The sequence below is a fragment of the Hyla sarda genome, chromosome 7, assembly GCF_029499605.1.
Source record: "Hyla sarda isolate aHylSar1 chromosome 7, aHylSar1.hap1, whole genome shotgun sequence".
Taxonomy (NCBI): Eukaryota; Metazoa; Chordata; class Amphibia; order Anura; family Hylidae; genus Hyla; species Hyla sarda.
Window position 1 is genome coordinate 123,253,871 of NC_079195.1, and position 144,179 is coordinate 123,398,049.

At 44.0% G+C, this 144,179-nt stretch overlaps 1 protein-coding gene across 5 annotated transcripts; it reads right to left on the bottom strand.

Annotated features, from left to right (window-relative positions):
* Window positions 1–2,817: 2,817 nt before the first annotated feature.
* SEC24C (SEC24 homolog C, COPII coat complex component) lies at window positions 2,818–118,774 on the bottom strand. Of its 5 annotated transcripts, none has more exons than XM_056530663.1 (25): window positions 118,676–118,774; window positions 85,602–85,789; window positions 72,370–72,459; window positions 71,994–72,135; window positions 71,232–71,401; window positions 70,617–71,018; window positions 53,747–53,889; window positions 52,498–52,566; window positions 36,798–36,909; window positions 33,382–33,509; window positions 26,420–26,558; window positions 15,753–15,868; window positions 15,352–15,476; window positions 15,073–15,264; window positions 14,246–14,339; window positions 14,045–14,161; window positions 13,026–13,196; window positions 12,808–12,904; window positions 12,172–12,317; window positions 11,520–11,658; window positions 9,131–9,249; window positions 8,826–9,005; window positions 6,419–6,610; window positions 4,839–4,928; window positions 2,818–3,588 (listed from the first exon to the last, which is right to left on the bottom strand). In XM_056530663.1, the coding sequence occupies exons 2-25, from the start codon at window positions 85,759–85,761 to the stop codon at window positions 3,448–3,450; spliced, it is 3,474 nt and encodes a 1,157-aa protein (XP_056386638.1). In that variant the 5' UTR covers window positions 85,762–85,789; window positions 118,676–118,774; the 3' UTR covers window positions 2,818–3,447. The 5 variants fall into 5 exon arrangements, with proteins under 5 accessions (XP_056386638.1, XP_056386637.1, XP_056386639.1 ...); XM_056530662.1 differs by lacking the exon at window positions 118,676–118,774 and adding an exon at window positions 91,611–91,749; XM_056530664.1 differs by lacking the exon at window positions 118,676–118,774 and adding an exon at window positions 86,204–86,224.
* Between the last annotated feature and the right edge of the window lie 25,405 nt (window positions 118,775–144,179).

Below are 144,179 nucleotides of genomic sequence, written 5' to 3' on the forward strand. Positions count from 1 at the left end.
TCAGAGGAAATGCATTTCTTTTTTGGATTTCTCTTTAGTATACAGCCCCTAAAAAGTACTGGAAGGTTTAAGATTTTTTTAATTGAAGTGATTTACAAATCTGTTTAACTTTCTGGTACCAGTCAATTAAAAAAAAAAAAGTTATCCATGGAAGTATCCCTTTAAGTAGTCTCCTGGACGGGGAGCTATATTTACTTGGTCCCGTCACTCTGGCCGTAGTGACGCCCCCTCGACGTGATTGACGGCCCACATCATCACTTTGCTGCCTAGGCAGACGTAGCAGAGCAGTGACGCAGGCTGTCAATCACGACAAAGGGGCGCCACATTTGATTTTTTGGTAAAATTACTGTCACTGGAAAGTAGAATTGTTGGCGCAAAAAAAAAAATGAAAAATGCAAAAACGGAAAATCGCTGAGTCCTTAAGGGGTTAAATGACTTATTCTTTAAATGTTCCCTAACTTGCCCTAAATGACATTTGCATTTCCTGAAGCCTAGTGTACTCATATAAGAGGAACGTTGGCAAAATGTATAGGTCCCCAATAACCTATACAGTCATTGTCTCACTATGGGCACATACACATCAGCATTGTATATACTGTATAAAAGCATAAATGTATAATCACTAACAAAAAATAACAGTAAAAGGAGTTATTGGAATCAAATATTAGGGCAAAAGTATACATTTATCAGGGAAAACTGTACAGTTGAAAGGAGGCTTTAGTACTCTGATGGGCCACCTCTAGCCTGGATACAAGATGAGATACAGTTGGGCATGGAGGTATACAGATTTTATATTGCATCCTAGAGCACATTTACCTACTGATTTAGCAGCTGGGCCTGCAGATCTTGCACATTTGTTGGTTTCTAAAGTTGCCCCATTCCTGAGAAGCACTTGGGATGTGGGAGAGCATTATCCTGCCTAAAAATGCTAACTAGAAGTGCTGCCATGAGAGGTAACACATATGGTTGAGAGATGTTCGTGTCCTTTGTATCACTATTAGTACTATTATGTAATGGCTCCCAGATCTTCATATGGCAGTATGCTACTTTACAGCAAAAGTTCTCACATCAAGGCCTCCATACTCTACTCTACTGTTGTCAGAACCTGGATACATCTCTTCAGATGATATGGTTTCAATCCATTGCAGCGCAGGTCTCTCATTCACAATAAAAAATAAACAAAAAGGCGACAGTGACAGAAGGTCAAATAATAAGCGCTGTGACACAGACAGGGATGCATAATGAATGTACCATGTGTCTGGATGATCACTAAGGAAACTGTGGGAGCTGCTTGTGCCTGTAGAAAGATCAAACACTCCTGTCTACTGGTGCTCTGTCTGGGCCATTCAGAGCCTGTCATCACATAACCACTGCTCCCAACGCCTCCTAACAATTTGGTCAGAATAGCAAGCAATTGGCGGAAACAATTATCCTACTTTTTTTAAGTTTAATGATGTGTGCCAGCTATAAGTTTATCAATTGTGCAAAATGTCTTCCACTGCATCAGATCACGTCCAAGAGTCAACAATCTATCTAAAAGTAGCCTCTCACATTTATAGAGCAATGGGGGAAGCCCTTTTATACCTGTGTGTGACAAGGCCCAGTGTTAGACCACACCTGTAATCATTTAGAAATAACTGTCTTCCCAGTTTTGCAGAAATCTGACATCTCTATATGGATGCTATGGGAGTCTACATTCCAGTAAAGGTCCCCAAGTCTCAAGCACTGGTTAGAGACCACAAAGCTTGGGGATGTAAACTACATTTCATTTTCCTTTAGAACCTAAGCATTATTGTAAGTAATATTTCACAAGCAATTCAAACTAAAAAAAAAAAATCTGTTTATTTCTTTACAAATTTAAAGATACATTGTCAAAACAAACAAGAAAAAAAAGGTTTTTTTTAAGATATAATTTATATTGTTTCCATCTTGAAATCAACACAGCAATTAATAGTAATAACTGGAGGCAAGGCACCTAAGACCTTGTTTTTTTACTGAATGATCTAGATGGTTTTTGATGCTTGTTATAAGTGGAAAAATACTGATCATCTACTATAAATAAACTTCTGGAGGAACAGATGAATCTTTTGAAGAAGACTCTTCATTCGAGCATGGCTCTTCTCAGGGTCCTTTCTCTTAACAAAAGCAACACATGCAGGACAGCTGTCAGGAAAGGTGGAACCGGGCATGGAATGCTGAATACTAAAGGCTTGTGGACAACTCAGGGCCTTTTGTCTTCAGGACATGCAAGATGATGATGATGATGATGAAACCTTAAATTAACTCTCATCAGGTCTCCCCAGCAAGTTACCTCCATGTGTGCAGACAATTTTAGATAAAGTGAAATACAAAATCTAACCAATCTTTATTTAGCCCCCAACTTTAAAGCCTTAAAACAGAAACAACAGAAACGGACATATATTCTTGATTTTTCAGTAGCATAACACGCAGGTTCAGGAAATTCCTCAGTGCTGATATCCATAATATATGGCCATCTTTTCCTGAGAACCTGTGTGTTCTTAACAGAAGCTTTTTATATGAACGTTTACTCCATCCATCTGGCCATCATTATACTATACTTTTTGTATACAAAATTGTACATGTAGGATTCCATTGTTCTAGTATTCTACAGCAATTTATTTGATTCATATCTTCCATCCAAATGTAAATATATTTATATTGGGCAGCTCCCTCTACACAATAACTACTAATGTAAAGCTTACTACTTTATGGATCAATTCAATGTGGACATCAGAAAGCCCAATTTAGAAGGAGTAGATTAGTCCGGGGGGGAGGAGCATTTATCTGAAATCATGCTGATGAGAGATAGATTTATTCTTTAAACCATGTGGTCATGTGTTACAATCCTTAAAAACTAATTAAAAAAAAAATACCCCAATTTTAATAAATCGGGTTTGTCATGAACGCACATTAAAGTGATGATGTTTCAGACTTGTTATTGAGACTTTCTAAGCATAAATACAGCAATCAGAACATCTCTTCTCATTCCTTTTTAATCCAATCTAATAAATGACAATATTTTTTTGTTCTGCAGTGATTCCACAAGCTCCTCCCAAAGTTAAAATTCCTTTTTATATTAGCAGTAGAAGTTGCAATAGATGTCCACTTAGGGACCTGTACAGTCCTCAGTATAAATGGTTTTATAGACAGAACTAGGTATCATTGTTTGAAAATATTTTTCAGGTCTCTGTTAAGACCCATTTTGGGAAGTAAACAATTCTAATTTAAGTTTTTCATTTAATTTAGGGAAAGATAGGAAAATCTGTGAAGGAAGGGAATCATTTAAAATAAAGACAAGGGAGGACCAATCTGAGAGCACATCTGTTATTTGGTGTCCTGGTTGTAGTAGCATAGTAAAAAGACCAAGGTGGATAGCATAATATCTCCAATGTCACTGTAGGTGAAAATCATCATTTCTTCTTAGCTCTAACTTAGAAGCTGTCGGATCTCCTTGTGCATGTGACAAAGGAAATCGACGTAGGAAGCGCCTCCATTTAGATTCTTGTCTTCTACTAACAGATGTTTGAAAAACATCTCGAGCTTGTCATCCTGCTTGACGACCAGCAACTAGAAGAGGAGATTAAGAAAACAGATATTATTACTTTAAGGGTGGGGTAAGTGCTCGAGGTTTACTGTATATTGTTTTGGTTTATATGTATTTATCATAAACCCAGAGCAATAATCAGTAAGCAGATTGCAGAGGAGGAGGGGTGGGGGATGTATAACCAATTCCCACATATGGATGTATTATCACAACTAGAGATGAGCGAACTTACAGTAAATTTGATTTGTCACAAACTTCTCAGCTCGGCGGTTGATGACTTTTCCTGCATAAATTAGTTCAGCTTTCCGGTGCTCCCGTGGGCTGGAAAAGGTGGATACAGTCCTAGGAGACTCTTTCCTAGGACTGTATCCACCTTTTCCAGCCCACCGGAGCACCGGAAAGCTGAACTAATTTATGCAGGAAAAGTCATCAACTGCCGAGCTGACACGTTCGTGACGAATCGAATTTACTGTAAGTTCGCTCATCTCTAATCACAACCTATCATCAACAGGACTTAAAAGTGGGTTTCCCCCCAAAGTTGGTAAAAATCAGATGCGTCCCACAACAAGTGAAGGAGTACTAATGTGCCTTTTTGTTGTGAATGCATAAAAAATGACCTATTTTGCTGTACTGTTCTCCTTCACAGATCTCATCACTTCCTGGTTTCCTCTCTTGAACTGTGACCCTGTTGTTGCAAGGAAAAAGGGCATACTTTCCCACAATCCTCCTTGCTTGCATACACAGTATAGACCAGTGCTTTCCAACCAGGGTGCCTCCAGCTGTTGCAAAACTTCAACTCCCAGCATGCCCGGACAGCCAAAGGCTGTCCGGGATTGCTGGGAGTTGTAGTTTTGCAACAGCTGGAGGCATCCTGGTTGGGAAGCACTGGTATAGACTAACAGGCACTATGCAGTTGAATTAAGCATGTGTGCCCATCTCAGTGTATGCCCTATGATGGCACATGGGGGGATTAGTATATATATACACACCTCAAACCGTACAGAAATGCTTGTATATTGGAAATATATTTAGTGTCACTTAATGCATCAGTTTAGACTCCTTTACCTTTGTAGTAAAAGCCCTTTAATGGTATGTCCTGTGATACATAGTAAGGGTAATAAAGTTCATAATAAATAAAAAAAAATTAATATAATAATAATTCCCCAACACTATCAACAATGTTTCCTGGATTGGTGGCAATAAAAAGTAAAAGTCCTAGCACAGTAAATAAGGCCTCATGCACATTAAGAAGTTGCGGTATCCATTTTCTTACCTTCATGTATCGCGGTCTCTGTGCTCTGAACATGGTGATAATGGCATGCATTTTATTGGAAACTGGATTGTCCAAGACTGGTAAAGCACTCTGTGGAAAGAAAGTGAGGTCAAGGATACAAAAATTCTAGAATTTATACAACAAATAAACACAAGTTGATTATTAGTTAACTGTTCTTCAGGCCAACTGAACACAAGCATATTGGGGGAGATATGTTAAAATCTGTAAAGAAGAGTGGTGCAGTTGCCCACAACAACTGCATTGGTGTGCTTTTTTTTTTTTAAGATAAAAAAAAACCAAAAAAAAACAAAGAAGCAATATGATTGGTTGCAATGGGCTGCTGCTTCACCTTTCCTCTACACAGATTTTGCTAAGTCTCCACCATTATATCTAAGGGTCATATTCCAACTGTGGGTATTACTGACCCCAACTCAGGGGGATCTATTGTGCAGTGAATTTGGGACAGAAAACTCAGTTATATAATCACGTTCATGTTTCCAAAGCATGACATGTTCACCATGGGGAACCTGGAAGAAGAGCGCAACAGGGACCGCAGCGGGACAACCAAGGCACTAAGGGAGCCGCGGAAGGTAAGTAAATTAAGGTGGTAAATTTGCCTAAAAACTTTCCTATTCTGGAGAGCTCCTATAAGAGGTGTGTTAATACAATCAGCACAACTTACATCAGTGGACTTTCTCTTACGATGGCATATGAGACACCAGTCTTAATAACTACCCCCCAAAGTCTCCGCTATACCAATACATACACACATTTATTGTGCAGTAGCATTTGCAACCATTTTGAACTATAATTATGTCAAGATATCATTTAAAATATGACTAGAGTTATTGCATAAAGTGGTTGCATCACCTCTATATGATCTCACTAGGAGCCAGAACAGTAAGATTTACAATGAGAGGCTCCTGATCTACAGGCTCAACATAATCATGTATTACATGGTTGTACATTAGATTGAATGGCCATCAAGAACTACTATATTTTTCATGCCAAGAAGCAAAGGATCATTGTATAAGATGTGGAAGTGCGGCCTTGTTTGTTTGTTTTTCTACATTTATGTCATATTGTGTTTTCTGCCCCCCCCCCCTCTTTTATTATTTTGTTTTACCTGCCCAGCACTTTGCCCCAACCATGCCATCCAGGCCTATTTAATCAGCAGGAGACTGCACACAGATATGTTTCTAAGGATAAGTTCACACTGGGGACATTCCGTCAGCGGAATTCTGCTTGAAGCAGAATCCTATTGTTTTCAAACACATTTTCCTACTCTGTACACACTGGATTTTCCACATCAGTATGTACATCTACCCCAAAAAAAGAAGCAGCTCATTCTTTGGATGAAATTCCTCCAGACTGCATAGTACATCTATGAGATGCTGCATGCCTGTGTGGTCCTACCGCCGATGATGTCTGTTACTAGCGGACATTCAGCCACAGTGACTCCAGAGAGGGAACACATGTTGAGGGAGCTTTACCATCTGTTCCCATTGATGTGGAGCTATGTCTTTATGTTTCATATTGCTGCTTACAACTAAACACAATATAGATCATCTACTACTTACCAGGTTGCAGTCTATGAGACTAAAAGAAGAAACGCCAAAAAGGTTCTGGATTAGGGCCTGCTGCACATTAGCACCAACCCAGATAAATAAATTCAGGCCATTCTCAAGTATATATATGTCGCCCTTGGAGAGTCGTTCTTCTGAGGTCCGGATAGCCACAGGCAGAGAATCACTGGTAGGATCTACTTTGGACTAAAAGAAGAGGACATGATATTTAGGGCTTGTTCTCAGAGGAAAAAGCCACACTGCAAACCACATAATAAAAATAATAAAAAAACATTTTACTTAGATATCAGCTCCTATTCATTACAGTGGGGAATGATCAAAAAACTCACCTGGTTTAAAGGGACCCTGTCACCCATTTTATGCTGCCAAACCACGGGCAGCTTGAAACAGATACAGGCAGGGAGATGGCAAGATACTATGATTTACTCTAAAAGTTCTCTGGTGTTTCAGACAATATATTTCACGGTTTCTCAACTGGATATCTAATATGTAATTTTTTTTCCTATAAACGTTATTTGTTATTTTACACTTATTTTTACAATTCTAACACTGCCTAATTATCACAGACTGTGGCCCAAATTTACTAATCACTGTTCTGCTTTCATTTTTCCAGCGCTTGTCAAGATATGAAAGCTGAGCTGTGATTGGTTGTTATTGGCAAAGATGAGACAGTTTTGATTTTAGGCAGATTGGCACATATTTTTAAACGGGGAAAAAGCAGTCGGCACAAGCACTGCATAAAACTTCCGATGAAAAATGAAAATGCAGCCAGTAAGTCGACAATTGGTTGTGCTCAGCTAATATATTGTAAAGTCTTATACTGTGTAGATGAGAAAGTGGCAACTCGCCATGTGTAGTTCTGGGTATTTATCATGAAAGTGTATACAGTGATAAAACATAGACTTTCCTCTGCTCACCATGGGCTGAGACACTTCAGTGCTGTGTGTACAGGTGACAGCTGTTTTATGCCTTGATTTCACTTCTACAGACAGGTCTGCAGAAGCACAATCTAGGCGCAAAACAACCGTCACCTATACACACAGCTCCAAAGCTTCCCAGCCCATGGTGAGCAGAGGATAGTCTGTTTTAGCACCGTATGCACTTTCATGAATAAACACTCAGAACGACATATGGTAAAAAAAGCCTTTTTACCCAATTCATGGGATAAACGGATAGAATTAACATTACAGTGGGCATTAACCTGTCACTTGACAGCTGCACGCTTTTTCCAAGATAGAATAGGACATTCATAATATATATAAAGAAAGTGGAGCTCACAAAACACACAACATGGGGTTAACTATGACCCTCTCACCCAGAAGGGGAAAACATTGAATAAATTCAATAAAATATTCACAGTCCTCAATGTTCTACCCACCAGGGGTATATGATGGAAATCAATGCAAGTATGGTGAATATAAAAGGGTAAATATTTATTATTTCATATGTATCTATGTGACTTAATTGTGATTTTAGGAGAGAAATAAATATTTCCCCTTTTATATTAACCATACTTGCATTGATTTCCATCATATACCCCTGGTGGGTAGAACATTGAGGACTTCATTCAGCACTTATTCTACTGTACAGTGCCATTCAAAGGCGTATCAGCATTAAAGGAGATCTGCAGTGGTATAATAACTTATCCCCTATCCGTGGTAGTGCTGGATCCTTGTATGGGAGATTGCAGGGGGTCCCAGCTGCAGATTCCCTTTAAGTCTAGGGCTACAAAGTCACTCTGGCAGCAATATAGGTTATACAGTTAATGTTTGTAGTGTTGGGGTGTATGCACACCACATTTTCACTATACGGGTGTCTGATCCGGCTGGGGGAGGGAAAAACTGTGCCCTCCCGTACCCCAGCCGGACCGGCGCTGAAATCCATTGACTTTAATGAGCTGACCGGAGTCACGGTTTTACTCCAGTAGGCTCATTTTTGACCAGTATCCGGTTTTCTTACCGGACCTCAAAACGTACTATACTACATTTTGAGGTCCGGTCAGAAAACCGGATACGGGTCAAAAATGAGCCTACTGGAGTAAAACCGTGACTCCGGTCAGCTCATTAAAGTCAATGGATTTCAGTGCAGGTCCGGTTGGGGTACGGGAGCGCACGGTTTTCCCCTCCCCCAGCCGGATCTGGCACCCGTATAGTGAAAACATGGTGAGCATGCACCCTTACAGTGCCTGAATCATACTGCAAGGCAGCTATTGCAGTATGGACTCCTGTTTGTGGCCACCGTGTCTATAGAATGTAATTTTACTTCCCAGTATCAAGGGATATACATGCTAATGGGATGCAAACAAACAGACTTTGGTGATAAATTCACTACTTCACATTTGTCAAATTGACCCAATTAGGGAAAAGGTTATCTCTCATTTCCATGCAAGAAAAGTACTTACAAAGGGCAAAAGTCTTGGGTAGAAAAAGACATTGGTATCTGCAACATCCATGGAAGAAATCAACTGGCGGATATAGGCCCGGTCATCAATGGTCACTTCAGGACCAGGCTGCAACACATCACTTTTGAGTATACAGTTCAGGTAGACAGGAAGCAGCTTCATGCATTCTGGGAGGATCAGCTAAAAGAAAAGGTTTATGAGCGCAAGTTCTTTCTGAGGACCTTACAACACTGGAATTTATAGAGAACAAAAAGAACACACACAACATACACTACAGTTCTTTGCCTTTATTAGCATCTCGTTACCTGTCCAGCAGATGAAGGACTAGCACAATTCTTGCGATAACAGGCCAGGATCTGCGAACACTGATTGATAAGGGTATCTCTAACAGTCTTTGTTGGGTTATTTAGGACTCCCCTGTATGCTGTAAAAATACATGCAGATAGATTATAATTAATATATTCTATATATAGGTGATAAGAGAAAAAACAGCATTGTTGCAGAAAATACAACAGAGCAGATTAGATTACACAGACATACAATATGCTAAAAAGCATATGAACCAATATGTATTTAAATCGTTTTGCTCTTTACAATTAGATTACTTTTCTGACTTTATTGCCACAAATATTTCACTTTAATGTAATACCCCCACAGAGTGCCCACATTATCCGGTACAAACCTCTAGTAGTGGGTGATTTTAGATCAGTTAAAATACAATGTGCCAAAAAGAGTCTAGTCCACGTTGTCACAAGTTCTACAGACTTGTCTGTACTTTCATGCTGCAACATCTCAATGGTGATCTAATGGATTGGGATCTGGGGACTGCAGCTCATTGGTGTACACTAAGCTCACTGTCGTGTTTGTGAAATCAGTCTGAAATGATGTGCGCTCTGGGAGATGGTGCATATTTCCGCTGAAAGCAGTGAACAAGACATTACTCTAAGGGAATTACTCACCAATCACTCACCTCCACTTTAACGTAGTGGTCTGATTCATTTGGCAGAATGTAGGTCAGGGGATACCAATGCCAATAATAGGTGGGAAACCCTTTTATTACATTTCCCATAGCTACACCATAAAGGTCTGAGGTGAAGACCCCTTCCAACTTTAAACACATGTTCACATATTAAATTAATCCACATACAATTTTAGCTGAGATCATTTAACTTTGTATATGCCTGATGACAATGCTTCTAACTGTAAATGTTCCTCTGGGCTATAATAGGCAAAATGATTTACAGATATTTATAAAGACATTTAAATCCCAACTTCACAATACTGCATTTTTAGGCTGGGTTCACAAGGAGTATTCTGATCAGCATTTGGTCAGTATATTAGCTAAAACCCAGAGTGAGCCCAAACACAGACAGATATGCAAATCTTTCCATGTAGTGTACAACAAGTATACAGCAAGAAGTTTCCCCTTTTCTATCCAGCAGAAAAACCCAAACCCCAACCAAAAGCACCCAAACTGAAACTGCTGTCCTCCATCAAGTGATTGGGGTTCATGGATACATTTGCCCTATACACCAAGAGATTTTCACTGCCAACAAATTATGCAAGTAAATTATGATTTGCAGTGGGGGAAAAAGGCCACATTTTAAAACGTCCTGCAAATGATTTAAGTGAGAATTGTCTTAAAGTGCCAATTCAGATTATAATTTCTTGATATGTAGAGAAACAGATGCACCAAGTATGTGAACATTTGTGAGATTACACATAATCAGGTGGGAGTCACATCTGTGCTGGAGGCTATTGTTTGGTGCCTCAGTCACAGATTCTTTTAGGTCTGCTGCATGACAGACCCCAATGGACTGACATTATTTGGGTATGTCGAGCTTTCCACTGACGTCCATCATTTTACTGAAAAAAAACAAAACTGGACATAAAAGAAATACTGCATACAACTTTTTGTGTCTGGTTATTTAAAGGAGACATGCAAATAAACGTATCCCCTTATCCACGGGATAGGGGATAAGTAGCTGACCGCGGGAAGTCTGAGAGCTGGGACCCGGCTCTCAGTGAGAAGTACGTGTTGCAGGCGGCATGCGCACCAGTCATTTTTATGGGAGCGCCAAAAGTACAGCATTCGGGCATCATCGGCACTCCCATGGAAATGAATGGAGGGTGTGCAGTCTACTGGTAGACGACATGCACTCCTCAGTGAGAGAGCCGGGAGGGTCCCAGTGGTTGGTCCTTCCGCGATCAGCTACTTAGCCCCTATCCTGTGGATAGGGGATAAGTTCACTTTCGCTGGAGTTCTCCTTTAAACTGATTCTGCGATTCCCTGATACAGGATATGAAAGGTTAGTAGGCGCCTCGTCCTGACTGCATAATTACCTCCCTTGCTTTCCTGGCGCCTCTGTGGTGTTCTTCCACCTTCTGATGACATCCTGCTTAGCCAGGTACAGAGCTGAGTAAGGGAACAGGATGTCACCGGAAACTAGCAGAACAGGAGTGCAACATGGATGGAAAGATCTGACAGCTTCAGTGTTGGGAGAGCGAAGGGGGTAAGTATGTGTTATTATTTTAATGCAAGGGAAGGCATATACTTCCCTTTCACATTTTTTGGAAAATTCCTTTACTATAAATGCACATATGATGTGTACCACAATTACGCACTTATGCTTAAACAGTAAACTGAATAAAACAGAAATTAGGACACTAGTAAACTTGCTAGTAGGGACTTACCAAACTTGGCAAAGTAGTTAATAAGCGTGTCAGTCTCGCAGTTTCGATATAAATCTGCCAACTGTGTGCAGCAATTCAATGCCATATTATGTACACGAAGTCTGCGCTGACCTCCAACACTGGTGTACAAGACAGCACACTAAGAAACAAAACCCATGTAACATTAAGTGGTTCCATATGTAATGTTTTGTAAGCCAAGGGCGAAAACAGATATTGTAAATTTGGACACCAGAACACTATTTTTAAAGGGGTACTCCGCCCACAGACATCTTCTCCCCTATCCAAGATGTCTGATCGTGGGGGTCCTGCTGCTGGGACCCACTGTGATCTCTGTGCAGCACCCCTATTAAATAGGTGACTACAATTGATTATATTATAATCTAATGTTCGCTACAAAATAATAAAAGCAATACAAAGCTTAGAGGACTTTGTTTCTTACTCTCCATTCTTTGGCAATGGGGCTGATGCAAACAGCTCAGCGTACTTGGCCATCCTAATTCAGCTGCATAAACTTAGAATAGAAAGGCAGCATGTAAGCATGACTGCTCCAATCAAACTCCTACTCACTGGGGACATGCAAATAGGGTGCTCCAGCTCTGTCCACCTCCCCTTTCACTGTTGTAGAGATTAATGGTGGTCGCTCATGTCCTACCTGGAGAAGGGCGCCAATCTCTTCGTTTAGTTTATCATCATGCTTAAATTCAACGGTAATGGTTTTATCACAATCCAGTCCTGCCAATTCAACATCTGTGGTGTTACTCATGTAAAAGGCCCCGAAAAAGTCAGTTGCCCGGATACCTGGAACAGAAGGGAACAATATTTTATTGTACACAAAATATCTAGCCTATTATGGCTTATAACCCTCAGCTTCAGCATGACCTTTTTCAACTCTTTAAAGGAGTTATCAAACTTTAAAAAAAAAAACAATGCCCTATTCTCCTGGTAAATCTTAAATTCTAGATTAGAAGTGGATCGATTTCTGGTACCTGAACTGATCAGCTGTTTGGACAGGCTATGGGGCTTGTGCGACAGCTGCAGCCTCTTTAATGCTTTTACTGGCTGTAGGCCAATTGCCACTTGCAAGCACAGAACTATCTTTAGCTGCAGCACAGGATATTACTGCCACTCTCATACGGCTCTACAGTAGGGTAACTGAATGCTTGGTGTCAGGATCTCCCACAGATTACAGCTGATTACTCAGGGGCCCAGCAGAAGGGTAACTAATCAGTTTATACTAATGGTTGGCCAAAAGAGAAGAATCCCATTATTAAAGCCCAAAAATACTCACCAGTGCTAGTTCTGACCCTCATAACTGCATCAAAGCCTATATCTTTCTGGACATCTCTGCGCAGGTCATTCAAAAACCTCTCCTTATCAGTTTCCATCTATCAAGAAAATAGCAAGGATTAAAGAAACAAGCACAAACTTGGTTTGCCTAATTGCTCCGCAACATGCGCATATATTCTTGTGGTAGAAACATCTATCCATACAAAAAAAAATGCTTACCTGAAAGAAAGTGTATTTGTAAACGGAACCGCCAGTCTGGTAAGGAACAACACCAAGTGTGGCCACATCAAGGTACTGATTTGGAAAGAGAAAAAGGTCCACACAGCAGCCCTGAGCTATGCAATCCTTGGCCAAGTTATTATAGAATGTTGTTTGAGGTTGAAATAGGGTCTGTGATAAAATAAAAAAAGAATAGATCAGACATTTTGTTTTCAAACCAAGCCCTGAAACTCTTAAAACTTAATTTGGGGTTTATTCATACATACTAGGGTCAAATTAGTAGGTTTTCACTAGAAATGTCTTACTGTAAATATATATTAACCCCTTTAGGACAAAATGTATGTCCTGATGCCCTGCTACTTTGCACACAGGATGCAATGCAATGCGCACCAGGATGCAGTACAATGATGTCCTATCCATGAAGGAAGAGCAGGATCTGCACTCTTCATGTATGGCGGGTCGTGGCTGCTAGCAGCAGCTGGAGACCCACCGATAATGGTGGTCAACAGAAATCCCGCTGATGCCCAACCACTGACCCTTCAGATGCAGTGACATGATCAATACTGATCACAGCATTTGAAGCATTGCAGGGGCTTTGTACGGCGCATTGGATCACTCGCAGCATGACCGTGGGGATCCGATGAGCCAAGATGGTGGCCAGAGGTCTTCTCCTGACAGGCTCCGGATCTTTTTCTCTGGTCTGCCTTTTGGCCCTCCCCTAATAAAAATTGTCCTTTTTTTATTTATTTATTTAAATATTACTAAAATATATTTGGTATTGGTACATGCGTAAATGTTTGAACTACCAAATATAACATTAATGATCCCATATGGTAAATGGCGTAAAGGTAAAAAAAAAAAAAAGTTTGCTAGTACATTACGGGTCAAGAGAGGGTTAAAACTAGTGGTGGGAAAAAAAGCCTAGTACATGATTTGTGGGTGGAATTCACATGTATTTTGAATAAAAGGGATTCTGCTGTACATTATACTGGAGCACTGTTAAGAGATTTTATAGATACCTTTTCTTTATCTGTATTGAGAAGCTTTTTATCATCTCTGTTCTTCAGCTTCCCTGGTGCTTCAGCAATAGGAAGAGTTGTGTGAAAAACAAAAAGCTTTCCTGCACAGTCTGCTGCCTAGAAAAAAAATACTAGAAATGACTGCAAAGCTGCAGGACACAATAGCATCATAGAAAAGTTTAAACTTTCACAGATTTTTACCTTCAGGGCTTCTAAACCAGCTTGAACAACAGGTGCAAAAACAGTCTCTGTTTCTCTTGTGTCAGCAAACAACTCTGGAATCTGGTCTAGTAAACTATGGTAGACAAAGTAAACAAAGGGTGTTTTTGGTTCAAAATTACTTTTGATTCAGGAATTCACATATTGCTAAAGTGAAGGTTCAGGAGTCAGGAATGGAAAGGAATGGTGACATTACTATAGTCAAGAAGTAATACTATTGGCCCCACCTTTGTTATATCTCAAAAGGATGCAGCAGTGCTCAATAGAGGTCAATGGGACTGCAAAGTGTGAGTGCCAAGGCCCTTCATTCTATTAATCATTTGGGGCTTAAATTAAAGACTCATACAATTCTTATGCAATAAAACGATCAAAGCAATATCAAAGTTTAGATAACGTTGAACCCTTTTTGAACTGCCACTCAAAATGAATGAGCCATATGACCCATCGAAATCTGGAAGCAACGGGAGAAGAAAAAAGGCAGCCCAGTTGCCAAGGCAACCGTAAGCCCCTTAAAGTGGATCCAACAGAGCTCTGTCCACCAAGTCAAGCAGATTCGGTCACACATCGAATATTTTTTCCACAGGGAATCCTCATTTGCGCACCCACAAGAAAATCTGCATGATATGGTAAGGATTTTTTTCCAAGGACTGACTTCATGCGTGGCCATACCAGTAATAAACTACACTACAAACACAATATGATAGTTGCAGCCAAGAAGACATGCAATGTTCTTTGTCCCCAAGTATCTTATTGAAGGAAAAGACATACATTTATGACATTCCTGTACAACTACAACAGGTGGCAATTACCTGGTAATGACTGTTCTTGATTCATTCACATTGACAAGAAATCCATCAAGCAAGGGGACAAACATATCAGCCACATCAGAAACAACCATCATCTGTGGCTGTGCCAGAGAGCTTTTCACATTATAGAAGTGAAGAACTTTGTTGTAGGTTACAAACCCAACCCTTACCACTGATTCCTCCATGTTACCTTCCCTAGAAAAGAGAAAATACTGAATTTATTAATGGACTGTGGCTAAATATAAAGATGATAAATCTTATACTAACTACAGTAATACTAGCCTGGGCAGATAATCGATGAGTTGCTTCAGCTCTTCACAGATCAGTGAAACCAAACCACTCTTTACAGCATTGTACGACACGTCAATCATAAATATGAAGGCTGGAGGGTTTGGAAATTTATTATTCTGTTTGCACAGGGGAAAAAGAACAAAACACAAATAGATTGTTCAAATACTGTAATGTAAACATAAATAAAAATAATGTTACATTATAATTGTAGATATGGGTTGGAGTGGATGAACATCAATAAGGCTAAAGGGCCATGCACATCAACTTTTGGTTTTGATCTTTTTTTCCCATTATCAACTTATTCAGAATATCATAGATCTCACACTTATCAGGCCTTATTAATGTAGGATTAAAGGTTTGTATACTCTTAAATAAAGAAAGGAGTGTTCTACCTTGCAGTAATCCATAGTTGCTGTGAATTCATAAGATCCCATTGACAGTTCAGGTCTATCATAACAATCTACTCTCTTTCCAGTGTGATCCAAGTGCTGAAAGTAGTGAGGCGGCACTGAAAAGCAAACAAAACAGATTTAATAAAAAAAAAAAAGTAGAGTTAAGAAACAAACTGTAATGGAAAACAACCATGTATACATAGACCATCAATGGACTAGCAGCTGCATGAGCTCTCTCACACACACACTTTTTTTAAGTATTGTTAGGCAAGGTTCACACTACGGAATTTCTGCCTGGACAAAATTCGGCTGGAGATTCCGAGTGCAGGCAGCTGGGACAATTTGAGATGAGCTTCGGCGGCGGCAGGGGGAGATGAGCTTCGGCGGCGGCAGGGGGAGATGAGCTTCGGCGGCGGCAGGGGGAGATGAGCTTCGGCGGCGGCGGCAGGGGGAGATGAGCTTCGGCGGCGGCGGCAGGGGGAGATGAGCTTCGGCGGCGGCGGCAGGGGGAGATGAGCTTCGGCGGCGGCGGCAGGGGGAGATGAGCTTCGGCGGCGGCGGCAGGGGGAGATGAGCTTCGGCGGCGGCGGCAGGGGGAGATGAGCTTCGGCGGCGGCGGCAGGGGGAGATGAGCTTCGGCGGCGGCGGCAGGGGGAGATGAGCTTCGGCGGCGGCGGCGGCAGGGGGAGATGAGCTTCGGCGGCGGCGGCGGCAGGGGGAGATGAGCTTCGGCGGCGGCAGGGGGAGATGAGCTTCGGCGGCGGCAGGGGGAGATGAGCTTCGGCGGCGGCAGGGGGAGATGAGCTTCGGCGGCGGCAGGGGGAGATGAGCTTCGGCGGCGGCAGGGGGAGATGAGCTTCGGCGGCGGCAGGGGGAGATGAGCTTCGGCGGCGGCAGGGGGAGATGAGCTTCGGCGGCGGCAGGGGGAGATGAGCTTCGGCGGCGGCAGGGGGAGATGAGCTTCGGCGGCGGCGGCGGCAGGGGGAGATGAGCTTCGGCGGCGGCAGGGGGAGATGAGCTTCGGCGGCGGCAGGGGGAGATGAGCTTCGGCGGCGGCAGGGGGAGATGAGCTTCGGCGGCGGCAGGGGGAGATGAGCTTCGGCGGCGGCAGGGGGAGATGAGCTTCGGCGGCGGCAGGGGGAGATGAGCTTCGGCGGCGGCAGGGGGAGATGAGCTTCGGCGGCGGCAGGGGGAGATGAGCTTCGGCGGCGGCAGGGGGAGATGAGCTTCGGCGGCGGCGGCGGCAGGGGGAGATGAGCTTCGGCGGCGGCGGCGGCAGGGGGAGATGAGCTTCGGCGGCGGCGGCGGCAGGGGGAGATGAGCTTCGGCGGCGGCGGCGGCAGGGGGAGATGAGCTTCGGCGGCGGCGGCGGCAGGGGGAGATGAGCTTCGGCGGCGGCGGCGGCAGGGGGAGATGAGCTTCGGCGGCAGCGGCAGGGGGAGATGAGCAGCGGCAGCGGGAGATGAGCAGCGGCAGCGGGAGATGAGCAGCGGCAGCGGGAGATGAGCAGCGGCAGGGGGAGATGAGCAGCGGCAGGGGGAGATGAGCAGCGGCAGGGGGAGATGAGCAGCGGCAGGGGGAGATGAGCAGCGGCAGCGGCAGGGGGAGATGAGCAGCGGCAGCGGCAGGGGGAGATGAGCAGCGGCAGCGGCAGGGGGAGATGAGCAGCGGCAGCGGCAGGGGGAGATGAGCAGCGGCAGCGGCAGGGGGAGATGAGCAGCGGCAGGGGGAGATGAGCAGCGGCAGGGGGAGATGAGCAGCGGCAGCGGCAGGGGGAGATGAGCAGCGGCAGCGGCAGGGGGAGATGAGCAGCGGCAGCGGCAGGGGGAGATGAGCAGCGGCAGCGGCAGGGGGAGATGAGCAGCGGCAGCGGCAGGGGGAGATGAGCAGCGGCAGCGGCAGGGGGAGATGAGCAGCGGCAGCGGCAGGGGGAGATGAGCAGCGGCAGCGGCAGGGGGAGATGAGCAGCGGCAGCGGCAGGGGGAGATGAGCAGCGGCAGCGGCAGGGGGAGATGAGCAGCGGCAGCGGCAGGGGGAGATGAGCAGCGGCAGCGGCAGGGGGAGATGAGCAGCAGCAGCGGCAGGGGGAGATGAGCAGCGGCAGCGGCAGGGGGAGATGAGCAGCGGCAGCGGCAGGGGGAGATGAGCAGCGGCAGCGGCAGGGGGAGATGAGCAGCGGCAGGGGGAGATGAGCAGCGGCAGCGGCAGGGGGAGATGAGCAGCGGCAGCGGCAGGGGGAGATGAGCAGCGGCAGCGGGAGATGAGCAGCGGCAGCGGAGGATGAGCAGCGGCAGCGGAGGATGAGCAGCGGCAGCGGAGGATGAGCAGCGGCAGCGGCAGGGGGAGATGAGCAGCGGCAGCGGCAGGGGGAGATGAGCAGCGGCAGGGGGAGATGAGCAGCGGCAGGGGGAGATGAGCAGCGGCAGGGGGAGATGAGCAGCGGCAGGGGGAGATGAGCAGCGGCAGGGGGAGATGAGCAGCGGCAGGGGGAGATGAGCAGCGGCAGGGGGAGATGAGCAGCGGCAGGGGGAGATGAGCAGCGGCAGGGGGAGATGAGCAGCGGCAGGGGGAGATGAGCAGCGGCAGGGGGAGATGAGCAGCGGCAGGGGGAGATGAGCAGCGGCAGGGGGAGATGAGCAGCGGCAGGGGGAGATGAGCAGCGGCAGGGGGAGATGAGCAGCGGCAGGGGGAGATGAGCAGCGGCAGGGGGAGATGAGCAGCGGCAGGGGGAGATGAGCAGCGGCAGGGGGAGATGAGCAGCGGCAGGGGGAGATGAGCAGCGGCAGGGGGAGATGAGCAGCGGCAGCGGAAGCAGGGGGAGATGAGCAGCGGCGGCTGGTTAAGATTACAGGGGAGGATGAGATGAGGACAGCAGAGGACTTCTAGAAATATGAAACTCCACTGTAGTTTCATATTTGCCGGGTGGTGCCGTGATTAGCCGAGACCAACCGGCCAATCACGGCACCGCCTGGGAAATATGAAATTACAGTGTAGTTTCATATTTTTGGAACTGGCTGGCTCCGCTGCCTTGGCCACTGGCCTGTAGCAAAGACCCGCCCAAGAGTTGCAACTACACTGCTGAAAAAAATAAAGGGAACACTTAAACAACACAATGTAACTCCAACTCAATCACACTTCTGTGAAATCCCACTGTCCACTCAGGAAGCAACACTGATTGACAATCAATTTCACATGCTGTTGTGCAAATGGAACAGACAACAGGTGAAAATTATAGGCAATTAGCAAGGCACCCCCAATAAAGGAGTGGTTCAGCAGGTGGTGAGCACAGACCACTTCTCAGTTCCTATAATTCCTGGCTGATGTTTTGGTCACTTTTGAATGCTGACTATGCTTTCACTCTAGTGGTAGCATGAGACGGCATCTACAACCCACACAAGTGGCTCGGGTAGTGCCGCTCATCAAGGATGGCACATCAATGCGAGCTGTGGCAAGAAGGTTTGCTGTGTCTGTCAGCGTAGTGTCCAGAGCATGGATTCGCTACCAGGAGAAAGGCCAGTACATCAGGAGAAATGGAGGAGACCGTAGGAGGGCAACAACCCAGCAGCAGGACTGCTACCTCTGCCTTTGTGCAAGCAGGAGCAGGAGAAGCACTGCCAGAACCCTGCAGTGCTTCTCCCAGGCCACAAATGTACATATGTTCACTCAAATGGACAGAAAAAGATGCATGAGAGTGGTATGAGGGCCCGACACCGTGCAGGAAGTTTGGCATTTGCCAGAGAACACCAAGATTGGCAAATTTGCCACTGGCGCACTGTGCTCTTCACAAATGAAAGCAGGTTCACACTGAGCACATGTGACAGAGTCTGGAGACGCCGTGGACAACATTCTGCTGCCTGCGACATCCTCCAGCATGACCAGTTTGGTGGTGGGTCAGTAATGGTGTGGGGTGGCATTTCTTTGGGGGGGGCCGCACAGCCCTCCATGTGCTTGCCAGAGGTAGCCTGACTGCCATTAGGTACCGAGATGAGCTCTTCAGACCCCTTGTGAGACCATATGCTGGTGCGGTCGGCCCCGAGTTCCTCCTATTGCAAGATAATGCTAGACGTCATGTGGCTGGAGTGTGTCAGCAGTTCCTGCAAGAGGAAGGCATTGATGCCATGTACTGGACCGCCCCTTCCACAAACCTGAGCACATCTGGGACACCATGTCTCGCTCCATCTACCAACCTCATGCTGCACCACAAACTGTCCACCTCATCAGGAGCATGCCCAAGCATTGTAGGGAGGACACACACACACACTACTGAGCCTCATTTTGACTTGTTTTAACCCCTTAACGACCAAGGAACTAAATTTCCGTCCTGGTGCTGTGGTACTTAGCGCACCAGGACGTAACTTTAAGTCCTGTACATGACCACGAGCATCGGAGCGATGCTTCGATCATGCGCGGCTGGTCCTGGCTGCTGATCGCAGCCAGGGACCCGCCGGTAATGGCTGACATCCGCGATCGCGTGGATGCCCGACATTAACCTCTCAGATGCCGTGATCAATACAGATCACGGCATCTGCGGGAGTGTGGTCAGAAATATGGATGATCAGATCGCCCGCAGCGCTGCCGCGGTGAACTGATCATCTAGAATGGCGTACGGAGGTCCCCTCACCTGCCTCCACCGCATTCCATGGGTCTTCTGCTCTGGTCTGCTCGATCTCAGATGACCGATTACACTGACCAGTGCTATGCCCTATACATAGAACTGAACAGTATTAGCAATCAAAGGATTGCTATAAAAATGTCCCATATGGGGACTATTAAAGTGTAAAAATAAAATTAAAAAAAAAAAATATATATATATATAAAGAATAAAAATTAGAAAAATCCCTGCCCCCAATAAAAATGTTAAATGTCCTTTTCCCCCATTTTACCACGATAAAGTGTAAAAAAATAAAATACACATATTTGATATTGCTGCGTGCGTAAATTTCCGAACTATTGAAATATAATGTTATTGATCCCATACGGTGAAAGGCGTAAAAGTAAAAAAAAAGTGCAAAATTGCTGCTTTTTTTGTCATATTTTATTCAAAAAAATAAAAAAAATGTATAAAAGTTTTATATACACAAATGTGGTATCAATAAAAAGAACAGATCATGGCACACAAAATGAGCCCTCATGTCGCCGCTTATATGGAAAAATTTAAAAGTTATAGGTCGTCAAATTAGGAGGATTGTAAATTTACTAATTCGGTTAAAAAGTTTGCGATTTTTTCTAAGCGCAACAATAATAGAAAAGTATGTAATCATGGGTATCATTTTAATCTTATTGACTCAAAATCAAATGTAATTTTTACCATAAATTGTACGGCGTGAAAATGAAACCTTCCAAAATTAGCATAATTGTGGTTTTCTTTTTAATTTCCCCACACACGTAGTATTTTTTGTTTGCGCCATACATTTTATGGTAAAATTTGTGACGTCATTACGCAGGAAAACTGGTTACAGGAAAACTAAAGTTATGATTTTTAGAAGACTAGTAGGAAAAAACGAAAATGCTAAAATAAAATTGGCCTGGTCCTTAAGGTCAAAATGGGCTTGGTCCTTAGGGGGTTAAGGAAATTACATCAAAGTTAAATCAGCGTTATAGTGTGGTTTTCCACTATGATTATGAGTGTGACTCCATATCCAGACCTCCATGGGTTGATAAATATGATTTACATTGATTAGTTCATTCATTCAGATCTAGGATGTGTTATCTTAGTGTTCCCTTTATTTTTTTGAGCAGTGTACAACTCCCAGCATGTCCTTACTGTAAGGCCATGCTGGGAGTTGTAGTCTTGCAACAGCTAGCGGGCTGGTGGTAGATGCGGCTGGCATTTTAACACCAGGGTGCCTCCAACTTTCTCTAAACTACAACTCACATCATGGACGCTGTAGTTTAGAAACGGGGTGCCTCCAGCTGTTTCTAAACTACAACTCCCGTCATTGAGGTTGTAGTATAGAAATGGGGTGTCTCCAGCTGTTGCTAAACTACAACTCCCATCATGGTAGTTGTAGTTTAGCAACAGCTGGAGTCTCACTGTTCCTAAACTACAACTCCTATCATGGGATTTTTAGTTTAGGAACAGCGAGACTCCAGATGTTGCTAAACTGGAGGCTCACTGTTACTAAATTAAAACACCCATCATTCCTAGACAGCTAAAGGCTGTCTGGAAATAACGGGGGGTTGTAATTTAGCAACAGCTGGAGGCTCCCTGTTTGGAAACACTGCTCTATGGGTGTTCTCCCCAGGGGAGAGCCCTATAAATGTACTAACATATTTGTGTTTTTTTTTCTTATTTCAGATCCGTTTATGCAGAGGACTACTTTGGTTTCGGAGAACTAAAATGATGACCCACTTTTTTTAAAATTTTTTATAATAAAATGGTTAACGAGAGCTTGTGGGCGGAGTGTTTATTGGAATAAAAGTTTTTAAAAGTGTTTTTTTTATTTTTATTTACTTTACAGGCTTAGTAGTGGAAGCTGTTACAAAAACAGCTAGCGCTAACCCCAAATTATTACCCCGGTACCCACCGTCAAAGGGGTGCCGGGAAGAGCCAACAGGCCCGGAGTGTCAAAAATGGCGCTCCTGGGCCTAGGCGGTCACAGGCTGGCGTTATTTAGGCTGGGGAGGGCCAGTAACAATGGTCCTCGCCCACCCTGGTAACATCAGGCTGTTGCTGCTTGGTTGGTATCTGGCTGAAAATGAAAATAGCGGGAACCCCACATATTTTTTTAATTAACTTATACATTATTTTCAAAAAAGTGTGTGGTTCCCCCATATTTTCATTCTCAGCCAGATACCAACAAAGCAGCAACAGTCTGACGTTACGAGGGAGGGCGAGGACCATTGTTACTGGCTCAACCTGAATAACGCCAGCCTGTTGCCATCTAGGCCCAGGAGCGCCATTTGACGCTCCGGGCCTACCGGTAGCGGCTCTTTCCGGCACCCCTGTGGCAGTGCATATGGGGTAATAATTGGGGGGGGTTAGCGCTAGCTGGTTTTGAGGCCAACACTAGGCCCTGGCTTACTAATGAATTCTGTCTATAAGACAGCTTCCACTTCAAAGAAAGTAAATGTAAATTTAACTTAAAAAAACACGTTTAAAAAAAATTTTTTCCAAAAAACTCCCCCCTACATGCCCTCATTAAGCTTTTTATTAATAAAATAAACACTGGTTGTCATAGTCCACTGAAGACAAAAGTCCTCTGCATACACGGATCTAAAATGAGAAGGAAAAAAAAAAAAATTGCTTAGTACGTTTAGGGAAAAAAAAAAAAAAAAAAAGAGTAGGAAAAAAAAAACTTTTAATAAACACAGAGGAGAGGAGGTGGTGTTTCCCAGTGGTGTTCTGGATTTATCAACCCCCTGTGATAGTATAATAAATAAGTCATAGATAAACAAAACCAAAGCAAGAAAAAAATGCCTACAGAACTCGCTTACCAAAGCAAACAAAGATAAATGTCCCGAGAGTTTTTAACAAACTCCATCCAATTTTTGTATTGTTTTAAATGGAAATTGCCATCCAAAATCCCCACTGAACTCCTCAGGCACCAGTAGTGCATTGCATCTTCAGTGATCCCACAGGATCCCTGGTCTCCAAGTGTTTATGTTAATCTTCATTCAAAGACACCCACCTAAATGCACTTCACAGTGTAGTGCCTGATAGCGAAGGTTAGTGTACCTTCACTTACTTCACAAATCCTATGTTCCTCTAACGCCACTTAGATAGCAACTAATTTTGCAGTCGGATAAGCTAGTGCCCTAGATCTCTTTATGAGCGATTGGATTATAGGCACTGATGGGTGAATACCTTTGTTATGCTGTGATAGGACAAGTTTATGTACGTACATGGGAGATTTATCAATCTACCTGAAACCCCAATTGTCTGTTTTTTCACAGCAACCAATGAAATTGAAAAGAAACCCGCATTATTGCCACGTTTTATGGAGTGCACTTTATGGTAAAAATAAAGTCTCTATTCTGTCAGTCAATAAGATTATAAGGATGTGTATGTTTACATGCTTTTCTATTGTACAGCTTTTATAAAAAGTCAAACTTTTCAAACAAAATCGGTATGTCTAAAATGTATTCTAACCCTTATGGTTTATTTTTCCATATACGGGGCAATATGTGGGGTCATCTTTTTGCACTGGGATCTGCGCATATATATGACTTTTTGATTGTTTTTTATTACAATTTTGTGGGATGTGACCAAAAATCATAAATTTTGGACTTTTGGTATTTTTTATGTTTACGCTGTTTACTGTACAGGATCATAAACATTATGTTTTAATAGTTAGAACATTTCCACTTTGATTTTATAAATAGGAAAAGGGTTTAATATTTTATTAGGGGAGGGGCTTGTGTTTTAGAAAACTTTTTTTATGTATACTATTTAAGTCTTCATAGTGTATTTTTACATTCACCATTCAGATTCCTAACACAGAATTAAGTGATGCTATTGCATAGCATTACTCCGTGTTATCGGCGATCTGCTGACAGAGCCTAGCTCAGCAGGTTCTATCCGCAAAACGGAGCCAGGACCCGCACAGAGCAGCTGAGAAGACCTCTAGCAGGTGAACAAACCCATCTGACCCCTGCATACATGTTGTGGGGGTGCAGTTCAGTTAGTGGGACAAACCATGCGGTGCTTAAGTGCTGTCATCATAGCACTTAAAGGGTTAATGACAGACTTTTTTTATACCACATTTGCATATATAAAAACTTTCAATAAATTTTTTGATTAAAAAGGTTATAAAAAAGCAGCAATTTGAGGCTTTTTTTTTTTTTTTTAACGTTCACGCCGTTCACTGTACGGGATAATTAACCCCTTGCCGCAAAACGCTATGGCGGCGCTGCGGCATGGGAGGGTTATGAAGAGAGTTCAGAAGCTGCATGGTCCCGGCTGCTATCAGCAGCCAGGACCCGTGGCTAATGCCGGACATCGCCGTTCCGGCAGATGTCCGGAATTAAATCTTTAGACTCGGCGATCAAAGTTGATCGCCACGTCTAAAGTGAAAGCTTCCCGGCTGCTCAGTCAGGCTGATCGGGACCATCATGGTAAAATTGCGATGGCCCGATCAGCTAGAACATAACAGGAGGGTGCCTTACCTACCTCCTGCGCATTTGATCAGCGATTGATTGCTCCAAGCCTGAAATCCAGGCTTCGGCAATGAACCGCCGATAACACTGATCAATGCATTGCAATGTAAAGGCATATTGAATCAATGTACTGCATGTTATAGTCCCCTATGGGGCTACAACATTGCAAAAAATAAAAAGTGAAAACAAAAATGTAATAAAGATGATTTAACCCCTTCCCTAATAAAAGTTTGAATCACCCCCTTTTCCCATGAAAAAAAATAAAAAACTGTAAATAAACATGTGGTAACACCACGTGTGTAAATGTCCGAACTATAAGACCGCAAGGTCAATGGCGTACGCGCAAAAAAATTCAAAAGTCCCAAAATAGTGTATTTTTGATCACTTTTTACACCATAAACAAAAATGGTACCGATAAAAACTTCAGATCATGGCGCAAAAAATGAGCCCCCATACCGCCCCGTACGTGGAAAAATAAAAAAGTTATAGGGGGCAGAAGAGGACAATTTTAAACGTATACATTTTCCTGCATGTATTTATGATTTTTTCAGAAGTAATACAAAATCAAACCTATACAAGTAGGGTATCATTTTCATCGTATGGACCTATAGAATAAAGATAAGGTGTCATTTTTACCAAAAAATTTACTGCGTAGAAACAGAAGTCCCAAAAGTTACAAAAAGGCGTTCTTTCTTCCATTTTGTCACATAATGATTTTTTTTCCGTTTCGTCGTAGATATGTGGGTAAAATGACTGATGTTGTTAGAAATTAGAATTGGTGGCGCAAAAAAAAAAAAAAAAGCCATCATATGGATTTTTAGGTGCAGAATTGAAAGGGTTATGATTTTTTACATTTAATGAGGAAAAAAAACTAAAGTGCAATGTCCTTAAGGGGTTAAAATTATATTTTCATAGTTCGGATATTTACGCACGCGGCGATGTTTATGTTTATTAAAAACATTTATTTTTTTTATTTTTTTTTTTACACTTTTTGGGGGGTAAAATGGGGAAAAAGGGACAATTTACATTTTTATTGGTGGTGGGGATTTTTCAAATTTTTTTTACTTTTATTTTCACACTTTAATAGTCCTCATAGTGGACTATTTATAACAATCATTTTATTGCTAATACTGTTCCGTGCTATGTATAGGGCATAGCACTGATCAGTGTTATCGGCAAGAACCAGAGCATCTCAGACCAGAGCAGAAGACGCCAGGAGATGGACGGAGGCAGGGGAGGGGACCTCCGTCCGCCATTACAGATGATCAGATCACCGCTGTAGCGCTACGGGCGATCCGATCATGCATCCTGACCTCACTCCTGCAGATGTCGTGATCTGTATTGATCACTGCATCTGACGGGTTAATGGCAGACATCCGCGCGATCGCGAATGTCGGCCATTACCGGCGGGCCGCACATGATCCGAGCATAGCTCTGATGCTCACGGTCCTGTACAGGAAGCAAATTTACATCCTGGTGAATTACGTACCACCGCACCAGGACATTTACATCCTGTGTCGTTAAGGGTTTAAGCAAGTATGTGTACAAAAACAGTGTGGTTTACTCACCTTCAGTGACACAACTGCAATAGCAACATTGGAATCTCCTCCCACCCTCAATGAACTGCATATAAGGGCACATATAGGCTTTACATCTGTTGCATCGAACTGGTCCACTCTCACCATGATCAATCACACAAGGAGGGGCCTAAAAAAAAGCAGGGGAAAAAAAAAAACATACTGAAACAATTTAGAATAAAGGCCTATAAACTGATCCTTACTAAGTCTAAAAATATATTAAAAGCTATAGGCAAGTTTGCAATTATTTTTTTTATTGCTGATATGTTTGCAAAATCTGTATATAAAAAACTCAATGTGTGTGTATGTTCCAGCATCACGTCCAAACGGCTAAAGATATTAGCATGAAACTTGGCACATACGTTACTTATATGTCAACAACAAACATAGGATAGGTGATTTAACCCTTACTTACCCCCATTTGCCAGGTTCGGGTTTTTGTTTAAAGTTCCATACAAGTCTATGGGAAATATATGCATAACTTCCAAACGGCTGGAGATATTTAGATAATACTTGGTCACATGTTACTTATATGTCCACTTAAAATATAGGATAGGTAATTTAACCCTTAACTCCCCCCATTTGTGAGGGTCAGGGTTTTTGTTTAAAGTCCCATGCAAATCAATGGGATATGTATGATCCCACATAACTTCCGTAGGGCTGGAGATATTTCAATAATACCTGGTACACATATTACGGGTTAGGATAGGAGGACGGGATGGGAGGTCGGAATAGGAGGACGGGATATGACAACAAAATATGAGGACGGGATATGAAGTCAAATTTTTCCTCCTTTGTTTATTTACCTCCGCAACAAGGATTAGGAAGGAAAAACCGGGCAACACTGGGTACTCAGCTAGTACTCAAAGTAACTTTCTAAATAGTCTTAATTAAAAACTGAGCGGCCCTAGCACTGACTGATGTGAACAAAGGCAAATCTAGATCTCTGGAGATGGACTTGTAACCTTGAGATTGTTGATATTTTTCCACAATTTTGGTTCTCAAGTCCTCAGACAGTTCTCTTCTCCTCTTTCTGTTGTCCATGCTTAGTGTGGTACACACAGACACACAATGCAAAGACTAAGTGAACTTCTCTCCTTTTTATCTGCTTTCAGGTGTGATTTTTATATTGCCCCAGGTGAGTTTAAAGGAACATGACATGCTTGAAACAATCTTATTTTTCCACAATTTTGATAGGGTGTCAATTTTGTCCAGCCCATTTTTGGAGTTTGGTGTGACATTATGTCCAATTTGCCTTTTCCTCCTTTTTTGGTTTAGTTCCAATACACACAAAGGGAATAAACGTGTATAGCAAAACATGTGTTACTGCAATCCTTTTCTGTGAGAAATACTTCATTTTCTTGAAACATTTCAAGGGTGCCAACATTTATGCTCCATGAATGTAGCCAAATGCTGACCCTTCCTACTTCTGAATTAGACTTGTTGGCCCGTATACACAAAATTCGCTCTTTGGAATCCCTTACGGTATGTGTGTCAAACTGTTAGGGCCGGATCATCATTGGTGCTCCTGGAACGCCTGCTCCGGGCCCCGTGCCTACAGGGGGCCCATGTCACATTCAGGACACAAGGATGCCCCGGTTACCTCTCTGTGGCCCCGCGTTAACTTTAAAAATGCAGGGGCCGGCGGGAGGTAGCGCACGCAGGGACGTCACTGACGTCCCATGCGTGAGCCCATAGGAAAAGAGCGGAGCAGTGAGGAGGACGCGCGGGTATGGTAAGTCACCACTCACCAGTACGTCATCTTCGGTGTTCCGACCACCGCTCCTCTGGTCCCGGGATCTACTGCTATGGCCCATAGGCCATAGCAGTAGATTGCGACCCCGGACCGGAGGAGCGGTGATCAGAACACTGAAGTGGGACAGTAAAAAGGCATACAGCCTCCAGCCATACACTGTATATGGCTGAAGGCTGTATGTCTATGGAGGAACTGTACAGCACCCCTAATGTGGGGGACTATACTGCACCTAATGTGGGGGAACTATACTGCACAGTCTTGTGCAGGGTCTTGTGCACAAGGGGCATGGGGTCTTGTGCAGGGATGGGCATGGGGTCTTGTGCAAAGGGGTGTTGTGCAGGGAGGGCATGGGTTGTTGTGCAAAGGGGACATTGAGTGTTGTGCAGGGAGGGCATTTTTTTTTTTTATGCGGCCCACAAACTTAAACCTTGTTTTTTTGGCCCATGTTAGCCTTTGAGTTTGACATGCTTGCCTTACGGCTTCCTTGAACAACTCTACGCCTTTGTTTCTCTCAGTGTGGGAGCCTTGTGACTGTTTTCTGATCGCCAACCCCTGTGACCTTCTTTGTTCTTTCTAGTGTCTCCTTTCCCCTCCTTCTCTTCAGGGTCGTGTGAATTGTTATTTGTATTGGTCTCGTGGTTTTTTGTGGTCCTTACCTACACCCCCCACCCCCCCGTGTATCTGGCCTGTTGGGCTGCTATGTGTTTGTTTGTGCTAAGATTGTCTTAGTCTATACCACCCTAAGGTGTGGCTTGATTATCTGCCTGCATTTCATGCTCTTGATGGGCAGCTCTTGCTGGTTGCAGTAAAATGTAAACAGCAGACAGTAGAGAGAGAGAAACTTTGAACGACAGTCACACTTGTGTATTCTGTCAGTGGTTTAAGGTCAAACCATAAGAGGATTCTCAGTACAATGTGTTAGAATGAAAAACATTTATACTTTTTGCATTCACTTCTGATTTAAATAAGTGGAAGCAAAACACTGATTAAACATGTAAATAAGGCACAAGTGGTCAATGCGCCATGTGTTTAATGAATGCAGTAATAAACACTAAAATAAGAAATTGATCAGAAACAAAATTATGAAACATCTCAAAACTTTATTAATATAATAAGACAGACATGTTAAAATGTATTATGTTAGCAAGCACAGTGCACAAGGCTGGATAAAATGGCAGGAAAATACAGGCAGAGACAAAAAGTACAAGATATAGATCACTGACAGGAGTTGCTTATACCACATGCATTACAAGGATAAAGGAATACAGATATGACATCCTGGAAACATGATTAGATTAAGGTGGACACTGAGGAGATAAGCAACAAAGATCAGAAAGACAAGTATTACCTGCACCTGCCCCAAGGCACGTTTCACGCCAATGCGCTTCGTCAGGGGGCTTCGTCAAGCACATTGGGGTGAAACATGCGTTGGGGTAGGTGCAGGTAATACATGGCTCTGCTCTGGTTATAACTTTGTCTTTCTGATCTTTGTTGCTTATCTCCTTATCTTGTACTTTTTGTCTCTGCCTGTATTTTTCTGCCATTTTATCCAGCCTTGTGCACTGTGCTTGCTAATATAATACATTTTAACATGTATGTCTTATGATATTATTAATAAAGTTTAGCGATGTTTTATAATTTTTTGTTGCTGATCAATTTCTTATTTTGGTGTTGATTTTCCCATTTGGGGGGGTTTCAGTAACTGTTTTCCCACTGATTTGTTTTTGTTGGTGACAGAATGCAGTAATAAGGCAGACAATCAATGGCACTGAATTCATAGACTACAAGTACAATACTGTCTTAGATGCTTAGTATGCATCTAATTTGTGTGATTAGCCAATGTTTTATAAAAATATATAGGCAGATGTCACATCAGGACCTCCCAAAAAATTATGCTATCACTCTTCTGTAGTATATATCTTAAATGTGACAAAAATTTTGCATAAAATAATGGAGGATCTTTCATCTCCTCAGTATACCTTTAACCCGTTTGGTAGATCTGCTGGCCCCAACATTTGTCAACCATCATTGGAGAAAGACATGAGCTGTTCTCCTTGTACAAAATCATTTGTGTAATCCGTAGAGAAAAGAAAAGAAAGGACCGACGGACGGCGCCTCGTGTATTTACCCTCAATAGATCGGGTGGTGGGTGGGGGGGGAACCCCACGGGGCTTATAGATGGCCGCTCACCTTGAGATCTATGCAAAAAAGCATATCACCCACGATATAATCTGGGTACTGTAGTACGAGTCGCTGCTATGCCGATGGGTTGCAGGAGGAAACAAGTCGTCCTGGGAGTCAATATTAGAAGTAGAGCAGGAAAAAACCCTCAGGTATGGCGCTGCAGACTCTTGTAGACAGATGAGGCGGATGCCAAAGGTAATAGGAAAGTCCTCAGCAGGACATTTTATTAAAAAAACAATAAAATGGACAAGATTACGCGTTTCGGGAGGATCCCTCCCTTCCTCAGATCAGGATAAGGACAGTACAAAAATAGCAGGTTTATATAGCCCAAAAATGGGCGCCAAAAACACATGGGAGGAGTAACAATCCAAACTTGAAAATCAAAGTACAGGAACAGAAACAGCACTTACATATAATATACAGTATGAATATACATTAGGAAGCAATACAATTACAACTTGTGGTAATATAAGGTCAGGTTATGTGTTGGACCAAGACTAGCAACTGCTGGAGAATCGCAGTGGGCCGGAAGCTGTCAGCCGCATCATGTGAACAGTGTAAACAAGGCACTTCCTGTGTGAGAAGCACGTCAATAGCAGTGAGCTCTGAAGCCGGGCTGGTTGCCCTGGACGCGTTGCTATGCTAGGAGGTCACATGGTCAGCTCTCTACCAATCAGCTCTGAATGTGGTTTCTCCTTACTTGTGAAGGCTGTGAGGATCGTACTGGCAGAGGACACTGACAGGCTCCTATTCAGTGTAAGCTGTGCCATTATTATCTATATGCAAATAGTGCTGTCAGGGGATACTAGCTGCCTGGTCAGTGTGGGCTGTGAGCACTGTGTATAATAGGATTGCACTGTCAGGGGATACTGACAGTCTCTTAGACACTTCAGGCTATGTGAATCCTGTGAGGATCGCACTGTTAGGGGATAAGCAGGCATGAGAGGGAGACAAGATGTTTATAGAGAACTATACAGGGATATTAGTCTCTTAATCAGTGCAGAGAAGAAGTAAGCACTGCCTGTATAGTGATCACATTGTAAGGGGGAGACTCACATTGTCATAGGTAAAGATGAAGGTGATATGTAAAAGAGGACATGCTGGTGCGGTATTATGATGTGTAACAGCATGGTATAGTATAACCAGGTATTAACTGATAACAAGATTACTATTTTAGTCATGATCGGACCATGTTAGGTATGTGGTATTGATAGGAACTTGTGTAGTGATAACATATGGAGTGATATGCTGTGTCTTAAGGGCCATAATAGGTATATAACCCTATATCAACCATTGGTGTATAATGGATCAGAACACCCTATGTAAACAGTACACTCTTTGTAACCTAGTAAAAATATAAATATGTGCATAGCATTAAGAAATATAAATATGTGCATGGCGTTAAGAAATATGAATATGTGCATGGCGTAAAAAATATATGTATATAAATGGGTCTAGGTACTATAAAACATGTAGTAATGAAAACACATGTATAAATACATATGCACACATGCACATATGCATGTGTGCATATGTATTTATACATGTGTTTTCATTACTACATGTTTTATAGTACCTAGACCCATTTATATACATATATTTTTTACGCCATGCACATATTCATATTTCTTAACGCCATGCACATATTTATATTTCTTAATGCTATGCACATATTTATATTTTTACTAGGTTACAAAGAGTGTACTGTTTACATAGGGTGTTCTGATCCATTATACACCAATGGTTGATATAGGGTTATATACCTATTATGGCCCTTAAGACACAGCATATCACTCCATATGTTATCACTACACAAGTTCCTATCAATACCACATACCTAACATGGTCCGATCATGACTAAAATAGTAATCTTGTTATCAGTTAATACCTGGTTATACTATACCATGCTGTTACACATCATAATACCGCACCAGCATGTCCTCTTTTACATATCACCTTCATCTTTACCTATGACAATGTGAGTCTCCCCCTTACAATGTGATCACTATACAGGCAGTGCTTACTTCTTCTCTGCACTGATTAAGAGACTAATATCCCTGTATAGTTCTCTATAAACATCTTGTCTCCCTCTCATGCCTGCTTATCCCCTAACAGTGCGATCCTCACAGGATTCACATAGCCTGAAGTGTCTAAGAGACTGTCAGTATCCCCTGACAGTGCAATCCTATTATACACAGTGCTCACAGCCCACACTGACCAGGCAGCTAGTATCCCCTGACAGCACTATTTGCATATAGATAATAATGGCACAGCTTACACTGAATAGGAGCCTGTCAGTGTCCTCTGCCAGTACGATCCTCACAGCCTTCACAAGTAAGGAGAAACCACATTCAGAGCTGATTGGTAGAGAGCTGACCATGTGACCTCCTAGCATAGCAACGCGTCCAGGGCAACCAGCCCGGCTTCAGAGCTCACTGCTATTGACGTGCTTCTCACACAGGAAGTGCCTTGTTTACACTGTTCACATGATGCGGCTGACAGCTTCCGGCCCACTGCGATTCTCCAGCAGTTGCTAGTCTTGGTCCAACACATAACCTGACCTTATATTACCACAAGTTGTAATTGTATTGCTTCCTAATGTATATTCATACTGTATATTATATGTAAGTGCTGTTTCTGTTCCTGTACTTTGATTTTCAAGTTTGGATTGTTACTCCTCCCATGTGTTTTTGGCGCCCATTTTTGGGCTATATAAACCTGCTATTTTTGTACTGTCCTTATCCTGATCTGAGGAAGGGAGGGATCCTCCCGAAACGCGTAATCTTGTCCATTTTATTGTTTTTTTAATAAAATGTCCTGCTGAGGACTTTCCTATTACCTTTGGCATCCGCCTCATCTGTCTACAAGAGTCTGCAGCGCCATACCTGAGGGTTTTTTCCTGCTCTACTTCTAAATTTGTGTAATCCAGCTTCTATGTGCTATATGTATATTGCAAGCTACAGTTTAAATAGTTTAAATAAATAGTCTACAAAAAGACAAAACACATTTTTACCTCATCCAATGGTAACGTTGCCAGAGGTTTAATAACAGCAGCAAGTGGAACTTGGGACTGTTTTGCCATATCTGAACTGGCCGGAAAGTTGTATGAAGTACATCTTATATAACGTGGACTTGCAATTCCTAATTTGTGAGGAGATAAAAGGGAAGCATAAATCATTTTGGTAATATGAAAAAAAAAATATATATAAATACTTAACTGACTAACCCCTTAAGGACATAGGGCGTATCCATACGCCCCCGTTTCCAAGTCCTTAAGGACCGAGGGCGTATGGATACGCCCTGAGCATTTCCGGCCCCCGCCGCTACCTGGAGCGGAGCCGGATGCCTGCTGAAATCATTCAGCAGGCATCCCGGCATATCGCCCAGGGGGGTCATTATGCCCCCCCATGTCGGCGATTGCTGCAGATCGCTGGACAATTCAGTCCAGCGATCTGCGACGGATTCCGGGTCAATCGGGTCTCCAGTGACCCGATGACCCAGAATTACTGGCTGATCGGGGCCGTCAGATGGCCCCGAACAGCCATTGCCAGCAGGGGTGAGGTGGCACTGGTGCCACCTCACGATCGCCCTGATTCGTCGGCCGGATTACCGGCCGACCAATCAGGGCGCCTGCTGCGGGTGTCACTCCCGCAACCCGCTCCGCCCCTCTTCCGGAGGACGTGAGCGGGTGCGGGAAGACGACCCCGGGTGCTGGGGACCCCGATCCCCGGCGTCAAGGTTGGGATCGGGGCCCCAGGAGCGACGGCGGCGGCGAGGGACTGACCTGTGCGGCGGCATCGTGGAGCAGCAGCAGGTGGTGAGTGACAGCCTCCTGCTGTTGCTTAGCAACAGCTCCCAGCATGCAAAAAGGGCATGCTGGGAGCTGTAGTTATGCAACAGCAGGAGGCAGACCACCAAAACTCCCAGCATGCCCTTATGGGCATGCTGGGACTTGTAGTTTTGCAACAGCTGGAGGCACATTTTTCTATGGAAAAGTGTACCTTCAGCTGTTGTATAACTACAACTCCCAGCTTGCACAATCAGCTAAAGTGCATGCTGGGAGTTGTAGTGGTGCATCTGGTGGTTGCATAACTACAACTCCCAGCATGCCCGTTGGCTGTCGGTGACTGCTGAGAGTTGTAGTTTTGCAACACCTGAACGCACACTGAGTTAAGTAGCAAACCAGGGTGTCTCCAGCTATTGCATAACTACAATCCCCAGCATCCCCAGCCAAAGTAGTATGCCTCCGGCTGTTGCATAACTACAAGACCCAGCATGCCCTTCCGCTGTCCGTACATGCTGGGGGTTGTAGCTTTTGCAACAGCTGAAGGCACACTGGTTGCAAAACACTGGGTTTGTTACCAAACTCTGTGTTTCACAACCTGTGTGTCTCCAGCTGTTGCAAAACTGCAACTCCCAGCATGCACTGATAGACCGTACATGCTGGGAGTTGTAGTTTTGCAACAGCTGGATGTCCCCCCCCCCCCCCCCCCCCAATGTGAACGTACAGGGTACACTACACTACACTACCACAAAATAAAAAGTAAGAAACACTACATATACACATACCCCTATACAACCCCCCTCCCCTCCCCAATAAAAATGAAAAATGTCTGGTACGCCACTGTTTCCAGAACGGAGCCTCCAGCTGTTGCAAAACAACTACTCCCAGTATTGCCAGATAGCCACTGACTGTCTAGGCATGCTGGGAGTTTTACAACAGCTGGAGGCACCCTGTTTGGGAATCACTGGCGTAGAATACCCCTATGTCCACCCCTATGCAAGTCCCTAATTTAGGCCTCAAATGCGCATGGCGCTCTCACTTTGGAGCCCTGTCGTATTTCAAGGCAACAGTTTAGGGCCACATATGGGGTATCGCCGTACTCGGGAGAAATTGTGTTACAAATTTTGGGGGGTATTTTCTGCTATTAACCTTTTTAAAAATGTAACATTTTTGGGAAAACAAGCATTTTAGGTAAAAAAAATATATTTTTTTTTTACATATACAAAAGTCATGAAACACCTGTGGGGTATAAAGGTTCACTTAACCCCTTGTTACGTTCCCCGAGGGGTCTAGTTTCCAAAATGGTATGCCATGTGGTTTTGTTTTTTTTGCTGTCCTGGCGCCATAGGGGCTTCCTAAATGCGGCATGCCCCCAGAGCAAAATTTGCTTTCAAAAAGCCAAATGTGACTCCTTCTCTTCTGAGACCTGTAGTGCGCCAGCAGAGCACTTTTCACCCCCATATGGGGTGTTTTCTGAATCAAGAGAAACTGGGCTTCAAATTTTGGGGGGTATTTTCTGCTATTACCCTTTTTAAAAATGTAAACATTTTGGGAAACCAAGCATATTAGGTAAAAAATAAATTTTTTTTTTACATATGCAAAAGTCGTGAAACACCTGTAGGGTATTAAGGTTCACATTACCCCTTTTTACGTTCCCCAAGGGGTCTAGTTTCCAAAATTGTATGCCATGTGTTTTTTTTGCTGTCCTGGCACCATAGGGGCTTCCTAAAGGTGACATGCCCCCCAAAAACCATTTGTCGCTCCTTCCCTTCTGAGCCCTCTACTGCGCCCGCCGAACACTTTACATAGACATATGAGGTATGTGCTTACTCGAGAGAAATTTGGTTTCAAATACAAGTAAAAATATTCTCCTTTTTACCCCTTGCAAAAATTCAAAAATTGGGTCTACAAGAACATGCGAGTGTAAAAAATGAAGATTGTGAATTTTCTCCTTCACTTTGCTGCTATTCCTGTGAAACACCTAAAGGGTTAAAACGCTGACTGAATGTCATTTTGAATACTTTGGGGGGTGCAGTTTTTATAATGGGGTCATTTATGGGGTATTTCTAATATGAAGACCCTTCAAATCCACTTCAAACCTGAACTGGTCCCTAAAAAATAGTGAGTTTGAAAATTGTGTGAAAAATTTAGAAAATTGCTGCTGAACTTTGAAGCCCTCTGATGTCTTCCAAAAGTAAAAACTCATAAATTTTATGATGCAAACATAAAGTAGACATATTGTATATGTGAACCCAAATTTTTTTTATTTTGAATATCCATTTTCCTTACAAGCAGAGAGCTTCAAAGTTAGAAAATGCAAAATTTTCATTTTTTTCATCAAATTTTGGGATTTTTCACCAAGAAAGGATGCAAGTTACCATAAAATTTTACCACTAAGTTAAAGTAGAATATGTCACGAAAAAACAATCTCGGAATCAGAATGATAACTAAAAGCATCCCAGAGTTATTAATGTTTAAAGTGACAGTGGCCAGATGTTCAAAAAATGCTCTGGTCCTTAAGGTGAAAAAGGGCTCGGTCCTTAAGGGGTTAAATAGAGACAAATACCAAACATTACTCGTAGTTAAACCTCTATATTTTAATATCATGGAAGGTATCAGACATCTACATTACAAGCTTAGTGTACCTTGATCTTTAACCAAGAAGTTAGTAGTAACAAGTGGTGGAACTTGCCCCCTCATTCCGGTGATAAAAGGCTCAGAACTTCTGTTAGCTCTATCGTCTTCTATTACCTGGATCTAAGCAGAGACAAGCAGAATAAGAAATAATCCAATGTACAGGAGTTCTTTGGAGCAAAATAGTAGATACATAAAAAAAAAAGTGCTTACTATGCTACATATGCCAGTGACCTAATAGAAAACTAAGCCACATGCAAAACAAGATTTTTTTTGAACATAAGGGGAAAATTTCATTGTGAGTCAATACATAGAGTGATAAGCAATTGAGAAGCATGAAAATATAATTCACTGCAGCACTTCACTATATATATATTTTTTTATTGGCAAGAAAAATCTCTGCTAAACCTACCACAGTGGAGTGGCTGGTGTAACTACATGTTACCAAACATTCTATATGAGTACATAGGTTTCAGTTCATTATAGCACGATTTGTGCCATTATACAACTTTTACATGGCGCTTAACAGTTTTTCTTCTCTACGAGCTCTTGTTCAATGACCAGGTTTGCACAGACTTTTTGAAGTGTATGTTGCACTGTCTTTAGTAAGAATCCATACTGCAGCTCATCCTAGTCTGTTTCCCTAAGCTCATCTCACTGCACTTGCTCCCCTTTACAGAAAGAAGAAAATACATTTTTCTCTGATAATTTCTTATATTCACTTATAGTATTGTTTTATGCAAATTCTGCTGAAATAACAATGACCTTTTAAGTGTCACCACCTTTCCAATAACCTCTAAGATCCAAGCAAGTCAAGACATCAGCAAGACATGATAAAATACATAGGATAAAACCAGCTTTACATTTCTTACTCTATATGAATTTAGGACAAAACCAAATTGCTTACTGTAAGACCTGTGGCGACATTATCCTTTGTTACATGTCTATTCAAAAAATACCAATAAATTCTATCTTTCTGCATTGTAAATATACTAACTGCCTAAAAAGAATGACAATACCATCAGAGCTGATGCTGACCAGGGATAACAACACTTAACTTACCAACTTTACGGACACAAAAAATCTACACTAGGCGACGTATGAACTTTGAGTACCGATATAACAATAAACCTAGGACTGAACATATAATGGTACCGATCACAAAATTACCCATAGAGACCAAGAATATTATGCCAGTCACATTATCATGTTCTTTGGATGACGTGATACATTAAAAGAATATGGATTAGATAAGAAAATGCAAAAAGTAAGATGTTCTGTCAATTCTTACTCTTACATCATAATCTCTCTCCTGACTTACACATGAAGGCTCAGAATGGCTGAACTTTAATACGTTGTCTATGAGGAGGGGTAACCGCAGACTAGTCTGCTCTGGTTCATCTCTCCCTGAACAAAAGGGTCGAGGGGCAAAAATCTAGACCTTTCCATCTGTTGGTGGAGTGTCAGTCAAACCCTCAGCCAGTGGTAGGTTCAGTCAACTTTAGTGTAATGTGTAGGGGCACCATGTGACAGAACATTTATCCAGATAGTTTGAGTATAGTGGAAAAAAGATTAAACCAGGCAAACATGTGCCTGGTGATCTGGAGCTGTTCTGGATGGGAATGGTGGATTCAAAAACCTTAAAGGGGTATTCCAGGATTTATATATATATATATATATATATATATATATATATATATATATATATATATATATAGAAGAACAGATTTGCTGCAGCACACAGTAGTGACAAGTGGTTTATTTCATTCCAATTGCTACGTTTCAACCGCACATGCGGCCTTTTTCAAGCACAAGTGAACAGTGACCATAGGACAAGTTATATGTGGTGTTCAATAAAACATCAATTACATAATTAAGTGTAACAAATATAAAAAAACTTACAATAAAAGTGTACAGGAGATACAATACATATGGTATCATAATTAAGTGGGTATATATGTACCCATAAATTGCATAACAATATATATTAAAATATACATATAAAGTGCATAATAAGTTAAATAGTGCACCAGGTGAAAAATAATTAATCAAACAAATGCAGGAAGGAGAGTAGGCGGAATCTCGAGGCAGTCACCCAATCAGAAAGAAGGACGTATAGTTATCCTATAGACATCATCACACCCGCATCAGAAGCGGCGTGGTATAATGTATGTACAGCGGCATTGCGGCGCAGCAACAGCGCGCGCTTGTCACTGTACTTCCGGGAATAGGGCGGCAGCCAATGGAGTAGCGCCACGTAAGGCCACATGATCAAAAAAGGATGACGCCCCATGAAGTCACGTGACTAGAGGGATATTCACGTGATATACACGGATGCGCCTGCGCACAACAAAGAAAATAGAGCATAAGTCTCGTAAGTAAAGAGGCGCCATCTTATAGATGGGCAAAAATAAGTGCAAAATAGGATTACTTAAAGATCAAAAAATAAATAAATAAAATGTGGAGAGATGATATAAGTTATATGTAAAGTAAAAGGGTCAGCGCTTTAAATGCAGACATAGTAAAGCAACAGTCACTCCTGCACATAAGCCCAAAATATCCAGTGGGACTAACACTCCCAGCACACCTCGTCAGTAGACACCTGTAAGTAGATGACGAGGTGTGCTGGGAGTGTTAGTCCCACGGGATATTTTGGGCTTAAGTGCAGGAATGACTGTTGCTTTACTATGTCTGCATTTAAAGCGCTGACCCTTTTACTTTACATATAACTTATATCATCTCTCCACATTTTATTTATTTTATTTATTTTTTGATCTTTAAGTAATCCTATTTTGCCCTTATTTTTGCCCATCTATAAGATGGCACCTCTTTACTTACGAGACTTATGCTCTATTTTCTTTGTTGTGCGCAGGCGCATCCGTGTATAGCACGTGAATATCCCTCTAGTCACGTGACTTCATGGGGCGTCATCCTTTTTTGATCATGTGGCCTTACGTGGCGCTACTCCATTGGCTGCCGCCCTATTCCAGGAAGTACAGTGACAAGCGCGCGCTGTTGCTGCGCCGCAATGCCGCTGTACATACATTATACCACGCCGCTTCTGATGCGGGTGTGATGATGTCTATAGGATAACTATACGTCCTTCTTTCTGATTGGGTGACTGCCTCGAGATTCCGCCTACTCTCCTTCCTGCATTTGTTTGATTAATTATTTTTCACCTGGTGCACTATTTAACTTATTATGCACTTTATATGTATATTTTAATATATATTGTTATGCACTTTATGGGTACATACCGTATTTATCGGGGTATACCACGCACCGGCTTATAACACGCACCCTCATTTTACCAAGGATATTTGGGTAAAAAAAGTTTTTTACCCAAATATCCATGAAAAAATGAGGGTGCGTGTGTGTGCGTGTATACCCCGATATACCCCCAGGAAAGGCAGGGGGAGAGAGGCCGTCGCTGCCCGCTTCTCTCCCCCTGCCTTTCCTGGGGTCTAGAGCGCTGCTGTAAGCCCTTTTCACCCCCTGGTTATCGGCGCCGCTGCCCGTTCTGTCCCCCTGACTATCGGTGCCGGCGCCGATAGCCAGGGGGAGAGAAGCGGCGTCGACAGCCAGGGGGAGAGAAGGGGCAGCGGCACCCATTGCCGGGGCCGCTGCCCCGTTGCCTCCCCCCATCCCCGGTGGCATAATTACCTGAGTCCGGTCCGCGCTGCTCCAGGCCTCCGTCGTGCGTCCCCGGCGTCATTGCTATGCGCTGAACGGCGCGGCGCATGTCGTCAGAGCGCCGCGCCGTGCATAGCAACGATGCTGGGGACGCACGACGGAGGCCTGGAGCAGCGCGGACCGGACTCAGGTAATTATGCCACCGGGGATGGGGGGAGGCAACGGGGCAGCGGCGCCGGCAATGGGTGCCGCTGCCCCTTCTCTCCCCCTGGCTGTCGGCGCCGCTTCTCTCCCCCTGGCTATCGGCGCCGGCACCGATAGTCAGGGGGACAGAACGGGCAGCGGCGCCGATAACCAGGGGGTGAAAAGGGCCGACAGCAGCGCTCTAGACCCCAGGAAAGGCAGGGGGAGAGAAGCGGGCAGCGACGGCCTCTCTCCCCCTGCCTTTCCTGGGGGTGTATCGGCGTATAACACGCACACAGACTTTAGGCTAAAAATTTTAGCCTAAAAAGTGCGTGTTATACGCCGATAAATACGGTATATTATATACCCACTTAATTATGATACCATATGTATTGTATCTCCTGTACACTTTTATTGTAAGTTTTTTTATATTTGTTACACTTAATTATGTAATTGATGTTTTATTGAACACCACATATAACTTGTCCTATGGTCACTGTTCACTTGTGCTTGAAAAAGGCCGCATGTGCGGTTGAAACGTAGCAATTGGAATGAAATAAACCACTTGTCACTACTCTGTGTGCTGCAGCAAATCTGTTCTTCTAGCGATACGGACCCGGGACCTGGGACCAGCTGCTGCGTGCACCTACCTTTACTCACCTTTGAGGTGCAGCCCACCCGGCTTTTTCTATATTATATATATATATATATATATATATATATATATATATATATATATATATATATAAACTTTGTTTTCTGCTGACATCTCTGCTGACATCTCTGCTTGTCTCGGGAACTGCACAGAGTAGAAGAGGTTTTCTATGGGGATTTGCTTCTACTCTGGACAGTTCCCGAGACAGGTGTCAGAGAGCACTTCGACAGAAAAGAACAACTCAACTTCAGCAGCTCATAAGTACTGAAAGGATTAAGATTTTTTAATAAAAGTAATTTACAAATCTGTAACTTTCTAAAGCCAGTTGATATATATATAGATGCAAATCAAAAAATGTTGCAGTCTCTTGTATTTTATTGGACTAACAGAATTTTGTAGAGACAAGCTTTCGGGATTCCTCCCTTTATCAAATCTAAGCTCACAAGCAGAAGACACAGGTTACATCTCACAAATATGCAGTAGTTAAGACAATAGATGTGGAGAATTCACACTAAGATGGGCCATAAATTGTCCTGCTATAGGAACTTAGACTACATAGATAAAGATGAGAAAAAGGGGGAGCAGGGGAGAGACTGGTAATTGAGCAGGACATAGTGAGATGCAAAAGAGAATCCAGTACAGGTTATAAGAAATTTTGATAATGCGATGAGAAGCTCAAATCCACATTGAGTCCCCTGTTTTTCGAGTCAAAAAATAATATCATTTTGGCTTCAAATGTCTTTCTCTCGTGTGTTTTTGAAGTTCCCTCTCAGTATCCTGATTGTAAGGTCATGTATGGAGTGGCCTGATTGGGTAAAATGATGTCCAACTGGGGTGCAGTAGTCCTTTTCTTTATGGTGGTTGATGGAATGTCTGTGTAGGTTCATCCTTTCGTTGAATTTCCGGACGGTTTCCCCAATGTAGCATCCCATGGTGCATTGTATCATGTAGACCACATTTGGGGATGTGCAGGAGTGTAGTCCCTTAATGTTCTATATCTTGTTGTTGTGGGTCGCTTCCTTCTTGGTGCAGATATGTTGACAGAGTTTACAGCGAGGTTTGGTGCAGGGTTTGGTCCCATTGTCTGTGTCTGTTCTTTCTGTAGATAATTTTCGGCTGACCAGCTTTTGTTCTAAATGTGGTTGTCTGAAGGCCAAGATGGTAACTCTGAGAGATCTGTTCTCTATAAAGGACTATCATTCTGTCCAAGCACTAAACTGGATGACAAAACTATACTCAGACTTGGAAGTATTCTTTAGGAGACTAAGACTAAAAGAGTCCTTTCATAAGAAAGAGGATAATACTACAACAACCCTGGATTACAATATCAAGAAAAAGAATTCTGATTTTACTCCATCACCAGGACGCAACAGCAAACTGGACAGCTACATTGCAAGTTTCAGATTAAGAACAGCATCCTTGGTCAAAACACACCATTATAAAACCAACTACAATCTAGGGCTGGGCGGTATACCGGTTCATACCGGATACCGTTTTTTTTTCGTCGCACGATATCAATTTTTGCCCATACCGGCATACCATCGGCCCCTACCCCCCACCCGCGAATGAATTACTTGTGACTGAGCCGCGGGATGTGCAGGAGCGGGAGCCGCAGAGCTCATGTGTGGTGCACATCCCCGCTCCCCCTGCAGCTGCCGCTTGTTCTCAGTGATCAGAGCCAGGGGAAAGTGCAGAAATTTCATCCCCTGGCTCTGATGTTTATCTCAGCCCCGAGCCTGCTCCCTGCTCAGCCCCCCTCTCCCCTTTCCACAGGCTATTTGTTTATCATACCAGTCTCCAGGCGCGGGCTCTGCAGGACCTCCGCGCCCGTACATTCAGCTCTTGCAGGAGGAGAAGGCTCTGCTGATTCTTACATTCCCATCCCTGCTCGGGGATCAGAGAAGAGAGCGGGGATGAAGATAAGATGTTCTGTGTCTGCCTGTCACAGGGGGAGAAGGCTCTGCAGCGGCTGGGGACGGGGATTATAAACTGCAGCAGCGGACAATGTATGCAAATAGCTGACAGTGCGCCAGTGGGGGGGCATCACGATACCGCTGCGGCTGACAGTTAACCCCTTTCCCGCTATAGGGGCCGTGCGCACGGTCCCCATGGCGGGGAAGGGGTTAACTGTCAGGGGTTAACTGTTTCCCACAGTGATACCACGGTAATACCGTGATACCGCCATAACCTGAAAAAATACTGCGATATAAGTTTTAGGTCATACTGCCCAGCACTACTACAATCTCTCAAAACTAGAAACAGACGCCATCAAAAACTTAAAGGAGTAGTCCAGTGGTGACCCAGTGGTGAGCAACTTATCCCCTATCCTAAGGATAGGGGATAAGTTGCAGATCGCGGGGGGGTCCGACCGCTGGGGCCCCCTGCGATCTCCTGTACGGAGCCCCGACAGCCCGCTGGAAGGGGGCGTGTCGACCTCCGCACGAGGCGGCGGCCGACACGCCCCCTCAATACAACTCTATGGCAGAGCCGAAGCGCTGCCTATCTCCGGCTCTGCCATTGAGATGTATTGAGCTGGCGTGTCGGCCGATGCCTCGTGCGGGGTTCAACACCCGCTATCTCGGCGGAGAGCCGGGGCCCAGTACAGAGAGATCGCAGGGGGCCCCAGCGGTCGGACCCCCCGCGATCTCAAACTTATCCCCTATCCTTAGGATAGGGGATAAGTTTTTCACCACTGGACTACACCTTTAAGGAATAATCAAACCATGACAATCAAACCAGACAAGGGAGTAGCAGTGGTGATAATGAACACTGAGGATTACATCAAAGAGGGAAACAGACAATTGTCAAACACTGCATACTACAAGAAACTGACAGAAGACCCCACCAAAGAATACACTCTGGAATTGAAGAAATTGATCGAGTCCTTCCCAAAAGAGTCACAGAAAGGATTAGAGACACTCATACCCACAAAGCCCATAACAGGGACATTCTACATGCTTCCAAAAATCCACAAAACTGGGAACCCAGGCAGACCGATAATAACAGGTTAACAGAGTAGACACATTAACAGAGCAGAACTAGGTTTTTAGTAGAAAATCTATTAAAGCCCTTTGTCAAAAACACCAGCAGCTTCATACAGGACACCACTGACTTTCTTAAGCTCAATCAGATTACAAACTTGCCTGCCAACTCCATATTAGTAACAATGGATGTAGAATCCCTATACAGCAACATCCCACACAGAGATGGAATTGATGCCTGCTCCCTGTTCCTCTCATCCCAAACCCACAACCGGAAATACAGCCCTGGAGTCATCACAAAACTAATAGAATTCGTCCTAACACACAACTACTTCAGCTTCAACATATCTACAAATGATGGACACTGCAATGGGGACCAGGATGGCACCACAATATGCCAACCTATTCATGGCTGACCTTGAACAACGATTTCTAGAAACACAACTTCACAAACCCTACAGATACTACCGTTACATTGATGATATTTTCATCATTTGGACAGAAGGAAAAGAAAAACTCAGAAAGTTTCACGATGCCTTTAACACTTTCAATCCATCTATCAAACTCAAAATGGACTTCTCTACAGAAAGTGTGAACTTCCTGGACACTACTGTCACAATAAACGGGAACACACTACAAACGTCTGTGTACAAAAAACCCACAGACAGATCCAGCTATCTACATAAATCCAGTTTCCATCGTTCACACACAAAGAAAGGCATCATCTACAGCCAAGCTACCAGGTACCTTTGCATCTGCTCCAACCCTGATAACAGAGACCTGCACCTACAAACACTGTGTGAGAAATTCAAACAAAAAGGATATAAACCAAGGACAATCAATAGAAAAATACACTCCGCCCTTCAAACACCACAGGAACACCTGCTACAATACAGAGAGATAAAGCCATCACCACGCGTACCACTGGTAGCCACATACAATCCTGCCCTTGAGGAAATACGCAAAATTATCAAGGACCTGCTGCCGATATTGGCGGAAGATGAGATGCTAAAATAAATCTTCCCTGAACCTCCCATCTTGGCCTTCAGACAACCATACAATTTAGAACAAAAGTTAATAAAATTATCTACAGAAAGAACAGACACAGACAATGGGACCAAACCCTGCACCAAACCTTGCTGTAAACTCGGTCAACATTTCTGCACCAAGAAGGAAGCGACCCACAACAACAAGACATATAACATTAAGGGACTACACTCCTGCACATCCCCAAATGTGGTCTACATGATACAATGCACCAAGTGTGACATGGGATGCTACATTGGGGAAACCGGACGGAAACTCAACGAAAGGAGGAACCTACACAGACATTCCATAAACCGCCATAAAGAAAATGACTACTGCACCCCAGTTGGACACCATTTTACCCAATCAGGCCACTCCATACATGACCTTACAATCAGGATACTGGGGGAGATTCATCAAAACACGTGTAGAGGAATAATTGCCCAGTTGCCCATAGCAACCAGATTGCTTCTTTCATTTTTAACAAGGCCTCTGCAAATTGAAAGAAGCGATGTGATTGGTTGCTATGGGCAACTTTTCCTCTGGACAGATTTTGATAAATCTCTCCCACTGAGAGGGAACTTCAAAAACACACAAGAGAGAAAGACATTTGAAGCCAAAATGATACTGTTTTTTGACTCAAAAAACAGGGGACTCAATGTGGATTTGAGCTTCTTATCTCATTGTCAAAATTTCTTATAACCTGTACTGGATTCTCTTTTGCATCTCACTATGTCCTGCTCAATTACCAGTCTTTCCCCTGCTCCCCCCTCCCTCCCCCTTTCTCTTATCCTTATCTATGTAGTCTATGTTCCTATAGCAGGACAATTTATGGCCAATCTTAGTGTGAATTCTCCACATCTATTGTCTTAACCCCTGCATATTTGTGAGATGTAACCTGTGTCTTCTGCTTGTGAGCTTAGATTTGCTTTGGACTTTATAAATAATCCCGAAAGCTTGTCTCTACAAAATTCTGTTAGTCCAATAAAAGAGGTATTACAAGATACTGCAACATTTTTTGATTTGCATCACTGGACTAATACGGCTACTCAAATTTTTATATAATATATAGTTTTTTCCTGGAGAACCCCTTTAATTCATTGAATCGTGCTTCCCATCCAGTATCCTGCCATTCCTGTCCGGACAATTATACAGTTTGCAGGACACACAAATTCATGGAACACAGTGAAAGCTGTCTAAATGGCCACCACTTGCCTATGCAAGACTCTACTGTGATCACTTTCCAGCTTGCTAAGTCTTTCTTTAAAAAGGACTATCCCTCCACTTGATCTTATTGCTATTAGCAGGTGTCTATAATGGGACAGTACAGATCAACTGAGAAAATTCTGCAAGGAAAATCTTTTCTGAATTTCCTCCTTGTGATTAGACCCTTAGTGCTTCACATATTACACATGCTCACTTCACGCCCTTTTACTACAACTCCTGGTCAAGCTCTGTGCCGCTGAGACAAACTACTTTTAGGCTAGGTTTCCACTTGGAAACTCAAGAAATCCAGCACAGATATAGTGCAAGCAATACAGGAATATTTTATTATATTAAAGACTGTATGGTACAGGAACAGGGTGACGCGTTTCAAATGCCGATACGCACTCTTAGTCGTATGACTAAGAGTGAGTATAAGCACTTGAAACGCATCCTACTGTTCCTGTACCATACCGGCTTTTAAAGAATAAAGAATTCCTGTATTGCTTGTACCATATCTGCGCTAGATTTCTTCAGTTTCTATGTTGATGTTCTGCCGTGCTCCAATGCACTGATCCGGGCTGCAATCAGGTCCACATGATGAGCTGGAATGAATTGAACTGCTCTTTTGTTTCTATTAGGTTTCCACTTGGGTTTTTTGGGCACTTTGCCGAAAGAAACACCAAAACGGCTGTATGACGTTTTTCCGTGGAAAAAACGCTGCGGACAGATGTTAGCAGGGAGTCAATAGGGAAATGCAAAATGCCAAACCCACTTTGGGTTTTGCGTTTTTTTTCCTCTGAACATTTTGCTGCGTTCTAGCAGCATGCTGAGACTATGACTTTTTTTAAAGCAAAAATGCCATTGTTACAGCATTTCTGGAGGGATGTAGTGATGCATAGCATCCCTACTTCCTTCCGCAGCCATACAGTATTTTTTCAGCCCATGCTGCGCTGGAAAACATCCCTGCATAGATCGGGACTCAGCTGTGCTCCTGGCTACAGAGCCAGGAGAACAGCTGATGCTGAGCAGTAGATATAAGTCTTATATCTACTGTCCTGCAAGAACTTACAGTAAACCTGCAATGTGTATACGGTATACACATTACTGGGTTACTTAACCCCCTGCTGAGTTAAGCGCTATGCACAAGCACAGCAAGGAAAGTTCTGGACTGCTGGGGAGAACGCCGATAATGCAATGTTTTCCTAAACAGGGAGCCTCAAATTGTTGCAGAACTACAACTCCCAGCATGCCTAGACAGCCTTTGCCTGTTCGGGCATCCTGGGGAGTTGTAGTTTTGCAACAGCTGGAGTCTCCCTGTCTGAGAGGACACTGCCAGAAGGGTCTGTTCATATTCTACAAAATATACAATGTGAACAGAGCCTCAGACTTATCACCCTTGCTTCTGACTGTAGCGCCGCTCCTAATGATGTTATCACTTGAAGTGGGGCTACACAGACCCAGCCAAGATGGGAACGAGGAATGTTAATGGACTTCGTCTTCTGTATACACTATATACAGCTATCTATAGATAGCTGTATATCCTGTATATCGCCCAAAGAGGATATAGAAGCAGGGAGTCCCGTCAGTCTAGTGACATGACTTCTGTCTGCATAGTATACACAGCTACACTATGCCCCCCTGTATACTATACAGCCAGGGGAGGGGAGTAGTGATGCTAAACATCACTCCTCACCTCCTTACACTCCATTGGCCAGGCACTCTGCATCCGATCTGTTTCCACACACCACCAAAAATGCCAGAAAAACTGACAAAAACGCAGGAAAAATCTGTGGCAGTTTTTCTGGCATTTTTTAAAGTAAAAAAAAAACAAGTGAAAACCTAGCCTAAACCGTCATTTATAAAAACTTTTAACATGTCAAACAGACACAGATTGCTTGGGAGTCTTTGTGCCGAGACCCCCTCCCACCTCTAAATATAGCCAGTTAAAGCACACAGCAACGTGCTTAACTCCCTGGCTCACAACTAAGTCTGTCTGACTGCAGGGGACAGGCTCCATAGATCGAGCCAAGGCGTGAAGTGCATTGCCTCGCACTTCACCCTGCTATATCTAAAAAATGGAGGGGGGCCCAGCACTATGGGGGAGATTTATCAAAACCTGCCCACAGGAAAAGTTGCCCAATTGCCAATATCAACCAATCAGATCACTTCATTATTTCCAGAGGCCTTGATAAAAATGAAAGAAGCGATCTGATTGGTTGCTATGGGCAACTGGGCAACTTTTCCTCTGGGCAGGTTTTGATAAATCTCCCCCTATGACCCCACCAATCTAAAGTTTTTACAAATGACAGCAATGCTTTAACGGCATTTATGACATACTATTTACAGCCATTTAACACCTCTTCTCATATATGACTTTTTTTTATACTATTAACCCCTTAATGACCACGGACGTAAATGTACGTCCAGGTTTGGTGGGACTTCGCACACCAGGACGTACTTTTATGTCCTGTGTTTGACCATGAGCATCGGAACGGTGCTCGCGTCATACACGGCAGGTTCCGACTGCTAGCAGCAGCCGGGGACCCACCGGTAATGGCCGACATCCGCAATCGCGTGGATTTCGGCCATTAACCCCTCAGATGCCGTGATCAATACAGATCCCGGCATCTGCGGCAGTGCGGTACTTTGAATGGATGATCAGGTCGCCCGAATCGCTGCCGTGGCAATCCGATCATCCAGCATGGCGGCCGGAGGTCCCCTCACCTGGCTCCGGCCGTCTCCCAGGGTCTTCTGCTCTGGTCTGAGACCAAGCAGACCAGAGCAGAAGATCACCGATAATTCTGATCGGTGCTATGTCCTATGCATAGCACTGAACAGTATTAGCAATGAAATGATTGCTATAGATAGTCCCCTATGGGGACATAAAAAGTGTAAAAAAAAAATTTTTTTTAAATAAAGTAAAAAAGTGAAAAATCCCCATCTCCAATAAAAATTTTAATTGTCGGTTTTTCCCATTTTACCCCCAAAAAGCGTAAACATTTTTTGTATTGCCACATGCGTAAATGTCCGAACTTCCCGTACGGTGAATGGGGTAAACGTAAAAAAAAATTTTAAAAGTCCAAAAATGCTGCTTTTGACACATTTTATAAAAATAAAAAAAATCATAAAAAATTATCTAAAAGTTTTATATATGCAAATGTGGTATGGATAAAAGTTCAGATGACGGCACAAAAAATTAGCCCTCATACCGCCCTATATACGAAAAAATGAAAAAGTTATAGTTGGTCAAAATAGGGCGATTTTAGATTACTGATTTTGTACAAAAAGTTTTAGATTTTTTTTTTTAAGAGGTAAAAAGATATAAAAGTATCTAGCCATGGGTATCATTTTAATCGTATTGACCCACAGAATAAAGAACACGTCATTTCTACCGTAAAGTGTACAGTGTGAAAACAAAACCCTCCAAAATGTGCTTAATTGTGGTTTTCATTAAAATTTCCTCCCTAAACAAAAAAAATGTTTGGGTTCGCTGTACATTTTATGGTAAAATGAGAGGTTTTATTACAAAGTACAATTGGTCATGCAAAAAAACAAGCCCTTATATGGGTCTGTAGATGGAAATATTACGGATTTTAGAAGGCGAGGAGAAAAAAACAAAAACCGCTAAAATAAAATTGGCCTGGTCCTTAAGGTTAAAATGGGCTTGGTCCTTAAGGGGTTAAGGATCTAATAGGCACTAAACACTGATTCTCTTTAATGCTCTATTCACACGTACAGTATTCTTCGCAGATTTGATGCGCAGGATTTTCTGCAGCAGATTTCAATGTAAACAGAATGACTGAGCATAACTTTAAATCCGGCGCATCAAATCTGCTCAGAATACTGTACGTGTGAATAGACCCTAAACGTGAACAATGCTTTTCAGAAGTAAACTGCCCCAAGTATGTCTACTTGATAACAGTAGACTATGAAGGAGATCATTGTGTGGCTGTGTGCAGTCATTCCTTCTGCCTATTTGTTTTGCTGTGTTGAAAAAGATCATCTCACAACTTGCTGTAGAAGGTCACTTAAAGTAAAAGGCTGGCATTTATCATTGTAGGTGTAAGTGAACTATTTTTCTACACTTTTTTTTGTGTGCTTGTAATGTGTAGGAGCCCCAAATTTATTAAATTGTCACAGAGCATTTGATAAATTTTGCGCAGGTCACATTTTCTGAAATTTCTCTAGTCACCAAAAAGCTAAGTCTGGGCTGGTGTAGTTTTAAATCCCTTCTATATCATGTGCATTGCCAAAATCCGTGGATTGGAACTCAAAATCAGCAGAAATGTGTAAATCAAAAGGTGCAAAAAAAGCGCCTTTTTTGCGCCTTTTCTAGACACAAAAAAACAGTCTAGAGACAATGATAAATGTCGGCCAAAGTGTGTTTGTGTGTTTTTTGAGAACATTTCCAATTTTTTTAAAAAAATCTGTAATTTACTGCATTTCACAGTAAGCTTTGCAGAAAGTGTCCATTTCAAAATTGTGCAAAATGTTTGTGCAAAAACAGCACAAAATATTTGTGCCAAATTAAAGAGTACCCGTCACCAAATAAAACTTTTAATATAGTGTTCCTTGTGTAATTAGCAGATACTTTCCCATTCACTTGCTTTTAAAATTCTCAACATGATTATGTTTAAAATGTCATAGAAAAATAGGCCACTATGTGGTGCTGTTCTTGTCCCTGCTGCAATGAGTGAACAATGACTTTGGTCTCCTCCTAGCCTGACAGGAGACCAAACTCAGGAAGTGATTCTGGCTGCACTGAGCTTGATTGACAGCTACAGTGAGCCATACTGAAAGCTGCACAGACAAATCGGCAGAGTCTCACTGAAAGCTGCACAGACTGAAAGCTACACAAAGCCTCACTGAAAGCTGCACAGAGCCTGAGGTCTTCTATTCGTCACAGCAATGCAAAGATGTGAGGGCGGAAGTGGTCCCCCAGTAGGCTTCAGTGACGTTGCGCATGCTGGGAAACCCCCATTTTCTCCTGCTGGGAGACTGCACTATGAACAAGAAGAACAGTAAGCTCCATAGCTTTTTAAAGCTCTGAATTTTTTTTATTTATTTTACGGCGGGAGGGGTGTTAAGAGTAGTTAGGGAACATAGCCTGAGTTAGTTTAGAAATGTTAATTTGGTGACAGGTACTCTTTAAAAGGGGTACTCAGCGTTTGAAACAATCTGGAGCCAGCAGCTCGTGACATCATAGGCCCGCCCCCTCAATGCAAGTCTGTGGCAGGGGGCGTGACAGCCATCACGCCCCCTCCCATAGACTTGCATTAAGGGGGCGGGGCTATGACATCACCAGTTCCCAGCACCAGCTCCAGCGTTCAGAACAGTTTGTTCCTAAAGCAGAGCAGCGGAGTAATCCTTTAAAGCCAAAGAAAATGTCAGGAAGGCAATGATAAATCTCCCCATAAATATTTTCCATATCAACATAATGTTATTTTATTAAGAGTTTTTCCCACAATAAGCGATTACATGTTACATGTTACATTAATGGGGGCAACATCATATTCACAGAAGTGTACAAAAGTTTTGTCACGCTATCATGATGGTGATAACGCATTGTAACCTGATGGGTACAGAGATGGACAGGCCCCAAGGGTCAGATTGCCAAGGCTTCTAGATACATGATGCATTTAAGTTATTAATTTCTGGCTAATTAACATTAACCAGCTTTGACATACTGGCTCTGGTAGTCTATTTATGTAACCCTGGATGAGAACAGAACAGAACTAGATGAATTATGGCTATTTGTTTTATGTGGAATCATAGCCTGACACAGAGAAAACACATGCGTGTCTATATCGTATACAAAACTCATAGTCACAAAAAAGGTGTGCTGTTAGCTAAGTGAAGACAGTGGTACACAATCCACTACTGACACGATACAAATGAAGGGATTACAGGTGTTAGGGTTGGAAGGAGACATGCGTTAGTGAGGTGAACAGCATGCACAAGGTAGAGTGAGCTAAGGTCACAATGAGTACACATTGAACAAGGCAATGAAGCGCACACTTCACTTACTGGACTGGGAATTGCATCTGGGTCTATCCTGTGCCTTGTTTTCTGCTGGGGTGGCAGCTCATTAAGTTGCTTTATTGTTTAAAAGACGAATGTAAGCGATGCCACAAAACAGCAAAGAGAAAGAGAATTAAAGGATAATGAAACAAAATAGGGGAGAAAAGAAAAAACGGGGTGAAACACTTATGCTCACCCACCCTAAACCAATCCATGGAGGTAGACGGCAGAAGCATATGCTGCTTACTTGCCTCACAGACGGACTGTATTTGTCAAGTATAATAAAACCCAAGAAAACCATAGTACAAGCTAAACAAGTAAGTAAAAAAGCATTCCATTGTCACATTTAAGATTATTCACACAGCAGACAAAACAGCAGCTTTAGAGGCACGGGGAGGTTAACATTAATATTCAAATATGTGTATATGTAAGAGGGTAAAGTCTTTAAGGCATATAGGTACCAGATTAAAAAACAGAGTGATCCCTTAGGGCACATTTACATTGGTTGGTACTGTTGTAGCAGAGAACTGGTACAACTATCGCATACAGTGACAGCTATTTGCCACTGTCCTGTTCTACATTAGGTTTTGCCATGGACTGTGCAGCGAAAGCTGCAGAAAATGCAAGTATCTCCATTTGGCATTGGCAGAGTGAAAACTAACAAATAATAGTTCCTCAATTAACCTGTAAAGTTGTTTATCATTTTATTTAGCTGTTTCTTAAAAGAATTACTGTAAAAAAAAAATGTTTCAACAAGATGTTAAAAGTTTGGATCGTACAAATAGCAAAATATAGTCGGGAGAAAGGTGCGACTGCCGGCTTCTCTCTCCGGGTCACCTCTCAATTCAACTCATTGCAGAAGACTGACTCCACTATAGAGCCTGTCTCCTACAATGAGTTGGATTGACACCCCACCTAGTATACAGCTATTAAGTTGTGAGTGGTTCCACACCTATGTAGAGAATAGTCAAATACATTGTGCCTATTCAAAAAATAAATAAATAAATAAATTAAAAAAAAGCAGCCCTGAGATACATGGTCATGACAATTTTTTGCTAAATTGGAGTTGCTTTTTCTGAGTCTCTCTGGCTCTCTATAATATGTTCTCAAAGGAAACATTGGAAAGGAGTCTAGAACAGAAACCAAACATTAAGTTCACATGGAAGCCTTTTTGGATCATTTCCTTCCTAGAAAAAAGCTACTTAAATTAAAAGAAGAATGTAGGTTACTATGCATATCAACCAAACCCACTTACAGGGCTAGGGATTGAATCTGGATCCAGCCTCTTCTGTGCAGGAGGGGGTGGAGCAGGAGGGCCTGATGGACCAGGCTGATTACCATAATTGGGGGCACGGGGATATGCTCCAGGCTGTGGACCCCTTACTTGCCCGGACGAACCTAGAAATAAACAGAACAGAAGACTTATTAGCTTCTCACATTGCTGGGGACTTTCAAATGAGAGTACAATACCTTATTGTACGCTAAGTAAATGCCACGTTCTTATCTATTTATAAGATGTGTAAACAGTTTGCTTATTTTTTAATAACATAGTAATAGAATAATCAGACAGAAACCTATCTTCAGAACATGTACATCTGCAGTCAATTTACTAAGGTAAGCTTTATATACAGAGTTTGGGTTAGGCTGTGGTGATATTTTTTTTAGTTAAAGATCAAAATATTTCCATAAGAAAAAACAGAAAACCCTACAATGCCTGAACTGCATGTCAAAATGGCAGTGTGAACCGAGTCTATATAATTGTTTACTACTTAAACACACACGTTTTTAAAGCTAATTCCTTCCCATCTAATGATGGGGTTGTCTGGAGTTATCAGAAGGGATTTGTTTTTCACCTCACAGAAATAGCCCCACTCTAGGCTATAGGCAGTGTTTGGTACGGACTGGCGGTGTTAGGGTGGGTTCACACTACGTTTTGTCCCATACGGGAGCGCATACGGCAGGGGGGAGCTAAAACCTCGCGCTCCCGTATGTGACCGTATGCGCTCCCGTATGCCATTCACTTCAATGAGCCGACCGGAGTGAAACGTTCGGTCCGGTCGGCTCATTTTTGCGCCGTATGCGCTTTTACAACCGGACCTAAAACCGTGGTTGACCACGGTTTTAGGTCCGGTTGTAAAAGCGCATACGGCGCAAAAATGAGCCGACCGGACCGAACGTTTCACTCCGGTCGGCTCATTGAAGTGAATGGCATACGGGAGCGCATACGGTCACATACGGGAGCGCGAGGTTTTAGCTCCCTCCTGCCGTATGCGCTCCCGTATGGGACAAAACGTAGTGTGAACCCAGCCTTACCTGATGATACCTATAATGGCATGGCCTCAATGACCAAATAAAGCAAAAAGGACATTGATCACAATGGAAATTGTAAGCTTAGCACTACTGTCATTATCTCGGTATACACTACTGTCAGGGTAACACTGGATGGGCCGGACATCTATGCTCCACTATTCGGTAGTGCTCCCAAACAGTTACACACATTATCTCAATCAGCAAGAGAAAAGTGAATGTGGCACTCACTATACAGGGCTAAACTTAATTTCTTTATTCTGGTGGTGCTGACACAAACATTGCAGCAAGGAGCATCAGTCAAACGAGTAGGGACGTAATCAGGTAACAGCTGTTTTATGTATCGGCACAATTGTCATAGAAAGTGTGTGCTGCGAAACAGCTGTCACCTGATTATGCCCCTACTCCTTTGTCCACAGCTCCTCGCTGCAGTGTTTGTACAAATGGAATAAAGCCATGTATAGTGAGTGCCCCATTAAGTTGTTGCTATGGGCAACTGCATCACTTTTCAAGTACACAGATTTTAATAAATCTCCCCCATTGTGTTCAGCGTCCTATAGATGTAGATTGCTGATAATATTTTGCTCTAAGGACACTGTGGTGTATATCACTAATGGATGGTGTGAACAGAGATAATTTTTGATATGTATACAAAACAACAAAGTAAGAATCGTACAGAACATGGCTTCCCTGCCGATTTAGGCCCCATTAAGAACAAGAATGTAGGAGATGAAATTAAGGACTTTTTAGGCTCTATGGGGGAGATTTATCAAAACCTGTGGCGAGGCAAAGTTTCCCAGCTGCCCATGGCAACCAATCAGATCGCTTCTTTCATTTTTCAGAAGCCTTGTTAAGAATGTAAGAAGTAAGTTGATTGGTTGCTAGATGGTTGCACAGATCTTGATAAATCTCCCCCTATGTGCATAGTGGAACTCAAGATCCAAGTCACAAGTAGGGTACACATTGACTATTGTAAGCCCATACTTTACCTCTATTTGACTCCGATTATACAGAGACACAGCGGTTTGTGTTTTTTATTTTTTATTTATTTTTTTATATCAAAATAAGGCATGTTCTGAGTAGCACATTTTCTTATTGTGTTCTTCATTCAGACAAAACACGAGAAAAAAAATGCACGTACAAAGTGTCAAGTAAAAAAAAAAAAAAGGGAAAAATAAAACCAACCAAAATATTGGAGAAAAAACAGGAAAATGTGTGTGGACAATGTAAGGTCCCCGATTCCATGCATTGCAAATCTGTAGTGCAGTCTCTGAAAAAGGAATAACCACATACATGAGTCCTAAAGCTGGCTGCAACAACTTTTGGCTTCTGGCTTTTTATCCCATATTATAGTTTATGGTCACTAGGTAGACCGAACAGTAGTTCATCTAGAAAATAACACAGGCAAAGAAAATATTTCCATTTGTCCTGTTCCAGACGCTTAAACCAGAGGGAGAACATTTTTTTGGGCTCACAAATTCAGAGAGATAAATACTTTTAAAAGCCAATGTGGACATTTAAGAAGCAGTAAAGCAGTCGCTCATAGAAACCCAACAGATTCCAGCTTTAATTTTTCAGAGGCCATTTTAATAGCTGGAATCCAAATGGTTGCTATAGGCTCCAATGTTAAATAAATCACAGATTTGATTCAGTCAGTGTCTAAAAAAAAAAAAAAAAAAAAAAAAAAAAAAGGACAGCGTTTTTCCATTTTCGTTTTTTCATCCTTACCTTTTAAAAATCATAACCATTTAAATTTTGCACCTAAAAATGCATATGATGGCTTATTTTTTGCGCCACCAATTCTACTTTGTAATGACATCAGTCATTTTAATCAAAAAAATCTACGGCGAAACGGAAAAAAAATAAAATTCTGCAACAAAATGGAAGGAAACACCATTTTGTACATTTTGGGGGCTTTGTTTCTACACAATACATTTTTCATTAAAAATGACACCTTATTACAATAACCCCCCGACATGCGATGGCCCCGACATATGATCAAATCGACATACGATGCTTTTATATGTCGGGCCATCGCATTAACTGCTATCCGACAGCGCAAAATGCTTAAGCTGCTGTCGGATAGCAGTTTAAGCATCCCGGACAGGTTCACTTACCTATCCGCACTGCTCCAGGTCCACTTCACGATCCTCCGGCGTCTTCCGCATCTTCTCCAGGGTCCGGGCCTCGCTTTCCGGTGTCATTATTACATCGTTACGCACGCCATGGCGGCGCAGCAGCGTAATAACGTCACCAGAAAGCAAGGCCCGGACCCTACAGAAGATGCAGAAGATGCCGGAGGATCCCGAAGTGGACCCGGAGCAGCGGGACAGCATCGGGAGCCCCTGGGACCGCATCGGGAGCGGTGAGGACCTGGTCCGGAGCGGCGGGGACAGGCGAGTATAACTTCCTATACTTTACATTGCACGAATCCCTCAACATACGATGGATTCGACAAATGATGGGTCGTTTGGAACGAATTACCATCGTATGTTGAGAGACCACTGTATTCTGTAGGTCCATACGATTAAAATGATACCCTACTTATATAGGTTTGATTTTTTATTACTTCGGAAAAAATCATAACTACATGCAGGAAAATATATACGTTTAAAATTGTCCTCTTCTGGTATGAGGGCTCATTTTTTGCGCCGTGTTCTTAAGTTTTTATCGGTACCATTTTTGTTTTGATCTGACTTTTTGATCGCTTTTCATTAATTTTTTTATGTTAGAAAAAGTGACCAAAAATTTGCTATTTTGGACTTTGGAATTTTTTTGCACGTACGCCATTGACCGGGCAGTTTAATTAATGATATATGTTTAGAGTTTGGACATTTCCGCACGCGGCGATACCACATATGTTTATTTTTATTTACACAGTTTGGTTTTTTTTATGGGAAAAGGGGGGTGATTCAAACTTTTATTAGGGAAGGGGTTTTATTAACTTTTTTTGTTCACTTTTTTTTCCTAGTTATAGCTCCCATAGGGTGGCTATAGCACTGCACACACTGATCTTTTACACAGTTCACTGCAAAGCCATAGCTTTGCATTGATCAGTGTTATCGGCGGTTGATTGCTGAAGCCTGGATTTCAGCATTGCAGCAATCAATCGCCGTTCGGACGCTCAGGAGGGAGGTAAGCCAGCCTCCTGCTGCGTCCTAGCTGAACGGGACATCGCGATAAAATTGTCCCGATCAGCCCGACTGAGCTGCCGGGATTCTTTTACTTTCACTTTTAGACACAGCGATCAACTTTGATCACCGCGTCTAAAGAGTTAATGCCTGACATCTGCCGAAACGGCGTTGTCCGGCATTAGCCACGGGTCCTGGCTGCTGATAGCAGCTGGGACTCAGCTCCTGAGCTCGCTTCATAACCCTCCCGTGCAGCAGCGCTGTATAAACCCGGTGTTCTGCGGCAAGGGGTTAACATACACTACTCAAAAAAACTAAGGGTACACTTAACCTCTTGGGGACCGAGCCCATTTTGACCCTAAGGACCAGAGCATTTTTGCAATTCTGACCACTGTCACTTTAAACATTAATAACTCTGGGACGCTTGTACTTATGAATTTGATTCAGAGATTGTTTTTTCGTGACATATTCTAATTTATGTAAGTGGTATATTTTCGATGATACTTGCATCATTTCTTGCTGAACAATTCCAAAATTTCATGAAAAATTTCAAAATTTAGCATTTTTCTAACTTTGAAGCTCTTTGCTTGTAAGGAAAATAGACATACCAAATAAATTATATATTGATTCCCATATACAATATGTCTACTTTATGTTTGCATCATAAAGTTTACATGTTTTTACTTTTTGAAGACATCAGAGGGCTTCAAAGCTAAGCAGCAATTTTCCAAGTAAATTTCAAAATCAGAATTTTTCAGGGACCAGTTAAGTCTTGAAGTGAATTTGAGGGTCTTTATGTTAGAAATACCCCATAATGGACCCCATTATGTAAACTGCACCCCTCAACGTATTCAAAATGACATTCAGAAAGTTTGTTAACCCTTTAGGTGTTTCACAGGAATAGCAGCAAAGTGGAGGCGAAAATTCTAAATCTTCATTTTTTACCCTACGGTAACATGTTCTTGTAGACCCATATTTTAAATTTTTACAAGGGGTAAAGGAAATACCTCATATGTGGATGTGAAGTCCTCTGTGGGTGCACTAGAGAGCTCAGAAGGGAAGGAGCGACAATGGGATTTTGGAGAGCAAATTTTGCTGAAATGGTTTTTGGGGGGCATGTCGCATATGGTGCCAGAACAGCAAAAAACACCCCACATGGTACCGTATATACTCGAGTATAAGCCGACCCGAGTATAAGCCGAGACCCCTAATTTCAACCCAAAATCCCAGGAAAAGTTATTGACTCGAGTATAAGCCTAGGGTGGGAAATACCTCATCCCCCCCTGTCATCATCCAGACCCGTCATTAACATCCTCATCATCATCCCCTTGTCATCATCCCACACATCCCCCCTTCATCATCCCCTTATCATCCCACACATCCCCCCTTCATCATCCCCTTGTCATCCCACACATCCCCCCTTCATCATCCCCTTCATCATCCCCTTGTAATCATCCCACACATCCCCCCTTCATCATCCCCTTATCATCCCACACATCCCCCCTTCATCATCCCCTTGTAATCATCCCACACCCCCCCTTCATCATCCCCACACCCCCCCCCCCCTTCATCATCCTCTTCTCATCATTCGCCCTCAGTGGTCTTCAACCTGCGGACCTCCAAAGGTTTCAAAACTACAACTCCCAGCAAGCCCGGGCAGCCATCGGCTGTCCGGGCTTGCTGGGAGTTGTAGTTTTGAAACCTCCGGAGGTCCGCAGGTTGAAGACCACTGCGGCCTTCAACATCATCCAGCCCCCTCTCACCCCCTTTAGTTCTGTACAGTACTCACCTCCGCTCGGCGCTGGTCCGGTCCTGCAGGGCTGTCCGGAGAGGAGGTGGTCCGGTGAGGAGGTGGTCCGGGCTGCTATCTTCACCGGGGGCGCCTCTTCTCCGCGCTTCCGGCCCGGAATAGAGGCGTTGCCTTGACAATGACGCAGAAGTACGTTGGCAATGAACGCACCTCTGCGTCGTTGTCACGGCAACGTGACTATTCTGAGGCCGGGCCCGAAGCGCTTAGAAGAGGCCTCCCCGGTGAAGATAGCAGCCCGGAACCACTATCCCACCGGACCACCTCCTCTCCGGACAGTCCTGCAGGACCGGACCAGCGCCGAGCGGAGGTGAGTATTCAGAACTAAAGGGGGTGAGAGGGGGCTGGATGATGTTGAAGGCCGCAGTGGTCTTCAACCTGCGGACCTCCGGAGGTTTCAAAACTACAACTCCCAGCAAGCCCGGGCTTGCTGGGAGATGTAGTTTTGAAACCTCTGGAAGTCCGCAGGTTGAAGACCACTGCGGGTGGGGGAGTTCACTCGAGTATAAGCCGAGGGGGGTGTTTTCAGCACGAAAAATCGTGCTGAAAAACTCGGCTTATACTCGAGTATATACGGTATATTATTTGGGAAACTACACCCCTCAAGGAACATACCAAGTGAGTGGTACAGTGAACCTTAACACCCCACAGGTATTTGCCGACTTTGCAATGAAGTTGGACATTAAAATGAAAAATTTAATTTTTTTTAATTAAAATGCTGATGTTACTCCAAATTTCTCATTTTCACAAGGAGTAATAGGTGAAAATATCCCCCAAAATTTGAAACCCCATTTCTCTCGAGTAAGGAAATACCTCATATGTGGATGTAAAGTGATCTGTGGGTGCAGTTGAGGGCTCAGAAGGGAAGAAGTGACATTGCGCTTTTGGAAAGCGAATTTTGGTGAAATGGGTTTTGGGGGGACAAGCCACTATGGTGCCAGAACAGCGCAAAAAAAAAAAAAATAAAAAAAAAAAATAAAAGGCACACTATTTGGGAAACTACACCCCTCAAGGAACGCAACAAGCATTTACACCCCACTGGTGTTTGACAGATCTAGCGACAGTGTAAGGGTGTAGTGTATATGTAGTGTTTTACTCTTTATTTTGGGTTAGTGTAGTGTAGTGTTTTTAGGGTACATTCACAGGGGCGAAGATTTACAGCGAGTTTCCCGCTGCAGCGCTCGCGGGTCACATATGATTAGTTCCCCGATGTGGGGACAGTGCAGCGCTGGGCTGATAATTAATTCCCGAGGGGGAGGGGCCAAACCGGTATTGCGGTATGGGGAAAAATTCATATCGTGCAGGACAAAAATTTCGGTATTCGGTATGAACCGGTATACCGCCCAGCCCTAGGTGTTACCCCGAATTTTTCTTTTTCACAAGAGACAATAGGAGAAAATGGACCCCAGAATTTAAAGCCCAATTTCTCCTGATTAAGAAAACACCCAATATGTGGAGGTTAAGTGCTCTGCTAGCACACTAGACAAGGAGCAACATTTGGCTTTTTGAAAGACAAATTTTGCTGAAATGGTTTTTGGTGGGGCATGTTTCATTTGGGAAGCCCCCATGGTGCCAGAACACAAAAAAAAACACATGGCATACTATTTTGGAAACTACACACCTCAAGGAATGTAACAAGGGGTATAGTGAGCCTTAACACCTCACAGGTGTTTGACGACTTTGCGTTGAATTTGGACGAGAAAATAAAAAATTTGATTTTTAACACTATAATAATGAGTTACCCCAATTTTTTCTTTTTCACAAGGGATAATAGGAGAAAATTTCACCCGAGTAAGAAAATGCCCCATATGTGGACGTTAAGTGCTCTTCTGGCGCACTACAGGTCTCAGAACAGAAGGAGTGCCATTGGACTTTTAGAGAGAGCATTTTGCTGGAATTGAAGTCATGGGCCATGTGCATTTACAAACCTCCCATGGTGCCAGAAAAGCAGAAACCCCCACATGTGACCCCATTTTGGAAACTACACCCCTTTAGGAACCTAACAAGAGTTACAGTGAGTACTTACACGTCACAGGTTTTTTGAACAGTTGCCCGTTAAAGTGAAAAATTAGATTGTTCGCACTATATTGATAGTGTTACCCCAAATGTTTCCTTTTCACATGGGGTAATAGGGCAAAAGGCCCCCCAAAACTTGTAGTGCAATTTCGCCTGAGAAAGAAAATACCCATTATGTGGATGTAAAGTGCTCTGCGGACGCACTGCAATGCTCAGAATAGAAGGAGCGCCATTGGGCTTTTGGAGTGAAAAGTTTGTTGGAATTGAAGTCAGGGGTCATGTGCGTTTACAAAGCCCCCATTGTGCATGAACAGCAGAAACCCCACACATGACACCATTTTAGAAACTACACCCCTCAAGGAAGGTAACAAGGGGTATAATGAGTACTTACACCTCACAGGTTTTTTGAACAGTGGGCCCCAAATTGAAAAATCAGATTTTTTTTTTTTTTACACTAAAATGCTGTGGTTACCCAATTTTTTACATTTTCACAAGGGGTAATGGGAGAAATTGGGTTTCAAATTTTGGACGGCTTTTTCTCCTGACTATGGAAATGCATCCACATATGGGCTAATGTGCTGGGTGGGCGCACAACAGGGCTCAGAAGTCATAGAGGTCGGTTTGCATTTGAGGCCTACGGCATATCAGTAGCTGACGGTTACATACATTTAGAGGAAGATACAAAAATGAATGAGGACATTTTGAACACAGGGGTGCTTCCTACATTTATTTTCTAGGAATGGATGAAGGGTAGCTTTTGAAAATTGCAATTTTCAACCTACGCTCTGATTCATCTTTCTGGGAACAACTAACACGTGACTCCGAATTGACGCCTGGAAATACGACAGAGCTCAGCGAGAACTCTTGGCATTTGAGGCGGATGTTTGTTACGGACCTAACAGTTACATACATTCAGAGGAAAATACAAGAAAAGAACACCCACATGTGAGCCTTTTACAAATAGTACACTCCATACGAAAGGTGTATAGGGGGAAATGGAGATTTGGAACAGTTGGGTGTTTCCTAAATTTCACTTTCCAGGAATGGATGAAGTGTACTATGGGGAGGGAATGAAAATTGCAATTTTAGTACTGGTATGCCAATTATATTCCCAAAATGATGACCCAGAGTATAGCCAAAAGTAAAAATGAAGCCCGCCCCAAACCCTATGCTCTGAATCATCATTCTGGGAATGTGATGTGCGTGGCCGTCCCTATTCTGTTACCTCAAATGCGCAGCCCGCTCAGGTGGGGGAGAGTGCTGCGCATTTGAGGCCACTGGAAACTCCCAATGCTGTGGACTTTGTGTCCCGTGACCCATTTTTTGGGGGGAGAAAAAAAAAAAAAAAGATATTATCAGGGGTATTGGGAAATCAATTATTTTTTTTTTTGGGGGGGGGGAGTTGGTTTTAAAATTTGGAAGACAATGTACTCTGGACTGGTACATTGGAGTGGAATTCTGGGGAATTAAAATCAGGGAAAAGGATTAAAATAGACAGGTTTTCATGTGAAAAAGCACGGGACTCACCCAGGGGATAGGAAGGAAGGCCCCTATGATTCTTCCAGACACAAATTCCGTGGATCTGGCAGCAAGGGATGTGAAGAGAGGGATAGTAGTATAAAAGTTATCCAGGTAACGGTGGTAACCTTTATCTAGCAATGAGTGCAAAAGGCCCCAAACTAAATTCCCACTAACACCCAGAGTGGGGGGACATTCTTGGGGTTCAATACGGGAATCTCGTCCCTCATAGACCATAAACTTGCAAGTGTACTCGGAGGTACTGTCGCAAAGTTTATACATCTTCACGCCATACCGTGCTCGCTTGGTTGGGATGTATTGCCGGAAGCTGAGTCTCCCCTTAAAGCTGATGAGAGACTCATCAATTGTGACCTCCCTTCCAGGGACATAGGCCTCCCAAAATTTGGCCCCAAAGTGATTGATGACCGGCCTGATTATATACAGGCGGTCATAAGCAGGAGCATTTGGGGGGGGGAATGCCGCATTATCAGCATAATGCAAACATTTTCAAATGGCCTCGAACTGTGGACGTGTCATGGCCATACTGTAGAGCGGGGTCTGGTACAGGACATCCCCACTCCAGTACTGTCTGACGTTTGGCTTTTTAACTAGGCCCATATACAGTACGAGGCCCCAAAAGGTCCTCATTTCGGATGCACTGACTGGTAACCAGCCACCAAGCCTAGCTAAAATAGGAGCCCGAGTTTGCAGTGATGAACTGTTGGGCATACATGTTCATCTGGTCAACCATCAGATTGACAAAGTCGTCACTGGAAAAAAAAAAAAAAAAATGAAATAGTCCATTTCAGTGAACCCAACTATGTCAATCTTAATTCCTGAGTCGCCAACAAACTCAGGAATCACGGGCTCGTGGAAGTTTGCTGGTACCAGGCACCAGTAAACTTGGCTCGGGGGCTTGACTAGTATGAGTGCCAGGGGGACTCATACTAGCAAGGGACACTGGGTCAGGAGCAGAGAAGGTTTGAGGCCTCGCATGGCGGCGACTCCGCCGCCTTGGTGGCTCATTAGCAGAACTTGATGAGGACGACGACGAGGAAATAAGGAAGCTGGGGGTCATCATCGTCCTCTGTGGCGCTTTCAGTGTCGGAGGCAAGTATGGCATATGTGCTGTGTGTGGTGCAACTAAACCTACCCTAACAGAAAAAATATATAAACTGAAAAGGAAAAAAAAAAAAAAAAAGTGTTTACCTAATCAGTGGTGTGCACATTGATATTAGTAATTGGTGGCGGCAGGGAGCGCAGAAGTCAGCGGGGGTTCCGGCCACTCAGCCCAGAACAGTGGCTGGTGGCACGTACAGACCCCACACAAAATACCAGAAAAATGTAGTTAAAAAAACGCTTAACCCTGAAAAATTGCACCCGCCTGAACCCAAAAATATAAAACGTTGATCAGTGATAAGTCACTGACAGCGGTGGGGCAGGCCGCACACAGAGGTACGGTCCGTCCACACAGCACAGGCCTGCTACTGGTGGCACGGACCGCCTATAGGTGCAAAAAAAATAAACAACAAAAAACAGGACTGATCAGCGGCGGGTGGGCTTCAGCTAACTGTGACGGACCGCTCTTTTATGGCTAAAAAGGGCCCAGCCACGCGTTTAGCAAATAAAAAAATAAAAATTAAAGTCTGCACCCAAAGAAAAAAAAAAAAAAAAAAGCACTGGTGCAGACCACAGTGACCCTGTAGGGCTTGGGTCACGCAGCTAAAGGTGAAACACTGAAAATTATATATATATATATATATATATATATATATATATATATATATATATATAATATATATAATATATATATATATATATATATATATATATAATATATATATATATATAATATATATAATATATATATATATATATAATTTTTTTATTTTTTTTAACCTCCTAACTCTGTCCCTAAACGCTGCTGTGCCAGATGACACTTTCATGACTGAGGGGGATGATCCAGCACGGGGCTTCGCTCTCATCAGCACCAGACACAAAATGGTGATGATCAGAGTGGAGCAACATGCTCCTGCTCTCATCCCCCCATCCTCATACACTGTGATTGGTGCGTTCACTACGACCGCCCAATCACATCTGTACTGGGGGGGGGTGGGGGGGGTCAACACTGCCACCTTCCAGTACAATACGGATGGTGATTGGTTGTGTATATTACACCACCGATCACCATCCTTATCCGGGTCATCGGGTATCCCAGAATCGCCGGTTTGTATTTACCAGCGATCTGCGGTGATCGCCGATATGGAGGGTCCTCTGCTGATTTCAGCCGTTATCCGGCTCCGATCCCCGCCCAGTGAGCGGCGGGGACCGGAAATGTTCAGGGCAAACAGGTACGCCCTAAGTCCTTAAGGATCAGGGATGCAGGGCGTATGCATACGCCCTGCATCCCCAAGAGGTTAAATGGGAAAAGGGTGGTGATTCAAACTTATTAGGGAAGGGGTTAAATCACAATTTTTAGTACCAATAGGGGGCTATTACATGCAATCTTCTGATTGCATACACTGTTCAATGTTATGCCATAGCATTGATCAGTGTTATCGGCTCTCTGCTGCTCCAGCCTGTTGAGCAGGCATGGAGCAGCAGATCACTGATTGGACGGCGAGGAGGCAGTCCTCTCAGCTGTTCGGGATGCCGCGATTTCACCGCGGTGGTCCCGTACAGCCTGACTGAGCTGCTGGGAACGGTTTTACTTTTACTTTGGACACATGGCAATCAACTTTGATTGCCGTGTCTAAGGGGTTAATGCTGGGCACGGGTCCTAGTGGCTGATAGCCGCCGGGACCACCCGACTGACACAGGGTCAGCTTGTGAGCCCGCGTCATAGCAGGGGAGCGGGCGCAGGGCATACAGCTAAAAGAGCTTTGTAATGAAATAACTTATCCCCTATCCAAAGGGGATTGACAGGCATGGAGCGAGCGCTGGGCAGTAGGTAACTGACTGAATTCAGACTGATGCCCGGCCTGGATCAGTCCGAATTCAGAGGTGACGTCAGCTGCACTGCAGCCGGCAGTAAGAGGGAGACCCCTAGTTGCCGGCTTTTCAAAGGCAAATTGACTGATGAAATATATTAGGAATAGGTTTCAAATAATGTAAGGAATAATGTATCAAAAATAAAATTTGATAAGTGCCCATTTACTTTACTAAAAAAATTCTGATAATACAATTTTACAAAAAAAACTATATAAAAAAGTGGGCAGGGCAGTGCATTTTCGTTTTTTGGCCAAGCACAACCTAGGTTTTTGGTTTCAGACCATAATTTCCCTTTCGGTAAATGCCTTGTGGTGTAGCAGTTCCACCACTCTCAATGCATTGCCATCAGCGTGGTGGTAGGGTTTGTGTGATGTATGGGCAGGAAAATAAATACAATGCCATGGAGCTACAACACTGTTTCTGTTCCTCCAAATTTTAGGACTTTTTTTTTTTTTTTGCACCGGGCATTTTGAGGAGATGTTACCATATCAAAAGTGTACAGATCATCTATTTCAGCTATGCTCTCCCTTTTCCAGAAGCTCGTAACTTTCTTGTAAGCTGTGACATCATCACAGCAGATGGCAGGGAGCTTCATCTATAGCAGTCATCAGGCTTGTCCTGATCCTGATGACAGATATAAACTGACACTACTGTGATCCTTACAACCAGTCCTCCTCTCCTTACTGGTCCTATATTGACAATCCTGGATGGGGACAGTTTTTGATGCTGATGCTGTGATGACAAGGGAGAGCACAGCTGAAATGCATTATCTGTGCACTTGTAAAACTATATTAGTAAGTTGCTTTATTACATATTGGCCCTCATTTACTTAGAATATCGGGTTGTAAGTCTATCTTGCTTTCTTACCCGACTGCTTTTTTCCCCTGGTATTTATTATTATGTCGCATCCTGTTTGTCGCACGTGGGTTTTGTTGGTTTTGGTTTCCAACTCCTCTGAGTTGTCGGGAAAAAATCCACAACAATTCAACCAATTCGGGTTGAAAACCTTTATAAATACGTGGGAAAGCTCAGAAATGTCGGGTTACGACCCTTTTTCGGGTTTGGGAGAATCCACATCGAGTCCGTCAGGAAAAAATGTTGCATCGTGTCGCAGACTGGCGCACGATGTCTGCGAAATGTCGCAGACAAAGATGCGACAAAAAAACCCGACAAAACGAGTCGGGTTTAGAATAGTAAATGAGGGCCATTGACTCCATACATAGGTTTGTTTGTTTTCTGTCACTAGAAAATACTTTTTACCATTGTGGTCAATGTGTGTTCTGATCTCTGAAAAGTAATGTGTACATGTAAATTTACTGAAGAGTTATCAGTACAAACTCCATAGAGAGCACACTTCACCTCAGCACCTGTTTTACAGGCAGGATTGTAGCTGCTGCTGACAGTGTGCTTGCTCAAAAGGCACTTATCTATATAAGTAAATACATATATAACATTTGATACCTCTGAATTGTAACACTTCAGCAGCATATTTGAACTGGGAAGAACTTGGGAATCCTATCAACCACACTTCCCATTTGTGTTTGTCATGAGCAGGGATCTTCTCACATTGCCTATGCAAACACTTACAAGTTATGTATTATCCAAATGTAGAAATAGGTAAAGTCCAGCTCACCACCACGTCTGCCGTGTCACGGACACGTGTGGACCACACGTCTTAGAAACTTAAGAAAGGTTAAGTCCAGCACAGCGCCATGCAGAAAAAAAGGTGTTCTTTATTCAAGCTTATAGGACAACAGCATCAGAAGGTACATATCCACCTTAGTCATACTACCTTCACAAATGGTTGGTCAAGACTATATAGGGGAGGGGGATCACCCACAACAGGTGATAACACATGTCCTAGTTGGACCAAATCTCCACCCACACAGTCCGGAACTAAACACACAGATCAGCTGATATATCACATGATACATAAAAATGTGTGTGTGCTTATAACAGTGAAAACATCTATCTAAAAACATGGTCTACCCATCCAAGAAATATAACTTTCATTACAGTACAATATATTCATAACACAAATACATGATACAATATACATGTATATATATGTATGTATACCATAGGACAGAAACTGAAGGAAATCTGTTGGAAACCGTTATATTGCATTATATAATAATTCATATATGCTTGCATAAATATTTTTACAGACATTAAGATGCAATACATGAAACTACACAACAGAAAAAGGTGCAGAAAGGGGAAAATACCAAGGAACCACAACCAAAAGGAGGCATAGGCCACGTACTAAACTACCTTATATTGTTCTTCACTTAGAGTATACAAGGGATGTTCCAATGCGGGGTAGAATGCCATATTTATGTTCTAAATGTGGGACACCATGGGAAGAACAGAAGACAGACAAGATAATGTTAGTGTAAAAACTAATAATGCAAAATGATGTCTTGCCTTCTGTTCATACCCATGGGGTACCGAATGCCAAGCCGCATAATCCAAAAGACCTCGCGGTCTAATAATTTTTGTCTATGGTCTCCCCCCTAATAGGGACACTCACTCTCTCTATCCCCTGCAAGGATAAGCTCCGAAAACTGCCATGGTGGTGGTCTGCAGTGTTTTTACTAACCATAGATATGTGCCGGGAGTTAAAATATGGGATTTCAGACAGATGTTTACGTATCCTCACTTTTAGGGCATTTGTGGTACATCCCACATATTGAACATTACACTCCCGCCACATAATCAGGTATACCACATAAGTGGTGTTGCAATTAATATATTGTTTTATTTTGAACTGCTCATCACTGGCTGCCGAAAAAAATTCAGTACCATTAATTAATGTGCAATGAGTGAGTGTCCCTATTAGGGAATGGGGTGGGGAGACCATAGACAGAAATTATTAGACCGCGAGGTCTTTTGGATTATGCGGCTTGGTATTCGGTACCCCATGGGTATGAACAGAAGGCAAGATGTAATTTTGCATTATTCGTTTTTACACTAACATTATCTTGTCTGTCTTCTGTTCTTCCCATGGTGTCCAACATTTAGAAAATAAATATGGCATTCTACCCTGCATTGGAACATCCCTTACTTTGTATACTCTGTAAGTGAAGAACAACAATATAAGGCTGTGGTTCCTTGGTATTTTCCCCTTTCTGTACCTTTTTCTGTTGTGTGGTGTCATGTATTGCATCTTTATTTCCTCCAGTTTATCTGTCCTATGGCATATATATATATATATATATATATATATATATATATATATACATATATACATATATATATATACACACACACGTATCATGTATTTGTGTTATGAATATATTGTACTGTAATGAAAGTTATATTTCTTGGACGGGTAGACCATGTTTTTAGATAGATGTTTTCAATGTCATAAACAAACACATGTTTTTATGTATCATGTGATATATCAGCTGATCTGTCTGTGTGTTAGTTCCGGACTGTGTGGGTGGAGATTTGGTCAAACTAGGACAGGTGTTATCACTTGTTGTGGGTGGATCCCCTCCCCTATTTTGTCTTGACCAACCATTTGTGAAGGTAGTATGACTAAGGCGTATATGTCCGCTGAAACGAGTCACTCAGTTGATGCTGTTGTCCCATGAAGCTTGAATAAAGAACACGTTTTTACTGCATGCCACTTCACCTTTCTGTCTTCAAGTTATGTATTAGCGTCGGAAGCATGCACGTTCAAGCAGTACTGCGCTGTCAGTCAATGGAAAACAATCCGTCTACAATTTCAACTGTGTAGCAAAACTGACAACATGGGATGCAAAAAATGGTGAGATGAGAATACCCCTTTAAATTAGGAGTCCATTCACAGTGACCATCTGATCTGTGGCCACCACTGATTTCCAGAGGACACTATAGAGCAGTTAAAAGGGATATGTCCTTACTGTACACAACATGAACACATCCACATAAGCTACATTGTAAGGCCTCCTTCACACACACACTTTTTTGGTTTTCAAATACTTGTATAAAACGCTATAAAATTCAAATTTTTTTTTTTTTTTACATTTTGTTACATTCGTACCCAAACCAAACTGCAAACTTATTTTTTTGGGGAAACCACCACTGACTTCAGTAACTCTATATGTAGTGCAGCTTACATTTTGACTTCCGGACACAGCATTTAAAAAAAGCTGTGAAAAATGCTGCAAAACAAGGGACATTGTGATAATGTTCTCATTGCTCCATATACTATCTAGTGCTAGAAGTGTGTTCAGCTGTGTATGATGGAACCCACTGTGGTTTCACATTCTATAAACTGTCAACATCACAAACATTATCTTTAAGGAATTCACAATTCACATGCCATTAAACAACATGAATATTTATATATAAAGCAATATGCTCACCGTTCTGATTAAGATTATATGCTCCAGGTGGTGGCATTGAAGGAGGAGGTCCTTGACCTGGCATCATTCCAGGAACAGCTTGTATGGTTTGAGCTGGTGGCATATTGTTCGGAAGAGGTAAAGGTGGTCCAGATGGTGGTAAAGGACCTCCTGAAATAGGTGGGGTGTAGTGAGAGGCTGGTGCAGCTGGCTGATATGGAAATGCCTGTGGGGAAGGAAGCCGTTGTGGAGCAGGGGGTCCAGAAAATTGGTGGGATGGAGGAGGCTGGACTTGCGGTAAACTAGTAGGAGGCATTCCTTGGGACAAATTCATGGCAGCAGAACCTTGACTACTGGAGTATGGGTTGTAAGCACCAGAGTCAGGAAAACTTCCAGTGGACGTTGGAAGAGTATTCTGTGAACCTATGACAAAAGAAGCACTTAATAAGGAACATGCATAAAATCTAAAGAGCCATAAAGGCTCTAACCTTATTAAAGAAGGGGAGGTTAGAAAAACTTAAAAAAAAATAAAAATTAAAAATACTTGCTGGTAGAAAACAAACATGTAATGGAATCTAAAAAAAAAAAAACTGTAGGAGAATGCCACATACAAATCATCATTCTAACGCTTCTTACCAAAACTAGTTGCTGTTGGTGGTGGAGCAGGTGCAGGCACACCACCAATATGCATGGCCATCATTTGGTTAGTTAACTGCTGTCTACTGGTTGAGGATGGAGGGTATTGTTGGAAATTTGTTGCTTGTGGTAGAGTTCCTGTTTGCGTATATGGTTGAGATACAGGTGGTCTGGAGCAGGAAAAACAAAGATTATTAGAATATTTATTTAAAAAAAAAAAAAAAAAAATTCTCATTCAATTCACCAGGGTAAGGATAGGGGCTAGACATGTGATCTCCCAGAAACTATCGAAGGTAGATTTTCAGGAGCAGTCACCTCCTCTCTGCTACTTACTAGGGATAGGGGCAAAAATGTAATATAAAGGCTTTTGGATTTTATCTTTAGCTCTGTTCACATCACATTATAGCCCTCTGTTTGACATATGCTGGAACAAGCTACAAACATATGGCATAGATAGGGTTATGATGCCCACTGTATTAAAAAAAAAGATAAATAAAACAGACTACTTCATTATTCCATTCTCTTCACTTTTCTGGCCTCAGCTCGGTGAACGAAGGACTATGGATAGGCTCATGTGTGCTGGAAGATTTTTCTGGTGTATAAGCTAAGCCTACATCACTAATGTCATGTGAACATGACCAAATGCAAATGTGATGCCCTCAGTGTGCCAGGTTGATCGCTACTACTATGAATAGTAATAAATAATGAAGAGCTATTTTCCAATGTATTAAATTGTACAGGTAGTAAATGTTGACCACACACCTCTGCATCTGACTGCTTATAGATGCTGGTCCATTCTGCATGTCACCCTGGCCACCATATTGGTTGTACTGGATCTGCTCTGAAGGAAGGGACATTCCTGCTGCATTTGGGGCACCTGATGTTGGTGGAGAACTCACGGGACCTGAATAAGAAAAAAGTAACAGGAGTAAATTACAAATGCTTGAAGCAACACGCTTAACAGCTCCCTTTGGAGTTCAAGCTGTACGTTTACATAGCACAAGAAAATAGTAGACATCAACTATACAAACTTTTTACAGGATTCAGAAAACTACCTATGTCACCAAACCATCACATATGACCTTAATTGAGCTGGAAATGCTTTTGCTAGATAACTAAGAAACAGAAGAAAATTTACCTATATAGTGAGAGGTAATAGGAGAAGAAGTGCCAGATGTGAAAGTATCAGGAGACCCTTTCTGAGGGAATCCTGAACTAGAAGAGAAACCTAGAAACATAAATAGGAATATGGGAGTGTAGAATTAGTAAAAAAAAAATAAAATAAAAACACAGAAACAAAGCCCGCAGAGTGTAGAGGGAGTATTTTATACATTAATTTTACCAAATTAAAAACCTCAAGAAAACTGCTATGCTATGGGCATTAGGTACACACACAAATTCTGTTAAAAATTCAGTATTAATGTTATGCATATACAGTGATCGCTCAATTTACAATGTTGGTCTTTCCTGGACCATTATAACTCTAAACCACTCAACATAGAATTCTACAGACAAGCCAGATCAGTGGACCGTATGGATGGATGGACGATATAACAATTAGAATGGATATTTTACTGCTAAAATACCCAGATTACTGAAGTGCACGCACTGATTGTCTGACTAGTAGCATCTCTCTAGGATGCATTGCAGCTAGAGATGAGCGATCTTACAGTAAATTCGATTTGTCACGAACTTATCGGCTCGGGAGTTGATGACTTATCCTGCGTAAATTAGTTCAGCCTTCAGGTGCTCCGGTGGGCTGGAAAAGGTGGATACAGTCCTAGGAAAGAGTCTCCTAGGACTGTATCCACCTTTTCCAGCCCACCGGAGCACCTGAAAGCTGAACTAATTTATGCAGGAAAAGTCATCAACTCCCGAGCCGATAAGTTCGTGACGAATCGAATTTACTGTAAGTTCGCTCATCTCTAATTGCAGCGCTTCATGTCCTATTTTGCTCTTTGCCTAGGCCAAGAGGAGCAGATCCCTTGAACACTAGGTGAGGGCAGCTCCATTCTGTTCTTTGTCCCACTTTGTGTACTTTACAGGTTGTAAAATGGAAAGGATGTCCAGTCCGGGATGAATCTTAGAAGATAGCTTTTTTTTTTTTTTTCCTGTTCCATTAAAATTACAGTAAACACTTGACAATGGGTTCAGCCCACACGCATTTCTGATGTAGACATCCTGGGGGAGATTTATCAAAACCTGTCAGGGGAAGTTGCCGAGTTGCCCATAGCAACCAATCAGATTGCTTTAATTTGTTAAAAGGCTTCTGAAAAATGAAAGAAGTTCTCTGATTGGTTGCTATGGGCAACTGGACAACTTTTCCTCTGGAAATAAATAAATATTTCCTCTGGAAATAAATTTCCCTACATGTGTACATCACATTTTTTTCATGTGTAAAGACATCAGAAATGCATTGAGGCTGAACCCATTTTCACTTGCTGTACTGCAATATTAATTAAACTGAAAAGTAAGCTATTACTCATACCGGTTTGGACATTGCTTCAACATTTCTAAAGTTGTATTCAGGCTGGAGCAGAGCCCTGTATGTGCAGAGGAAAGAGTCAGACACCTAAAGGGGTCCTCCGGTGGAAAACTTTTTTTTAAATCAACTGGTGCCACAAAGTTAAACAGATTTGTAAATGACTTCTATTAAAAAATCTTAATCCTTGCAGTACTTTAGCTGTATACTACAGAGGAAATGCTTTTCTTTTTGGATTTCTCTGATGTCACGACCACAGTGCTCTCTGCTGACCTCTGCTGTCCATTTTAGGAACTGTCAAGAGCAGGAGAAAATCCCAATAGCAAACATATGCTTCTTTAGACAGTTCCTAAAATGGACAGCAGAGGTCAGCAGAAAGCACTGTGGTCGTGAAAGAAGAGAAATCCAAAAAGAAAAGCATTTCCTCTGTAGTATACAGCCCCTAAAAAGTACTGGAAAGATTAAGATTTTTTAATACAAGTAATTTACAAATCTGTTTAACTGTCTGGCACCAGTTGATTTTAAAAAAAAATATATATGTATATTTTCCACCGGAGTACCCCTTTAACCCCTTAAGGACGCTGCCCATTTGGGCCTTAAGAACTCAGACAATTTTATTTTAACGTTTTCGTTTTTTCCTCCTCGCCTTCAAAAAATCATAACTCTTTTATATTAGTATGAGGACTTGTTTTTTGTGCGACCAGTTGTCCATTGTAATGCCATCACTCACTTTACCATAAAATGTATGGCGCAACCAAAAAAATACTATTTGTGTGGGGAAATTAAAAAGAAAGCCGCAATTTTGCTAATTTTGGAAGGTTTCGTTTTCACGCCGTACAATTTATGGTAAAAATGACGTGTGTTCTTTCTTTGGGTCAATACGATTAAAAGGATACCCATGATAACATACTTTTCTATTACTGTTGCGCTTAAAAAAAAAAAAATCACAAACTTTTTAACCAAATTAGTACGTTTAAAGGACAACTGTAGTGGTCAAAAATCCCTGCCCAAATGTTCCCCAAACAAAAGTTATACAATTCAGTCAATTAGTTCTATTTACCTATATGCAGCTGTTTCTGAGATATTAGAGTTGCCAGCATAGCCCAGTAGTCCTGCGTCCGTCCCCTATTCATTACATTGCAGCCGCCATCTTGGGGACGGAGATCTCTTCCTCCCAGCAGTGTTTGTGCTCCCCCCCCTAGCCTCTGTCAGGTCCTCCCTCTTATGCATATGCATGAGCGGGTGCTTTCTGAGGCAGCCATAGGCTCATCCTCAGAAACGCCCCTATCTGTAAGATTCAAGCAGGGGGAGAATGAGGACGTCCACAGCTCCTCCCTGCTCTGTCTACATAGGACCTCACTTATCACCGGGAGGTTTCAAGTTTTCATGGGGGAAACAGAGCAAACCACAGAGCAGGGAGGGGAGGACGTGTGTGTGAAGGAGACATATTACACTGCACGGGCTGGTGGTGTATAGACTACAGGGAATAAATATCATACTGATTCTGTGTGTGAGAGGGGGGAGGGGGACTACTGAATGACACATGCTGGGAGTTGTAGTCCCTGTTATGTGTGTGTGTATGCCAGTGTTTTCCAACCAGGGAATGCTGGGAGTAGTAGTTTTGCAACATCTGGAGGAACCCTGGTTGGGAAACACTGGTGTATGAACTACAACTCCCAGGAGATTACAGAGATACAATAGAGGTGTTGGTGAACTACAACACCCAGGAGACTACAGAGATACAATAGAGGTGTTGGTGAACTACAACCCCCAGGAGACTACAGAGATACAATATAGGTGTTGGTGAACTACAACACCCAGGAGACTACAGAGATACAATAGAGGTGTTGGTGAACTACAACACCCAGGAGACTACAGAGATACAATAGAGGTGTTGGTGACATACAACTCCCAGGAAGCTACAGAGATACAATAGAGGTGTTGGTGAACTACAACACCCAGGAGACTACAGAGATACAATAGAGGTGTTGGTGAACTACAACATCCAGGAGACTACAGAGATACAATACAGGTGTTGGTGAACTACAACTCGCAGCCAGGAGACTACAGAGATACAATAGAGGTGTTGGTGAACTACAACTCGCAGCCAGGAGACTACAGAGATACAATAGAGGTGTTGGTGAACTACAACTCGCAGCCAGGAGACTACAGAGATACAATAGAGGTGTTGGTGAACTACAACTCCCAGGAGACTACAGAGATACAATAGAGGTGTTGGTGAACTACAACTCCCAGGAGACTACAGAGATACAATACAGGTGTTGGTGAACTACAACTCCCAGCCAGGAGACTACAGAGATACAATAGAGGTGTTGGTGAACTACAACTCCCAGGAGACTACAGAGATACAATAGAGGTGTTGGTGAACTACAACTCCCAGGAGACTACAGAGATACAATAGAGGTGTTGGTGAACTACAACTCCCAGGAGACTACAGAGATACAATATAGGTGTTGGTGAACTACAACTCCCAGGAGTCTCCTGATACAGTAGAGGTGTTGGTGAACTACAACTCCCAGGAGTCTCCTGATACAGTAGAGGTGTTGGTGAACTACAACTCCCAGGAGTCTCCTGATACAGTAGAGGTGTTGGTGAACTACAACTCCCAGGAGTCTCCTGATACAGTAGAGGTGTTGGTGAACTACAACTCCCAGGAGTCTCCTGATACAGTAGAGGTGTTGGTGAACTACAACTCCTTTATACACTCAAACAGCAGAAAGCTGACACGGCATGCTTGGAAGTATAGTCTTACAACAGCTGGAGTCACCTCTGCAACTCCAAGCATGCACATACAGCAGAAAGCTGTCAGGGCATGCTGGGATTTGTAGTCTTGCAACAGCTGGAGGCACCACTGGAATTCCCAGCATGCCCGAACAGCATATAAAATAACTGGGCATGCTTGGAGTTGTAGTTGTGAAAAAGATGGAGGGACCCCTATCAGGACAGTTTTATAGACAAACAATTATGTTGTTTTTTTTACCATTTTTACTTTCACTATCCACTCTCCAGTGCCCACACTACAGTGAGCACGGAGGCAGCCTGTTTCATCACTGGACAGGAGCCAGCATGGGGAGGGGGAGATGAGCAGAAGGGGAGGGTGTATGCATAGGGAAGGGAGATGTGGGCGTTACAATATAATAATTTGCTCGGGGGATAGAACAGGGGGAGGGCAGCAGCTTACAGGAAGTAAGCACAAGGCATGATGGGAGATGTAGTTTTATTTTCACTTCTCCTCCGTAATTCGTGTGCTGATAACGGGAGAACGACTGGGCCAATTTTGATGGGGGAGACATCGTTGGAAAGGTCTTTCAAAGACCTATTAAATGAGGTAAAAAAAAGTTTTTTTGCCCAGCACTGCAGATGTCCTTTAAGATCCCCCGTTGAAGACCTATAACTTTTTCATTTTTCCGTATAAGCAGCGGTATGAGGGCTCATTTTTTGCACTGTGATCTGTACTGTTTATTGATACCATATTTGCTTATATAAAACTTAATACATTTTTTATAAAAAAAATTTGGGAAAAAGCAGCTATTTTGGATTTTTGTTTTTACATTCACGCCGTTCACCGTACAGTATCATTAATATTTTAATATTAAGATATTTATGCATGCGGCGATGCCAAATATGTATATAAAATATTTTTTTAACACTTTTTGGGGGTGAAATAGGGAAAATGGAACAATTTACGTTTTTATTGGGGGAGGGAGTTTTTCACATTTTTTTTCCCTATTTTTTTTTTTACTTTTATTTTTACACTTTAATAGTCCCCATAGGGGACTATTTATAGCAATCATTCGATTACTAATAGGCTAGGTTCAGACTACGGAATCTCTGGGCATAAAATTTCCGCTCGTAGATTCCGAGTGCGGCCAGCGCCGGCTGAATCAGTCGGCGCTAGGGCCGCGGGGACACTGCAGTGACCGTCGTCTGCCGTGCTGGATGATCGGATCGCCGCAGCAGCGCTCCGGGTGATCCGATCATCCATTTATGTTACCGCGATGCTGCAGATGCCGTGATCTGTATTGATCACGGCATCTGAGGGGTTAATGGCGGGCACGCGGATGTCCGCTATTACCGGCAGGTCCCTGGCTGCTATCAGCAGCCGGGACCTGCCGCACATGATCCGGGCATCGCTCCGATGCCCTCGGTTATGCTTAGGACGTAAATGTACATCCTGGTGCGGGAAGTACCACCTCACCAGGACATATATTTACACCCTTCATTGTTAAGAGGTTAAGGTGGTCGAGGGTAATGGTCAACTAATTGTTGTTGTATTCATGACTGGGGTGGTACACACTCGATAAGCAGGACTCCATGATGCACCACTATCGTTGATTTTTATGGAAAGAAAGGACTCATGCATTGCATCCATCCTGCAATGGATTTCTCTTTTTCTTCAAGTTTTTATACAAACTGTGTAACACAGCTGACCATCGAAGATGCCTGCAAGCACGCTGGAGATGCCAGAGAAGCCATTTTTTTTTTTTTTTTTTTTTTTTAAAGATGGGAAAACGTCTTTAACCCCTTAATGACCACTTATGTACATTTACGTTCATGGCCGGCTTCCGTAAAGTGAAGTGTGCTCAGAAGCTGAGCGTGCTTCGTATCTGCTGGGTACCGGTTGCTATCGGTAACCAGGACCCACAGTTAATACCGGACATCGCTGATTGGGCTGATGTCCGGTATTAACCCTTTAGACACCATCTGAGAGGACAGCGGGAGATGCATTACCTCGCTCCATGGCATAGCATTGAACAGTGTACGCAATCAAAGTATTGCAAGTAATAGTCTCCTATGGGGGCTAAAAAAAAAACTAAAAAAAAAGTGTAAAAATTGTTTACAAGAAAAAGAAAAGTGAATGTCATTTAACCCCTTCCTATATAAAAGTTAGAATCACCCTCCCTTTTCCCATTTAAATAAAAATAAACATATGTTGTTTGTATGCGTGGTAAAAGTAGTAAAATTAAGAAAAACCTATATAAATTGGGTATCATTGTAACCGTATGAACCTACAGAATAAAGATAAGGTGCCATTTTTAGGGAAAAGTGCACTGCGTAGAATCGGAAGCCCCCAAAGCTTACAAAATGAAGTTTTTTTCCCCCAATTTTTGCCCCACAAATATTTTTTTTCTGGGTTCACTGTAAATTTTGTGGTGACATGATTGATGTCATTACAAAGTACAATTGGTGGCGCAAAAAATAACCCTCATATGAGTCTGTAGGTGCAAAATTGAAAGAGTTATGATTTTTAGAAGATGATGAAGAAAAAACGAAAGTGCAAAAACTGAAAAACCTGTGGTCCTTAAGGGATTAAAAGCACATGCCTGTTTAAAAAGACATGTCAGTGGGTTTTTAAGGTATAAAGAAAAGGCATGGATGTTAAACCAGAATCCATATATATGTCTCCTTAATTAACTGCCCCCTCCAGTACAGAGATTTGAGAGTATAAAAAGACATGCAAATTCGGGCTTGGAGCTTACTAGGTTCGCCTGCTAGAGTCCAGCAGCCTCTTGACAAGTTAGGCACTCCCCTCTGTGCACAGGTCACTTTAACCCCCACCTCCCCCTGTAATATATCTGCCAAGAGAAATGCCCAGTGGGCTCCAATACCTCATTTCTATATCTTTTTTAAGTCTGATATCTCAACGCTAATTAATGGGAGGGATGTATGAATTCAAGATCAAAAGCCCTATAAAGCCCTGCCCTTACTTTAGTCTCACAACTAAGAACATGAAATTACGCTATTAATATGGACAGCAACTGTAAGAAAGCAGGCATTTGTTACCCTGTACTAGGAACATCATCTATAAAAAGCTTCTCTTATGCAATTTAAGTACAGAAACTGAATGACAAAGTTCATAAATAAAGGGGTACTCCAGTGTATTTTTTATCGACTGGTGCAAAAAAATGTAAATTTAAATCCTTAACCCCTTAAGGACGCAGGACGTAAATGTACGTCCTGGTGCGGTGGTACTTAACGCACCAGGACGTAGATTTACGTCCTAAGCATAACCGCGGGCATCGGAGCGATGCCCGTGTCATGCGCGGCTGATCCCGGCTGCTGATCGCAGCCAGGGACCCGCCGGCAATGGCCGACGCCCGCGATCTCGCGGTCGTCCGCCATTAACCCCTCAGGTGCCGGGATCAATACAGATCCCGGCATCTGCGGCAGTGTGCGATTTGAATGAATGATCGGTTCGCCCGCAGCGCTGCTGCGGGGATCCGATCATTCATAACGCAGCACGGAGGTCCCCTCTCCTTCCTCCGTGCGGCTCCCGGCGTCTCCTGCTCTGGTCTGTGATCGAGCAGACCAGAGCAGAAGATGACCGAAAACACTGATCTGTTCTATGTCCTATACATAGAACAGATCAGTATTAGCAATCATGGTATTGCTATGAATAGTCCCCTATGGGGACTATTCAAGTGTAAAAAAAAAATGTAAAAAATGTAAAAGTAAAAAAAAAGTGAAAAATCCCCTCCCCCAATAAAAAAAGTAAAACGTCCGTTTTTCCTATTTAACCCCCAAAAAGCGTAAAAAAAATTTTTTATAGACATATTTGGTATCGCCGCGTGCGTAAATGTCCGAACTATTAAAATAAAATGTTAATGATCCCGTACGGTGAACGGCGTGAACGAAAAAAAAAAAAGTCAAAAATTCATTCTTTTTTAATGCATTTTATTAAAAAAAAATTATAAAAAATGTATTAAAAGTTTTTTATATGCAAATGTGGTATAAAAAAAAAGTACAGATCATGGCGCAAAAAATGAGACCCCATACCGCCGCTTATACAGAAAAATAAAAAAGTTATAGGTCATCAAAATAAAGGGATTATAAACGTACTAATTTGGTTAAAAAGTTTGTGATTTTTTTTAAGCGCAACAATAATAGAAAAGTATGTAATAATGGGTATCATTTTAATCATATTGACCCTCAGAATAAAGAACACACGTCATTTTTATCATAAATTGTACGGCGTGAAAACGAAACCTTCCAAAATTAGCAAAATTGCGTTTTTCGTTTTAATTTCCCCACAAAAATAGTGTTTTTTGGTTGCGCCATACATTTTATGATATAATGAGTTATGTCATTACAAAGGACAACTGGTCGCGCAAAAAACAAGCCCTCATACTAGTCTGTGGATGAAAATATAAAAGAGTTATGATTTTTAGAAGGCGAGGAGGAAAAAATGAAAACGTAAAAATTAAATTGTCTGAGTCCTTAAGGCCAAAATGGGCTGAGTCCTTAAGGGGTTAAAGTGTACCTGTCGTCAACAAAAACATTTTATATAATACCATTATATGTAGATAATACCATTGGTTAAAAAATGTGTATATTTTTGTCCCTGCTGCAGGTATTGTATGTTAGAATCTATGAAGAGTCCAAATACAGGAAGTGAGGATGGACAAGCAGGGCTCTGTGCAGTAAGGAAAAGCAGGACAGTGTGCACTGAGGCTCTTTAACATGTTCCTGGCTCAAGCATCAGAATGATTGACAAGCCAGGAGCCTGCACAGAGCCCTGCTTGTCCTACCCTCACTTCCTGTTTTTGGACTCCTCATAGAGACACACAGGCAATAGCTGCAGGGACAGCATTTTTTCACCTAAAAATATACACAATTTTTTATCAATGTATATTACAAGTATACATATAATGGTATTATCTACATTATATAAAAAGTGTTTGTTGACAACAGGTACACTTTTAATCCTTCCAGTACAGCTGCTTTGTACTACAGAGGTAGTTGTATGGTTCATTTCTGTCCGACATGGACAGTGCTCTCTGCCGACACCTCTGTCCATGTCAGGAATTGTCCAGTGTAGGAACAAATCCCTACAGAAAATCTCTCCTGCCCTGGAAAGTTCCTGACATGGGTGTCAGCAGAGAGCACTGTGGACAGACTGAAAAGTACTAGTGGTACCCCGACACACGATCCTTACAACATACGATGGTCTCTCAGAGTCCAACGTATGTTGAAGGCAGCAATCGTGTCAGAGCAATCGCAAAAGCTGCATCAGCAGCCGCTGGATAGCGGTTTAACCTGTTGCCGTTTAAGGAGACAGCAACCAGTGTATGGTGCAGGCTCTTGACTCAAGTCCGCGCCATACTGGCCAGCCGCCAGCTGATTCCTGTAGCTGGGGGCTGCCGTTAATAGCCAACATGCAGTGATCGCCGCGGCCGGCTATTAACCCTTTGGATCGCTTTTTAACAAAAGCTTAAAAAAAAAAAAAAAAATCATTAAAGGGTACCTCTCATCAAATAAACTTTTGATATATTTTAGATTAATGAATGTTGAATAACTTTCCAATAGTATGTTAATGAAAAATATGCTTCTTTCTATTGTATTTTTCCCGATCAGTCCTGTCAGCAAGCATTTCTGACTCATGCTGGAGTCCTAAACACTCAGAGCTGCCAGTCTGCTTTGTTCACAGCCAAACAGGCTGTGAACAAAGCAGGCTGGCAGCTCTGAGTGTTCTCCTTTGTGAACAAAGCAGACTGGCAGCTCGTAGTGTTTAGGACTCCAGCATGAGTCTGAAATGCTTGCTGCCAGGACTGGCAGGGAGACCCCTAGTGGTCATTTCTTCAAAGTGGAAAATTAAATAGAAAGAAGCATATTTTTTAATAACATGCAATTGTAAAGTTATTCTGCATACATTAATCTATAATATATCAAAAGTTTTTTTTGATGAGAGGTACCCTTTAAAGGACATCTGCAGCAAGAGACAACTTATCCCCTATCCACAGGATAGGGGATAAGTGTTTGATCGTTGGGGGGGACCAATTGCTGGGACACCCTGCACGGGGCCACGGGTCTCCTGTGCAGGAGGCATGCCGGCCGCAGCATGATGTCACGGCCAGCATGCTTCCTCCATGTATCTCTATGGGAGATAAAAATAAACATATGTAACATATGTTTATAAAATAAACATATGTGGTATCGCTGCGTGTGCAAATGTCCGAACTATAACAATATAATGTTAATTAAACCGCATGGTCAATGACTGTGTATACATAAAAATACCAAAGTCCAAAATTGCGTATTTTTGGTCACTTCATATACCCTAAATTTTTTTTTTTAATAACAAGCGATCAAAAAGTCCCATTAAAACAAAAATGGTACCGATAAAACTAAAGACCACAGCGCAAAAAATGAGCCCTCACAAATCCCCATAAACGGAAAAATCTAAAAAGTTATAGGGGTCAGAAGAGGAAATTTTTAAACATACTAAATTATGTGCACACAGAATTTGTCTACAGAAGTAAAACAAAATCAAACCTATATAAGTTGGGTATCATTTTAATCTTATGGACCTACACACACTCAACATACAATGGTCGTCCTGGAACCAATTACCAGTTTTCCATAGAGATACAGTCATGGCCGTAAATGTTGGCACCCCTGACATTTTTCAAGAAAATGAAGTATTTCTCACAGAAAAGGATTACAGTTACACATGGGCTGGCCAAAATTATTGGCACCATTTTAAAATTGTGGAAAAATAATATTGCTTCAAGCATGTGATGCTCCTATAAACTCACCTGAGACAACAGGTGTGGACAATATAAAAATCACACCTGAAAGCAGATAAAAAGGAGAGAAGTTCACTTAGTCTTTGCATTGTGCGTCTGTGTGCCACACTAAGCATGAACAAAAAGAGGAGAAGAGAACTGTCTGATGACTTGAGAACTAAAATTGTGGGAAAAAATGTCAACAATCTCAAGGTTACAAGTCCATCTCCAGAGATCTAGATTTGCCTTTGTCCACAGTGCTCAAAATTATTAAGAAGTTTGCAACCCATGGCACTGTAGCTAATCACCCTGGGCGTGGACAGAAGAGAAAAATTGATGAAAGGTGTCAACAAAGGATAGTCCAGATGGTGGATAAGCAGCCCCAAACAAGTTCCAAAGATATTCAGGCTGTACTGCAGGTTCACGGAGCATCAGTGTCGACGCAAACTATCCGTCGACATTTAAAGCGTACCCGTCAGAGCCAACCAAAAAAATTTTTTTTTTCAATTTATCACTTAGTATCTAATCCTGACCATGTACATCTAATTTTTATGTGTCTAGCACCTTGATTTATTTTTTTATTACACTTAAATTAGCTCACTAGTCTGAATTCCTCTCAAAGGGAGGGGGCGTGTCCTCACTGTGCAGGTCTCCGCCCCCTCCCTCAGTATGTGGTCTGCTCACATCTCCCCTAGCATTAGCAAAACTACAACTCCCAGCTTGTCCTCATTGACAGTAGCGGGACACAAGCTGACAGTGGGAGGATTTTTCCTCCAGCTGTCTGTGAGCCCTGCGCTCACAGCTGTCAATCAAGGAAGTGTGTCCATGATGCAAGGACACAGCAGGACTAGTATGTGTCCAAGCAGGGGGGGCAGTTGTTTGACTGGCTTTTTCAGTATGAAATACTGAAAATTTTCTAATGAAAGCAATTACAAAACCTATTGTTTTTGCATATTTTACAACATACCAAAAGTTTTTGTATCTGACAGTGCCCATTTAAATGAAACGCTATGGCAGGAGACCCAGGAGGACCCACTGCTGACACAGAGACATAAAAAAGCAAGACTACATTTTGCCAAAATATACTTGAGTAAGCCAAAATCCTTACGGGAAAACGTCTTGTGGGCAGATGAGACCAAGATAGAACTTTTTGGTAAAGCACATCATTCTACTGTTTACCGAAAACTGAATGAGGCCTACAAAGAAAAGAACACAGTACCTACAGTGAAATATGGTGGTGGTTCAATGATGGTTTGGGGTTGTTTTGCTGCCTCTGAGTGCAAGGCATCATGAAATCTAAGGATTACCAACGGATTTTGGGTCGCACTGTACAGCAGTGTCAGAAAGCTGGGTTTGCATTAAAGATCTTGGGTCTTCCAGCAGGACAATGACCCCGAATATACTTCAAAAAAGCAACAAATGGATGGCAACAAAGCGCTGGAGAGTTCTGAAGTGGCCAGCAATGAGTCTAGATCCAAATCCCATTGAACACCTGTGGAGAGATCTTAAAATTGCTGTTGGGAAAAGGCGCCCTTCCAATAAGAGAGACCTGGAGCAGTTTGCAAAGGAAGAGTGGTCCAACATTCTGACAGAGGTGTAAGAAGCTTATTGATTGTTATGGGAAGCAACTGATTTCAGTTATTTTTTTCCAAAGGGTGTGCAACCAAATATTAAGTTAAAGGTGCCAATAATTTTGTCCAGCCCATTTTTGGAGTTTGGTGTGACATTACGTCCAATTAGCTTTTTTTCTCCCTTTTTTGGTTAAGTTCCAATACACACAAATGGAATAAACATGTGTATAGCAAAACATGTGTTACTGCAATCCTTTTCTGTGAGAAATACCTCATTTATTTGAAAAATGTCAGGGGTGCCAACATTTACGGCCATGACTGTATGTACTCAACATATAATGGTTTCAACATACAATGGTCCTCCTGTAACCAAGTAATATCGTATGTTGAGGGACCACTGTATACAACTTCTGTTGTATACAGCAGCTGATAAGCACTAGAAGGAGATTTTTAAATAGAAGCAATTTACAAATGTGTTTAACTTTCTGCCACCAGTTGATTAAAACATTTTTCCACCAGAGTACCCCTTTAAATATATTAGACTTAAAACCAACATGTCTTCTACAATGGAGGCATATATTAGCCATAATAATGACCAAGTCACAAGGCTGTACTTTGAGCCCAAGTAAGGTCTGTGGATTCCTTGCTAGACATTAGAACAGATCTACTTCAGACCTCCGCAATAAATGCACAGAACCAACAAAGATTGAAAATAAAGCCATGTGTTTAGGGCCTGAACTAAATTTCTCTGCAACAGAGTAAAAGAACAACTTTTAAAGGTCAGGAATACCTTGGGAGGGAACTTGTTGTGGGTATCCATGCCCAGGCCCATTATACCCCGGATACTGAGGCCCCCCTGGCATTGGTTGTCCCCCATAGCCTGACTGCTGGTATCCTTGGGGCAGAGGCTGCATGTAAGGTGTTGCTATATGAGGCTGGTTTACGTTCATCTTGTGTACATCCCCAGACTGGTTCTCTCTGCAGAGACATAAACAGAATGTTGTTAAGTAACAAAAAATATGTACATTTTCTGACACAAGACCCTTGGCATACAACTATCTTTTCCGGTGGAAGATTACATGGCAGGCATTTAAATGGTTCCCATTGATGTAATCATCTCCAGCTCAGGAAGAGGATTTGGAGCAGATGACGCCCTTCATTGAGATTCAGATACTACAATAAGGTATATAAATAAATATTTACTTCATGAGACAAGCCTGTTTAAAGCAAGCAATATGGGAAAATAAAAACATATACAACCCATTTTCTACCTCACACTTTCCCATTGATAATTGATTACTGTTTTTCCATTAACAATTTTTATCAAGTCACATGTACAAAAGGTTATAACATCCAGACTTCTGCCTTATCAAAATTTACAACACAACCTACCTGTATCTTTATGAATGCCTAGAGATAGACAGTCTTGCAGCCAGGTAGTCAATGCAACCAGAAAAATGTAACTTTCACAAAATATTTTGGGCTTTCTAGAGATGGTTGTGAAATGTTATGCTTCTTCATTAAGAAAATAATAAAATATTGTGTTATGATACCATCTTACCAGTTAAAGACAGGACTCATTGTGAGCTCAGTGGGCACCACCTACATAACCCTTTTTACCAGCTTTTCATTCATACAAGTAAAATGTAAAAGACAACTACCATGACTATAATACTTTATCCCCATTTCAGTATCATACAGTGGATACACTGCAAAAAAGTTCAGTACATGAATGGTGTCTGAACAATACTGTACACAAACATGGCTTGAGGATCTATGAATAAGCTATTATCCTGTGCCACACTGTTCTATATAGAGACAACAAAACCAAAAGTCTCTATACAGAGCAGTGTGGCACAGGCTTGACAGGATAATAGCTTATTCATAGATCCTCAAGCCATGTTTGTGTACAGTATTGTTGAGACACCATTCTGAGATTTACTCCTCAGATTACAGCTATATGAGGGTTTTTCTAATTAGAGTCGAAAAACTGAAGGGGGGGGGATTTATCAATACTCTGAGCAAAAATGTGCAACTTTTTTTTCAAGAGCAAAAAAATGGTCAAACATTTGCAACTTTTGTACCCCGCAACTGGAAAATGTTACAGCAGGAGCAGGTGATAATACAGGCGAGTATGCCAACTTTTATTTTTTCATGCACAAGAAGGCGCACACACAATAAGGAAAAACCCACTTTAACCAACCATTTTCCAAAATTTCCTAGATTAGCACACCTATTAAAAAGTTTGGGGTTTTCAATGAAAAAGGTAAAAGCTTTATATTAGTGATGTATGTTTCTGAATTGCGATATCTTAGGTGAAAACCAGTAGAGATGAACTTTCTGTTTTAACTTCTCCAAATGTGACTGCTACAACAAACGAAAAGATGCCCATATGTCTGAGTTACACAAGATGCTGCTCTAAGTAGGCTCCAAACTGTGTCCTTCTAGTTGTTAGAAAAGGACACCTCTCAGCATGCAGCTGCAGTTTTGCAACATCTGGAGAGGCACAGTTTGAAGACCACTGCTGGGTTGGCTAAAATCTTGATCTGGATGGAAACGCTCTTGAAGCGATGTACACATATACATTTATAGACATGACAGCTCCCTGCTATGTGAGGGTTACAGGAACCATCAGGCACTCTATCTGTTCTTCTCAATTCCAAATGAATACTTTTTGTGAGTTAGGCACTCAGTTAGTGTGCACGGTTTCCTAGCAACAAGCAGCGCAGCCTGTCAGTATATTCCTGTAGTCACCTCTATACACCATGTATGTCAGGGCATACAGCCACTGGAGCACATAGTAAATATAGCCCTGTGAGTAAGTACCAGTAGTCACCTCTATACTCCATGTGTATGGGGACAGGCAGTCACTGGGGCACATAGTAAATATTACCCCCTCAGTATGTTCCTGTAGTCCCCCCCTATACTCCAGGTGTGTGAGGACAGGCAGTCACTGGGGCACATAGTAAATATTACCCCCTCAGTATGTTCCTGTAGTCCCCCCCTATACTCCAGGTGTGTGAGGACAGGCAGTCACTGGGGCACATAGTAAATATTACCCCTCAGTATGTTCCTGTAGTCCCCCCTATAGTCCAGGTGTGTGAGGACAGGCAGTCACTGGGGCACATAGTAAATATTACCCCCTCAGTATGTTCCTGTAGTCCCCCCCTATACTCCAGGTGTGTGAGGACAGGCAGTCACTGGGGCACATAGTAAATATTACCCCTCAGTATGTTCCTGTAGTCCCCTCTATAGTCCAGGTGTGTGAGGACAGGCAGTCACTGGGGCACATAGTAAATATTACCCCCTCAGTATGTTCCTGTAGTCCCCCCCTATACTCCAGGTGTGTGAGGACAGGCAGTCACTGGGGCACATAGTAAATATTACCCCTCAGTATGTTCCTGTAGTCCCCCCTATAGTCCAGGTGTGTGAGGACAGGCAGTCACTGGGGCACATAGTAAATATTACCCCCTCAGTATGTTCCTGTAGTCCCCCCCTATACTCCAGGTGTGTGAGGACAGGCAGTCACTGGGGCACATAGTAAATATTACCCCTCAGTATGTTCCTGTAGTCCCCCTCTATAGTCCAGGTGTGAGGACAGGCAGTCACTGGGGCACATAGTAAATATTACCCCACAGTATGTTCCTGTAGTCCCCCCTATAGTCCAGGTGTGTGAGGACAGGCAGTCACTGGGGCACATAGTAAATATTACCCCTCAGTATGTTCCTGTAGTCCCCTCTATAGTCCAGGTGTGAGGACAGGCAGTCACTGGGGCACATAGTAAATATTACCCCTCAGTATGTTCCTGTAGTCCCCCCTATAGTCCAGGTGTGAGGACAGGCAGTCACTGGAGCACATAGTAAATATTACCCCTCAGTATGTTCCTGTAGTCCCCCCTATAGTCCAGGTGTGAGGACAGGCAGTCACTGGGGCACATAGTAAATATTACCCCTCAGTATGTTCCTGTAGTCCCCCCTATAGTCCAGGTGTGTGGGGACAGGCAGTCACTGGGGCACATAGTAAATATTACCCCCTCAGTATGTTCCTGTAGTCCCCCCTATAGTCCAGGTGTGTGGGGACAGGCAGTCACTGGGGCACATAGTAAATATTACCCCCTCAGTATGTTCCTGTAGTCCCCCCTATAGTCCAGGTGTGTGAGGACAGGCAGTCACTGGGGCACATAGTAAATATTACCCCTCAGTATGTTCCTGTAGTCCCCCCTATAGTCCAGGTGTGAGGACAGGCAGTCACTGGGGAACATAGTAAATATTACCCCTCAGTATGTTCCTGTAGTCCCCCCTATAGTCCAGGTGTGAGGACAGGCAGTCACTGGGGTACATAGTAAATATTACCCCTCAGTATGTTCCTGTAGTCCCCCCTATAGTCCAAGTGTGTGAGGACAGGCAGTCACTGGGGCACATAGTAAATATTACCCCTCAGTATGTTCCTGTAGTCCCCCTCTATAGTCCAGGTGTGAGGACAGGCAGTCACTGGGGCACATAGTAAATATTACCCCACAGTATGTTCCTGTAGTCCCCCCTATAGTCCAGGTGTGTGAGGACAGGCAGTCACTGGGGCACATAGTAAATATTACCCCTCAGTATGTTCCTGTAGTCCCCTCTATAGTCCAGGTGTGAGGACAGGCAGTCACTGGGGCACATAGTAAATATTACCCCTCAGTATGTTCCTGTAGTCCCCCCTATAGTCCAGGTGTGAGGACAGGCAGTCACTGGAGCACATAGTAAATATTACCCCTCAGTATGTTCCTGTAGTCCCCCCTATAGTCCAGGTGTGAGGACAGGCAGTCACTGGGGCACATAGTAAATATTACCCCTCAGTATGTTCCTGTAGTCCCCCCTATAGTCCAGGTGTGTGGGGACAGGCAGTCACTGGGGCACATAGTAAATATTACCCCCTCAGTATGTTCCTGTAGTCCCCCCTATAGTCCAGGTGTGTGGGGACAGGCAGTCACTGGGGCACATAGTAAATATTACCCCCTCAGTATGTTCCTGTAGTCCCCCCTATAGTCCAGGTGTGTGAGGACAGGCAGTCACTGGGGCACATAGTAAATATTACCCCTCAGTATGTTCCTGTAGTCCCCCCCTATAGTCCAGGTGTGAGGACAGGCAGTCACTGGGGAACATAGTAAATATTACCCCTCAGTATGTTCCTGTAGTCCCCCCTATAGTCCAGGTGTGAGGACAGGCAGTCACTGGGGTACATAGTAAATATTACCCCTCAGTATGTTCCTGTAGTCCCCCCTATAGTCCAAGTGTGTGAGGACAGGCAGTCACTGGAGCACATAGTAAATATTACCCCTCAGTATGTTCCTGTAGTCCCCCCTATACTCCAGGTGTGTGAGGACAGGCAGTCACTGGGGCACATAGTAAATATTACCCCCTCAGTATGTTCCTGTAGTCCCCCCCTATAGTCCAGGTGTGAGGACAGGCAGTCACTGGGGCACATAGTAAATATTACCCCTCAGTATGTTCCTGTAGTCCCCCCTATAGTCCAGGTGTGTGAGGACAGGCAGTCACTGGGGCACATAGTAAATATTACCCCCTCAGTATGTTCCTGTAGTCCCCCCTATAGTCCAGGTGTGTGAGGACAGGCAGTCACTGGGGCACATAGTAAATATTACCCCCTCAGTATGTTCCTGTAGTCCCCCCTATAGTCCAGGTGTGTGGGGACAGGCAGTCACTGGGGCACATAGTAAATATTACCCCCTCAGTATGTTCCTGTAGTCCCCCCCTATAGTCCAGGTGTGAGGACAGGCAGTCACTGGGGCACATAGTAAATATTACCCCCTCAGTATGTTCCTGTAGTCCCCCCTATAGTTCAGGTGTGTGAGGACAGGCAGTCACTGGGGCACATAGTAAATATTACCCCCTCAGTATGTTCCTGTAGTCCCCCCCTATAGTCCAGGTGTGAGGACAGGCAGTCACTGGGGCACATAGTAAATATTACCCCCTCAGTATGTTCCTGTAGTCCCCCCTATAGTTCAGGTGTGTGAGGACAGGCAGTCACTGGGGCACATAGTAAATATTACCCCCTCAGTATGTTCCTGTAGTCCCCCCCTATAGTCCAGGTGTGAGGACAGGCAGTCACTGGGGCACATAGTAAATATTACCCCCTCAGTATGTTCCTGTAGTCCCCCCTATAGTCCAGGTGTGAGGACAGGCAGTCACTGGGGCACATAGTAAATATTACCCCTCAGTATGTTCCTGTAGTCCCCCCTATAGTCCAGGTGTATGAGGACAGGCAGTCACTGGGGCACATAGTAAATATTACCCCTCAGTATGTTCCTGTAGTCCCCCCTATAGTCCAGGTGTGAGGACAGGCAGTCACTGGGGCACATAGTAAATATTACCCCTCAGTATGTTCCTGTAGTCCCCCCTATAGTCCAGGTGTGTGAGGACAGGCAGTCACTGGGGCACATAGTAAATATTACCCCTCAGTATGTTCCTGTAGTCCCCCCTATAGTCCAGGTGTGTGAGGACAGGCAGTCACTGGGGCACATAGTAAATATTACCCTGTCAGTCACAGGGGGTATCTCTGGCCCCTCTAGTAAGGCTGTGGAGTCAGTGAACCGGAGCCCATCTCTATGACAGCAGCTCGTATACAGGTGCAGTCACACCTGTCGCCACAGGCCTGTGAGGTGACTGCCTCCGGCCTCCCTACACTGACATGGCACACGACACCACCGGCACCGAGGCTCCCTACACCGCCAGTGGCCCCCACCTTGGCCCCTAGAGCCGTCCCGATTTCGTGAACCCCAGAAGCTATAAGGGCAGCTCACCTCCTCCAGTTCCGGCTCCTTCACTCACTTCCCGTCCGCTTCCAGAAAGCGTCGCCTCCAGTTCCTACCGGAAATGACGTAAAGTTGGGCTTCTCAGGCTCTGCCACGTCCACACTCCGCCTAGACAGGGAGCGCTGGCTTCACAGAGCGCAAGGCGCAGAAGCAACGCTGGGTCAGCTGACATCCTACGCGCGAGGACTGCCATTTTTTATCCTGGCACTGCCAATACAGAGGACTGTAAATTACATGTGTTTGTGCTATATAGAGAAAATGTGGATATATTGTAATATTGTTAAAACTGGTGAGAAGAAATGAATGTAAATTTATGGTTCACCTAGGTCCGGTTTACATGGAGCCATAAATAGTATAGGATTGCAGATGTAATAAAAGCTTTATGATCAAATTCATTACATAGTATTGCTACAGCTGAATATATGTCAAACATTGTACAGTGATCCCTCAACTTACAATGGCCTCAACATACAATAGTTTCAACATACAATGGCCTTTTCTGGACCATTGTAACTTGAAACCAGACTCAACATACAATGTACAGACAGTCCAGGTCTGTGAAACGCGTCAATGGCCAGAAGAACTGACCAATCAGAATGGACATTTACTGGTAAAACCCCTGTATTACTGAAGTGAATGCACTGAATTCCTGTCTGGTAGTGCCCCCTACAGTACAGGGTGGTACTACATGTTCTGTACTACTCTTTACCTGTGCCGTGGTTAGCTGCTCCTTTGGACACCAGGTAAGGGAGGCTCCATTTGACTTTTTTAGGACATTGCTTGTACTGTACAGGACCACGAAGAAGCTCCTGTCATCTACATAGACCAGTGATTACAGCTCCCAGCAGATCTTTATTTCTTTTATATGTAAGGATTTGCTTTATCTATATTAATCTACTTATTTTTCTTTAATCCTCATTTTTTCCTATTTTTTGATGACATTTTGGGGGTTCAGAACCAATTACCAGGTTTCCATAGAGTTATGGTCTCGACATACAATGGTTTCAACATACAATGGTCATCCTGGAACCAATTAATATTGTAACTTGAGGGACCACTGCAATCTGTCATCCATTATCGCTATACTTATTTACACATCATTTATACATATACATGTCAGTAAATGTATGACTATAGGGAATTGTCAGCGAAAAATATACTGTTTGGGAAATCAGATGTGTGATTATAGTAGGGCCGCAGCTAACGATTAGTTGGCCAATTATTGGTTCGATTTATCATATTTAAAAAAAGAAAAGAAAAATGGAATTAGGGGTCCAGGGAAAGGTTAAAGGGAGGAAGTAAGGACCGCATTGTGAAGATGTGACAGGGAAAAAGAGAGGGGACAGCGCCTGAAGGGTTAACTAAGAGATTTACTAAGAGCTAAGGGACAGCACCTGAAGAGGGGACTTTTTGGGGCATACTGAGGAGCTAAAAGGCAAGTAGTAACAATAGTAGGTATAATAAGACCCCCTAATGACTGAGGTCACGTCCCCTAACAGGTAAATCACTGACAACGATTTCCAGTATTGATTTTTATTGATCATATCGATTAATCTTCCAGCATTTAGCGCTGCTTGCCCGAAGCAGGGCTAAATGCCTGAAGAAGTTACCTGCCCGGCGCCCGGAACTGCATGTCCCCGGCGTCGGGCAATACAAATTACATATACCTGCTGCGGGCCACAAACTTTCGTTCCGCGGGCCGGGAGTTTGAGACCCCTGCTTTACAATATCCACATAGGAGTGGCCAGTGACAGTATTCTCAAGGAAAAAGGGACCATAGACATAGACATCTACCATGTCCCTAATGAAAATCACTCTGAACATTTGTAGTGTATAAACAAAACTTCTCTTTTTATGTTTTCCCAATTATGAAGACCGAGTCTATCCTTTTGAACCATTTTTTGAATCACCTTTTACCAGTATGAACTAGAGCTGCAAAGGCTTCACTTACCCCGCTCTCCTCCTCCCGATCTCTGGTTGGCCGACCGGCCCGAGTCTGATAAGAGACGTCGCGCATGTGACGTCCCTCCGCAGACCCGCACAGGAGGACGTCAGGGACGTCACTCGTCAGGCCACCGCCGGAGAGAAGAAGCCCAGCGCAGGACAGGTAAAGTGTGTGCATGTGTGGGTGTCTGTCTGCGTGTGTGTGTGAGTTGGGGGGGGGGGGGGGTTAAACGACAATGTTACCTAATGTGTGGAACCTGCTTCTACCTAATGTAGGGAACCTGCTACTACCTAATGTGGGGAACCTGTTTCTACCTAATGTGGGGAACCTGCTACTACCTAATGTGGGGAACCTGCTCCTACCTAATGTAGGGAACCTGCTACTACCTAATGTTGGGAACCTGGTTCTACCTAATGTGGGGAACCTGCTTCTACCAAATGTGGGGAACCTGCTACTACCTAATGTAGGGAACCTGCTACTACCTACTGTGGGGAACCTGCTTCTACCTAATGTGGGGAACCTGCTACTACCTAATGTGGGGAACCTGCTACTACCTAATGTGGGGAACCTACTTCTACCTAATGTGGGGAACCTGCTACTACCTAATGTGGGGAACCTGCTTCTACCTAATGTAGGGAACCTGCTACTACCTAATGTGGGGAACCAGCTTCTACCTAATGTGGGGAACTTGCTACTACCTAATGTGGGGGACCTGCTACTACCTAATGTGGGGAACCTGCTACTACCTAATGTGGTGAACCTGCTTCTACCTAATATGGGGACCCTGCTGCTACCTAATGTGGGGAACCTGCTTCTACCTAATGTGGGGAACCTGCTACTACCTAATGTGGGGAACCTGCTTCTACCTAATGTGGGGAACCTGCTACTACCTAATGTGGGGAACCTGCTTCTACCTAATGTTGGGAACCTGCTATTACCTAATGTGGGGAACCTGCTACTACCTAATGTGGGGAACCTGCTACTACCTAATGTAGGGAACCTGCTACTACCTATTGTGGGGAACCTGCTACTACCTAATCTGGGGAACCTGCTACTACTTAATGTGGAGAACCTGCTACTACCTAATGTGGGGAACCTGCTAGTACCTAATGCGGGGAACCTGCTACTACCTAATGTGGGGAACCTGCTACTACCCACCTAATGTGGGGAACCTGCTGCCTACCTAATGTGGGCAACCTGCTGCCTACCTAATGTGGGGAACCCCCAGAAGTAGCACCCCCATCATCCGTCAGCTCATGCTATTACCAAACGGGGGTAAGGGGAATGGGGGGGGGGGGTTGCTGGTGGATGATGAGGGGCGCATGATGGGGGCATTATATGTAAGGGGTGCATGATGGGGGCATTATATGTAAGGGACGCATGCGGCCCAGCCTTACCCAGCTGCTACCTCCAGTGGCCCCCAGACAATTTGAGTTCGAGACCCCTGTTGTAAGGGAATGCCTATGCTCTCCCCTCTCTCTTTTCCAAAAACCCATCCCCTATCAATGTCTGCAATGCTTTATTGTTTGACTTTTTTCTATAATGTCTGCAGGAAAGTTAGTGTAGCATGTGGTATGATGTATTGTGTTGGGAGACCCAAGCTGTATGTTGTTCTGCTGTGCTATGTACAATAATTGTATTAATTGATTGTGTGTTGTTTCCTAGCCTGCGCTGTGTCACAGTATATTGTATTTATGTTTATGATGATAAATTACTATTAAAGTTATTTTCGAGCAACAAAATGTTAAAGGAATAGCTTAGGCCACAGAGAGAGAAAGATCTGCCACATGTATTCCTCAGCAGGATGAAGCACCTCCTTATTGCTGTTTGGCTGTTCGCGGATACCTGAATGAAACTCTGGAAGATTAGATACACCAATCGGAACATTGGATACACCAATGATACATCAAAATTTTGTCTGCCTTCGGCTGTCCATGCATGCTGGTTGTTGTAGTTTTGCAACAGCTGGAGACACACTGTTTGGAAAACACTGGTCTAGGCAGTTGTCCAGTGCTGTCCAGATGTGGGCCAGCATATCCATGATATGGACTCCACTGTTTCAGTATTGCATTGTCTCATGTCTTTCAGATCCTGTAGCAGATACAAAGTCTTTGGTGTAGCCCCACAAAAAGAAATGGCAGGGTATTAGATTTGTAGATTGTGGAGGCAAAAGTAATTTTGGTGTATTATTGGTGTATCCAATGTTCCGATTGGTGTATCTGATCTTCCATATTTACATTTAGATATCGGCGCACAGCCAAACGGCAATAAGGAGTTGCTCCATCCTGCTCGAAATTAACTTTAAGGCTAGGTTTCCACTTCCATTCTGCCGCATGGCATTTTTTTTTTTTTTGTGAAATGTTAAAAAGACAGGGAACCCTATTTTAAAAAAAAATAATAAAAAAAATGCATATGTGGTGAGCCAGAAGGGTAGTGATATAGGGGTGTTGCAATGATGCTACAGGGTCTGGTGGTATTAACCCTTGGTTTGTCATGACGCCAGGGTGCGGTTGTTTTGTATAGAAGGCCCTGCCGACAATTATTTCACAAACGGCAGGATAATAAACGGAATGTCCACAGCAGGTTTTATGAGATAACTGGAACTTTTACTGAACTTCTTATGCCAACAGTCTTTACAATTAAACAGTTTCTCTTGAGGTAACCGGGATGAAGGTTCCTCACTGGCTTTGCTGGGACTAATAGTCTTGAGCTTTAAGCAGGCCACTGTGCTCCTAATTATAGGATTTGAGTTGAATAGTAGTCACAAAGAATTTGTAGATAGAGCTTTATAACTCACGTTTTAGTGGCTGCTGGATCTTTAGGCTTTGGCCTAGTTGAGATGAGTTGAGATATGCTGATTGTGCTTGCTTTGGATCCGGGAGATAAGAGAGAGAATTTAGAGACTGCAGCCCCTATACATCATTCCTCATTTCCTTACACTCTGTGGACCGGGCGCTCAGCATCTGACCCACTGAGTGGTACCTGAAGGCAGTGAGAAAACTTCCACAGGGGACAAAATTGGCTGTTTCCAAACACCAGAAAAACTGCCAAAACGCAGGAAAAAGTTGTGGCAGTTTTTCTGGTGTTTTTGCTGGAAACCTAGCTTAATATCGATTTATCCTCATTGACATAAATACAATATACTGTGACACAGCGCAGGCTAGGAAACAGCACACAATCAATTAATACAATTACTGTACATAGCGCAGCACGGGTCTCCCAACACTATACATCATACCACATGCTACACTAACTTTCCTGCAGACATTGTAGAACAAAGTCAAACAATAAAGCATTGCAGACATTGATAGGGCATGGGGGTTGGAAAAGAGAGACGGGAGAGCACAGGTATTCCTTTACTATATCCATGTAGGAGTGGCCAGTGACAGTATTCTCAACAAAAAAGAAGGGACCATAGATTGTTCCCGCTCATTACACAGAATATGTTTACTTTGGGTCCCTCATCTGCTGAATAAGGCTGGAACTCCACTTGGTTTTTTTTTTGGGGGGGGGGGGGGGGGGGGGGGGACGGCAAGAAAAACGCCAATTCTGCCGCATGGCATTTTTTTCAGCCAGAAAACGCTGCGGCCAGATGTTAGCTGTAAATCAATGAGAAATCGCTAAATTCTTTTTCCACTTTTCTGCATTTTTTGAAATCCTATTGCCGTTTTTTCACTCTGTTGTGGTGTTTTTCAGCTCCTTGGCGGTTTTGCAAAATCGCAGCATGCTGAGCCTATGGCGTTTTTCCCCTGATATCGTGAGAAGTCTATGGGAGTAAAAAAACGCCAAGAAAAATACACTGTGGGTTTTAACATTGGCGTTTTGCAGGCGATTTTTATTCTTTTTCGATCCAAAAAAGTGATGGAGATTTCATAGGGTACCATTAAAAAATAATAATAACAAAGATTCAGTAGTGATGGGAAAATTGTATTTAACAAAATGTATATTTTTTATAACAACATTTTTATTAATTTTTAAACAGGGATCAATTTATGTGGGCGGGCAGGGCACTAAAAATATAGCCGCCAATAATAAAAATGTAGTCTGTGTGTGTGGTTTTCTCTTTTTGCTTTTGTGTGTTTTTGTGTGTGTTTTCTTTACATTTTATATGGTACTACTACTCTCAGCATGGAACACACTGTTCCATGATGGGAGTAGAAGTACATGTACTAATTGAAAGATCGCCCCAGGTCTATTGCGATCCTCCTTTATACTTTATAGATGCGGCCGGCCGTTCTTCTAATGTCCCCTGCACTGCCGTATATATACACCTATTCATATGTGCCACAGAGAGCTGTGATTGGCCAGATGGTTCCAGCCAAACACAACTGTCTGTGGGAAATATGAATAGGTGAATATATATACGTCAGTGCAGAGGACCATAGAAGAGCGGCCGGCCGCATCTATACATTATACAGTAGGATCACACCGGGTGTCAGGAGTGACATCCGCTGTGATCTTTCCTTAACTGCAGGTACTACAGCTCCCAACATGGAGCTGAGTGTGCTCCATGTTGGGAGTAGTAGCACCTTCAGTTAAGGGCAGATCACAGCAAGTGTCACTCCTGACACCCGCTGCGATCTTCCTATCTATTGCAGAGATGCTGTCACGATGCCGGCTGGCAGGAGGTGGATCCTCTGTGCCAGAGAGGGATTGGCGAGGACCGCGCTAGTGGACCGGTTCTAAGCCACTACAGGTTTTCACCAGAGCCCGCCGCAAAGCGGGATGGTCTTGCTGCGGCGGTAGTGACCAGGTCGTATCCACTAGCAACGGCTCACCTCTCTGGCTGCTGAAGATAGGCGAGGTACAAGGGAGTAGGCAGAAGCAAGGTCGGACGTAGCAGAAGGTCGGGGCAGGCAGCAAGGATCGTAGTCAGGGGCAACGGCACGAGGTCAGGAACACGGGCTAGGAACAGACAAGGGAACGCTTTCACTAGGCACTAAGGCAACAAGATCCGGCCAGGGAGTGCAGGGGAAGTGAGGAGATATAGGGAAGTGCACAGGTGGAAACTAATTAAGCTAATTGGAAGATTGGGCCAGGCACCATCATAGGTGCACTGGCCCTTTAAATCGCAGAGACCCGGCGCGCGCGCGCCCTAGGGAGCGGGGCCGCGCGCGCCGGGACAGGACCGACGGAGAGCGAGTCAGGTACGGGGACCGGGGTGCGCATCGCGAGCGGGCGCCACCCGCATCGCGAATCGCATCCCGGCTGGAGGCGGGACCGCAGCGCACCCGGTCAGTGGATCTGACCGGGGCGCTGCAGCAACGAGGATGAGGCGAGCGCTCCGGGGAGGAATGGGGACCCGGAGCGCTCGGCGTAACAGTACCCCCCCCCCTTGGGTCTCCCCCTCTTCTTGGGGCCAAAGAACCTGAGGAAAAAAAAGTCAATTTTTCCGTGATGAGGTCCGATGCACATTAGGAGGGGTTCTGTGCGGAAACGCATGAGACAGTCCAATCTTTTATTGTTAATACAATAGATGTAGAGGGGTCTGGCGAGACTGGTCACAGGGACGTAGAACCTGTTGATAAGAGAGGCCAAAAAAATTTTTCCTGCAGATCCGGAATCCAAGAAGACCATAGTAGAGAAGGAGAAGGTAGAGGCAGATATCCGCACAGGCACAGTAAGGCGTGGAGAAGCAGAGTTGACATCAAGAACTGTGTCACCTTTGTGCGGAGTCAGCGTACGTCTTTCCAGGCGGGGAGGACGGATAGGACAATCCTTCAGGAAGTGTTCGGTACCGGCATAGTACAGGCAAAGATTCTCCATGCGGCGTCGTGTCCTCTCTTGAGGTGTCAAGCGAGACCGGTCAACTTGCATAGCCTCCGCGGCGGGAAGCACAGGAACGGATTGCAGAGGACCAGAGGAGAGAGGAGCCGGGGAGAAAAAACGCTTCATGCGAACAAAGTCCATATCCAGGCGGAGCTCCAGACGCCATCCGGAAGAACGCATGTCAATGCGAGTGGCAAGATGAATGAGTTCATGTAGGTCAGCAGGAGTCTCTCGTGCGGCCAGAACATCTTTAATGTTGCTGGATAGGCCTTTTTTAAAGGTCGCGCAGAGAACCTCACTATTCCAGGACAACTCGTAAGCAAGAGCACGGAACTGAATGGCGTACTCGCCAACGGAAGAAACACCCTGGGCCAGGTTCAGCAGGGCAATCTCGGCAGAAGAAGCTCGGGCAGGCTCCTCGAAGAAACCACGGACCTCAGCGAAGAAGGACTGGACTGTGGCTGTGGCAGAATCATTGCGGTCCCCATCAAATTTGTCCGGCAGGGACAAGCAGGGGTTAAGAACGGCCGGTTGCTGCGGAGGAGTTGCAGGAGCCGGCGGAGGAGATGGTTGTTGCAGCTGTAGCTGTGACTGAAGTTGCTGTATCTGCGGCAGCAGCTGCTGTAACTGTGACTGAAGACGCTGTGTCTCGGAGATCAAGTATGCCAGCTGTTGATCTCGTTGGGCGATCTTTACGCCAAATTTGTCCGGCAGGGACAAGCAGGGGTTAGGAACGGCCGGTTGCTGCGGAGGAGTTGCAGGAGCCGGCGGAGGAGATGGTAGTTGCAGCTGTAGCTGTTGCTGTATCTGCGGCTGCAGCTGCTGTATCTGTGACTGAATACGCAGTGCCTCGGAGGTCAAGTATGCCAGCTGTTGATCTCGTTGGGCGATCTTTAGGGCTAGCTGGGCGACCAGTGTAGGATCTTCAGCGGGATCCATGGCCGGATCTACTGTCACGATGCCGGCTGGCAGGAGGTGGATCCTCTGTGCCAGAGAGGGATTGGCGAGGACCGCGCTAGTGGACCGGTTCTAAGCCACTACAGGTTTTCACCAGAGCCCGCCGCAAAGCGGGATGGTCTTGCTGCGGCGGTAGTGACCAGGTCGTATCCACTAGCAACGGCTCACCTCTCTGGCTGCTGAAGATAGGCGAGGTACAAGGGAGTAGGCAGAAGCAAGGTCGGACGTAGCAGAAGGTCGGGGCAGGCAGCAAGGATCGTAGTCAGGGGCAACGGCACGAGGTCAGGAACACGGGCTAGGAACAGACAAGGGAACGCTTTCACTAGGCACTAAGGCAACAAGATCCGGCCAGGGAGTGCAGGGGAAGTGAGGAGATATAGGGAAGTGCACAGGTGGAAACTAATTAAGCTAATTGGAAGATTGGGCCAGGCACCATCATAGGTGCACTGGCCCTTTAAATCGCAGAGACCCGGCGCGCGCGCCGGGACAGGACCGACGGAGAGCGAGTCAGGTACGGGGACCGGGGTGCGCATCGCGAGCGGGCGCCACCCGCATCGCGAATCGCATCCCGGCTGGAGGCGGGACCGCAGCGCACCCGGTCAGTGGATCTGACCGGGGCGCTGCAGCAACGAGGATGAGGCGAGCGCTCCGGGGAGGAACGGGGACCCGGAGCGCTCGGCGTAACAGATGCGGAGCGGCTTTCTCCTGTGCTTCGCATTTCTGCTCTGTACTCTGGCCGGCCAGTGATGTGAACATCACTTATTCATATTTCCCGCTGAGAGCTGAGATTGGCTGCAACCATTCGGCCATTCCCCACTCTGGGCGGAAAATATGAATGAGTGATGTTCTATTCACATCACCGGCTGGAGTATAGTGCAGAGATGCGAGAGCTGTATAGAGCCGCTCCGCATCTCTGCTATATTATGGACGATCGCATCAGGCGATATGTCTATTAGTACAGGTACTACTACTCCCATCATAGAACAGTCTGTTCCATGCTGGGAGTAGTAGTGCTACCTAAAAAATTAAAAAAAAAAATTTGAGGAAAAAAGTAAAACACACATACACACTTTATTAAAAAATTATTAAAAGTCCCTACTTTTTTTTTTTTTATACCCAACACATTTTGAAAAAAATGCCAAAGGGGCCAAAAATGCAATTTCAACTCAAATGCAAAAACGTTAAAAAAATCGCCAGATGCAGGAAATTGCACTGGCGTTTTTTCAGGTGTTTTTTTTTTTTCAGTGAAAAAAAAAAGTTGAATCCTAGCCTTAGGGCACACGGTTTGAGCCCTAAATTCTAAAGGTGATGATTGACCTTCCCACTGAGGTAAAATAAAAGCTTTGCTGTGATTGCTTTGTGTGGGCAAATGAGACAGTTTTGCATTATTTTCAGTCACTGGCCATTTAGCACTGATATTACTCTATAGAGGACCTGTGGCAAACCCCCAAAATGAGATTGAATGAAATAGCTTAGGGTTCTCGATAATCCTTTACATAATCCTTTACATCAGCACTGGGACCACTGTTTGATTGACACACAGGCCCAGCGCAAGTTCTCTGAGCAAGCGCTGGCTCCCGATACCTCCCGACTCAGCACGCCTCCATAATGTTAGCATTATACAGGCGCACTGCTGAGCCGGGAGGCATTAAGAGCAGAGGGAGCGAGCAATCACTCAGAGAACTTGCTCAGGGAACGTAGGACAGAGTGAGTGAGGACACGTGCTGAGGAGCACTGATGTAAAGGAGATGGCGGCCAAGGGCATTGCAATCCCCTGGCCATGCCTAACAGTTCCTGATTCCACATAAAAGCGATTTTGAGCATGATTAAAAGTGCTATAAAGCAGCCAAAGGTATGGTTGAATTACTATTGTAAACACCTTTGATATACTGCTATTAGGATAAGGAGGTAAAATGTCATGACAGTTGTCATGACATTTGTATTACAGCATAAAAGTTAGCAGAATCATGACGTGTTTCGGGGTCTATTGCCCCTTCCTCAGATCATCGCGTCATGATTCTGCTAACTTGTATGCTGTAATACAAATAAAAGTATCTGGTTTTACAATACCTCCCTGCATCCTTGCATCTTTGGATAAAGCAGCGCCCGGATTATAGTGGTCTTTTTCTACGAAAATTGCTTCAGTTTCTACAGGAAGATACCTTTCTTCCTGTGACCATCAGGCTTGGCAGCTGATCCTAACCTCTTGATACCCCGGATGAGGGGTGATATGCGCAATTTCTTCATTTATAAGGTGAGCGGCCATCTTCACTAAAATCCTGGGTTTATTCACCCAGTAAGTGTAGTGGATTCCTCACCTGCCAAGGGTAATACACGAGGCGCTGCCTCCCGGTTGTCTTTTTTTGTCTCTACTTTTATAAAAGTCAAAGTTGTGCAGAGACGTGCCTGAAAGCCATAAGGGCCCCATAAGGCATGTCAAGGATAACAAGAGTAAAAGCTGGAAACTCCGGTCCAAAAGTCAAAGTCCACTCCTGGTGGTAGGCAATTTCGTGGATGTAGCGTGGAGTACCCAAAGTCTGTGTACCCAATGTCTCCCAAGTCAGTCTAAAGTCCAGTTAAGCCAAGTTAAGTCATCACAGCTGCACCATAAGTCCCAGAGTGCCCAGTGATCTAAAGTGACATCCTATGCAACGTTACTCCAAATTATTGCACTACCAAAGTTTGCTGTTACACTGCATGGACTGTAGCATCTGCCTGCAAGAATGTACAGTAAAAGTAGTTTCCGCAACCCTGCATCTGTGGTCTCTATTGCCTCAGCGCTTGGCCCAGGAAGCTGCTTATCCTTGGAGTGTGGAGGTTAACACTACCCTGGAACTCTATTTCAGTCACAACACCCTGTCAATACACTACACATGCCACCCTGTTAGCCAATACACTCAGGTGTATAGGGAGATGTATTAGCAGTAGGAAGAGGCAAGTGCGCATGCTACCGTACAGAGCACTGGTGAGACCTCAGTACTATGCGCAGTATTGTGCGTAGTACAGGAGACCGTATCTCCAGAAGGATATAGATACTTTGGAGAGAGTTCAGAGAAGAGCTAGTAAACTAGTACATGGGTTGCAGAATAAAACTTATGTTAGCTTGGAAGAAAGACACGTCAGAGGGGATGTGATAGAAACTTCTAAAGTGGACCCGTCAGATCATTAAAAAAAAAAAAAACTGTTATATGTTGCTCAGTATCTCATCCTGATCATGTACATGTACTTTGTATGTGTCTGGGACCTACATTTCTCTCAGAATAAGCTTTATTTCTGAAATACCTTAATTTTATCCCCCAGAAGCAGGGGGGCAGGTACTCACTGTGATAGCCACTCCCCCTCCCTCTCCTCTGTCCAGTGCTTCCCAACCAGGGTGCCTTCAGCTGTTGCAAAACTAAAACTCCCAGCATGCCTGCACAGCCAAATGATGTGTGGGCATGCTGGGAGCTGTAGTTTTGCAACAGCTGGAGGTAGTCCCCCTTTATCTCACACACACACACACACACACACAGACATATATTCTTACACATACACATTAGATAGACACACTGATATACACACATACACGTATATCCACACACACACACATGCTTGGACACTTACTTTTTCGTCTGCAATGCATGTTTCTGCCTCTCTCATTGATGTCTGCTGTGTGAAAGACGGCAGCAGGCTTCCTGCCCCTCCCCCTCCCCTTCTCTTCACATGAGTCTCTGCAGTGTGTACAGCCCCTCCCCCCTCCAAAACGTCCCGGAGTCCAGGACGAAGCAGTGTTCACAGAAGCACTGAATGCATTCCAGGAGGCAGAGGGGGCAGTTGTTTGACTGGCTTTTTCACTATGAAATACTGAAAATTTTCTAATGAAAGCAAATGCAAAACCTATTAGTTTTGCATGCTTTACAACATATCAAAAGTTTTTATATCTGACAGTGCCTATTTAACCCCTTCATGACCCAGCCCATTTTCACCTTCAGGACCTGGGCATTTTTTGAAAATCTGACCACTGTCACTTTAAACATTACTAACTCTGGGATGCTTTTACTTATCATTCTGTTTCCGAGATTGTTTTTTCGTGACATATTCTACTTTATGTTCTTGGTAAAATTTCACTGATATTTGCATCCTTTCTTGGTAAAAAATCTAAAAATGTCATGAAAATTTTGAAAATTTTGCATTTTTCTAACTTTGAAAGTCTCTGCTTGAAAGGAAAATGGATATTTAAAATAAATTACATATTGATTCACATATACAATATGTCTACTTTGTGTTTGCATAAAAAAATTGACAAGTTTTTACTTTTGGAAGACACCAGAGGGCCTCAAAGTTCCGCAGCAATTTTCCAATTTTTCTCAAGATTTTCAAAATCGTAATTTTTCAGGGCCCAGTTCAGGTTTGAAGTGGATTTGAAGGGTCTTCATATTAGAAATACCCCATAAATGACCCCATTATAAAAAACTGCACCCCCCAAAGTATTCAAAATGACATTCAGTAAGTGTTTTAACCCTTTAGGTGTTTCACAGGAATAGCAGCAAAGTGAAGGAGAAAATTCTAAATCTTAATTTTTTACACTCGCATGTTCTTGTAGACCCAATTTTTGAATTTTTACAAGGGGTAAAAGGAGAGAAATCACCCTAAAATTTGTAACCCAATTTCTCTCGAGTAAGGAAATACCTCATATGCGTATGTAAAGTGTTCGGCGGGCGCAGTAGAGGGCTCAGAAGGGAAGGAGCGACAATGGGATTTTGGAGAGTGAGTTTTTCTGAAAGAGTTTTTGGGGGGCATGTCCCATTTAGGAAGCCCCTATGGTGCCAGAACAGTGGACCCCCCCATGTGACCCCATTTTGGAAACTATACTCCTCATGGAATTTAATAAGGGGTGCAGTGAGCATTTATACCCCACTGGCGTTTGACAGATATTTGAAACAGTGGACTGTGCAAATCAAAAATTTTATTTTTCATTTTCACAGACCACTGTTCCAAAAATCTGTCATACACCAGTGGGGTGTAAATGCTCACTGCACCCCTTATTACATTCCGTGAGGGGTGTAGTTTCCAAAATGGGGTCACATATGGATATTTATTGTTTTGCGTTTGTCAGAACTGCTGTAACAATCAGCCACCCCTGTGCAAATCACCTCAAATGTACATGGTGCACTCTCCCTTCTGGGCCTTGTTGTGCGCCCCCAGAGCACTTTGCGCCCACATATGGGGTATCTCCGTACTCGGGAGAAATTGCATTATAAATTTAGAGGGTCTTTTTTCCCTTTTACCTCTTGTGAAAATGAAAAGTATAGGGCAACACCAGCATGTCAGTGTAAAAAATTAATTTTTTTACACTAACATGCTGGTGTAGACCCCAACTTCATCTTTTCATAAGGGGTTAAAGAAGAAAAAGCCCCCCAAAATTTGTAAGGCAATTTCTCCCGAGTACGGCGATACCCCATATGTGTCCCAAAACTGTTGCCCTGAAATACGACAGGGCTCCAAAGTGAGAGAGCGCCATGCGCATTTTAGGCCTGAATTAGGGATTTGCATAGGGGTGGACATAGGGGTATTCTATGCCAATGATACCCAAACAGGGTGCCTCCAGCTTTTGCAAAACTCCCAGCATGCCTGGACAGTCAATGGCTGTCCGGCAATACTGGGAGTTATTATTTTGCAACAGCTGGAGGCTCCGTTTTGGAAACAGTAGCATACCAGACGTTTTTCATTTTTTTGGGGAGGGGGGCTGTGTAGGGGTATGTGTATATGTAGTGTTTTTTACTTTTTATTTTAGGTTAGTGTTAGTGTAGTGTAGTGTTTTTAGGGTACAGTCACATGGGCAGAGGTTCACAGCAAGTTTGCCGCTGGAAGTTTGAGCTGCAGCGCAAAATTTGCGCCATCTCAAACTTGCAGCACTCACTGTAAACCTCCGCCCATGTGAGTGTACCCTGTACATTCACATTGGGGGGAGGGGGCAAACATCCAGCTGTTGCAAACTCCGAGCATGCCCTTTGGCTGTCCGTGCATGCTGGGAGTTGTAGTTTTGCAACAGCTGGAGGCACACTGGTTTGGAAACACTAAGTTAAGTAATAAACTTTCAAGTGTTTTGCAACCAAACTTAGTGTTTCCAAACCAGTGTGCCTCCAGCTGTTGCAAAACTACAACTCCCAGCATGCATGGTCTGTCAGTGCATGCTGGGAGTTATAGTTTTGCAACAATTGCAACAGCTGAAGGCACTGAGGTAGGAAATGGACAATGTTTCCCAACTAGTGTGCCTCCAGTTGTTGCAAAACTACAACTCCCAGCATGCCCAGACTGCCCAGGCATGCTGGAAGTTGTAGTTCGGCAATATCTGAAGGATCAGATGTTGCCGAACTACAACTTCCAGCATGCTTGGGCAGTCTGGGCATGCTGGGAGTTGTAGTTTTGCAACATCTGGAGGTCCACAGTTTGGAGACCACTGTATAATGGTCTCCAATCTGTGCTCTTCCAGATGTTAGAGAACTACAACTCCCAGCATGCCTGGACAGACTGAGCATGCTGAGATTTGTAGTTTTGCAACATCTGGAAGAGCACAGATTGGAGACCATTATACAGTGGTCTCCAAACAGAGGACCTCCAGATGTTGCAAAACTACAACTCCCAGCATGCCCAGAAAGCCAAAGGCTGTCTGGGCATGCTGGGAGTTGCAGTTTGGAAACTCCCAGAGGCAGCAGTGAGATCGCTTTACGGCGATCTCACTGCTGCCAATGAAGATGCCGCACTGCTGCCGGAAACTCACCTCCGGGACGCAGCGCCGCCGGGACCGCCTGGAGGACGTCGCTCGTGCCGGGACCGCTCGGGACACCGCTCAGGACACCGCTCGGACGGGTAAGTGACGCCGGGGGACGGGTCAGGGACACTTAGCAGAGCGGTGTGTGTCCCGATCCCCGTGATCCGGACTCACACACCGCGCTGCTAAGTATTTTCATAGCGAAACGCTGCTATCAGCTAGTCAGGTTTGACCAGCTGATAGCAGCGAACGCTGGGGTGGGGGGGGGGATGAAACCCCCCCGTGGTCGCATGGTAAGATGGCTGGCTATCAGTGATAGCCACCATCTTTCCGGGCGCTGCGGGATGTCGCGAGTAGCGGCAAAAATGTTCATGACGTACCTGTATGTCATGGGTCGGGAACACCTTGCCACCCATGACGTACAGGTATGTCATAGGTCGGGAAGGGGTTAAATACATAATGGGGGAGATTTATCAAAACCTGTCTAGAGGAAAAATTGCTGAGTTGCCCATAGCAACAAATCAGATCCCTTCTTTTTTCATTTTTCAGAGGCCTTTTTCAAAAGTGAAAGAAGTGATCTGATTGGTTGATGGGCAACTAGGGAACTAGAGAATAAACACTGTAAAAGAAGAGAGGATATTTGAAAAAAGATAAAACTTCACAAGAGGACATAGTTTTAAATAAGAGGGGCAAAGGTATATTTAGTAATATCAGGAAATATTACTTTACTGAGGGAGTAGTGGATGCATGGAATAGCCTTCCTGTAGAAGTTATAGCTGCAAATACAGTGAAGGAGTTTAAGCATGCATGGGATAGGCATAAGGCTATCCTTCATATAAGATAGGGCCAGGGGCTAGTCATATTGGGAAGATTACTTGGGGCGAATGGTTCTTTTTTTTTATTTTATTTTTTTTATTCGAAAATAGTTTTTATTAAGGTTTTTCAAGTATAAAACATTACATAACAATGGAGGTGGTAAGAATTACAGTGGACATAAAGTAGGTGCTGTCATTATTTTGGGATATTAAACAACAGAGTATCCACATAAAAAAACTGAGGAAAAAAGAAAGAAAACAGCAGGGGAAAAAAAAAAGAAAAGGAAACTGTACTACAATAAGTAAATAAGTACAAAGAAATGAAAACTAACAGTGGTGTGGTAACAGGAAAATCTGATTAGCCTGAAGCAATCGTACAAGTAAATGAACTGTAGTGCAAAATCCTCAAAGTGTGGGTATAATTAAAGGCATATGGTAAAGGAATGTATAACAGGTAGTGGTGGTGAACGGGTACATAAGGCCTGTGGAGTTAGTGAGCAGCCATGTCAGTAAGCTAGATATCCTTACAATGGGGTGAGAGTGTCCATGCCTTCCAACGGTTAAGGAAAGGTGAGTATTTATTAGAACCCAAGGCTATAATTATTTCAAAGGAAAGGGTGGTATTAAGCTTGGCAATCACCGTGTCCAATGAAGGAATTGCAGCTGATTTCCAGTTACTGACCAGAGCTAGTTTCGCTAGCATACATATGAGGTAGAATATGCCCTGAGTTTTCATGGCATAGCATGCTGTGGTGTTCCGGTACCGCATCCTATACGGTACCTATATGTCTGTGGGTCCCCATAGCCAGAGTCCCTAGGACATAGGGGTCCACGTTGTATAGCCTGCCCTTGTCACCTCTATTCCATATAGTAAATCAGTCGTTTACTCAAGGTTTATGTAAATATAGTGATATACATGTAAATAAATGGTTAATTTCTTGCGCGTAGCGTACCAGGACCTGTGGGTCACATGACTAGGTGAACTCTATGGTATTTCTGCTTTAGGACCTTTGGAGGTCCTTATGACGTATGCAATCCCATCATACCGTGTAACAGTGAATGACAGGTATTCGGACCAATCAGATTCACCCCGCCCCCTGCCCATATAAGGGAGCGGCGGCCATTGTTCTCTCTCTTGTTCCTGCATAGCCAAGCAGTAAGGATCTCTCTTGTTCCTGGGCTGTCAAATGAGAAGGATCTGCGCAGCTATTATCGCAGTGAGTTAGGCCTGAGCCTTGCGGCAACGGCTGAAGCTATTCAGAATCGTGAGTGTATCAATCCCAAGCACTCTGCAAGATCACTGGACCTTATCTATCTCCTAAATAATTACCCTAAATTCAGAGACTTGTAATAATACTCAAGGTCCGCAACAACTGTCAGTCACTGAGCAATATAGAGACTGTTTCTATAAGACTGTCAGGCTGGAACTCCACTGAGGATTTTCTTTGCAAAAACGCCATTAAAAATGACAATTTTCCCGCAATTTTCCCGCGGCCAGATGTTAGCTGCAAGTCAATAGTAAACTGAAAAATGCCAGATTCACTTGGCGTTTTTCAGTTTGGTGGTTTTTTTTTTAAATCCTTTTGGCGTTTTTCAGCAATTTTGGGCTCAGAGACTAGATTTTCAAATCGCCCGACAAAACCTAGTTTGGAGTTTTTTGCCCAGAAATAGTGGCGTTTTCCTCCCATAGAAGTCTATGGGAGAGCAAAAACGCCAAGAAAAACGCCATGTTAGTTTTCAATTTTGCGTTTTTGTAGGCGGTTTTTATTCTTTTTTGGACTTTAGCGATCCTAAAAAATTACGGAGATACCTTTTTAATTAACCTCTTAAGGACCATGGATGTGTATACACGTCCAATGGCCCTTAAACGGGTATGACGTGGGCTCCTGACTCGAGCCTGCGTCATACCGCCCGGCCCCCAGCTGATTCCTGCAGCTGGGGGCCGGTGCATTGCCGTAGAATGAGATTTGTTATAGAATGAGATTGTCCGCCTCCATCACATCCTATTGGCTCACTCTTGTCACGTGACATATTTAAACGTCACGCATCGATGCGCACAGCAGTGTCAGTTTGGCTATCACAGGGAGAGGATCTCCTCTCCCTGTGATATCTGAAGCTGCACGGAGCTCTCATGGCCTCTGTGGCCCGACAGAAGTTCACACATGTACGCAGCTCATACGGCTGGCTCCTATACACTTACTCTATTATTACATGTACTGTTGATCCACAGCGCTATCGGGATCCCTATGGCGCTGTCATCAGTGTGCGTCCCCGCGAGCGCCCCACGCCTGCAGCTCTACTCCCCATCCCGTTAACGCTCAGGGAGCGGGGAACAGAAAGTAGAGCATCGGGCGCAGGTAAAGTAGTACTGCGCATGCGCAGCACTACGCGAATAACTTAACCTGCATCCGATGCTCTACTTTCTGTTCCCCGCTCCCTGAGCGTTAACGGGACGGGGAGTAGAGCTGCGGGCGTGGGGCGCTTGCGGGGACGCACACTGATGACAGCGCCATCGGGCATCGGGATCCCGATAGCGCTGTGGATCAACAGTAAATGTATATGAGGCAGCCGTATGAGCTGCGTACATGTGTGAACTTCTGTCGGGCCACAGAGGCCACGAGAGCTCCGTTCAGCTATCACAGGGAGAGGAGATCCACTGCTGAGGTAGCCTGAGGGCTTACCTCTCCTTCCACGGCGGCTCTGGCTCTCTGAATGATACAGCCTGGCAGGGCCAGGCTTTATCATTCGAGCGCAGAGCACACAGATCACTATGGTTCTATACAACCATAGTGATCTATATGAGGAATCTAATGATTCCTCCTAAAAGTCCCCTAAGGGGACTAAAAGTGTAAAAATAAAAAAAAATAAAAGGTAAAAAAAAAGTTTAACACACACACATTCCTTATTAAAAGTTTAACTCACCCCCCTTTTCCCAAATTTCATATAAATAATATATAAGCATGACAATTTTAAATGTATACATTTTCCTGCATGTAGGTATGATTTTTTCCAGAAGTACGACAAAATCAAACCTATAAAAGTAGGGTATATTTTTAACCGTATGGACCTACAGAATAAAGAGAAGGTGTCATTTTTACCGAAAAATGTACTGCGTAGAAACGGAAGCCCCCAAAATTTACAAAATAGTATTTTTTCTTCAATTTCATCGCACAATGATTTTTTTTCCCGTTTCGCCGTAGATTTTTGGGTTAAATGACTGATGTCCCTGAAAAGTAGAATTGGTGGCGCAAAAAATAAGCCATAATATGGATTTTTAGGTGCAAAATTGAAAGGGTTATGATTTTTAAAAGGTGAGGAGGAAAAAATGTAGGGTACCATAAAAAAAATAAAATAAAAAAAAATACAGTAGTGATGGAAAAAATTGTATCTAACGAAATGTATCTTTTGTATTACAAAATGTTTATTAATTTATAAACAGGGATCAATTTATTTGGGTGGGTAAAGCACTAAAAATGTAATAATAAAAATTTAGTGTGTATGTGTGTTTTTCACTTTTTTTATTTTTATTTTTTAGGTAGTACTACTACTCCCAGCATGGAACACACTGTTCCATGATGGGAGTAGTAGTTACCTGTACTAATTGACAGATCGCCTGTTGCGATCCTCCTGTATAATGTATAGATGCGGCCATTCTTCTATGGTCCCCTGCACTGCCGTATATATAAACCTATTCATATTTCCCGCAGAGCTGTGATTGGCCAGATGGTTCAAGACAATAACAGCTCTCTGTGAGAAATATGAATATGTGTATATATACGGCCGTGCAGGGGACCATAGAAGAGCGGCCACGGCATCTATACATTATACCGGAGGATCACAGCGGTTGTCATGAGTGATACCCGCAGTGATCTTTCCTTAACTACATGTACTACAACTATTTTGTAAAAAAAAAAGGGGGGACCAAAGGGGGACAAAAACGGCAAATTCCACACAAAGGTAAAAACGCAAGAAAAAACGCAAAAAACGCAGGGAAAAACTGTGGCAGTAGACAGTCCTTGGCCACCGGGACCGGGCGATCTGGGCATTGATGTTTAGGGGCAGCAGCAGGTGCAATCTTCCAGAGTTTCAACAGCGCCAGGCCTTCCTCTAAGGAGCGTACAATGTGCAGAGCATTGTTACAGTGGCACTCGGCCGGACTCTCTGGCCGTGAGCGCTCCCTGTCCCGCTGCTAGCGGGGCTGAGATTTGCATCGCGGGACGCACCCACATGCGTGTCTCAGCTCTTCACTCACCTTCTTGTGTCTCTGATTCCTGGTGTCCCCGCAGCTCCGGCGTGCGTGCCTTTGCCCCCTAGGGCGCACGCGCTGTAGCTTTGTTTCTTAAAGGGCCAGTACCAATTAATTAAGGTGTCTGCACCTGTCCCTTGTCCATAAGTATCTGCTCCTCCCTGTTCCCTGTGCTGGATCTTTGGTTGTCTAGCCTTAGTGAAGTCCTGTTTCCCAGATTCTGTGAATCTGTTTCTAGTTCCTATCCTGCACCTGTGTTTCAGCTCTGTTATGCCATCCCGCCACGTCCTGCCAGCCACATCCTGCCTGTCTCTGTCTGTGCAACGTCACCCCCCAGCTACCTGCGTGGACGAGTCGTGCCAGGGGTAGCGACCTGGGTGCCACCTGCCGCAGCAAGACCATCCCGCTTTGCGGCAGGCTCTGGTGAAAACCAGTGGCACCTTAGACCCCGCTTCATGGCATGACTCAAGTCTCCTTCCACACAGGCCCAGAAAATCCACCACCTGCTGTCCACCTGCCATGATTCCTAACAAGCATCTTCATGTCTGATGAGGAGGAGGCGCACAGTGATCCCCCAACAATAGGCAGTTTTTGCTGAGCTGAGGTGAGCTGGCAGTAGGTACCTGTGAGCTTGCAGTGTGGCAGCTGAGAGGTCGGCATAAACCAAAATGTGATGAAATGGTCTAGCGGTCTCCATCAAACGTTCTATCACAGTGTAGAAATGTACACAGGCTAGAATGGCACAGAGCTATCCAAGTGTTTCGGGCAGAGGAGCCTATAGGCCCAATCCACTTCCAGTTCTTGAGGTGTGCAGTCAGGAAGTACAGTTTGTAGGAGGGAACGGATATATTTTGGAATGTCCGCAGGAGCGACTGTCTCAGGGACACCTCGTAACTTAATGTTATTACGGCGGCTCCTGTCTTCTAGATCTGCCACCTTGGCCTTAAAGGGGTTCTCCGGTGCTTACACATCTTTTCCCCTATCCAAAGGATAGGGGATAAGAGGCCTGATCGCGGGAGTCCCGCCGCTGGGGACCCCCTGGATCATGCACGTGGCACCCCGTTTGTAATCAGTCCCTGGAGCGTATTCGCTCCAGGACTGATTACAGGCGACCACAGGGCCGGGGGCGTGTGACATCACGCCTCCGCCCCCGTGTGACATCACGCCCCGCCCCTCAATGCAAGCCTACGGGAGGGGGCGTGATAGCTGTCACGCCCCCTCCTGTAGGCTTGCATTGAGGGGTGGATCGTGACGTCACACAGGGACGGAGGCGTGACGTCACACGGGGGCGGAGGTGTGACGTCACACGCCGCCGGCCCGGTGGTCGCCTGTAATCAGTTCCAGAGCGAACACGCTCCGGGGACTGATTACAAACGGGGTGCCGCGTGCATGATCCCGGGGGTCCCCAGCGGCGGGACTCCCGCGATCAGGCATCTTATCTCCTATCCTTATGATTTCCTTGGGGAAAAGATGTGTAAGCACTGGGGAACCCCTTTAAGTGCTTGAATGTCATCCTCCATAGCTGGGTAAGAGTCTATAAGAGTGTTATGAGAGTCGGCAAACTCAGCAAATTTTATTTTCAACATGGACTAATCTTTCCCCCATATCCACAGCGGTCTGTAAAGGGTCAACCATTCCCTGCATGTCTGCTAGGAAGGTTTTGCGTAGGATCAATAGCATGTCTCTCATGGCGGTATCAGTAAGGGACTGATTCATCACAGGGATGGCTTGGAGAGGGTCCTCCCTGACATCAGGGTCCGACTCATGAGAGCCCCAGGCGGTGATAGCCTTTCTGAGAGGAGTGTGGGGTGAGCTGGAGGAGTGCGCCCCGGGACTGGAGACAGGAGGCCGGCGTGTATGCCAGAGGACTCACTTGGTGGTGAGCTGCGGCTGGGAGAACAATCATCAGCGTGGGGTAGCTGCATTGCTGTCCGCGGTGATAAGTCTGGAGAATGAGGTGGAATGGATAGGCTGTGCAGTGACGGGTCCGATGAGTATCTCCGTAGCTGCGGAGAAATGGGGAGGACTTCTCCTGGGAAGCTTGGAGGCCTCGTGGTGGGGGAGAGAGCCGGAGGTGTAGCCCCATCTTGGATTGCAGCGGAGCGGGGAACAAAGCTAAATTTCTTCAGCATTCTGGCTCACTCAGTGTGCGACCATACACCACGGCAGCCAGGCCACGCCCCGGGGGCAAATGGTTCTTATTTGCCCACAAATTCTATGTTTGTATGTTTCTGTCAAGTAGCATAGATTTCCACTATGTTGTATGCCTATTTACTGGCATTAGTTATAGTAAATGCAGCAGGTGTGACCAAATAAGTTTTGCACAAAAAATTGCTTAATTAATATAATTAATGCAGTCAAATATATGTAAGTGGTGCTTTTTCTGGTGTCCTGCTGCTCCATAAAGGTAATCTGTCACCATCTGTGAGGGCACAATTAAGTAGTGACAGACATGAGGATTTCAGCATTGTACCTGTTTTAGGAACCACAACATTGATGACCTGGGGACCCCGACTAATCAACACAATGAAGGGGACGCTTTCAGCTTTTCCAACCATCTCTGACCACTGCAAACAAGCAAGGGCTGATCGGAAAACCCAGAAGAGATAAGTTGGACAAACCCTTTAACCTGTTGCGGACACAGGCATACAGGTACGCCCTTGCGCCCGAGTCCTTAAGTACCATGTACGCCCTGGTCCCGTTATCGGCGTTTAAAACACACTCACAGGCTGAACGTGCATTAATCCAGGTGGGTCCCAACTGCTATCAGCAGCCAGGACCCAGGGTTAATGCCGGACATCACCAATCTGGCTGATGCCTGGCATTAACCCTTTAGAAATTAAAGTGAAACCATCCCAGCAGCTCAGCAGAGCTGATCAGGGCCATCGCAATGAAATAGCTATGTCCCGATCAGCTGAGAGGACGGCAGGAGGGCCCTTACCTGCCTTTTGCCGTCCGATCGGTGCTCTGCTGATCCAGGAAGCTTCAGCAGGCTGAAGCAGCAGAGCTCCGATAACACTGATCAAGGCTATGCTATGGCATAAAATTGAACAGTATATACAATCAAAAGATTGCATGCTATAGGTTAAAAAAAAGTAAGTGTAAAAAAAAAAAAGTTAATAAATGGGAATAAGCCCCTCCCCTAATAAAAGTAAAAAAACAAAACCATTTTCTATTTTTTTATCAAAATAATGTCCCATCAAAACAAAAATGGTACCCATAAAAACTACATACCATGGTGCAAAAAATTAGCCCTCATACACCCCTGTATGCGCAAAAATAAAAAAGTTATAGGGGTCAGAAGATGACAATTTTAAACTTTCCAATTTTGGCGTATGTATACCAGGGGTCAAGTCCTGGGGAAAAAAAGTGTGGGAACTCCGTCACTAGACATCTTATCCCCTTTCCAAAGGATAGGGGATTAGATGTCTGATTGCAGTGGTCCCGCCGCTGGGGACCCCCGCGTTCTTCCTGCTGCACCCGGCATTCGTTTAAAGCGTTGGGTGCAGCGCCGGAGGCTCGTGATGTCATGGCCACAGCCCCTCAATGCAAGTCTATAGGAGGGGGCATGACGGCTGTCACGCCCACTCCCATAGACTTGCATTGAGGGGGCATGGCCGTTACCATGCAGGAACTCCGTGCAGGAGTGCAGGAGTGCAGGAACTCCGTTCCCATGAGTTCCTGCAGGACTTGAGCCCTGAGTTATACATTTTTTTAAAGTAGTAAAATAAAATAAAACCTACATAAATTGGGAATCCTTGTAACCATATGGACCTACAGAATAAAGATAAGGTGTAATTTTTACTGATAAGTGCACTGCATAGAAACGGAAGCTGCTAAAAATGTACAAAATGGCATTTATTTATTTTTTATTTCACCCCACAAATACGTTTTTTTTGTTTCTCTGCAGATTATGTTATAAAATAAGTGATGTCATTACAAAGTGCAATTGGTGACACAAAAAAAAGCCCTTGGGTCTGTAAGTGCAAAATTGAAAGCGTAATGATTTTTAGAAGGAGAGGAGGAAAAAAGTAAAGTGCAAAGACAAAAATTGGTCCTTAAAGTGAAAATGCTGTCTGCAGTTTGGATAGCATAAAACTGATGACAGGTTATCTTTAGTATACAAAAATGTTCATCCAGACAGCCCCTTCAAATGTTTATAGAGAAAAAAAAGCTTAGATTTTATATTTGTGGTGTCCCAGTACCGGATTGCATCCGTTACCTTGTGGTGAGGTCCCCAAAGTCAGAGTCCCTAGGTACCGGAGGGGTCCTCATCTATAGTTAGCCCCTTGTCACCCCTGTAATAGTTAAAATTATTCAAGTTCAATGTGTAAATATGTAAATAAAGTGTACTTACCTTATTGTAGTGTCGCAGGACCTGTGGGTCACGTGATGAGATCCAAAACTCTATGATTTATGGTTCAAGGACCTTTGGAGGAAGTCAGGTGATCGCCCACCATGCATTGTAACGGTGAGTGACAGCTGACACAGACCAATCCAAAACGGCCCTGCCCATATAAGGGAGCGGCGGCCATTACTCGCTTTCTTTCCCCGTGGGCTGCTGATAGAGGAGGATCTGCGCAGCTGTCATCAGCAGTGACTAGGCCCAAGCCTTGCGGCAACGGCCATCTTACAAAACTGTGAGTTACCTCAATCCCTGTTAAGTCTGCAAGATCACCGGACCTAAACAGACCCCTAAATCTGGACGGATCTCTGCATCAATCCTATTTCTACTAATCCTTTGGATAAGCTAATGGTCCACGGCATCTGTCAATCACTGCCGTACTATGTAGAGACTGTATTGCTAAGACTGTTGCTCTTAATTGGATGTACCGCAAGTACCTCAGTAAAGTTTATACAAGTTCAAGTTCATCCCTATTCAAGTTCATCCCTTCATTCATTTAAGCACGCACCTATCGTTTCTGGGAAGGGTGGCGATAGGCCGAAGATTTACCTCAGCGTATTAACCCTCACCCTGGCGTCACGAGTGACAGGGGTTAAGTTAACCCCTCATATACCGAAGCAACACCCCAACTACACTATACCCCCAAGGCCCTACCACACATTTTATTGCCATCATTCTCATGTTAGGCTGGACTCACACATTTTTGAGCAAACAAGGAGTAGGTCAAAAGGAGTTTTTCATCAATATTTTTGCCAAAACAAGGAGTAGGTCAAAAACATAGAAAAGGGTACAAATTGTTCCAATATAGTTTCACTTCTGGTCTTAGCTGAAATCCTGATCAAAATGCTTTATACATTTCTAGGATAAGTAATTTTTCTCCAGCAGAGGTCACTGCCTCAGCTCACCTTCAGTTAAATTATGCAATATAACCTAAATTACAGATGGTACCACATGACACCCGTTCAGTGAGTATCATATTTGCATTCTATTTCAAGCAATATAGTTATCATCCTGATAGACTAGATAAGCAGAGAAGGATTAAAATTGACCAAACAGATACATTTAGTTATCGCAATGATTAGACTAGATAAGATTAAAAACCGAACATAAATAAATGCCAATTAATATATTTAAATAACCAATCATACATGACATGTTCTTCCTTTGTTTGCGTGGGCTTACTCCAATTTATATTTCTTTATGTCCGCAAAATGTGTTTGAATTTCTGATATGAGATTGAGATGCATTAGTAAATAAACAATTTTTGGGGTCAGTCAAATTGATGTCTCTGGAATCATTCTACGGATATGTTTGTATACTAAAAGACCTGCCTATGGCCAACTGTCTGGGCATGCTGGGAGTCGTAGTTTTGCGTCAGCTGGAGGCTCCCCGTCTAGAAAACACTGGCATAGAGCATTTGTTCTTCTGTCTTTATTACTTGACCAGAAAGTACTGCCCATATGTGTTCTACAAGATACTAGTCCTGAAATAGTTCTGGACAGCGGCAGCACACTGAAGCATTCTCCACATAACTGCTCATTGCTCTTATTAGTTATATGATGTGCTCTTTCCATTGTGGCTTGTTTGACTTGTCCTATACCCATGGTTTAGATTTGCTGTCGATATCTTCACAGTGGGGGAGATTTATCAAACCCTGTCCAGAGGAAAAGTTGCCCAGTTGCCCATAGCAACCAATCAGATTGCTTCTTTCATTTTGCAGTGCATTGTTAAAAATGAAAGAAGCAATCTGATTGGTTGCTATGGGCAACTGGGCAACTTTTCCTCTGGACAGGTTCTGATAAATCTCCCCCACATGTAAGCCTAGGATTCCACACAGGTTTTTTCCTGGCGATTTTTGGAAAACTGTCACTGCAGTTTTTGAGCCAAAGCCAGAAGTGTAATCAAAAGGAATGGGAAACATAAAGGAAAGATTTATAGTTTTTCCTACTGGATCCACTTCTACCTTTGGCTCAAAAACTGTAGTGACAGTTAAAAAAAATAAAAATAAAAAAAAAACTGAAAAACCCGTGAGGAAACCTAGCCCATATCTGACCCATAATCTTCAAGGAAATCCACAAGAATAGACACATCAAATCCAGCTCTTGTAGTAGATTTGTTGTGCTGATTTTGTAGAAGACTTTTGCTGCAGCAAAAAAACTACTTACCGTATCTTTTCAGCACTTCAATTGCAAAACAATTTCTTGTCTCCTAATGATCTCTGTACACCCAACCCCTGAAGATGACGGTTTATTACATGTGACGGCTGCAGCCTGTGATTGGCCGCAGTAGTCACATGTGATGGTACATCATTGATTTAGGCCAGGTGTACAAAGACTGATGTGATCAGAAAAACATCACTATGGTAGCTCTAAGGGTACTGTAATGGCTGTGGTTAGGGGGATCCACTGACCTGTGAGGAAGACGGCTTGGGCAGTACCAGGGAGCAGAGTCTAAGGTGCCACTGATTTTCACCAGAGCCCGCTGCAAAGCGGGATGGACTTGCTGTGGCAGGCGGCACCCAGGTCGCTACCCCTGAAACGACTTGTCCCCACAGGCAGCCGAGGTTAAACAAGGCACAGGAAGGATGAGGCACAGACGTAGTCAGATCAGGCAGGGGGTCAGGACAAGCAGCAATGAGGCAAGGTCAGGTGACGTAGCAGGAGGTCAGAAGGCAGGCGGCACAAGGGCAAGGTCAGTATAGGTAGCAAGGGATCAGATACACGGAAAGGCAAGACACAAATATACGCTTTCTCTTGGCAACTAGGGCACATAGATCCGGCAGGGAACCAGAGGAAGTGCCGGAACTAAATAGGGTTGGTTTGGGACAAGCACCAATTATTGGTGCACTGGCCCTTTAAATGTAGAAAAGCTGTCGTGCGCATGCCCTAGGAGGAGGGGACGCGCACACGACAGCAGTGACAGGCAGGAGGAAAGGAGCAGAGCGGGGCTCGCAAGCGAGTGTGCCACGCAATGTGAGGAGAAGGTCCAGCGGGGTCAGAAGAGGACAGTGTGGAAGGTAAGCGACAGTCTGCGGTTCGCATGCGGCAGTACCCCCCCCCCCCTTTGTGTCTATCCCTCTTTTTGGGTCTTAAAAAGTTCCAAAGTAAGTCATTGTCCAGTATATTCTCCTCCGGCTTCGAAGATCTCTCCTCTGGCCCGAAACCTCTCCAGTCCACCAAAGAATAACGTCTCCCTCTTACAGTTTTCGTAGCTAGAAACCAGAAATAAGAATGGAAACAACAGACTTTTGTGAGAACCGATTGATCACATCTGACTTGAGAAGGGAGACATGGAGAGAATTCGGAATGCGTAGGGAAGAAGGAAGACGAAGTTTATAGGAGACCGGATTAATCTTTTGTAAAACCTCAAACGGTCCCAGTAAATCACCTTATCACTGGGAGAGAAAGATGGAGTAGATCTTCTTTTCTTATCTGCCTGAGATTTCATACAGGAGGAGGCTTGAAGCAGAAAATGCAGAATCTGTTGCCAGGTGGACGTGAAATCCCGAACTAGTTCATCAATGGTTGACACGCCCAAGGAGGCTGGAAGAGGAAGAAGAGGAGGATGAAGAGCGTAGACAACAAAAAATAGAGAAAATTTTGTGACCTCTGAGTCTCTATGATTGTAGGAGAATTCCGCCCAGTCGTCCTGTTGGGCTGAAACGAGGTGACGAAGAAATTCTCCCAGAACTTGATTTACTCTCTCGACTTGCCCATTGGATTGAGGATAATAGGAAGATGAGAAATCCAACTTGATTTTTAGACGAGAGCATAAAGCTCGCCAGACAATTTACACCCCGCGGTCGATGTGAGATGGGAGGCCATGTAAGAGGAAGATATGCTTAAGGAAGTGTTTGGCCAGTTGCGTAGCAGATGGTAAACCAGGCAATGGAATAAAATGAGCCATCTTGGAAAACCGATAGACCACCACCCAGATGACCCTATTGTTATAGGATGGGGGCAGATCTGAATAGGGAGAGGCTGTAGAAGGCCAGCAGGTCTTGGCCGAGGAATCTTGTCTTGAGCACAGGTAGCACAGGAACTGAAAAAATCTGTGACATCTTGGTTGAGGTGGGGCCACCAATAATGCCGAGAGATTAATTGAAAAGACTTCCGGTGGCCAGCAACCAGGGAAGAATGACCCCAGCTCAGTAACCTGCGTCTCAATAGAGGTGGTACGAAGGATCTTCCAGATGGAGCTTGCTTGAGGACTGCAGGTGCTACAGGAACCAAACACTCAGATGGAATAATATGACAAGGAGTGGAATCTTGTCCAACCACACCTGACGTCCTGGAGAGTGTGTCGGCTCTAATATTCTTGTCAGCAGGATGGAAATGTATTAAAATCTTGCCTGACAAGGATTCAGGTGTTAAGCTGACTGAAGATACAAAAGGTTCTTGTGATCCGTAAAGATGCTGACTGGATGTGTGGAACCCTCCAAAAGATGATGCCATTCTTCTAAGGCAAGTTTTATAGTGAGGAGTTCCCGATTGCTAATTGAGTAATTCCTCTCCGCTGGTGAAGAGGTCCTGAGTCTACCTCGAAAAAGAAAGTTTTTTCTGGGTCAGGTCTTGAAAGAACAAGTGCTGAAGCGAAAGCTGATTTTAACCAAGAGAAGGCCTCTTCAGCCTTGGGAGACCAGTTCTTGGGGTAGCAGTTCTTTTTGGTGAGGGCTACAAGTGGGGCAACCAAGGAAGAAAATTGTGGAATGAATTGACAGTAGTAATTGGCAAACCTCAAAAATCGTTGAATAGCCCGTAGACCAGAAGAACGTGGCCAGTCCAATACAGCAGAAAGCTTGGCAGGATCCTTCTGTAGACCTTGGTGGGAGACTATGTATCCAAGGAATGGAAGACTTGTTCTCTCAAAGAGGCATTTCTCAAGCTTGGCATACAGATGATTCTCCCGGAGACGCTGAAGGACCAGACGGACATGGAAACGATGAGCCTCCAAATTGGGAGAGAAAATCAGAATATCACCCAGGTAGACGACTAACAGGTGTGCAACAGATCCCGAAAGATGTAATTAACCCCTTAACGCAGAATGACGGGTATACCCGTCGGCTGCTGAAGTGCATTCGCGCAGAGCGACGGGTATACCCGTCATTCACATAATTGCAGCTGCTGCTGCATCCCAGGGGCTGAACTTTTCACCTCCGGTTGTCTCCAGCAGGTGAGAAGTTCACTTCTGTCTGGACATGCTGGGAGTTGTAGTTTAGCAACATTTGGAGGACCACTGTTTGGAGACCACTGTGTAGTGGTCGCCAAACTGTGATCCTCCAGATGTTGCAAAACTACAACTTCCAGCATGCCCAGACTATCTGGACATGCTGGGAGTTGTAGTTTTGCAACATCTGGAGAAACACTGTTTGGAGACCACTGTGTAGTGGTCGCCAAACTGTGATCCTTCAGATGTTGCAAAACTACAACTCCCAGCATGCTCAGACAGCCAATGCCTGTCTGGGCATGCAGGGAGTTGTAGTTTTGAAAGATCTGGAGGATCACAGTTTGGAGACCACTACCCAGTGGTCTCCAAATGTTGCGAAACTACAACTCCCAGCATGCCCGGCTGGAAACGGCTGTTTGGGCATGCTAGGAGTTGTAGTTGTGTGCCTCCAGCTGTTGCAAAACTACATCTCCCAGCATGCCCAGACAGCCAATTGCTGTCTGGGCATGCTGGGATTTGTAGTTTTGCGACATCTGGAGGGCCACAGTTTGGAAATCAGTGTGCAGTAGTCTCTAAACTGTAGCCCTCCAGATGTTGCAAAACTGCAAATCCCAGCATGCCCAAACAGCTGTCTCGGCATGCTGGGAGTTGTAGTTGCGTACCTCCAGCTGTTGCATAACTACATCTCCCAGCATGCCCTTTGGCAATCAGTACATGCTGGGAGTTGTAGTTTTGCAACAGCTGGAGGTACCCTGGTTGGAAAATACTGAATTAGGTAACAGAACCTAACTGAAGGTTTTCCAACCAGTGTGCCTTCAGCTGTTGCAAAAGTAGTTTTGAAACAGTTGGAGGTTTGCCTCCCCATGTGAATGTACAGGGTACATTCACACGGGCAGGTTTACAGTATGTTTCCTGTTTCAAGTTTGAGCTGCGGCAAATTTTCTGCCGCTGCGCAAACTCCTAGCGGGAAACTCACTGTAAACCCGTCAGTGCGAATATACCCTAAAAACACTACACTACACTACACTAACACATAATAAAGGGTAAAACACAACATATACACCCCCTTACACTGTCCCCCCAATAAAAATAAAAAACATATCGTACAGCAGTGTTTCCAAAACAGAGCCTCCAGCTGTTGCAAAACAACAACTCCCAGCATTTCTGGACAGCCACTGACTGCCCAGGCATGCTGGGAGTTTAGCAACAGCTGGAGGCACCCTGTTTTGGAATCACTGGCATAGAATACCCCTATGTCCACCCCTATACAATCCCTAATTTGGTCCTCAAATGCGCATGGCGCATGGAGCCCTGTCGTATTTCAAGGAAATAGTTTAGGGACACATATGGGGTATTTCCGTACTCGGGAGAAATTGCACTACAAATTGTGGGGGGCTTTTTCTCCTTTTACCCCTTATGAAATAAAAGTTGGGGGCTACAGCAGCTTGTTAGTGTAAAAAAATTAAAAAAATTACACTAACATACTGGTGTTGCCCCATACTTTTTATTTTCACAAGCATTAAAAGGAAAAAAGACCCCCAACATTTGTAACGCAATTTCTCCTGAGTACGGAAATACCCCATATGTGGGTGTACAATGCTCTGCGGGTGCACAACAAGGCTCAGGAGTGAGAGCGCACTATGTAGATTTGAGGCCTAAATTGGTGATTTGCACAGGGGTGGCTGATTTTACAGCGGTTCTGACATAAACGCAAAAAAATAAATACCCACATGTGACCCCATTTTGGAAACTGCACCCCTCACGTAACATAACAAGGGGTATAGTGAGCTTTAACACCCCACAGGTGTTTTACAAATTTACATTAAAGTTTGATGGGAAAATGAAGAAAAAACTTTTTTTTCACAAAAATGCTGGTGTTACCCTAAATTTTTAATTTTCACAAGGGAAAGTAGGAAAAAAGCCCCCCAAAATTTGTAACCCCATTTCTTCTGAGTAAGAACATACCCCATATGTGGATGTAAAGTACTCTGTGGGCGAGAGAAAATTTGTCTTGAATTCAAGGCCACGTGTGTTTACAAAGCCCCCATAGTGCCAGAACAATGGACCCCCCCACATGTGACCCCATTTTGGAAACTACACCCCTCACGGAATCTAATAAGGGGTGCAGTGAGCTTTTACGCTCCACAGGTGTCTGACAGATTTTTGGAACAGTGGTCCGTGAAAATGAAAAATTTTATTTTTCATTTGCACAGCCCATTGTTCCAAGGATCTGTCAAAAGCCAGTGGGAAGTAAATGCTCACTGCACCCCTTAATAAATTCTGTGGGGGGTTTACTTTCCAAAATGGGGTCACATGTGGGGGGGGTCCACTGTTCTGGCACCACGGGGGCTGTGTAAATGCACAAGGCCCCCGACTTCTATTCCAACCAAATTCTCTCTCCAAAAGCTCAATGGCACTCCTTCTCTTCTGAGCATTGTAATGTGCCAGCAGAGCACTTTTAGTCCACACATGGGGTATTTCCATACTCAGAAGAAATGGGGTTACAAATTTTGAGGGGCATTTTCTCCTATTACCCCTTGTAGAAATGTAAAATTTGGGGAAAAACCAGCATTTTAGTGAGAAAAAAAAATTCATGTACACGTCCAACTTTAACGAAAAGTCGCCAAACACCTGTGGGGTGTTAAGGCTCACTGGTCCCCTTGTTATGTTCCCTGAGGGGTGTAGTTTCCAAAATATTATGCTATGTGGGGGTTTTCTTGCTGTTCTGGCACCATATGGGCTTCCTAAATGTGACATGCCCCCCAAAAACCATTTCAGAAAAATTCACTCTCCAAAATCCTATTGTCGTTCCTTCCCTTCTGAGCCCTCTAGTGCACCCACAGAACACTTGACATATACATATGAGGTATTTCCTAACTCGAGAGAAATTGGTTAACAAATTTTAGGAAGATTTTTCTCCCTTTACTTCTTGTAAAAATTCAAAAACTGGGTCTACAAGAACATGCGAGTGGAAAAAAGGAAGATTTTGAATTTTCACTTTGCTGCTATTCCTGTGAAACACCTAAAGGGTTAACACACTTACTGAATGTCATTTTGATGGGTGCAGTTTTTATAATGGGGTCATTTGTGGGGTATTTCTAATATGAAGACCCCTCAAATCCACTTCAAAACTAAACTGGTCCCTTAAAAATTCAGATTTTGGAAATTTTGAGAAAAATTGGAAAATTGCTGCTATACTTTGAAGCCCTCTGATGTCTTCCAAAATAAACAACATGCCAACTTAATGATGCAAACATAAAGTAGACATATTGTATATGTGAATCAATATATAATTTATTTGGGATTTCCATTTTCCTTATAAGCAGAGAGTTTAAAAGTTAAAAAAAATGCAAAATTTTCAAATTTTTCATGAAATTTTTGCATTTTTCACCAAGAAATGATGCAAGTATTGACGAAAGTTTACCAGTAACATAAAGTAGAATATGTCACGAAAAAACAATCTCAGAATCAGAATGAAAGGTAAAAGCATCCCAGAGTTATTAATGCTTAAAGTGACAGTGGTCAGATTTGCAAAAAAGGCCTGCGTCCTTAAGGTGAAAATGAGCTGTGTCCTTAAGGGGTTAACAAATTTGTGGAAGACAGCGGGAGCATTGCAGAAACCAAAAGGCATGACAAGGTACTCAAAATCGCCATCTCGGGTGTTAAAGGCTGTCTTCCATTTGTCGCCTACATGAATTTGAATAAGATTGTATGCTCCCCTCAGATCCAAATTAGAGAAGATTCTGGCTCCCCGTAAACGATCAAAAAGTTCAGAAATGAAAGGCAATGGGTAGAGATTTTTATTCATAATCTTTTTTAAACCCTGATAGTCAATACAGAGATGCAAAGATCCACCCTTTTTTTCTGCAAAGAAGAATCCAGCCCAGACTGGAGAGGTGGGGTTTTCTTGGATATATTTAGCATAGCTTGCGTCTCAGGTACTGACAACGGGTAATATCTTCCCTGGGGAAGAGTAGTGCCAGGTTGAAGATCAATGGGGCAATCATAGGGACAATGTGGTGAAAGAGTCTCTGCCTGCTTCTCGTAGAACACATCAGAATAATTTTCAGAAGGGAGAGGTAGGCCCCGAAGATGGGGCCGTTTTTGGCTGGGTGGACTCCAGACAATGTCCATGACAGAAAGTTCCTCAACAAGAAACCTCTCCAGTGTTCCAGTCAAGTTGCGGAGAGTAACCCTGAAGCCAAGGAAGTCTAGAAGAAGTTCAGAGGTACAAGAAGGAAGCACAAAGAACTCTGTCTTCTCCTTATGTAACACTCCCACCTGCATAATGAGAGGTTCAGTGCGCAAAAGGACTGTACCATTCAGGTTCTCTCCATTGACTGAAGAAATATATAGAGGCTTGACAAACCGAGACGCAGGGAGATGATGCTTTTGGACCAAGGAAGCATCAATCCAAGAAGGCAGAAGCGGAGAAAGAATTATTCGTGGAGGTATAGACTAGAACAGGCATGGTCAACGTGGAGAGGTACTATTCACACCCAGGGACGCCTCTCCTTCATGCCCTAGGTGCGAGCATTTCCTGAACACTGCAGACGTATTGGACAGTCCTTAAGGAAGTGCTCCGAACTAGCACAGTAGAGACACAAATTCTACTCATGATTACGAGACATCTCCTGTGAAGACAATCTAGTCCAATCCACCTGCATAGGCTCCTCTGCTGGTGGCATTGGAGCAGAATGAAGCGGATGCTGGAACACTGGTGCCAGGCGAGGGAACCAACGTGTTTGGACAGGTTCTCTTTCGCGAGGAAGCTCTTCCAGTCTCTCAGAAAATCGGACATCAATTCGAGTGGCCAAGTTGATTAGGTCACTCAGGGAAGTCAGAAGGTCTTGTGCAGCAAGGACATACTTGATTCTACTAGTAAGTCCTTTTTTGAAGGTAGCGCACAAGGCCTCATCATTCCAAGCCAGTTTGAATGCCAGGATGCAGAATTGCATAGTGTAATCCCCAACAGAAGAGTTTCCTGGACAGAGATTCAACAGAGCTGTCTCAGCCGAGGAAGCCTGTGCCGGTTCTTCAAAGACATTGTGGAATTCAGTGAGGAAGGACTGGAGGTTAGCAGATATCAGATCATTATGATCCCAAAGAGGAGTAGCCCAGGCCAGAGCTTTGTCAGATAGAAGACTGATGACGAATGCCACTTTAGCACATTCCGTAGGGAACTGGTCAGCCAAGAGTTCCAGATGCATAGAGCACATAGTGACAACCTCTACACAACTTAGGATCTCTGTTATACTTGGAAGGCAAAGATAAATGAATCTTGGAGCCTCCAGAAGCCACAGGAGCAGATGACACTGAAGGTTCTGCTGAAGCCGGTGGTGGCTGTTGTGAGGTGAGAAACTGCTGCATCAGTGCGGTAAGCTGAGACAACAGCTTTGCTTGCTACTCAATCTACACGGACTGCTGTGCGACAATTGCCGAGAGACACTGAGCAGAGGAACCATCCATGGCCGGATCATACTGTAACGGCTGTGGTTAGGTGGATCCACTGACCTGTGAGGAAGATGGCTTGGGCTGTTCCAGGAAGCAGAGTCTAAGGTTTTCACCAGAGCCTGCCACAAAGCGGGATGGACTTGCTGTGGCAGGCGGCACCCAGGTCGCTATTCCTGAAACGACTTGTCCCCACAGGCAGCCAAGGTTATACGAGGCACAGGAAGGATGAGGCACAGATGTAGTCAGGACAGGCAGGAGGTCAGGACAAGCGGCAATGAGGCAAGATCAGGTGATGTAGCAGGAGGTCAGAAGGCAGGCGGCACAGGAGCAATGTCAGTACACATAGCAAGGGATCAGATACACGGAAAGGCAAGACTGGCAAGACGCTTTCTCTTGGCAACTGGGGGAACAAAGATCCGGCAGGGAACAGGAGGAAGTGCTGGAACTAAAAATGGTTGGTTTGGGACAAGCACCAATTATTGGTGCAGAAAAGCCGGCACACACGCGCCCACAGGGACGGGCAGGGGGAGAGGAACAGAGCGGGGCTCGCAAGCATGAGGAGAAGATCCAGCGGGCACAGAAGAGGACTGGGTGGAAGGCAAGCAGCAGTCCGGGTTTTGCATGCGGGCGCGTCCCGCAATGCGAACCGCCGCACTGCCGGGAGTAGAGGGCAGAGCCCTAGCATGTACGTTCACATGGGCAGATTATCTGCGGAATTTCTGCTGCGTATTTGCTGCGGAAAATCTGCAGTGGATTTTGCTACCGTTGACTTCAATGGGTCTGAAGAAAAATCAGCAAATCTGCTTTTAGGCTAGGATTCTACTGAGGTTTTTGCAGTGCATTTTTTAAGGCCTAAAAACGCCAGAAAAATTGCCACTGATTTTCCCTGCGTTTTGGCATTTTTTCGGGCGTTTTTTTTCTTGCGTCTTTGTCTTTGAGTGGAAATTGCTTTTTTGGCCTCTTTGGCGTTTTTCTCATAATTTGTTGGGTACCAAAAAAAAAAAAAAAAGGATGCAGTAGTGATGGAAAAAAATGTATTTAATGAAATTTTATATTTTTTATAACAACATTTTTATTATTTTTTAAACAGGGAACAATTTATGTGATACTAGAGATTTGATTCCAAAATATTACAAATTTTATTTATATACCGACAATAACATATATCAAATGAGATTAATAAGGCAAAAGTACCCAATAGCGAAGGTAACTGGTGAAGAGATTATAATTAATTACATGACATGGCAAATATAAGGTGACCACAAACTGATGTTACATCTCCAAAAAAGTGCATGTGCTATATAGAAAAGTTTTTTTTGGAAAACTGCCACTGCAGTTTTTGAGCCAAAGTCAGAAGTGGATCCATAAGGGAGGAGAAGTGTAAGTCCTTCCTTTATATGTCCTATTCCTTTTGATTACACTTCTGGCTTTGGCTCAAAAACTGCAGTGGCAGATATCCAAAAACTGCCAGAAAAAAAAACAAGTGGAAACTTAGCCTTATTGTGAATTTTCTGCTGACCCATGTCACGATGCCGGCTGGCAGGTAGTGGATCCTCTGTGCCAGAGAGGGATGGCGAGGACCGCGCTAGTGGACCGGTTCTAAGCCACTACAGGTTTTCACCAGAGCCCGCCGCAAAGCGGGATGGTCTTGCTGCGGCGGTAGTGACCAGGTCGTATCCACTAGCAACGGCTCACCTCTCTGACTGCTGAAGATGCTGAAGATAGGCGAGGTACAAGGGAGTAGGCAGAAGCAAGGTCGGACGTAGCAGGAGGTCGAGGCAGGCAGCAAGGATCGTAGTCAGGGGCAACGGCAGGAGGTCAGGAACACGGGCTAGGAACAGACAAGGGAACGCTTTCACTAGGCACTAAGGCAACAAGATCCGGCAAGGGAGTGCAGGGGAAGTGAGGTGATATAGGGAAGTGCACAGGTGGGAGCCAATTAAGCTAATTGGGAAGATTGGGCCAGGCACCATCATTGGTGCACTGGCCCTTTAAATCGCAGAGACCCGGCGCGCGCGCGCCCTAGGGAGCGGGGCCGCGCGCGCCGGGACAGGACCGAGGGAGAGCGAGTCAGGTACGGGGGCCGGGGTGCGCATCGCGAGCGGGCGCTACCCGCATCGCGAATCGCATCCCGGCTGAAGGCGGGACCGCAGCGCACCCGGTCAGTGGATCTGACCGGGGCGCTGCAACAACGAAGATGAGGCGAGCGCTCCGGGGAGGAACGGGGACCCGGAGCGCTCGGCGTAACAGTACCCCCCCCCCTTGGGTCTCCCCCTCTTCTTGGGGCCAAAGAACCTGAGGAAAAAAAACTCAATTTTTCCGTGATGAGGTCCGATGCACATTAGGAGGGGTTCTGTGTGGAAACGTACGAGACAGTCCAATCTTTTATTGTAAAAACAATAGATGTAGAGGGGTCTGGCGAGACTGGTCACAGGAACGTAGAACCTGTTGATGAGAGAGGCCAAAAAAAATTTTCCTGCAGATCCGGAATCCAAGAAGACCATAGTAGAGAAGGAGAAGGTAGAGGCAGATATCCGCACAGGCACAGTAAGGCGTGGAGAAGCAGAGTTGACATCAAGAACTGTGTCACCTTTGTGCGGAGTCAGCGTACGTCTTTCCAGGCGGGGAGGACGGATAGGACAATCCTTCAGGAAGTGTTCGGTACCGGCATAGTACAGGCAAAGATTCTCCATGCGGCGTCGTGTCCTCTCTTGAGGTGTCAAGCGAGACCGGTCAACTTGCATAGCCTCCGCGGCGGGAAGCACAGGAACGGATTGCAGAGGACCAGAGGAGAGAGGAGCCGGGGAGAAAAAACGCTTCGTGCGAACAAAGTCCATATCCAGGCGGAGCTCCAGACGCCATCCGGAAGAACGCATGTCAATGCGAGTGGCAAGATGAATGAGTTCATGTAGGTCAGCAGGAGTCTCTCGTGCGGCCAGAACATCTTTAATGTTGCTGGATAGGCCTTTTTTAAAGGTCGCGCAGAGAACCTCACTATTCCAGGACAACTCGTAAGCAAGAGCACGGAACTGAATGGCGTACTCGCCAACGGAAGAAACACCCTGGGCCAGGTTCAGCAGGGCAATCTCGGCTGAAGAAGCTCGGGCAGGTTCCTCAAAGACACTTCGAATTTCCGAGAAGAAGGAGTGTACAGAGGCAGTGACGGGGTCATTGCGGTCCCAGAGCGGTGCGGCCCATGACAGGGCTTTTCCAGACAGAAGGCAGAACACGAAAGCCACCTTAGACCTTTCAGTAGGAAACTGGTCCGACATCATCTCCAAGTGCTGGGAACATTGCGAAAGAAAGCCACGGCAATACTTAGAGTCCCCATTAAATTTGTCCGGCAAGGACAGGCGGAGGCTAGGAGTGGCCACTCGCTGCGGAGGAGGTGCAGGAGCTGGCGGAGGAGAAGATTGCTGGTGAAGTTGCGACTGAAGTTGGTGCGCAATGGTGGACATTTCCGACAGCTGGTGGGTTAGATGGGCGATCTGTCGGGATTGCTGGGCGATCACCGTGGTGATATCCGAGATATAAGGCAGAGGGACCTCAGCGGGATCCATGGCCGGATCTACTGTCACGATGCCGGCTGGCAGGTAGTGGATCCTCTGTGCCAGAGAGGGATGGCGAGGACCGCGCTAGTGGACCGGTTCTAAGCCACTACAGGTTTTCACCAGAGCCCGCCGCAAAGCGGGATGGTCTTGCTGCGCCGGTAGTGACCAGGTCGTATCCACTAGCAACGGCTCACCTCTCTGACTGCTGAAGATGCTGAAGATAGGCGAGGTACAAGGGAGTAGGCAGAAGCAAGGTCGGACGTAGCAGGAGGTCGAGGCAGGCAGCAAGGATCGTAGTCAGGGGCAACGGCAGGAGGTCAGGAACACGGGCTAGGAACAGACAAGGGAACGCTTTCACTAGGCACTAAGGCAACAAGATCCGGCAAGGGAGTGCAGGGGAAGTGAGGTGATATAGGGAAGTGCACAGGTGGGAGCCAATTAAGCTAATTGGGAAGATTGGGCCAGGCACCATCATTGGTGCACTGGCCCTTTAAATCGCAGAGACCCGGCGCGCGCGCGCCCTAGGGAGCGGGGCCGCGCGCGCCGGGACAGGACCGAGGGAGAGCGAGTCAGGTACGGGGGCCGGGGTGCGCATCGCGAGCGGGCGCTACCCGCATCGCGAATCGCATCCCGGCTGAAGGCGGGACCGCAGCGCACCCGGTCAGTGGATCTGACCGGGGCGCTGCAACAACGAAGATGAGGCGAGCGCTCCGGGGAGGAACGGGGACCCGGAGCGCTCGGCGTAACAACCCATTGAAGTCAATGGTAGAAAAATCTGCTACGGATTCCGCAGGTAATCCGCCCGTGTGAACTTACACTAGGAGAGGCAAATATACTGTAGTACATTTTTTAAAATAATAATAAAAAAAAAAACTTTGTTAAATTTTGAACCTGAATTTGTGGATTTTGCTGCGGGTAATTGACAGCAAAATATACAGCACATTGGTTCTATTCAGGAATTTGACTTCCTCACTGAGGAAAATCTGCATCAAACTCCTGACTATTAAGCAACATAATAGAAATAAATCACAGAAAAGAGGCCACACTTACTGGTTATTGCTAGAGATGTCACAAATTGTTCACCGGCGAACGGTTCCCTGCGAACATAGCTTGTTCGCGCTCGCCGCGCGAACATATGCGATGTTCGATCCGCCCCGTATTCGTCATCATTGCAGTAAACTTTGACCCTGTGTGTCACAGTCAGCAGACACATTACAGCCAATCAGCAGCAGACCCTCCCTTCCAGAACCTCCCACCTCCTGCACGCACTCCATTTTAACTTCATTCTGAAGCTGCATGGTTACAGAGAGGAGGGTTAGTGAACCTGCTCCTGATTAGGGAAAGCGATAGTAGGGAAAGCGATAGCTAAGTGGTTTATTCAGGGTCCACTACACTTCTGAAGGACTAATCTGATCTCTGCTGTAAGGACAGCACCCAAAAAAGCCCTTTTTAGGGCTCAAACATCAGTCTGCATTCCCCCCCCCCCCTTTGTGTGTAATCTAATAGCATTTGCCTTCCCTGCAGCGTCTGTGGCAGGCTCGCTCACAGATTATATTGTGCCCACTTGCCCAGTGGCACCACTGATATCTGGTCTCACAACAGCTTGCAATATAGCAGTAATATAGCAGTCAGTTTCTTTCACACTTCTTTTTTGCAACAGCTGGAGGCACCCTGGTTGGGAACCACTGTTTTAAAGGGGTACTCCGGTGGAAAACTTGTTTTCTTTCAATCAACTACAGTATTCAGTGTCCACTAAAGTCCTGAAGGACTCATCTGATCTCTGCTGTTAGGACAGCACCCAAAAAAGCCCTGTTTAGGGCTCAAACATCAGTCTGCATTTTCCCCCCCTGTGTAATCTAATAGCATTTGCCTGCATGGCAGCATGTGTGCCAGGCTAGCTCACAGCGTATATTGTGCTCACCTGCCCAGTGCCATCACTGATATCTGGTGTCACAATAACTTGCATTTTAAAAAAAATCAAAATTTGATTGTGAAATAACAGTCAGTTTCCATCACACAAGTGCGTTTCAGGGCTTGCCAGGGCACAGTGTTACACCAGTGCTACTCATATATGGTGTAACAGTAGTGTACATAAAAAATTAAAAAATAAAACACTTTCTTGACTGTGAAATAATAACAGTCAGTTTCCATCACACAAGTGCGTTTCAGGGCCAGCAAGGGCACAGTGTTACACCAGTGCTACTCATATATGGTGTAACAGTAGTGTACATAAAAAAAAACAAAAAAAAAAAACTTTCTTGACTGTGAAATAATAACAGTCAGTTTCCATCACACAAGTGCGTTTCAGGGCTTGCCAGGGCACAGTGTTACACCAGTGCTACTCATATATGGTGTAACAGTAGTGTACATAAAAATAAAAAATAAAACACTTTCTTGACTGTGAAATAATAACAGTCAGTTTCCATCACACAAGTGCGTTTCAGGGCCTGCAAGGGCACAGTGTTACACCAGTGCTACTCATATATGGTGTAACAGTAGTGTACATAAAAAAAAAAACTTTCTTGACTGTGAAATAATAACAGTCAGTTTCCATCACACAAGTGCATTTCAGGGCCTGCAAGGGCACAGTGTTACACTAGTGCTACTCATATATAGTGTAACAGTTGTGTACATAAAAAAAAAACTTTTTGGGCTGTGAAATAATATTAGTCCGTTTACTTCCCACTTGGGAGTTTTTGGGCCTGCAGGGCTCTGTGTCACACTAGTGCAATTCATATCTGGTATAACAGTAGTTTAAATAAAAAAAAAAAAGACAACCTTTTTTGGCTGTGAAATAATATCAGTCACTTTTCATCACACAAGTGCGTTTCAGGGCCTGCAAGGGCACAGTGTTACACCAGTGCTACTCATATATGGTGTAACAGTAGTGTACATTTAACAAAAAAGAAAGCTTTCTTGGCTGTGAAATAAAATCAGTCAGTTTACTTCACACTTGGCAGTTTTTGGGCCTGCAGGGCTCTGTGTCACACTAGTGCAAGTCATATTTGGTGTAACAGTAGTGTACATTTGGGGAAAAAAAAACTTTTTTGGCTGTGAAATAAAATCAGTCAGTTTACTTCACACCTGGGAGTTTTTGGGCCTGCATGGCTCTGTGCCACACTAGTGCAAGTCATATTTGGTGTAACAGTAGTGTACATTTGAAAAAAACTAAAAACTTTTTTTTGGCTGTGAAATAAAATCAGTCAGTTCACTTCACACTTGGGAGTTTTTGGGCCTGCAGGGCTCTGTGTCACACTAGTGCAAGTCATATTTGGTGTAACATTAGTGTTTTTTTAAGTCTCTTAATAGTTTATTAGAAATAAGGCAGACAATTAAAAAAAATCCCCATCAATTCCAATACAACTTAGGCTTTTCGCCCGATTAAAGAAATAAACAAACAAAACAGTATAGTGCATTAACATTGTTACTCTTTCCTTTTTAATATATACTGTGACAGTGCAAATACAGTTTGGTCTAAATGTACAGACTGATGAGAGAAACAATGCACAGCTGTCTACACTCTTCCAAGGTGGAAACGCTAAGGGTCAGAGCAGTTGTACATGACTTATGGTTACAAATGGGGGACACCTTACTTTGTATCCAGAAACCAAAGAGTTAATTTTGTTTTTTATGGCTACTCTGTCAGTGACAATGCAAGAAGCACTCCTTTGACAGAGCTCATATACTGGATACACACTTTACTTAGGAGACTAATTATTAAGTCATGTTGTAGTGGTTTTCTTTGTATTTCTCTATTCAGCATTTCATTTTGGAGAACACATGCCCCCATATAAATCAAGAGTAAATGAAAACTTACTATAACCACAAGATAAGGGATACACAATATACTCTAATGGGTTATGATAATTAAAATTAGCAGCTCCATATTAACCCCTTAAGGACGCAACTCATTTTCACCTAAAAGGGGTTATCCAGCATAAGGTGATTTTAGTACGTACCTGGCAGACAGTAATGGACATGCTTAAGAAGGATCTGCACTTGTCTTGGGGCTAAATGGCTATGTTGTGAAATTACCATAACACTGTGGCTAGCTGTTTGTGAACTTGTATTTCCTATTTACTTATTTTGACTAAAAATCCCACAATGTAATTTTCCTCCCTCTCACACATCAGCCACACCACCCATTGAAATAAAAGACCTGTGGTTTTCAATCAGGGTGCCTACAGCTGTTGCATTAGTTACAGATTGATCCCTTCACCCATTGAAGCAGACAGGCTCTCTGTCATCAGCTGACTAGTGAGTCAGGTCTTGGCCACATTGCAACCTGGGAAAAATCCGAGACAACAGTCTTTTTGTATGCTGGTAAAAATAAATAGTGGGGTGAAAATCACAGAAGAATTGTGAGAAAACGGTCACACACAGGTACAGACACTTTATTATGAACTACACTAACTTTACAGCCCTTGTAGCATAGTCAAATAAAAAAAATCCTGGAATACCCCTTTAAGGACGCAGCCGTTTTTTTGCAATTCTGACCACCATCACTTTAAGCATTAATAACTCTAAGATGCTTTTACCGATTATTCTGATTCTGAGATCGTTTTTTCGTGACATAATCTACTTTATTTTGGTGGTAAATTTTTGTCGTTAATTCGATCCTTTCTTGATGAAAAATCCCCAAATTTCATGAAAATTTAGAAAATTTTTAAGCTCTCTGCTTGTAAGAAAAATGGATATTCCAAAAAAAATGTATATTGATTCACAAATACAATATGTCTACTTTATGTTGGCATCATAAAATGGACATATTTTAACATTTTGAAAAAATTAGAGGGCTTCAAAGTATCGTGCAATTTTCTAAATTTTCATGAAAATTGCAAAATCTGAAGGGACAGATGTTACAGAACTACAACTTCCAGCGTGCCTGGGCAGTCTAGGCATGCTGAGAGTTGTAGTTTTGCAACTACTGGAGGGCTACCGTTTTGGCACCACTGTAATAGTGGTCTCCAAACTGTGACCCTCCAGATGTTGCAAAACTACAACTCCCAGTATGCCCAGACAGCCTAGGTACTAGCTCTGATATTCACCAATAACCGCAAGGGCCCTGCGGTGGTGATTATTTGGAGGTATAGACTACCATGTTAATATAATAAATAATATTTTATTTATGCTGGCTTGATATTATGAATTTGACATATTTATACTTTGGAGTGTTACCAACTATTGGCCGGGGGGGGGGGGGGGGGGTTACTGACGATCGAGTGTTACATCATTTATTAGTCCAGTTTCCATGTGTCCTTCACACACTTCTTTTTAGTAGTGAGTTACTGAGGACTGAGTTTTTTTTTAATATTATTGTTATTTTAACTTTTTTCCCTTGAGTGAAGGAATACAGTTAACCTTGTACTTTTACTGAGAGCTCTGCATACCAGTTTCCTTCTTTTTTTGAACATCCCCATAGTACCAGGGAGTGTGCCAGTTGTAAGGGATGGAGCAGTCCCACTTGTCCCAGCCGATCCTCTTCCAGTGGGGCAGGTGAAACAGTCGGGACATGGACCTGCCCGCGGAGCCTTTCTTTTCGACCAAAGTCCTCTGCACGCTGACACATGCAAAAGAAGCCCGCAGCAGAGTGGGGATATCGGGGAATCCCTTCCCACCCTTGCTGGTCTCCTTGTACATAACAGTCCGTTTAACTCTGTCCATTTTGCCCCAGATGAAGCGAAACACGGTCCGAGTGATGGCCCTGCAAACAGTGGCAAGGGGGGCCATTTCCGAAAAACAGGTCCGAAGCGGAGGATACGCATCAGGCACCAAATATAGTGCCACTCAACGGAGTCAAAAGCCTTATAGATATCCAGGCTGACCACGCAACCAGGGGAGACACTCTCCTCTGCTGCGGAGGTGTTGAGCTGAAGTCTCAGCACAGGCCAGCAGAGAAGGGGTTAATGGAGCAGCAGCAGGATCAACTGTCAGCACCACTGTCAGCAGTCTTATCAGACGGGGAGAGCACAGAGTAGTCCTATCAGACAGAAGAGCGCACAGAGAAGTACTATCAGACAGGAGAGAGCACAGAGGAGTGCTATCAGACAGGAGAGCGCACAGAGAAGTACTATCAGACAGGAGAGAGCACAGAGGAGTGCTATCAGACAGGAGAGCACACAGATGAGTACTATCAGACAGGAGAGAGCAAAGAGGAGTACTATCAGACAGGAGAGAGCAAAGAGGAGTACTATCAGACAGGAGAGAGAACAGAGGAGTGCTATCAGACAGGAGAGAGCACAGAGGAGTGCTATCAGACAGGAGAGAGCACAGAGGAGTACTATCAGACAGGAGAGAGAACAGAGGTGTGCTATAAGAGAGGAGAGAGCACAGAGAAGTACTATCAGACAGGAGAGAGCACAGAGGAGTCCTATCAGACAGGAGAGAGCACAGAGGAGTCTTATCAGACAGGAGAGAGCACAGAGAAGTACTATTAAACAGGAGAGAGCATAGAGGAGTGCTATCAGACAGGATAGAGCACAGAGGAGTCTTATCAGACAGGAGAGAGCAATGAGGAGTCCCATCAGACAGGAGAGAGCACAGAGGAGTATTAGCCCACCCTCACTTACTGGACTTTGTCCATGCCTGTGCTTCAGCTTGAACAAAGCCATGATTTTATAAGCCATGATTTCCATAAAAAGGAAATTTTCTTATAAAGTATATTAGAAAGGTTAATGTTTTGCCAAGATATACAACATATAAAAAGTTTTTGAATCTGACAGTGCTCATTTAACCTCTTCCCGACCCATGACATAGATGTACGTCATGACCGGGAAGGTTTTCCTGACCTATGAGGTACATTTAAAGGAGCTGTTTAGCTCCACGCCCCCTCCCGTAGGCTTGCATTGAGGGGCGGAGCGTGACATCACACGGGGACGGAGGCGTGACGTCACACGCCGCCCGCCCTGCGGTCGACCATAATCAGACCCGGAGCGAACACGCTCCGGGCACTGATTATAAACGGGGTGCCGCGTGCATGATCCCGGAGGTCCCCAGCTGCGGGACCCCCGCGATCAGGCATCTTATCCCCTATCCTTTGGATAGGGGATAAGATGTTTAAGCACCGGAGTACCCCTTTAAATCCACTAGGCCACCCAATAGCTTTTAGGATTGATTCGATTACAGCTAATTTGCCTCAATATATTAACAGATTGTTGCAACTGTACATGAAGAGAACACTAAGTTGTTTGACAAACACCAACCAAATAATCTAAATATTAGAGCAACCTCAATAGAATCACATATGATTTTTAGGAACTCTTCGTGTGAGTCTTCTGTACACATGACCATGGATTAGAAGCAATCAGACATACTTGATATGACTTATGTATTGGTACCAGAACAAGTCAGGTTAATCACTGAGGCTATTTCTTTGATCTTGTGACTTAATTACTTTTATTTTGATGGTATTTGTGAGAGACAAAGAAGAGGCACTACCATAGGTACCAAGTTGTTCTCCAGCTATGCTAATCTATTTATGGTCTGCTGGTAGCAGAACTGGTCTTATGACATGAGATACATTGGCAATATATTTATTTGGAACATACTGTGGAATATCTACCATGGTTTATAACAGAACTTTCGAGCAAGCCTGGCATTGTGCTATTATTATCAGAAAGGATGAGGAACACATGACGTTTTGGCGCCTGAATGAATGGAGGAAGTAATAGAAACACTGAGATGACAACAGTGTAGCCCAAAATGTGTGCAGGATCAGGTATGTCCTACATATAAGGATATACTGGCTAATGTCTCAATTTTAACATCAGTGTTGAGGGATAGCCAATGTCATTGTATACATCTACCACAGTAGTGCACCTAAATTCCTGTACTGTATTATTCTAACTGTTACACATCCACACTGTTTATCTGGTGTAGGATGCCATTGTGGCACTTGTAGTCCGCTTCAGGCATCCCCCATTGTATGCATTTTATGCTGGGGATTGCCCCTAGCAACAGACCACAAGGGCAGGATCTGCTCCCCCAGCATAAATGCACAACTGCATTTGGGGTTCAGCACCCCCTGCCATTTGAGCCAATGTCTTTGTTGTTATTTAAATCTTATACTTGTAGGTGTATAAACGCCACATTTCATGTGCCTTGATCACTATTATAGGCAGCATTAAGGTCCACCTGTGAGGCCGGCAACATATCAGCCAACTTGGGTGGGGATTATAGTCTGCCTCCCCCCAAAAAAAGGGCCCAAAAATGTAATTTCCACTCAAATGCAAAAACGCCAGAAAAAACGTCAGACGCAGGAAATTGCACTGGTGTTTTTTTCTGGCGTTTTTGTGTGTGAAAAAAAACGCAGGAAAAAAAAACCAAGTGGAATTCTAGCCTTAGTGTTCTGTTAACTCTCATCAGTCCACACTGTCTCCTGTACACTGACTACTACAACTACCACCAGTTGGCCACTGACTACTGTTTGCTGGATACTACAACTACCACCAGTCCACCACTGCCTGCTGTCCTGTCTGTTGGCTACTACAATTTCTACCTGTCCAACATTCTCTGCTGTCTGCTGGCTACTACAAGTCCCACCAGTCCATCGCTACCTGCTGTCCTGTCTGCTGACTTCTACAACTACAACCAGTCTGCCACAGCCTGTTGTCTCTTGGCTACAACTACCACCAGTCCGCCATTACCCTTGCTGCTGCTACTACCAGCAAGGCCTTACATACACAACCCATAATCCCCAAAAAGGGATATTTTTTTAGGTTTTTCATACAAAATCTATTTTTTCTTCAATATTTTGGAACACAAATACCATTGTGTGCATTTTAACACCAGCAGGCATCTGCCAACAAAAAGGGATACTTTATGCACCTTTATTTTAGTGTTAAAAAGCATACAAAATCTGCTAGCGCAGTGGGTTTTTAAATTAAACAAGCTCTTAGTTACCATGGATTATTGCATGTAGCTGTAACTTTGACTTAAAGGGGTTCTCCGGTGCTTACACATCTTTTCCCCTATCACGGGCGTCCCTATCCTCCGCTGGGGACGCCCGTGATCATGCACGCGGCACCCCGTTTGTAATCAGTCCCCGGAGCGTGTTCGCTCCGGGTCTGATTACCGGCGACCACAGGGCGGGCGGTGTGTGAAATCAAGCCTCCGCCCCTCAATGCAAGCCTATGGGAGGGGGCGTGATAACTGTCACGCCCCCTCCCGTAGGCTTGCATTGAGGGGCGGAGTGTGACGTCACACGGGGTGGAGGTGTGACGTCACATGCCGCCGGCCCGGTGGTCGCCTGTAATCAGACCCAGAGCAAACACGCTCTGGGGACTGATTACAAACGAGGTGCTGCGTGCATGATCACGGGCGTCCCCAACGGCGGGACTCCCGCAATCAGGCATCTTATCCCCTATTCTTTGGATAGGGGAAAAGATGTGTAAGCACCGGAGAACCTGTTTAACCTTAAAGGGGTACTCCCTACTTTTTTTTTTTAATCAACTGGTGGCAGAAAGTTAAACAGATTTGTAAATTGCTTCTATTTAAAAATCTTTATCCTTCCAGTACTTTCCAGCTACTGTATGCTCCACAGGAAGTTGTATTTCTTTCTAGAATTCTTTTCAGTCTGACCACAGTGCTCTCTGCTGACACCTCTGTCCATGTCAGGAACTGTCCAGAGTAGGTGTCAGCAGAGAGCACTGTGGTCAGACTGAAAAGAACTCCAGAAAGAAATACAACTTCCTGTGGAGCATACAGCAGCTGATAAGTACTGGAAGGATTAAGATTTTTAGAAAGACCTAATTTACAAATATGCTTAACTTTGTGGCACCAGTTGATTTAAAAAAATGTGTTTTCCACCGGAGTACCCCTTTAACACCTCTTTTAAACTACTTATTTATATTCTTTGCTGAACCTAGGAGTGTTATATGGGGCTTTGGAGCCCTTAGGCAATGTTATACATGTGTGTTGAGGCGTATTTCTTTGTCAGTTGGCGAAAAACCTGTTTGCTGCAAATCAAACTTTTTCAGAAATTTCAGTGAGCCCACCGAGCTGAACATTGGAAAAGTTTGCTCAACTCTAATAATAGTGCACGTAAATTAGGTTCACTCCACGGATTAGTAAAAGTGCTGTGGAGTTTTCAGATTTACTGATCACAGTAAGAGACAAAAGCTTCAGAAGCTAACAGTGAAAAATTGTTTTATTCTTCATTACAGCTCTCATATACCACATTGGCTTCTTAAAGGGGTTATCCACTATAAAGTGATTTTAGTGCATACCTGCCAGACAGTAATGGACATGCTTTGGAAGGATCCATACTTGTCTTGGAGTTAAATGGCTGTGTTGTGAGATTACCATAACGCTGATGCTATCTTTGGCTATTTCCTGTTGGAGTTCATTCTCTCAAACTACAAATCCCATAGTTCCTTGTTTGTAAGTGTAAGGTCATTTTTCATCCTCTCACACATCACCCACCCCAAAAATTGAAACATATCTGGGCTGCGTTCAATGCAATAGACCAGTGTTTTATGTCCAGGGTACCTCCAGCTGTTTCAAATTCTTGCAGAATGATCTCCCACCTTGTGGTCGCTCCACCCACTGTAGCAAAGACAGGCACCCTCTGAACACCTGACTAGTGATTTAATATCTCGGCCACACTGCAACCTGGGAAAACCTGAGACAACGTAATTTTGTATGCTGTTAAAAATTAGGGGCAATAATCACAGAAGAATTGCGAGACCACCATGATGAAACACAGGCTTTAAAACCCCTGTAACATAATCAAATAAAAAAATAAAAATAAACGGAATACCCCTTAAACATGCCTACGAGCCAATACTGATGCTTGAAGCCTTATTGTACCCTCCATGAACAGTTTGAGAAGGAAGCCGGCAACTTTGAAACTTTGGTTTGTAGACTATACAAAGGATTGTTTAGGATAAATTGATTGAGAATCATGACAATCAACCAACAAATGATATATCAAAACTAATCTTACCATTTAACACCCAGCATTGATGAATTATATCAATTGTATGTAGGCATTGGCATATGTTACAAAATACTGGGGTGCAAAATTCTACTTAAAAATTAGTCTGCTATATTTGGTGAAACATTAATTTATCTCATTCCTAATGTGATTGCTGTTACTGCTTCTCTTTGGTGAGGCGGGTGATGTTGGCTGGTATTGATGATATTGCTACTTGCTACTGTTTTTCTAAGTTTGTGTCGCTCAGTCTGGAGGTAGCTTGCCCCTGTAGGTAGTTTTCTCCCCATATGTAGCTTGTAGTTAGGATTTAACCTTAGGCAGCTTGTCCCCTGTATGTTGAACCCAGAGGCAGCTCTTCCATAAGGCCATATAGGCCAGCGCCTAAGGCGTCGCACTGGTGGAGGCCTTGCTCTTGCCCCCACCACCACAAGGACACCGCAATGTCCCCTGTGACAGCCCGGAGCCAAAACAAATGCAGCCCCAACACCCCTATGAGGGGTGGGGTAGGAGTTGGGGGGGGCACAAAAGTTGCAGGGGTGTAGAAATTTAAAAAAAAATACTTGTCCAGGGACTAAAACGGGAGCCCAATCCACACAAAACAAGGGGAGGTTTCATTTTTCCTCCTCACCTTCTAATAGCCATAATGCTTAAAATTTTCCATCTATATTTTGCACCACCAGCTGGTTTTTGTAATTATAGTACTTAATTTACCATAAAATATACAGCAAAATGAACCCCTTAACGACCATGGACGTGTATACACGTCCAAGCAGGATGAACGTTCCTGCACCAGGACGTGTATACTCGTCCATGGTTCTCGTGGGTGCTGCCCAGTGCACCCACGAGATCGCAGCAGGGACTCGGCTGTAACACACAGCCGGGACCCTGCCGCACTGCCGGGACCGAAGAAAACTTTGGTCCCGGCAGTTTAACCCTTAAAGCCACAGTCGGAAGTGACCGCGGACTGTAAGTGTTATGACAGAGAGAGCTCCCTCTGTTCCCCCCTGCAGCACCCCGCAGCGCGATCGCGGGGTGCTGTGTGTAATCCCCGGTGGGTGGGGACCTGCCGCACTGCCGGGACCGAAGAAAACTTCGGTCCCGGCAGTTTAACCCTTACAGCCGCGGTCGGAAGCGACCGCGAGCTGTAAGGAGTTTTGACAGAGGGAGGGGGCTCCCTCTGTCACTCTCCTGTAGCACCCCGCAACGATCGCGGAGTGCTGCTGCTTACCTGGGCAGCCAGGGGTCTTTAAAAAAAAAGTTAAAAAGTGTAAAAAAAAAATCATAAAAACACATTTATTAAATAAATATAATAATAAAAAAAATGTATAATGTGTAGTATCACATGGTGCACATCCGCAGCATATCACATGCTGCGGATGCCCGCCAACAGTCACAATAATGAGCTCCCTGCTGCGACTTGGTAGCTTTGTGTGTCCACTAATAGAGGCGGATTTCCTGCCGGTAGTCATGAGCGGACACACTGAGCTACCCAGCCACAGCAGTGATCTTGCCCTTGTGACTCCTGGGGGGCATCTGCAGTGTGCAATATGCGCTCTATGTGACCCTACACTGCGTCCCATTCATACTGCGTTTCCACAGTGTTAGAGGTATCCGTCAGCATCATGTCAAAAAGAGTGATGCTGACGTATACTGTAGCAGCTCCATTTATTTCTGAATGAGACTGCTACAGTATACATTGGATCCCTTTTTTGACATGACAACGGACACCTATACTGCAGAAACGCAGTATGAATGGGGACTATTCATATAATGATGCCCTGAAATCCAAAGGGCGCTTCTCTCCTTCTGGGTCCTACCACGCCGCCAAGGAACCAAATATGGCCTAAGCGGGGGTATTTCCAAACACGGGCCAAGCAGCTTAATAAAATATAGGGTACATTTCTTGCAATATCAGAAGTGATGTACAAAAAATATGCCCCACAAATGATGCATTTGTGAAAAAATGCAAATTTGGAATTTTTAACACTGACTTTGTAATAATTCCTGCCAAAAAACTATGGTGTTAAAATACTCACTGTACCCCCTAGCGAATACCTTGAGGGGTCTAGTTTTTAAAATGGGGTCATTTGGGGGGGGGGGGGGGGTGTTCCTATGTTCTACTACCTTCAAACTTCTGCAAACCTTGTATAGCACATAAAAAAAAGATGTACTTTTCAAATTTACAACATTTTCAAAATTTCAAGTTAAATTGTTAGGCTTCTAATTAATTTAAAATGTTAATTAAAAACAAAAAAAAAATGCTGTCAAAATAAAGAAGACATCTGAAAGTATAAGTTTCATAAACCATTTGGTCAGTATGTATAAATATATCCAACCTATTAGTGTTAAAATAGCAGAAAAATCGTAATTTAAAAAAAATTTCATGATTTTTTGCATTGTAAAAAAAAAAACTACAAATGATATCGGCTAACTTTAACTATGTACATGAAGGACAACTTGTGACAAAAAAAACAATGTCAGAATTATCGTGATTGGCAAAACGTTACCAGAGTTATTCTCTAATAAAGACAGACATCCCCGATTTGAAAAAACAGGCCTGGT

What these genes read in the sequence shown, in the direction of transcription:
- SEC24C (XM_056530663.1), bottom strand. Translation starts at nt 85,761, where the DNA reads ATGAACGTAAACCAGCCTCATATAGCAACACCTTACATGCAGCCTCTG. An exon ending in CTTCTTGGTTAAAGATCAAG is followed by an intron (nt 33,510 to 36,797) that starts GTACACTAAGCT and finishes CTCACAAATTAG; the next exon opens with GAATTGCAAGTCCACGTTAT. An exon ending in AGAGACCGCGATACATGAAG is followed by an intron (nt 3,589 to 4,838) that starts GTAAGAAAATGG and finishes CTCCTCTTCTAG; the next exon opens with TTGCTGGTCGTCAAGCAGGA.